The sequence below is a fragment of the Thermobia domestica genome, chromosome 4, assembly GCF_964235325.1.
Source record: "Thermobia domestica chromosome 4, izTheDome1.hap1.1, whole genome shotgun sequence".
Classification (NCBI taxonomy): Eukaryota; Metazoa; Arthropoda; class Insecta; order Zygentoma; family Lepismatidae; genus Thermobia; species Thermobia domestica.
This window is the reverse complement of record NC_137457.1, coordinates 258840588-258960488: the sequence shown is the minus strand read 5'-3', so window position 1 is coordinate 258960488 and position 119901 is coordinate 258840588. Positions and strand designations below refer to the sequence as shown.

Here is a 119901-nt window from a genome sequence, read left to right as displayed (position 1 = left end):
TTGGAAATATTTTTTTCCGGAAGAAATAATGAAACCACTTCAGTGTTGACGGAAAATTATTATTATTATTATTATTATTATTATTATTATTATTATTATTATTATTATTATTATTATTATTATTATTATTATTATTATTATTTTGGCGAATGACACTATAATACAATATGCATACTATCTCTTTTGTATTGTATAAGCTCTGAGTTACAATAATGCTAAACAATTGGGATTTTAATTAAATTTTATCACGTAAATCATGTTTTGTAACTCATTCTAAAGCAACGATTTACTACAAGAAAATTAAATAAACAGAAATACGCTAGCGATAAATACAATCACTAAATCAAGTGATGAAATAAAAATACTTTTATAACAAGTGTTTTCGTGAAGGTGAATATTTTTTCAATAAAATAGTTAATATTCTTTGCGATTTTTGTAATATCATTTATTTAGTATGCAATTAAAAACTTTAATATACCTGCGGAATGTCAGTCCGCAGCGACTACTCATGTCATAAAATGAGCGCGACTAAAGCAGGGTTAAGACCTTCTCTGGGGGAGGGGGAGGTTCATTTCACAGGGTGGATTTGGTCATACTTAACTCCTAATATGTATACTCCCTCTTGCTGTCCCCATCTACTTAAAACATGTTTAATCCTGGTATTTCGACCATATATGCCACTACAACAACAAATATCTGTAGAAAACATCATTGAGCTCTACCATAAATACTACACAATATTGTATTGTTATTTATTTCAAGGATACTTTCACATGTAACACATGAAAGAATACTGAGTAAATTTTATATTTAGTGCCTGTTTGAAGAAATCGAGACTTCGGTCTGCTGCATCATCCAAGAGCGACAGATCGAAACAGGTGCGAGCCCACACAATACCTTGAATATAAATTTTGTCTTGCATCCGTGATGAAATAAAAGTGACTGTAGTAATAAAAGCGTGTGAGATCCAAATACATGCAGTTAGGTTATTAGCTGGCTACACATATATTAATTCTCGTAGTGGAAGTGTATATATTTTAATCACGCTCGATCCTAGCCATAGGAGCTAAATACACGGTTCTGATTGGTTGGAATTATCCGTTTCTCGCTCCATAGCATGCATATAGCACAAATCAAACGCCAGTTGCCAAACGTGCTAACGAGTGAGCTAGTAATGAAAATAGCTTTTTCCGTGGGTTCAAACCCGTTCCAAGGAAAGTTTTTCTTTTATTTTTTTTTAAATTTTCATAACACCTTTATCATTAATATAAAATGAAAATAATACTCATTTGGGTTGTAGGTGGCAGTGGGGAGTTAAAGAGGGAGGTGCCGGAGGCACCAGGAGGGGAAAAGGTACAACTTTGAGCACACAATTTTATTGGGAAAAAAATGTGATTTACTTACGTTACGAAATATAGCTGAGCGAGCGAAGGGGGTTAGAAGCCCCGCAGGACTCGTTTTATTTCACCTTTGCCCCTATGATAATACCACGTGACATTACGTCACACTCGGGTGGTGCAACTTTAATGTAAATCTAACGTTACTCGCTTCCTTGTGACGAACTTAATAGTTGGCTAGGGTAGCGCGTGAAAATATATATATGCAGTGCAGGTAGTGGCATTTATTAGCGTCACGCAGGCAAGGACAGCATAGGCAGCGACATCTATCAGCGTAATGCACAAACTGAAACGTTTAGAACTAATTATTAACACGTTGGGCAATTCAATTGTTGAAAACGTATCAGGATACAATATTACATCATCTATATATATAAAAGAGAACGTACAAATCCTTTGTTCCCTCATCACGCTAATACGGCTGAACCAATTTCTTTTATTTTTGGGGGTTATTAGGATTTGGACCCTAGATGGTTTTTATCATATCACTTTAATTTTTAATTACCAGTGTCTTGAGATAATTGACCATTCAAGTGTCCATAACGTACAAATCCTTTGTTAGTTCATCATAGGTAAAAATAAACGTATTTATATGCAACCCGCATGACCGTGTCACTCGGCGGGTTAACATAAATGACAGGCGATATAATGTTAACATTTACTGCAATCTACTATGGTTTTTATCATATCACTTGAAAGCGAAAAAGTAAAAATTATCTAAGTAACAAAGTTTATTGCGTTCCGGGGTGACCGCAGCGAAGCGGGGCGGGTTAACATAAATGACAGGCGATATAATGTTAACATTTACTGCAATCTTCTATGGTTTTTATCATATCACTTGAAAGCGAAAAAGTAAAAATTATCTAAGTAACAAAGTTTATTGCGTTCCGGGGTGACCGCAGCGAAGCGGGGTGAACGCTGCTAGTTATTTATAAAAAATAATGTTATTTGGATTTTTTCCCACTAGTTTCAATTGAATTTTCTCTTTTCTCTGTGGGCTTCATTTTCCCTAAGCCCCACCTAGTACCTTCCACTGCTTAGAAAATCTACAATTATTATCATTAATCTTAAGGATCGAGAACAAAATAAAACAATATTTTATAATAAATATTTATTTCATTTGTTAAATAAAAACCGTAATTCCAAAATACGATTTCCTTTCGACAATTATAAAATATTAACTTTTTTACATAAATCATTGAATATTATTTAAATGCCACAAAATTTGACATTACTTGACTAGGAAATGATATGAGCACAAGGTATTTGGACCGACAGATATGTATGTACATTGGAGTGAACACATACGGAGAATTTTCATCATTAATAACATTTTTTTTTTCATTTTTAATTTAAATAATGATAGAATTCCTTAACACAAATAGAATTATGTCTGACATTGAATAAGATAAAATATTACAAATTAAAAATGATTTGATCCCTCTTACGTTTCAACTATAAAACTAATAATACTAAAAAAATAGTATAGAAATTTCAAACTGACACTGAAACTAACCAGCAAATATCCAAATCACATATGTTGTTTTTAATTAGTTTAAAATATCTGTTGGTATCATTATCTGTTGGCTGATGCATGATCAGCTAACAATCTGAAGAAATATTCAACCTACAAAAAAAAGAAAGAAAAAATTTGTTTTCGTAAATGCCATTTTTTTGTACAAATTCAATTTTATATATATATACAGAGAGAGAGAGAGAGAGAGAGAGAGATAGAGAGATAGAGAGAGATAGATATATAGATATGAGGTGCACACCAAAATACGTTCCCTTCGTTCTAATTTCCAAGAACAAGGAAATACAGGGAATTTATCTGTCTATTAATAAGGAACATTTTGCTTCGATTAACTACCATTCACTTATTACGTGCTCTGGGAATCGTAATCGGATAAATATACTCCTAGCATGGTTTCGGCAACTAATTTTGTCCTCGACTGGTGGACACAAATAAGGAGTTTCGGAGTTACAAATATTTGTACTTGTTATTCAACTATTATCCTTTTCTCACAGAAAACACCAAAATTAGTAGTTTTTGAAATATACATAATTACCACACTACCAGGTAACTCACAACTAAGCAGTATCAATATAAGAACAATAAACAATATATGATCTTACTATTTACACAAGTTTCATGCGGTTTAAAATATTTCACTTATGTTCTATAGGTAGCACGATGTTTCAGATTTTTACATAGGCAGATTTGTGTCAGTTGATGCAATCAGTCTTTGGGTTAAAGATGAAGAAAACCCGAAGTGAAATAAAGTAAAATAATTTAAATTGTATGAAACATAACAGCAACTAGCTTGAATATCGTTCCTGAGTTTGTACGTATATTTTTCACACCACTGTTTGTTACAACATAAGAATGTGTGGAGACTAGTATAGAGGATAGTCTTAAGCCTTAGCTCCGAGTACCCGTGGGAAGTACAAGAAGTATTGGCTAAAAATGCATGAAAAGAACATTGATAAGGCTAGCTGTTGTTTTACACGTTGTATTATTATAATGTGTTCCATTCGTTCAAGCATGAGACATGTTTAAATAGTAACATCGAACATTGCTTTTATGTTGGTATCGCTAAGTTTTAGGTGTGTAGTAGTCTATATTTCAAATATCTATCGTCGACTCTTAGTGTTTTCTGAGAGAAAGTGGTTACGAAAGATATCTGTCTATCCGAAGTTCTTTTTTAGTGTCTTCGAGTCGAGGGCAACAAGACTATTGCTGAAATGATACTAGGAATATAAGATTCCTAAGACACATAATAGGTGAGTGTTATTTAATAATACACACATATATAGATACTCATGGAAACATCTGGAGTTGGAAACACGTCACATATGTGAGTTGGAAACGGTAAGGTGGTGATCACACCGGGCTGTTGGAAGTGGTGGTGTGTTAGTTCAAACTCTGTACTACGTGAAATGCAGTAGAACAGAGGTGTGCAGTGAGCTGAGTGTACCATTGGTAGTATAAAATGAGCGATCTCTGATTTCCTACTCGCTTATGCGGTGCAAGCGTAACGAAAGAGATAGGTGTGTTGGGTGTGGAGAGAGAAACCGTGCCGAAGGTGATGACAGCCTACAAAAATTGCGGCAGAACCACATCAATAAAGAGGAACAAGGAAGAAAGCCCTCAGTGACAGGTTTCGGTGATCAGGCTCGTATAAAGGCGGAGTGGTTGGAGCAATCGCTCTTGGGCCTTGAGATCCAGGGAGTCCCAAAGACTTCTTAAAAATTACTAAAAATAGAATACTGAAAATCTGTTATGCATAAATTACTTCAAAATGTATATTCTCTTTAGCTGTAAATAGAAGTATAGAAATTAATATCTTGTAGTACGCAAGTAAAACAAATACAGTGAGTGATGGTAATTAAAATATCAATTTAACTCTTTACTACTACTACAAAAAAAAGTTTAAATTTTTTAAAAAATAGTTGTTTTAACTTCTTTTTCAACCCCGATATGTACCCAACCCAATAATTCACAGTTAGTATTATTGTTTAGAATCAGGGAACAAAGAGGTGAGTGCAGAAAATTATTAGAATAGCCTATTTCCTACTTACGCTAAAACTATCACCGTAACACTTACCTCCAAAATGCCATCATCTGGGAGATCAGTACAGTGAACAGCATTCAATATCTTTGTAGTTCCAAATACAGCACGAAGACTATCAGGACGGAGCTGCCGCGCTATATCCTAAATAAATAAATAAATAAATAAATAAATAAATAAATAAAAGCTATATATATATCAAACTTAGCATCGTCATACCTCGTATTAAAATGTTGATAAACGTCAAAAATACGGTGCATAACTTCAAAACATTTTGCAGATCAATCTACCTATATTTACGTACTTTTACCCATGCATCCACTTTTTTCACCTTATCCATAGGATGCAAATGACAGGCAATGGTTGAGTGATCATAATTTATAACATGAGCCAATTCTCGAGTTATTTGATGAGGATTCTCATGACGCTCATTTCAGCGATCTTCGTCAAAATCTGACAGTCGCCTTGACCGTGAAACATCAGAGAAGTCAAACTGTTCTTTCCTGGAAACGAGAAAGCCATTTTCTTGCCGTACTTTCAGCAATGGCATTAGCTTCATACATCACAAATTGTTTTCGCCGCTCCTCTTATATTTCATCTTCGGTTAATCTCGAACAGCAGAATGTGGCGGAAATGATGAATTTGATGCACCTGACATTCCATCTTATTTCGACCGTAAAATATTCAAATTATAGGCAGAATTAAAATATACTCGCCTTTTCACCAACATGAAACACCAAACTAAGCAGTAACAAAAGAACAACGGCCAAAAATGACCTTGTCCTCCTATACACAAAACGCTACTCACTTATACATCGATGCAACAGTTGACTAAATATGTTCAAATTAGAATTTGAGGTTGAGAAGTCCTGAAGGCAAAGTTAAGATAGGACCTGAGTGAAGATATGCCCCATACACGAAAAGAATTGTAACTGACTGTATCACTCAAACGCTAAAATCTATTAATCAAACCTGACCGAATTATATTTATTTATTTACTTAAATGTTCACCTCGAAGTTAAGGAAGAAAATTTGCATTTACATATACCTTTCTAATGAGATTGTAATAACAATTTTCCCCTTTATTATATTCTATCTATCTCAATAAAATTATTTCTTTCACTTAGATAATCCACTTTCCAGTAGGAAAAACTCCCAATATCACGTGTGCTTTTTGTATGTTTGATCCGATATTCAGTGCAGTCACAGGTAATACAGATCTCACGTTAAATAGAGCTATATCCTATACATCTATTAACACTGACGCTGAAGCCGGGACAGAATGAGCAGTTTCCCCTTATTTATTTTACACGGAACTGTTTCTCCAATTTACTTATCTAGAAGATAAAATGAAATGTTATAATTAAAATCTATTGGAAACCTTATGTTAATTTTAACAATCAACAACCTTTTATATGGCTTAAGAATACGCACAGAATGATTATTTTCAATTCAAACTAACGATTTCAATTGAAAAGCATTTCGCAGATTACAAAAATTACTTTGTGAACATGCTAAGATCTATTTGCCATTATCAATGTGATAGTCGCATTCAGATGACTAAAAGGATTATATGAACTAGAGTGGATAAGAGACGCAGAAGTTTAGGATTACGCGGTTTCTGGCTTATCAAAACATCTACCCATAACCAAATACAACTTGAAGAAGGTCAAAATTACTAAGAAAATGTCACCACTACCAGAAAGAAAGTGTTCGGGTCATATTACATTAAAACAAACATGTTAAATTTGGACAAAGGCAACCTTTACCAGAATTGGGATATAGATGTTTGCTTCCTACAAATGTAAATATGATGTATGCATAAATACACAGGGTTGGCAAAAACCATGGTTTATTATGAAAAAAAAAAAAAAGAAAAAAAAAAGAAAAAAACGGGCTTTTCGATTTAAGCCAGGTTTTTATGGTTTAAATAATTTGCTCTATGTATTTATATTACATATGGACAGAAATAAGTGTATCGTCTTGGTGTTATTATTCAACAACGGGGTTATGCTGGAAGGGGTCAGATAAGCTTAAAGCGGAATCCAAAGTGCAAAAATTGTCCTCCATTTGGTCTCGAAACTGGGACTAATTGGCCACAAATGCGATGAGTCTGACTCACTCACGAAGGACTTCTGATAAAAATACGTTGTACTGATCTTTACATACTTGTTAATATAATTGTCAAGAGTCATTTCAGAAGGACAAAAAGATAAACTGTTGCCCAACTGAAACCATTATACAGAATTATATATACACAGGGTCTGTCCTGCATGAAACCAGACTAGCTCTGATGTGGCGCCCTCTCGCGTCGCTCAGTGAAACTAATTGCCGGGAGAGGTAGTGGGGGCCGTAGCAACACCACGCACAAGTGTTCAGTCTGCTGCGAGCAGTGGTTCGGTGTGAATCGAGTGTTGAGTGAGACGTTGTGCGAGTGCCTTGGAACAAAGCGAAATGCCGCGGTTGCTTGAGCAGCGTTACGCCATTAAATTTTGTGTTCGGCTAGGGAAATCGGGAACGAAGACAGAGCAAACAGCAGAGCGCAGAGTGACACACGCCGCTGTCTACTCGTCCAAAAAAGGCGCAGATGAGCAAGTCAAAAGTCGAAACGATGCTCATCGTTTTTCACGACGCTCAAGGCGTCGTCCACAAGGAGCGACGGTGAATGCAATTTTCTACGTCTAGGTCTTCGAAAGACTCCGCAGACGGGTCGCCCGCGTTCGAAGAGACATCGCCAACAACTGGACCCTGCACCACAACAACGCGCCCAGTCACACGACAAGGTGGACAAGAAAAATATTTCTACACTTTCACAACCTCCCTACAGCCCTGATCTGTTCCCGTGTGACTTCTTCCTCTTCCCCCGGCTAAAACGAGACCTCAAAGGACGTCGATTCGAGGCTATCGAAGCTGTTCAAGCTGCCGTTACAAGGACCCTGAACAGCATTTCACAAGAGGAATTCCAGGGAGCTTATCAACAGTGGCAGAATCGCCGGAAGCGGTGTGTAGATGCCGGTGGGTGTTATTTTGAAGATTATTAGTTGTAGTTTATGTTACTTTCAATACATCCAGTTCCACAGCCTTAGTCTGGTTTCATTCAAGACAGATCTTGTACATCGGGAAACTGCCGCCTTAGTCATCGGAAAAATCCTGTTATTGCTTTGCATGTAAATTTTAAAGGTCAACGTATCATAATCAATACGCTAAAACTGAGGTATTCAATTAGAAATTTAGTATGTAGATATCAATCAATAAAATTAATACAAAGTCCAATACAAGCTAATGTTGGAAGCTACGTAGGCAGTCGATAAATTTTGCCAATTTCTATCAGTATATTTAAGATACTGATTCTGGCTTCTTTATAAAACAACAGGCATTCGGGCATACAATTTGGTTTCGTTTCGTATGTTTAGGCTTAACATCCTTATGTGATACCAAGGTTATCAAGGAGACTAGCTTAAAGTGACATCCGAACCGCTACTTGGTTTACACTTGAAAGAAGGGTTGTGGTTCGACTGAGAATTGAACATGGGACGCTTTGATTAAAAGGTGAAAAGGAGATAAAACTAATGCAGATGGTTTGATATGTAGAAACGTCACCATGCAGTTCACACGATTTAAAGCACTTTGTTTTTGTTTGTTTGTTTAAACCAGTTGGTCCTTTTGAAAAACCCAGATGGTTTAACCAAGGTTTAAACCAGCCAACCCTGTATAAATACATAACCCTTTAATTGACTTCCCTTTATACTTTTTTATAAAATCTAACCATACCTTCATATCCTTATCAATTAATGAAAACACCTAGAGAAACATACTAGATGTCTGCATTGGCAACGGATCAGATGGCGACTGCAAAGCCGAGCTGTTGGTAGTGGTATCTTACGGCAAACTCCGTGCAACGTGAGAAGCAAAAGAACGGCCGCATGCAGTGAACTGAGCAGACGGTAATAGTGTAAAATAGACGACCTCACGGATTTCCAAAGAGGGCAAATGTTGGCGCTCGGATTGCATGTGTCTCTAGAGGCAGTGTCAAGTGATGAGGGCCTACAATACAAATCGCAAAATCATATCGGCGAAGAGGAACAGTGATCGGAAGAAAACCTCAGTGACATACTTCGTGTGACTGCGGTGCAAGTGACGGAGATATTCAAGCAGGATCTCCCACAGCTTGTGTCGACAATCACAGACCGACGTGAGTTACATAGCATGGGAATACGGGATCGAGTTACATGGGCAAAACCGCTAAGGAACTATGACGTATTAGCACGATGTTAATGATGCAGCGAACATGAAACATGGGCTGCTGCTGATGACTGGAAGCGTGTGATATAATCGGATGAGTTATCGTTCAACTTACTTTACGAGCTGTGTTTTATGTGTGAAGCGTATCATACGCAGTCTCTCTGTGATGCTCTGGGCCGCAATATCCTGGTTTTCAGTGGAGACCTATGCTGACGTTTACCGGCCGCGTCACTACTCGTGATTATTTCGCCGTTCTACAGCCACGTTGTTTCTGGGCAGTGAAGCCATATTCCAGGATGACAATGCGCCCATTCACACAGCTGGAGCTGCCGCGAAAGAAAATTGGAATGAAGTTCAACACCACCTGTAGCCCAGCAAATATCCGAACCTGAACACACTTGAACATCTATGGTTCGTTTTAGACACACGAATTCGGCGCAATTTCCGTCTCCATCCTCTCTCATGGAACTGAGTGATACACTGCACGGGAATGGTATAATATTCCACTGCTATCATTCACAACTTCTATGACTCCATTCCACGTCACACGTGAGCTGTTCTGAGGATGAAAGGTAGTCCAACGTCATATTAAGCTTGGTAAGTCGAACTTACCATTAAACTGATAAGCATCTGTACATCCGCTTTTACATTTTTATGGAAACATATTCTATAAACCTTCCTCTATATCACCTAGAGCGTCAGTAGTTCATAAATTGCGGATACGAGTGAAGTTTCAGTTCATATACAAGCTCGAATACAGTTCGAATACTATACCTCATATACTAGATTTTGTATCCAGACCCGTATTTATATATATTGTACGCCCCTGTGATCTAAAAATTTGCCGCCCCAGCACCATTAATAGCCGATAAGAAAAATAATTGTTTACATTATTCACCATCAGTAATGGTTTACCAGTATCTTTATTAATAATACAATAAGCTGTCTGTCTATAGCGCTTTTTAACTCGAGAACCATAATAGATAGAAACATGAAATTTTAAAATGTTTTAAAGCTCTCAGAGAAATGATAAAAATGCTCTGTTCCAGGTCCATAGGCCATACCTGAGCTGAGATATGGGGGGTGCAAAGTCTCCATAAGAATAACACGGGGGCGTTTTAAAAATAATCGAAAACGACCAATATTAGAGTTGATTTCATAATGTTTGGGGTCGCTGAGATGAATAGTGACAGTTTTAATACAATTCAAGGTCATACTCCACTCCCCAGGGAAGGGGCGAGATTTTAAAAGTAATCGAAAACGACAAATATTAGTGTTGAATTCATAGTTATCGAGGTCGCTGAGTTTAACGATATCGGTTTCCATGATGTTCAAGTTCATTTTCACCCCTTGGGGTGGGGGTGGGAGAGGATGACTTTCAAAATAATTAGATAAGCTAGCTAATTAGCAACTATTGTAATTAGAGCGAATTAAACATATTAACATACTTTCTCGCGTTTGTGCGGCACTCTACGATTTACTAGTTTTAAATATTACTTTATTATGAATCCTTAAAAAAAAAAAAAAAAAAAAAAAATATTGCTGCCTTGTTCTCGAGCACAGAATAGCACTTACCTAAACACGGGCCTAACCAGAACTAACAATGATGGACCCATACGTCCTTCCTATTCTAGAGACCCCATACACGATTAAATAAAAGACAAAAATGAATAAACTAAGTGATGTTTTTCTTTCTCTGCCTTCATTTGAATATTAAGAGTGAATTGAATTTAAGCCTTCCTTAAGATAACGATAAAAAATGATAGTCAAAACTCTAAACTATTTTCCTCATTTGTTTTCTCATAAAGCTTTTGAATTTCCTTGGTGCTACTTACTGGGTCTGATGGTCCTGTAAATATTCGAAATTTGCCGGGAGTGTCTTCAAACTCGCTGGTGATTTCCAAGGCAACACTAGGTCCCGAGCTTAACTGACTCACCATATTCTACAAAGAAAAACCTTCATATTAGTAAGATTCACGTTCGCAAGTAGTCAAATATATGATATTACACACAAGCTACTAATTCAAAGGAAAAAACGCTGACTAAAATGTTAGTGTAATCATACGACGTTAAGTTTCACAATAATCATTGCTGATATAGGGAATAACAAGGAGACTCACTACATCGATTTCCCAAGAATGGATATTTTAATCGTGGCCATATGGTTAGCAAATGAGTCTTTGACGTAGAAGATTCAGGTTCGATTCTCGGTGAGAGCTGGAGTAGTTCAAAGAGTCAAATACCACGATAAGTTGTCAGTCAACGTCTCATACAGCCTTTTGCTAGAAGGGACGCTAAATTCCAAACCAACCAATCAAATATTTTACGTAAATTACAGGTTAATTACAATAAAACAAAGATCTATTTAATGCATATTAAAACGCCGTACGGAAAGAACATAATTCAAAGAACACAAATATTTTCCTTGATGCTATATTAATTGGTATATTTCAGTTGCAAACTGTAGTTAATATTAATTTAACATATCAAGTTTTCCCATTTTTATTGTGCATATATTCTCGGGCAAGAAACGATTCACTACAAAATAAACATTAAGGGAAGGAGAGGAATACACGAGGATATGACGAATTTGTTATCAAAGGACACAACGGAATACTAATCCACTTTTCAGCTTTTACGGTCTCGATGACTTTAATAAGCCATTGACGTACGTGCTAATACTTCCTATAGGGTACATTGTTTGGAATCAAAATCCTATTTTGCATCTCGACTTCTTGTTCATATTTAGAATTTAATATCCACTATATATTTCTGCCCCCTCTGTAGCCATGGACTCGTGCGTTGAGATGTGGGCTAGAAATTACCAGAAAATCATTGACGCTGTCCCAGCTCAGTAACTAAAGAAATGCTCCTACATATTCTGAACACGGGCACATTTAAATTAAACAAACAAAAAAAAAAAAAAAAATCTCGGTAACTCCGAGAATTGGGTTAATTGGGTTAAAAGTGGAAATTTGGAATAACAAGCTGAAATTTTCAGCATCAATTCTACTATATCTATATATGAACATACTGAAAGTCCCAAAGAATCCCATTTGAGGAAATGGAGATATGATGTCATCAATATGGCTGCCAGCCGAACTCGTCTCTCAAATTTCAAACTATAATAACTATATGTTATTTTACAATAAGAACTTTGTTGTTGCGCCATTTATGAGGGAACACACTGGAAAGTGTTTTCTAGGCTAAAGGTTTTTATTTGTTGCCGCCATTTTTAAATATGGCGCCATGAAGTGAAAAAATGGAATATTCTCAATTCTGGTTTTGATGTTGAAGATCCAATATCTTCGTAACCGCTGCAAATACCGAAAAACAACCTGAAATAATCATTATTGGGTACTTCAAGAGCTTTTCAATGAAGTATGTATCATTGATGTACCGTTGAAAGTAAAATAGCTAATAGATTTTATGTAATTGAATATGTAGCGCATAATTTTCAGTGACACCAACAATACTGATAGAATCAAATGTAATAATTTACAAATTTTCGAGAAGAGATTCCATAATATTTTTAGTTATGATAATAATGAAATCCTCAACCTTCCGGTAGCAACATATAATTTAACAGAAACGTATGAATAAAGATATTATATTACATTGACTTGAAATAAATGAAACGATATCATTCTAGGAGCTATCGAAACCATAATGGATGGAAGTAGACCCGATAACTTCGGTGTTCAGTGTATGCAAATAATACAGTTTCTCATATGAAAACAGGTCATGCCTTTTCCCGTACTCTTCGCGCCCATTTTTTTACTCAGATGGTCATAACATATAATTCAATGATTTTAATTTTATGTTGTGAAAATATTATATTTCTATTTATTTTTAATAGAAACAACAGCTCGAGGTGCAAGGTAGGATTTTGAAACCAATATGTTTGTGTCAATTCACAATGTTTACAGATGACACACACTTAATTAAGATTCTTCAGAATATAATACATGTCGCAGTGGAAGACTCTTCTGCGGCACCGAAGGAAAAGGCACGGAGCCTTTGAACAGTATGAAAATATTTCGGACAACGGATGCGTCAAGTGAGTCTTTCTTTTGTTCATACATTCATTAATCACCATGTAGTTTTAATATTACAGTCGCAGAACTCTGGCCGAGTCGACTATTTCACTATTTTTGTCATAAGAAAGTTGAATAATTTTATTAAATTATATTGCACTAAGTATTCTTTAGTCACAGTATAAATAGCAACGAAAACAGCGCGTGTATAAGCCTAATCCACCTGCACCAAATAATATATTGTTGTAAGGCAAATAAATTGTAGGTAATACACACATTGACGCCAGATTATGTCCGAACATTATAAAAATTGCATACAAAATAAAGTAAGTGCAAAACATAACTTGTATTAAACAAAATATTTGTATGAAAGACAAGTTCACGACACTGCGTCGAATCCTGGCGTCGTCAACTTTAAAATATGCATTCTATTCTATCATCTAGCAATCTTACATTATTAAAAGTACTATATTTAAATAATAATTCCAGAGTCAACATGGAGGAAGTTATGTTAAAAGATGTTGCGTCTACTAATTTGGTTACAATGAATTTCCTGTTAATTGCTTACGGTATAATGTTTAAGCTAGAACACTGCAACTTACGTTTGTTTCCAACGTAATTTCATCGAAATCTTACGAATTATTCTCTGTGGTCTAATGGCAAAGGTACCACAATCGCGACTATGAATTTAAATAGGTTACAACAATTAATTTCTAGCTTTCTGAAGTTTTCATACACGAAGCAAACAACAAAATATAAATTATTTTAAATTATAAAATACAGATTTTTAAATAGAGTCTTCATTTTAATTTCTTACCGAATATTCAGGTACCACTCCCTTATACACTTCAAGAAATTCTTCTGCAGATACAGGGTCCAAGTAAAACATCTGCAAAGCAGTTATATTGAACTTACTTTCTTGAATTTTTGTTATTATTCTCCCTAAAAGACCTGCAAAAGGAAGGATTATTGTGTATTAACTACTTCGCATATCTGTAACTAATAAGATTGAGTTTTAGAGCTCCTTCATGGATAATGGTTAATGTTCCCTTCTTATACGCACGAGATTCAATTGGTTTCCACCATTTTCTACAATGAAACACCTACAAATCACAAAATCCAAGTTCATTTCCCAGTGGCAGCTCAGGTGGTTGGAAGCTTTAGGTCGTTAAACTACAAGTTACCGCCTCATACTACACCGGTGAAAGATGACAAACTTTTTTCGGTTAAAAAAAAAAAAAAAAAATCTCATAAAAATACAACTGATATACTATTTATATTAACGAGTAGAAGAAACTACCAATTATTAATACAACAATTTCTCTATAAGTGCGAATTCAATGATACATAAAAGAATGGAAAGTGCATAACTGGACCGGGACTCTAACCTGGAACCTTCAGCGTATTATGCCGATACGTTAACCACTATACTAACCAGTCTGCTCTCTAAACAGCTCTTTGTCTGTCATTCTGAAAATATGTACTTTTCCCAACAGATTCATATGAACTTCGTTTTTTATTTTGATGTAAGTATAGTTCATTAATACTGTAATGTTTGGTAGAGTCAAATGATAGACCGGGTGTCTTTTCCCCTTCACCAAGTTTTATTACAAAATATAATAAGTACAATTGTCTTTAATTCAATGTCTCTTCCTCAATGACCAAGTGAAGGAAAATGTTTTGCCGGGTGCCCCTTCCACTCAAGGCAGTTTCCAGAGCACTTTGGCAGGTTGTTGGTTAGGATTGGATTACAAGTTTAAGATGGATCCCTAGCCCAGTGCGGCATAGGGTAAGGAAGAGGTTCTCCTAGTCCACAGCGACATAGGAAGGTAAAGGTTAGGCGATCAGTTGGTCAACTGATACTGGGTCCCTCGGTGGTCCTCCTTTTATTTGTCCTCCTCGGGTCTTCCGTGAGGTCCGTCTGCTTTCGGTGTTCCTCGGTCTTCCGTGTTCGCTTGCTGTCTGCTATGTTGTTTATAAATAATAGCACGTGTTGAGTTGACACGTGCGTCTGTTGTGATGTGGAGATCCTTGCAATACGCTGTACATGTGTGTGTCATAGTGATTACGGGAAATAAATAAATAAAATAAAATAAAAACATATACAGTAATAGTACTTTTATATTGAACTATAGTGCGTCCAGTAAGAGAACGTCTCTGACAGCTCGCAGTGATATTGCCACTACTCGCGTGTCAGGGTTTTTTTCGGTGCAACTGTAGTGGCAATTTAATTAATGGTATAAGACAGAGTGCTCGTGGTTGGTAACACTGGTATCGAAGTAGGGGCTGCAATGTCCCACCGCATGTGGTAAGAAACGTCAGAGACCATCTCTTGTTGGCCGTGCTATAAACGCCCGGATCTTATATCTCCTTAGGGCTTAGCTAGCCAGACAGCCAACGCTTTACCCTCTATCATCGTTATTTATTGTTTGGATTAGAGTTCGAAACCTCTCTCAATTCAGACCTTAATTGCCTCACGATACTAGGTAGACATCGAAAAGTAAGTACCCCTACGGAAACTGAACTCGAGACACAAGAACCAAAGGCATCTACGCTAACCAATTCGTATAACTTTTATACTAATACAAATAAATGAAATAAATAAATAAATAAATAAATAAAGACTACTAACAACATGGAAAAACTAGCAGAACAAAGTAGTTCAACATACAAAATCCCTAAGAAACTCCTTACCCTCTTGAATAGCGTGTGGCTTAATTACACAACATGTGCAATTCTCAAATGTTGCCGTCGTTGCAGGTACTTCAATGCTAGCCAATGGGTTGCTCGGAAAAAAGAAATTTAATTCCTGAAACGAAAGAATGTTCACCTTCAGCGTTATTATCTTATTTTTAATCGTATATTAAACATTTATATATTTTTTTTTTTAAATTTTAACATTACAAATTTTGTTCTTGATGAGGATTGAATATGTTTCCATCCCCACAAACAAACTTTCCTCACAATTTGTCACCGCAGTAGATTCTTCCTTATTAATTATCAGCAGTTTATTTACTGTTAATGGTACTTACGAGAAAGTACAAGTAAATTTCGCTTTACACTGCGAAAGCATAGTTGTCTTCCAAACTATGGGGATCCCATATTGAAACTGGAAGTAGTAGATCTGTCAAGGATGGAACTTGTTCTTGGGACGTTGAATCCATATTTTAAAAAAATAGCTTTTCGCTATATTATTATTATTATTATTATTATTATTATTATTATTATTATTATTATTATTATTAATTATTATTATTTTTAAATGGTGATCACTGCTGAAATCGAAAACATAAGCCGATAGTAGTAAACAATTTCTTGTACTTCCGGTTTCAGAAGGAAGTAATGGGTGGAGATTTCTTCTTTTCTTTGGAGGCTGAAACCATTGTTAAAAATCCGCTTCACGCCATGTATTACATTTTAGCTCTATGATGATCATGTTGAAACCAAAAATGGTGATTTATCCCTCTTCCGGTCTGAATAGACGGTTAAGAGATGATATGAAACCTATTCTTGGAACAATGAATATTTCCAAGAGGAGGAAACATCGATTCCACAAGGGGGGAGGGGCAAAAGTCCAAGACACACGCGCAGACGCGAATACACACACACTTTGATGAACTCATGTACATAACACACCACATAAAACAATAGTTATTTACGTATATCCTTATTAACTACAGTAAATAAACTATAATACTACAGTATTTGATATAAATATATTAAGTACTATATAGCAAATTAGTACTGTGAGAGCAAATTAGTATGTTTTGATATGTATTTCCAAGAACAGAACATTCTTTGAAAACCTCCCTGAGGGAACTGCCTCCCTGCACCCGCTGCGGGTAGTCATAATATATATATATATATATATATATATATATATAAGATTTCTCCCTTTCTCTTGCCGTTTGTATTCTGCTACCTGCCAACAGAAACAGAGATGGATAGATATAGCTGTTATTCATACAGAAGGTTGTTCGCTGTATATCCAACCATTTTCGATTCGGTGCTACCACCTGGTGTATCATGGGAACTATGGAATTGCTAGCGGGAGAAGTGTTGTGTCTGACCTTGTAGGTGCGTGTTGGTAGTGAGTGTTATCAAATGGTACCGAAAATAACCGGTATTGGAAGGGTTACTCAATGGGCCTTTTCCATGCTAAGTTTTCGTACGTACGCGCTGTGAAAGTGACGGGAGAATGCGTTAACACTCGGGTAACGCCTGCGAAAGCTATTGTGGTCTGTTACGTACAACAGGCTCTCCATGCGAAACATTCACTCAAGAAAACCACCAGGTGGACTCCAAACAAAGTGACACCTGTAGTGCTAAGAAAATCCCTCAACTCAACGTGGTATGAGCCACAGATTCCACCGTCAGCTGTGAACAAAACAAGTCGCAAGCACTTAGGATTGAAGTGTGTGCAGAAGGCCCATGTACACCACCTGCTACTGCGTCACATTGCCGAATGTAAGACGAACTGCAGGAAACTGTTTGAAAAGTACCTGGCAGGTTTCAAATGGAAGAAAGTTGTTACAATGGGTGAATCGTTCATCTCACTACTGCTGGTCACTTTCAGGGTATCACATACCGTAACATTGACGGCAAGGGGCGCAGAAACTTTGTTCGTTCGTCTGTGCAGGGAAAATTTCCCTGTTGGCTTTGTGGTTGTCACGAGATTCCATGAGGGTAAGATGATGCAAGGTGGACAAAAGAGTGAAGGTGAATGCAAGTTATTTCCAAGAATCCATTCTGACACCTATCTATCGGAAAGAGATCCCACAATTAACGCTAATCAGGTGATGATCCATATGAACAAGGCCTCGAGTACAGAAAAACACTATGTTTTTATCAGGAAATGGCAGAAGAAGTAGGAATTCGTATCATTCCGTTTGAAGACATTCCTGTAAAAAGCCCAGATGCCAATCTAATGAATTTTTACGCATTTGGACTAGAATCGAAGTCTTCAACATCGCCGCCCGTGCATCTTGGATGGTCTACGGAAAGCTTACAGGGAAGGAGTGGAACAGAATTTCCATGCCTGTCCGGCACCGAGCTTGCTGCAATGGAAACTGCAAAGCCGTGTGATAGTCCACAATGCTAGGACTCCACTAGAACATGATCGGTGGTGGCGGTACGGTATCTCTTAAGGTAAGCAACCGCCAAAAATAGTCGGATCTTTTGTAATTTTAATATATGCGAACAACTATAGTCTGGAAAAACGTATATGCGAAAATGGAAAGAATCAACTGATTCTTCTCTCGCCATATCTACCTTTAAATGCGAGTTTAATAAAAAATCGATATTGAAAATTTGTAGACTAAGTCCGGAATCAACCCGAAGTCTTCGGTTTACTATGCTGGTACTCCACCAACTACACTATCTAGTTCGTTCCCTGAACAAATAACACATATTCCACTCTTAAGGTAGATGCTCATACTTTCAGACACCTTTCACTCGTAAGGCCGGTTCTCAAACTTTCAAATATCTTTCACTCTTAAGGTTGGTGCTCATATTTTCAGACACCCTTCACTCTTAAGATTGGTGCTCATACTTTCAAACACCTTTCACTCTTATGATCGGTGCTCATCTTTCAGACAATTTTCTCTCTTAAGGTTGGTGCTCATATTTTCAAGACACCTTTCCTGCTTACAGTTGGTGCTCATATTTCCGGACACCCTTCACTCTTAAGGTCGATGTTCTCACTTTCAGACACTTTCCACTCTTAACCCTTTATTTGTCCCTGTCACTTACAAGCAGCAGCATTGCTTACTATTGTATTATACGCACAAATGGTAACTTCAGTAATAGTTTGATTTCGCAATATTGATTTCATTCAATATTCATATATGTGATTTGCGGATCAGTTGCTTAGACAGTTGTAATCTTTTGTCAATAGGAGAGAGCCAAATTCAGTAGTGCAGAAGCTTTATTTCCCCAAAGTCCGCGAAAGTTTGTATTATTATTATTATTATTATTATTATTATTATTATTATTATTATTATTTGGTATGCAGAAAGATATTTCAACGAAACTAGTGCTAATTACTCCTAAGAAATAGTCCTAATTATAACTAACTATATTACGGGCGATGTTGTTCGCTAGCAACATATGATTTGCTATTTTAGAGCAATGTTGCTTTGAAATAAACATTCTGTACTTTGTATCCACCCAAAATACGTGTTTCAACCATAAAAACAAACCAAAACATTTTTACGGGAATTTCTCAATGCTTGCTACTTAAAAGGTTGAAGTTGGTACTTATACTTTTAGATACATTTCACTCTTTAGGTCGGTGCTCATATTTTCAGACACGTTTCACTCGAGGTCGGTGCCGCTCGTAATTTCACACCACATGAAGAGTAACACAACTCTTGTTGTATTTGGACATTCCACTATGTATATAAACTAACATCTATGTCGTTGAACTCGATATTACATGACCAAATGCGAGGAATCAACCGATTTTATTCACAGAATATCACCTATACATAGGTTCGAATTCAGTGCAAGCGAATAGCGAGGTGGCTAGTGCACCGTCACGCTAAGCCGGAAAGAGTTTTGATTTTCGGCTGTCACATTTTTTTTTTTTTCCTTTAAATTGTCACAAAGTAACATATTCTTTCTGCTACCACAAAATAAGTTTACTGAAAAATATATCATGTAAGACTTCTCAGAAAGTACGAAGTGAAGACTCCCATACCCAAGCAAAACCTCGCTATAACGAACGTTAATACAACACAATGTTCAGAGTTTCGAAATTACTTTAGGCCCCTTCCCTTTTCCCTATTGAATGTGTTAAAACATTTCATTACAACGAGTAATAATTGTCTTTTTGCTTAAATTTATTTATTTAAAAAAAATATATAATTAAAATTCATCCTGTTTTATAATATAAATTAGCAATCGGCTAGCTGGGGACTTCGTCCCAGACCTCCCAATTTTCTCGGCCAACAGCCTCGTACTTTTTTATATCTTATTAAGACCTAGATAGGGAGATAATGATATCTTAACGATTATCATTATCTCCCTATCTAGGTCTTATATCCCTATCTCTAATCTTAAGGGATTTCGAGATATGGCCATCTTACTTAAGAATTACAATCCCATCCTTTTATTTTACATCCTTTTTCGTCCCGTTCTAAGGAAAATATCTAAAAACGCTGAAATACATCTTTAATTATTTTAAATTAAAAGCCCAAATACCAACTTTCATGCCTCTAACATTAAGGGATTTCGATATATGGCCATGTTATTTTAACAACTGCTATCCCGACTCTTATTTTCTCCACCTTTTTTCTTCCCTTGTAGAGAAAGTATCACAAAAACGCTGAAAGGCGTGTTAAAAAAAAAATGAAGTCTAAATACCAAATTTCATGTCTCTGATCTTCAATATTGAGATATGGCCATCTTATTTTAATAATTGCCACTCCCACTCTCTTTTCCTATCAGCCTTTCTCTTTCTTTCTAGGGGAAATAACACAGATTATTTTAAAAGAAAAATCTAAATACCAAATCTAATATCTCTAACCTTAACGAACTTTAAGATATGGCCATCCAATTACAACAATTGCAAGCCCCCTTTTCTCCTTGCTTTCTTTTCTTTCCTTCTAGCGCAAATATCGGAAAAATGATTAAACACGTGTCTAATTATTTTAACCACTTGCCTTATTAACCCGAATATACTCGGAATCCTGTTATGTATAATATATTATTAACCCGAGTTTACTCGTAGGATCTGTAACAAAAGTTTGCATTTTTCTGCGAACCCGAGTATACTTGCTGCAGAGTTAACTCGGGATAATAATGTTAAAGGATTTATGACGTCATAGCACCGTCAATTATATATTTTGGTTCAACCGTTGTTAGTGGCATCAAGTGTACATTCCAAAAAGCAAATAAAAAATGTGTAAAATAGGTAAAATCTTTGTGACTAAAATATGTAAGGCAAGTTGTTAAATAAGAAGTCCATAATTGAAAAATAATGTGTCCAACCTCCCGAAATTCCGTCATATTGTCATTTGAAGATAATAATTGCCATTTCTCTTTCTCCCCTAACCCGTCGAACTTCCCAAAACCCTTCCTTAGTGGGACCTTACATCACAAATCCTATGCCCTGTTCAAATTTCAAGTTTTTATCTTAAGCAGTTTGGCCTAAGCGTTGATCAGTTAGTTAGTCGGGACTACTACTTTTATATAAAGAGATTCACCTCTTATTACATTATTTTATTATTCAGGTAATATTGTAGGCACTTTTCATACATGTGTATACTCAGTTAAGCAGGACAACGATTTAAAAGTAACCAATGAGCATTATTCCATTAAATAAGCTTTCTGCATCTTCCCATGCAAGAAGTAAGAACTAACTCGTATCCCAGGTTCTCTTGTTATGAAATATGAAATATGAATATATATATATATATATTACAATTAGGATTTGTTTTACTTTCAGTTTAATGTAATATTCCTCTTTAAGGGTAGTTTAACACGTGCCTTTATTTACAACAAACACTTACAAAATGAATTAATGAATAAATGCTGAGCGATTAAACGTCATGCTATTATGCTTACACGCTTTCATTGCTTAATCATACATTTCATACTATTTGTCTGTAAATTCATGTTGAAGAAATGTAGATCCTGCAGTGAATATTCTAAGTTCTTAAGAATTGACTTATTTCAGTATAACAAAATTTCTTTATAGTTAATAAAATTTCGTTATATTGATGTTTTACTGTATGCTGAACTGTCACTGTTTGTCAACATACATAAAGTGAAATTAAATGTGTAAATAGAACTTAGTTCGTACCCTTTCAGCAGATGCTTTGGAATCTGATCCGTGAGCAGCGTTGCGGGTAACATCTCTCCCAAATCGTCCCCGAATGCTTTCTGGAGCTTCTACAGAAGCCTTTTTGGAATCTGTTGGTCCCAGAAGCTTCCTCCACTTCTCGACTGCATTCTCTCTCACAAGTTCCATGGCAACTACAGGCCCCGACAAGATGTAATCTCTTAATTCACTATAGGAGAAATAGTACAAGGCAAGTCAGTTAGTAGGCTTTCTTAAAAGTGTTCAATAAGAATCACAAAATCACAAACACTCAATTACAGATACAAAATCACAAATAACAAACACTCAATTACAAATATTGAAATAACATTCAATTAATGATTATGAGCTGCGAATCACTCAGCAAATACATACACAGACTTAAGATGATTTTGTTGGTAATAAAATTGGTGAATATAAACTATGAACAGTTTGACATTGTACTATAGAATTAAACTTTTTCGTGACCTAACACAGAAACACATACAAAGACATTTGATTGCTCATAAACTAGAAAGAGAAGAAAATCTTACTATCGAACTTACTCCACCAATTTTATTCTATAGGATGGACAATCAGAGAATTTGACACATTTGTCTTGTATGTAGGAACAAGTTTTTCTTTAGAAGCATCTCGGACCTTCGCTGATTTGTGACTTTTGGGTGCTTTTTAGGTATAAGAATATATTTACTGTCAGTAATCTTTATAATATTTAGAACTTTATAAGTATACGGTTTTGGTAGCGTTAAGAGATCCTACAAGAAATCGAATACCTTCAGTGTTGTTATCAAATCGGGTACAAAAAAGTTGAAAAATTTATTGAAAAAGTTGAGAAAGAAAAGAAAGAAAGGTGAGAAAGAGAGATCAAAAGAACAATTTAGCAGAAAAGCACCATCTAACCTCGTTTCAAGGTCAAAACTATTCAACTAGACAATGATTTATCAGGCATTCACACAGGTTCATTGGAAAATTCTTGTAGATGTACTGATTAAATATAATTGTGAGAGTATGTTAGTGTCTGAGTCTCAGTAGCAAAGATACGAGGAATGATTGGTAGTAGCGTTATCAAGATAAAATTAAGTAAACACGCTGATACTCCAGAACTTACTGATAATACTCACCTTGAATTTTAATTATCTTCCTTGTAATCTCATTTGTATTCTACACACCTTTTAGGCTTTCATAAATATATATTATTTTCTTAGAACTATACACACTCAGAACTTCAAATTAATATACAATACGTAACCTGTTACACTAACAACTCTCGACCATTATTTCTTCAAAATTCTACATGATCTGCTTGAATAGACTAACTATACTGCAACTCCAAGCAACCCAATATGTACACAATTATCAAATAATTTCTCGCCCAAAACTACTGCTCAACAAAGTTGACAAATACTGGAGTCAACTGTATTCATAGCATGACTGCTAGATCAATTTTTATTTTAACTTTTCTTCACGCAATGTCATATAAAGTACATTACACCAGGAAACGCGATATCACCTTCATACTATGAGAAAAATTCGTTATTTAAGTACATTATCATTTCAAAATTTAAAAGCAGAGGAACAATTACTGATAATTAAGCTAGCAGTCCATAGGTAAGTAATGTAAACCATACTTCAAATACCATCATTACATTTTCTACATTTACAAATTTTAAATTACACATAAATGCTAATTAGATGGCCTTTCCTCAACTCATCACCATCATCACAGGAATTCTGCCATTATTGGCAGGTTACTTGCTGCAACTGAAAAGCTTCCATGCTCCACGGTCTTCCGTTAATCTCTTCGTTTTCTCGTACGATTTCTGTTTTGATATTGTCCATTAATTGTAGTCTCCTTCATCCCCTTCCTCTCTTTCCTGCCATAAATATCCTCTAAAACGTCCCTCATGATACAGTTCCTGTTTAGTCAACGTTCCAACCAGTTTCCCTTCCTCTTCTTAACATCTAAGATTGTTCTTTCCTCCCCCACCATTTCTACGACCCTCGCATTCGTTTTCTGCTCGACCCTGCTAATTCTCTCCATTCTTCTCCACACCCGCATTTCTAAAGCTTCCAGTTGCTTTTCATCATTTTTACGCGATGTCTACGTTTCTGACCCACACAGCACAATACTCCGCACGAAGTCCTTTATGAATCTTTCTCTCAACTCTTTATTCAAGGTCCCACAAAATAGCATTTTTTTCCCCTCCTAAAGCCTTCTTTTCCCATTCCTGTCCTTGCTTATATTTCACGTTCACAATTTGTGTCATTACTAATACTACCCAGATATAGAAAACTAGTCACCTGCTCTAATTTCTCCCCTCCTACTTCGTAATTTGACACGGACTCCTTCGTTCATGATCATTTTGTTTCACAGTACTTAATCCGTATAATGATAGGATCTAAAGAATGCAAGTTTAAACAAAATATATCGTTTTTTAGATTACAGTTAATGGTCCACGAATGTTGACAATGAACTGATTTAATCGTTTCATACTGTACAGGAGACTTAAAGACAAAGCTTGAATCCATTTAAACATTCAATACTCAATTTGTGGTTCAGAATTGTACACTCATGTCCAAAATTATTGTCACATGTCTATAAATATGTTGTTGTAGGAATATAATTTGATAACGAATTCGCCCGGTATTTCTTATGATGTTAGTATGTATATAATTGGGAAAAACATGTATGTGGCAAATTTCATGTCAAAAGATCAGTAAATAAGAACAATAGAACGAAAATAAAACTCTCTTGTCCATTTAGCAACATTTTGTTTTACTCATTCTAATTTTCGTATTTATAATTCTTTCCCTATGAAATTTACCACAAATATACATTTCCCGATTACACACATAGTTTCAGCATTAAAAGTACCCTGCAAAATTATCATCATATTATATTTTTACAAGACAATTATAGATATGCGACAATCATTTTGGACATGAGTGTACATATCGTGATGCAATATGGCGCTGTTATTGGTATCATGTTTACCTACTTCGAACTTCCGCCGTGGGATTGCCGTTTTGCACATACAGAAACAGTACAAAACAGAAGTACAGAAGAACTGGATTCCAGTGCGCACTGAATAGGAAGTGAATGAACGAAGAATTTCACATGGAATTTCTACCAGTGTATATTTGTACATGGACGGTTTATGCGTAAATAAAGTAACGATTGATACAACCAAATTATTAATATTAGTGAACAATATATAATCAGTAATTTGAACTGGAATAGTATGAACTAATAACTGCATTATCTTCCCATATTAAATCTTGTGTGTGTGTTTCGCAAAAACCTTATACAGTGTATTCTCTACTTATGTCAAGTTTGAAGATTATTTTAACCCGTTTGATCCCACTGTCCTTAAATGAGGACAATATACTTAAATTACGATTTCGTAAGATGTGCTGCGTTTTTAGGTCTTATATGTATTTAAAATGCTCACAGACGAACCAAAGAAATAAGATAGAATATATGCTGTCTGAAAATGAATTTACGTTTCATCTCAATGCGAAAATATAATTTGTCCTTTTACGGTAGTTTCTCGTGTGTAGATTACAAATTTAATTTTGGACGGGTGATGCGTTCCATGTAACCGAGATGTAATGGAATACAAGCAAGAGGGAACGTAATTTTTATCCGGAAACTTTGATATTATAATTTTTGTATTGTTCCCCGCAATCATTATAAATAATTCGGTGTCCTCAAATGAGGATAGTGGGTTCTGAATTACATTTTCCCCATAAATTCTAAGTACGCTTTCTACTCTCATTATATTTCATGTTCTCAGTATTTTTTCTACATTGAGGACAACAGGTGGCATTGCATCTATTAGTTGAGTATTACTAAGTGTTTACACAGAAGCTCTAAGCATATAAAATTTTTATCGCAACATGGATGATTATACAATCTTGGATGCTTAAATAATAATAATAAAAAGACGATAGCCCATGTTAATTAGGGTGTTATGTCGTATTGATACAACTTGTTATATAATTTCAATTATTTTTTGCAAATAAGCATATGGAGAACTTACTGAAGAGTATGATTTAGGCAGGTATTTGACCCTGGCAATGATTGATTGATTTATTCACACATTTAAAGCGAAGTATTTAATACTCTTTCCTTAATAATATAATAATACAAAATAGAACTTACTATTTTTCGAATGCGTCGATGAAGAGAAACGAGCAACTTAAGTATTTTAATCTAATTGCACATTGTTTCATAATATTGGTTCAATCTAGCAAAGACACAATAGTAAAAGACGGTTACAAACGAGAATTGCGAAGTACGTACTTCACTTTACACACTGCATCATTTTCTGAGAGATATGACAAAGTAACGAAACTCGTACTAACATGTCATACGAAGCAAAATACTTACTTATAAAAGCATTTATCGATATGTTCTTCATAAAATGCATCCACTTGTTCTGAGGTAAACTTTGCCATTTTCGCTTTGGAAATTTTGAATCCATTATTTATTATAATTTCCATGATTCGTCCCAGTACATGGATTCCATCCGGTTTCACCATTGCAAATGTCCTGAAAAAAAAAATCAGAAAAAATATGAAACACAAATATACTGTACAACATTAATCCACAAAAATAAACTGACCGTTTTAAAGATACATTAAAATATCGTCTCTACCTTAATAACAGATCTAATTTTAGCTTGATTTACCACAGCTACTATGCAAAACGTAGTAACAGCAAAATATTAAAAAGTTATTGAAGCAATGGCTTCTACTTTCATACAGAGAGCAGTGTCATGATTATAATTAGCAGTCTGTGTGGATATAAAATATCGAACCAGTATCCAGAGCATTTCTATCTGTATCCACATCCGTAGATACGTGATAACAGACATATGCAACTTGTTTATGAATCATTACGATTTCAACGATAATTTTCAACATAATAACTGTAAATATCTCCTTTATTTTATTTTTCTTATCGACCTTTTAATAAACAAACCATAATGGAGAGCAATAACTTACATTTATATAAAACTAATCTTCTCCGAAGTGAAACATCTCTTCTTCGCACAGGAAGAAAAAATGAAATTTTTAGTTTTACGTCCCACGGTTATGCCAGTTAGGCTAAAGGAGACGGTGATAATGAGTAATGAATGAAATGGTGGAATGAAGAAAGTGGGAGGAAACGGGAGAACCCCGAGAAAACCCACGCACACGGTGTTTCGCACAGGAAGAAAACAGGCTTCTGGGAACCCCTTCCCCCCTCTCACGATATCATTTCAATGGAATGACAAAGTCCATAATGTCATATCTTTCCGAACCCTATCTCTCCTTCCATACCGATGGGGCTGAACTTGCGCTTAAATGGCATCAGTAGTGTCACTATTCATCTGAGCGACCCCCAAAACTATTTAATGAACACTAATATGAGTCAAATTAACCAACAAATTGGTTGCTTACCAATATATATCCATGAGAAAACCAAATATTTTCCTGATAGTTAGTTCCATTTTCAGTGGTAATGTAACCAGGATAAAAACGCATAAGAAAAATATAACATGGGAATAGGAATACATTTTTTCCACCAAATGAGCGTAACGCAAAATATATCGGTGGTTATTAGACCTAAAATGTTACCACATTTTAACATATTCAGCCCGACATCTGACAGTAATGAAGAAGCTATGCTTTCTGAAAATCCCGACGTGCGCCACCGGTGGTACACGATCTTTATTCTGATATTGTGAGAGCTCCTTCGTGGCTAAGCGGTTTGAGTACTCGCCTTTGGCGTGGGAGACCCGGGTTCGATTCCCGGCGGGAGCTCATGTAGTTCGGATTCCACGTTAATCAGTAAATCAACATCTCTCATAGCCTCGCTGGTGAACGGGACGGTAAACTCAAAATCAACTCAATCAACTCTGATATTCGTGGCTATGGGTATTTAGTTGCCATTGGGTTTTTATTTAGAAAAGTAGGACAGTGTTACAGACTTTGTTATTATATGCATAGTAGGTAATCTATGGAACATACCTGTAAATTTTTCTGTGGTTAGTATGACATCTTTTATAATACAAAATATGTATGGAAATGCACAGATATCCGCAAGACTACTCCTCCAACTCTGACAAGTAATGCCATCATGCAGGTATTAATCAAACTACCTAATATTCAAATCGCGAAGTTCTGACGAAATTATTGTGCGCCACCGGTGACACACGTCCGCCCACGCTTATGGTATAATAAACACGTGCCACCATGAGCAACCGGTGGCGCACGAATTCAAACATGTGAAAATTTCAGAATAATAGTATTTTATGTCCAAAGAGGCACCTCAGAATAGACTGCTTCACAGAAACCCAAAATTCCCTGAAATTTAGAAGTCGGTTTTTTGTAAAGGTAACGCTTTTCCAACTACATTACTTTAATTATCTTATTTTGTAGAACGTGTTAATAGAAGAACTAATAAAAAATTAATAGTGATTAGGAGAATTATCAGGAAATGTTTGTCTTTACATGAATATCTGCAATTGTATCCACCATCCACGTGGTGCTCTAATTATAAGAACAGAATATCTGGTACCATAATTCTACAATTTTCCATGGCAGCGCGGAGCTGGCTTCCACATTTGAAAGTTGAATATTGGGTAAGCGTGATAGCTTGGAGTAGGTTGCAGGTGGGAGATGGGATTTCATAATATAGAGATTCTTATATGTACGAATATTTCAAAGAAATGTCAGTTCGAGATACACCGCTTGGAAATACTAAGAATATGGAAAATTTCTCATAAGGATATGCTTTCAATATGTAAATCAACATGAGAGAATTTGTATTTAACACAAATCTATTTAATATAACTGAACTAAACGTTTATACACTCACAACTGAGTAACAATGGTACTAATAATATATTGAAACACTAATTAAAATAATTACACGGAACGAACAAAATTTTACAAACGGCGCTGTGCAATGCGGAATGTTGCCTAGCTGCACAACGAATTTCCAGTTATTTTCTACATTCTCAACACTCTCAAATGTTAGTATTTACACTTGCGTCGTCTGCACGAGAGTCCCCATTGGCTATTAGTTCCGTCATCGATCTCGGCGTATTTCCTAGATATTCACTATCAGACCACTACCACGATAACCACAAATTATCACTATTGTAGTATATGAACAAAGAAATAAGAAAAACTTCTAATTACACCGGAAATTGCCCCACTAGTTACAATGCACCAAATATAAAACTGATGTCTACCAAATATAAATATAATGTCTAATATAAAACCAATTCACCAAATATGAAACTGATGTCTAAAATAACGCAAAATAAGAGTATTAGAATAAGAATATTGTAAAAGTTACAATGTCAGCTAACAATGAAATGTTGGCTGAGCAGTAGCTGCACTTTAATTCGTTTCGCAATAGGTACAAATACAGAAAATACATTGTTTAACGCTTTAACAATATCCATGTTAACTGTTATAATGCTCGAATGAAATGACATCCAATCAACCACTTACAGGCCACTTTCCGAATTCGGGCCTTCGCATTATTCAACTTTTTCAAATATCGAAGTCGGCTCCGTGCTACCCTATCAAGCTCTTCATATGACATTAGCAAAACGGCAGCACACAACATAGTTAATGAGAGACACAGCGTAAAGTTACAATTACCTCTAAAACTTCAAACTCCAAAGATCGAGAGAACACATCAAGCTCAACAAAATGATAAATTATCATGAGTCGGATTTGAGACAATCGAAAACTAATTTTAATGTGCTGCCAACTATGCCATTCGTTGTCAGTAATTGTTTTTTTTTATCTTTTTTTTATCGTCTTCTAACGGTGACACGCATACCCCTAATAGTCACCCTAGCAGTTACAAACATACTACTTGCAATTAGAAACTGGCCCTTTTATGTATATTTATTCAGTGTAATATTTCCAAGAACTTTTTTTTTTTTTTTTTTTTTTTTTTTTTTTTTTTTTTTTTTTTTTTTTTTTTAATCTCGCAAGAGGTACACTGGAAAACAAGCACCATGAACTCATATGCATAATAGTCATACCAAACGCACAAAAATTATAACTTCTTTATACGAAAGTTGTTCAGTGAGAAGCTCATCGTTCTTTTTCTTTCTTTCTTTTTTTTTTTTTTCGTTAAACAGGGTGTCTACTTAAATTCCAAAATGAAATTTCGTGACTTTTCATGACCTTTTCTTTACAAAATCATAAAATTTCCTAACATTTTCAAGAGCGAATTTGCGTGCGAATTAGGCCGAATTTTCATCCATGTGATAGAAACGTACTTTGCTTGCGATTTGGTAGCGCCTAAAGCCGGCCATAGACATTTTTATGGTGAATTTTGACGTTTCACAGAACAAAATTTTCCAATCTGTACTTACATTTGTACAGTTTAAAAAAAAATCGTGACCCAAAAGCTAAATTTCGTGACTTTCATGACCGTTTTCTAATTTCGTGACTTTTTCGTGACTTTCGTGACCGATAGACACCCTGTTATATTACTATATTTTTGTGCGTCCTAGATTTTGGACATGTGCCCATTTTGAAACAAAATTAAATTATATTTTTCAATTCAACGACCCGTAATTATGCCGCTTAGGCTAATCAAATAAATGATGATGGAAGAATTGGTGGAATGAGAAAGTGCGAGGAAATGGGAGTACCCCTAGAAAACCCACGGAGACGATGTTGTTTGGTCCACCACAAGCTTGAGTTGAGTTGATTTTGAGTTTAACGTCCCTTTCAGTAGCAAGGCTATATGAGACGTGGATCTACTGATTAACGTGGAATCCGAACCACATGAGCTCCCGCCGGGAATCGAACCCGGATCTCCCACGCCAAAAGCGCGTACACTTACCGCTTAGACACGAGGGAGCTCAGTCTCCTTAACGACTCTGCTGTATACAGTAGCACAACAATTTGTCTTGATGTTATATATATTTCAGAAATATCTTGTTTTTCTTTCTTATACAACTTTAAAAATACAGTGCCCTGTGTATATATATATGTTTAAAAGATGATGATTCAAGTCTAGCCCCGACAGTCTAAGTCAGATTTTCCTGTAGTATACTATTATTGGACTATACCAACTAACAATTACTATAAATGTGGCTATTTAATTAATTTTCTGGAAATAAAGTAAGATATGATACTCACTTTTCAGCTTCAGTACTCAGTCTATTTTTCGTGTATGCATCTCCATACTCAGCCAGTTTCATCTGTCGAGAGAATATGTTGAGCGTATTCCCCAAAAATATTTCCTTCCGAGTCACTCCCTCACATTTTGTTCTCTTCAGAAAGGAACGTCTATTTTTAATATCATACTGGAAGATAATCAAATTACAAACCACTACTAAATACTGACATTTATAATTTGGAATTAATACAGTTTTTTTGAAAAAATGTATGCACGAAATACATTTTTCAGTCTTGTTTCTAAGTTGCGTAATTCTCTGAGAGGTTATCACGCTTTCGACCACACAATTTATGGCAACTCTATCCATCACGACTCTGGAACTCATTAACTCATTAAAGGAATAATTAACAGTTCTGACCAGAGTATATACACTTATTTATTAAAAACTAGAATACAGTGTAACGGTTTCGACAACTTAACGTTATCTTCATCAGACACTAACTCTCTACATCAGTATTCGTTACACTTTACTTTAGTTTTAATAAAAAAGTGTATATACTCTGGTTAGAAGGATTAACTACACAATTTATGGATGTTATAAGGGCTACGGAAAAAAAAGTCGTTTCTAAATTGAAGGTAAGAATCCAACAGATGTAAGAAATTAGTTTGATGCAAAAATGTTTGTCTCTTCGATTCTTCAATAGACCTTCGTCGCCACAATAGTGTTCTCGGAAGAGAAGTGCAGGGCTCATAGTGGTCTGGTTTCTTGTAAATAGTTGAAACGTGACCAAAAACACACGAAAAACTGACCAAAAACTGACCAAAAGCACACGAAAAAGTAACCAAAAAATAACAAAATCTCATCATGTCCCTTTTTTCCTTTGTCAATTTCTCCATCACCTCTCTCTCTGTTTGTTGTTTTGTTTCATCTTTCTTTCTTTACTTCTTTTTGAGCTTCCTCCTTTCTTAGGTTTTCTAAGTATGCTGTGTAGTTACGGTAAGCAGACTTAGCAGATGTAAGAAGCTTCTAAGTAAGTGGAACCGGTTCTGGTCTATTTCCGAATTTCTTCATCCCAGACATTATATTTAACTTAGCATTGAGAGTTCTCAAAGCCATGAAATATTCAAATTCATCACCTACTCTTAAGGAAAACATACAAAAAGCATAACACAAGACGCACATGATGAACCACACAAACACACAGACACAACGTTGAGCGGAGCGTTAACTATTACGAGAAAACTAAAACACTATTATGATAGAAGAAAAAATAGACACAGAAGGTTGTCAACCCCACCTTGAGAGCTTAAGCATCTATCAACTACCCACTGTGCTTCATAAAGAATAAAATCTTGAGTGAGAATAAAGCTGATTGTTTCACATGTGGCAGCAAGTACTGAAGCTTTCAGAAGAGTAATGAGTAACAAGTTTCTGTCTTTTTTCATTTATTTTTATATATTTCTTAGAAAACTGCCAATGCAAAACATAAATCACACGAAAAAGTCACTTTACCTCCCAAAAAAGTAACTTTCAATGACAAATTTGAAAAAAAAAAAAAGTAACTTTTAGTGACCAACTTGAAAAAAAAGTAACTCTTAGTTTAAAAAAAAAAAAGTGACTCGCTATGAGCCCTGAAAGTGTAAACTCTTGTCAAATTATGTTATGATTAGTTCTTATTGATATTGCTCTTATAATTTTTATTAAGAGTATTTATGATGGGGTATCAAAACTAATTGTAAAAAGTAACTAGTTGTTCAATCGTCACTTTCTATCGGTAATTTAGAAACGATTACCGATATCCGATAACGATTACCCTATTTGAAGAACGTTTTAAAGTATTAAAAGTTGTCCGGGAAGATAAAAGAAAACAAAAGAAGGGGAAAATACATAAACTGTTCCCTTGGAAAACCAGAACATTGCTTTTTCTTCAAAATTTTGCTACTGACGTGTTTTGAAATATTGTCTAAAACTAAAAAGCCTGCATTAACTGAATACAGACACAATCAGTCTTGATAACAGATGGTTTTTCTCTCTCTAAGCATCAAATTCGAATGATATACTCCGTAAACGAACTTCCCATATTTTGCCTTTGAATATACAGTGCACTCAATGCCGAATACTCTTTAAGACACACTTTTTTCGATTTCTAATTGAATATGAATTGACTTTTGAATTCTCTTTACTTTTACCTTTAAAAGATACCTTGCAGGTTCGGATTTATTCAGTATATTCATGCTCAGTTGCACTAAGATAACTGTTGATTATTTTTATTTTTGGAGAAGAACCTTACATAGTTGCATCAACTGTTAGTAAGAAAAGATTAACTTATCTACTAATAATCGGAAGCTGTATAAAATTATGACGTTTACAACATGATGTTATGCAATATCATACGTCCCATTGGCTAAAACAGTGCAATAACAACTGAAAACTGATTCGCGTAGCATGTGGTAACTTTTCGTACTGGATATGGGAAGAAAGCAGGCGAAACTGATTCATATGCTGGTGGACAAACATATCCTTTCACAAAACACAAACAAACAAACACACACGCACAAAAAAAGCCATACCAAATACTGAAAAAGACGCTGATTCTGATATTTCAAAATATATATGCGGGATGGCGTGGGAGATCCACCGGCGGGAGCTCATGTAGTTCGGATCTTATGTTAAGCTGTAGTACTGCGTCTCATATAGCCTCGCTGCTGAAGGGGATGCTAAACTCCAAACCAAATCAAATCAAATATACATATCTGGGGTCCAAATATTGACAAAAAAAAAAAAAAAAAAAGTTCCGTTTTAACAGATCACACTTCTTTATCCGTCTGTTAAGCGACATTTTCAAATAAAAAGGGTAGTTCCTTTTTCTTAAATAATGTTTGGCTACAAACTATGCTAAACTTCACACAAATACAGTCTTCTCTTAAATCCAACGTTTGGTTTTGCACTCAAGTAATAGGGTAGGATACGGAGGAGTAGAGAATATCAGGGCAGCGTACGGTAGCATAGGGTAGAGTAGTGTACGTTAAGATTACGTTAGCTCAATGCTTTGCCATTATTTTGAAATGTAGGGTAGGGTAGAGTACGTTATAGCCATTATTTTCAAATGCAGGGTAGAAAAATGAAATGAAATCTTTAAGTTTAATATCCTATGATTATGCCCTTTAGGTTAAGGGAGACGATGATTGAAACACGTAAATGATGATGGAAGAATTGGTGGAATGAGAATGTGGGGGGAAAATGGGAGTACCCTGAGAAAACCCACGGATACAATGTTGCCCAAAACAATTTAACTTTTCCGGCAATCGAATCAGGGACCCTACACACCAAAAGTAAGCACTCCAAATGCAGGGTAGAGTAAGTTAGGTTACGTTACGTCAGGTTTCCTTACATTCAATATTTAGCCATTATTTTGAAATGTAGGACAAAGTAGGTAAGGTTAGGTTAGCTCATTGTATTGCCGCGTATCACCAGGACACTTTATTCAACGGCTACGTCAGCCAGAATTCCCTCACCCCGCTCCCCCCGAATCTGTTCGTATAACTTTTTTAAAACCCAAATTTTGACATAGATTTACATTTGCATCGCTGCGCCAGTGCCACTGAGAAAAAACAGCTACGATTTAAGTTTACATTTGCGTCGTCAGTTAGTTATGCTTCATTCCAGAAAGTAGCAGTGGTGTACGTAAATATGACCCTTTTAATTAAACAAAGATTAGTAGAGTACTTTTCTAATCTTGAAATATGTATTCCACATGCTCTATCATTAAATATATTATTCACATTTACTTCAAATTTACAACAGATGCAATATTATATTAAAAAATTAACTCCTATGTATATTTTGTGTATCTGAATGTTGACTTCACATTACATGTAAATGCAAATACAACTATATACTCACCAGTTCTATAGTATTATCTGCAATAAAGTAAAATAAATAGTACTTTCGTAACAAGCTAGCCTCTGGATCAAACCATTCAGCAACGAAGCAAAAACGTCCCTCGTCGTCTTCCGTCTGCAAGAAGTAAATGAGTTTGTTTTCATTATATATTATTTTTACGTATTAGTATGGAAATACCTATCCAGTTCAATTAGAAAGACAAAGAATCAATTTTTTTTTTTTTTTAAGTCTAGGAGCCTAGGCAATTTATCCGTTATGAATGCAAGTAAAGAAAAGTACTCTCTCGATACACAATTAGGAATGAAGCGGTGGACCAGTGGTACGGAGCTCACCTTTAGGACTGCTTATTTTTGGCTCGAATCCTTGTCGCTCCAGATGGGCTTTGTGCTAACCAAACACGTGCATACTCTCTTCACGATCTATTGGTTAGTGCGTGCGTCTTTCATGTGTGTGGTCCGGCGTTTTATTCTCGGTGGTAAAGCGTAAAAATTTGAATATATTACGGCGATACGGATTCCATCTTAAATTGTATGTCCACATTCACTTAAGGAATGCTGAACTTCAGCAGGTACATGGAATATTCTGAGTTCTGCCCTATGGACTAAAGGAGACACAGCTCTCTCGTAATTATATGGTTAGCATATCCGGGTTCAACTCCCGAAGGCAGCTCATGTAGTTTGGATCCCCTGTTAAAACTGTAGACCCACGTTCCATATAGCCTATGCCGTGTTAAACCAGTTAGGGTCAAAGGAAATTTGCTTCTCCTGAGAACATCTCAGACACGATGTTGTCAACCACTAACTCACATAGCCCCAAATCGAACCATGGATACTTACCAAAGATAAACGCTTCATTACTATTTGGTCTAGGAATTAATTCGTGCGGGTGGACAAGAGATGGCGCAACGAACGGAGCGTCCCACAGTTCCGTGTATCCACACATGTGTTGCAAACCCGTGTCATCGCGTATCGTTCGTAGTATAGGGCAGTGGATTAAAGCGTCAACAACACCAGTTTGTAGTTAAGTGAACATGGCGCAAATTGTGCCTGATAAAGTGTTTTTGCGGGGTGTCCTGCTGCATTACTTTAACATGCAGAAAAGTGCGACTGAAAGTCATCGTATTTTGGTGGAAGTGTATGGTGACCATGCTCTAGCTGAGCGAACGTGTCCGAAGTGGTTTGCACGGTTTAGAAGTGGTGATTTCGGCTTGGCAGACCAAGAGCGAGCTGGACAGCCAAAAAAATTTCAAGACGAAGAATTGACAGCATTGCTCGAGCAGGATTCGTGTCAAACGCAGGAACAACTTGCAGCAGCATTAGGCGTTGATCAAACAACAGTCTCCAAACGCTTGAAAGCCATGGGAATGATTCAAAAGATGTCACATTGGGTTCCACATGAATTGAAAGACAGAGACGTTGAAAGACGAAAAACCATTTGCGAATTGCTGCTTCAACGACAGAGCAGAAAGGGGTTTCTGCATCGAATTACAAGGTCTGTATGATAAGTAATGAGACTCGCCGCGCCGCGGCGCGCGTGTCGCTGGAGCGGGTTTGTCGGTGATGGAGGATGTAGGGGGGGGTCCGAGCAAAGCAACGCACCGCGCGTCAGTTGGCTCCGAGCCTTAGTGGAGCGCGGACAAGCCTTGGACAAAGCCCTTGTGAACATTCTTGTCACGGCGGAAAATCAACAAACATGGAGGGTTCCATCGAACAGCGTTATGCGATCAAATTTTGCGTTCGCCTGGGGAAAACGGCTACTCAGACGCTTTCTCTCATCACGGAGGCCTACAAAGAGGAAGCCCTATCCAAAGCCCAGGTGTTTCGTTGGCACAGTGCGTTCCGGAACGGCCGGGAAAGCGTTGAGGATCTGGAGAGGGCTGGACGCCCGACAACAGTGACTACGGACGAAACTGTGGCAAAAGTGAGGGATCTCCTGAACTCAGACCGTCGATTATCGTTGAGATTGATTGCTGATGAACTCGATATGAACCACACAACAGTGCACAAGATTGTGACGGAACAATTGGGAATGAGAAAAATCTGTGCGAAACTGGTGCCGCGAGTGTTGACTGACGAACAAAAGCAACGACGTGTTGATTGTTGTCAGGAACTGTTGAACCTCATGAACAGTGACCCTAACTTTGAAGATGACGTCATAACAGGTGACGAGTCGTGGGTGTTCCAGTACGACCCTGAAACGAAACGTCAAAGCGCGGAGTGGCACACTCCTGCGTCCCCGCGCCCCAAGAAGGCCAGAATGTCGAAGTCAAAGGTGAAAACAATGTTGATTGTTTTTTTTGACAATGTGGGGGTGGTCCACAAGGAGTTTGTACCCCAAGGACAAGCCGTCAACGCCGCCTTCTACAAACAAGTCCTTGAGAGACTGCACAGGAGCGTCAAGCGGAAAAGACCGGCGATCGCTAGCCGGTGGAAGTTGCATCACGACAATGCCCCTGCCCACACCGCCTTCTTAGTGACCTCCTTTTTGACCCGGATTGGGGTGGAAGTCCTTCCACAACCACCCTACAGCCCAGATGTGAGCCCGGCCGACTTCTTCCTCTTCCCGAAGCTGAAGCCACGCTTGAAAGGAACCCGTTTTGCAGACGTCACAGCCATCCAAGCAGCCGTGACCACATTTCTAAAGGACATGCCGGCTGCTGACTTCCAGGGGGCGTTTGCAGCGTGGAAACATCGATTGCAGAAGTGCATCGACGCAAGAGGAGAGTACTTCGAAAGCTTTTAAGTCCCTGTACAGATCAGATCAATAAAACAATGTTTCCAGACCTGGTCTCATTACTTATCATACAAACCCTGTATTACGGGTGATGAGAAGTGGATCCATTACGAGAACCCTAAACGAAAAAAGGCCTGGGTGAAACCAGGTGAACCAGGTCCATCACAACCAAAACGAGATATTCACTGTGCAAAGGTTATGCTGTGCATATGGTGGGATATGAAAGGTGTGGTGTACTAGAGCTGCTGCAACCGGGTGAAACTATGAATGGAGAACGTTATCGACGACAATTAATGCGTTTGAAGCAAGCTCTGGCCAGAACACGACCAGAATGGGAGAACAGACATGATAAACTTATTGTTCAACATGATAACGCTCGCCCACATGTCGCAAAACCGGTCAAAACCTATTTAGAAAATGTCGGATGGGAAGTTTTACCCCACCCGCCGTATTCACCAGACGTTGCTCCTTCGGACTACTACTTGTTCGATTGCATGTACAACGATTTGATTGGACAGCGGTTTACTTCTTCAGAAGATATCGAAACATGGGTCTCTGACTGGATCGCTTCCAAGGATGAGGACTTCTTTCGCCACGGAATCCGTACATTGCCTGACAGATGGGCGAAAGTGCTGGCTAGCGATGGACAATATTTTTCTTAAGGTATTTATGTATTTTGTGTTTGTACTACAGCTTCAATGTGTGCGTACCAACCGCACGAATTAATTCCTAGACCAAATAATAATTAGGGGCACGAGTTTTTCGCACTAAGAATTTGAAAATTTCGCGTTTCGTTTTTCATATTTTGCGTTTTGTCGCATTTTCCAAATAAAGTTTCACAATTTTTTAGCTCTTGTGGAAAAGATATTCCCTAACAGTTTTACAACTGTTCCTTTCATTCACAGATCACTACAGAAACAAAACTATTAATTACCTAAAAACAAAATACACTGAATATTTCACTTGATACTGTAAATTTCAGTTATAGAAAATTATATTTTTTTAAAAAATCCAACTGAAGGAAAATCAGAAGTAGGAAAGTTTTGTGATAATGATAGCTAACGCACAACATATTCTCTATAGCCGTGTCCGAATACGCAAAATGCACCGTTATGCCACGTTCTACCGTTCCGTCAGCGGAAAATTGGCGTTTTTAAATTAATGAAAACGTATTTTTAAAATTTCGCGCAAAACTGTCAATTTCGCGTTTTATCGCGAAACAGAGACCAATGGAAATACACACAGAATATCATAAAACGTCAAGAAACTGAGAATTACTTAATTCTGAGTATTTCATTTTATCGCACACTGCCTCTACTAATAATGCTTATTATTATTATTGCTGCTGTAGCTCGGTTTAAACTGACTTCAGGTTAGTAATCTGACGGCCGTCTTTGGCAAGTGCAGATTATATGAAACTGACATATGACAGGTGTCTAATATTACTAGATTTGTTACGAGATGTTTTGCGTTTATTTGTTCAAGTTGTGTCACAGTACTTTTAGGGACAATTGCTGTACTTGAGATAATGATTGGTCTTAGTGTAACTTTGTGGCATTTCCATACTTTTCAATGTCGTCAGCCAGGTCTTTATATTTGCATAATTTCGTACTGAATGTTGTACGTATGTTATGAGTCAATGGTACTGCTACATCTATGAGACTTATTTCTTGGTCCATTTTATTGATAATAGCGATGCCGGGTCTGTTTGCAGGTACCGTTACATCTGTTTCTTGATCCCTGTAGAGTTTGTATTTATCATTTTCAAGGACTAAATATGGCTGGTATTATTATTATATTAGTTTAACGTTCCACGATTATGCTCCGAAACTAAGAGAGGCAGTGATTACAATGAAGGAAATGGTGGAATAAATAAAGGAAGAGAAAATGAAAGAAATTGAAGAAAATCCACGCATACGGAATTTGTCCAGCACAAAAACCGCTTGTAACAGCCAGGATTATACCAGGAACAGCACGCACCAAAGGTGAGTATTCCACCACTAAGTCACCGCATTCCCCTTTTAATGTTGTTACCATATTTACTCGTTTCATGGAAAAGACTTGTAACGTAAATCGGTGCAAATTTTTAGTTACTTGGTGTATTGTGACGTGTAATTGTAGTAAACGTTTATATATATATATATATATATATAACTAACAATGAACAGTCATATATGTTTACAATTCTAGTATATTAGATTATAGGTAATATAGTAAAGGGTTTGTATGATCTTGTTTAAATGTATAGTTTACTCAGACAATAGTATTAAGACAAAATATTTCTGTGTTCTTAAGTTGACGTACAAGAAATATTAATTAAAAAGTCCAATGAAGCATAAAATCTCAGAAGCTGAAATCCAATGTACCTTGAAGAACTTAGGCCCAATAAAAACTGAAATTATCTTCAGCAAAATGAAGAAATAAAAAAAGGCAAAAAAACAAAAAAATCTGACCTTGTCAAAAATAATGGTTACATACATAATGAAAACGAACTGCAACGTGTACGCTTTCTGTAAAGAAAAATTAAATAAAATCGATACACTATTTTCTACTCATTATCTAAGTTAATCAGGTGTTTTAAAAATTCACAGGTTACCACTTTCTTAATAGCTACAAGGTGAGTCAAAAGTCAGATTACATAGAAAGTTTTCATTTTCTCGTTCCAGATCAATGTTTGAAATCCGAATCACCTTAACGCGTTTGCTGCTCTTGCATTGGGAATAAAACTCAGGACCTCGTGCCCCAAAGGTGCGCACCTAGCCACTAGACCAGCAGGGAGGACTCAGATTATTGGGTAGAGAAAGGAAGATATTGATTTTCCTGGCTGGCAGTCGCACCTACACACCAATTTAATAATAAATATCAAAACAGATAGCCAAGGCAAAATTGGTACAGCGACTCAAGGGGACTGGTACCACGTACGGCAAACAACGTAATGGGAAATCGAAAACTGCCACAGACGAAGAGACATCAATTGATGTGCTACGAGCTGTGTGCAACAGCTCAACAAGAGGGCACCCGATGTTTGTCGATAAAACACAGTGAAACCTAATCGTGTCATTGTTATAGCATTTTGCACAAGTGGCATTCACACCTGTTCTAAACGCTCAAATATGTCAGTGTGGATAATCTTGAAAGTCGCCTACAGTTCCGAGAGTGGACACGCGACGCATCCATGGGAACCCTAACTTGCATCAAATGTTTTGTTCAGTGGGTAATACAAATCCTCATTAGAAATCTTTTGTTTTACATCCCACATTTATGCCAGCTAGGCTAAAGGAGACGGTGATTATGAGAAATGAGTGAAATGGTGGCACGAAGAAAGTGGGAGGAAACCGGAGAACCCCGAGAAAACCCACGCACACGGTGTTTGTCCACCACGAAGTTCATTTGGCAAATCCTCATTGGATACAGCCTTCGAAAATACAAGGACCCTAGATTTTGATATAGTGCTGGATCTGGAACAGAATAATCCGTTCATCGAAGGTGTTCTTACAGCAAAAGTTTACAACATCTTGAAGAGATGTATCCGAGCATGTTCAAAGAAAATGATGATACTTGGCAATGTTTCAATCGGATAATGCTCCTCCTCATTATGGGTTATCTGTTCGTGAATCGCTGAATATCCAGTCTCCTTAAATATGGATCTGTCACAGTAGTCCCTTTGGGTGGCCACCGCAGTCCCCAGGCCTGATATCAATAGATCTCTACTTTTGGAGTAATTTAAAAGTCTATTCAGTTAAAATTCGAAATATCCACCATCTGAAAAAACGCAGTTGCAATGTATAGACATGAATGTGCAAGACGTTCTGTAAAATGTTCAAAAAAAAAAAAAAAAAAATGATCGTGAACTGGTGTTGAAGATGCACACACTGAACATACGCTATAAAAAATATGTAAAAGACTTTTGATTAACCCTGTAGAATTTCCGATTAAAGCTATTATAATATTTTGACAGATTTGATGCAAATATTTGAACTCAACTCAGAACCAATCTTACATATGAGAAGAACATGCCTTGGCTTAAATTTTAAACAAGATTGTATACTCATTATACATTTTACACAGAATTGCTAACATTTCTAATTCTGTCATTTTTATCGCCTTCTCTTTATTAATTTCAATTCTTCAAAAACTTTCAACAACTCTGGGTTTGTTTTCGTTGGTAGTCTGTGAAAGTGGGGAGAATGATTTTCTAATTCAGAGAATGCTTTCACGGCATATAACTAAATACATTTAACAATTTAAACGGACGACTTTCATAGGAGAAACATTTAGTTTTGCGTCTTCTTATTCTGTTTCTCGGCAAGTTACGAATCATCAGTTCAGATCATTAAGTGTTATCCAATTAACTATCCTGAAAGATCGGTGAATAACAAAATCGTTCTCTCTGTCACACACGATTGAGAAAACAGTTATGAGTATTGAAAGCTTCCACCGAATTGAAACTAACAGCAGAGGTAAATAAATAAATAAATAAATAAATAATAATAATAATAATAATAATAATAAACATATACGTGTCAAATACAGTACATTCATGGTAGCAAACCCTACAAAGTAATTTTAAAAATCAAAGCTGAGATTGTACAGTCCACAGCAAAAAACCTGCAACATGAACATTAAATTACTGTAAATTACGCCTAACAGCGCAGGGAATCAACATAACGTCTAAGTGGCACGAATCACGCCAGGAGAAATCTCGGCGTCCTCACCTGTACACTTATTTTGGAGCAAAAGACTTCGTCGTTTCACAGTAAACTTACATGCTCATGTTGCAGTTTTTTGCTGGGACTTCACGTATCTGGAGCTACAAAAACTAACATCATGAGTGCATAGTATTGTAAATCTCCTTTTTTAGGTATTAAACATACAAGAAACATCACAGAATATTCTAAATCCTACAACTAATTACGGTCTTCCTGAACACTTGCGCCCTGAACAAATAAATACTCCTAAAAAACAATTTTTTAATAACTTTTCAGGATCCTTACAATTTAACTGCTGGGAAAGAAAATTGATAGTATAAAAAGACAAAGTATTACAATAAGAAAATTATCTTCCGTCGTACTGTTATATCACAGTAGTAAAGAATACATGCACAATAAGAATCTCGGTGCTAATATTTGGAAAATTAAGGATAGATTTCTATATATACGTAAAAGAAGTCCTGACGACTGACTGACTGATCAACGCTCAGGTCAAACCACTTAACCCAGAAATTTAAAATTTTGACGCAAGGCATCACTAAGGAAGAATTTTTGAAATTTGACAAGAAAAACGTGGAGAACCCACAAAATCTACTAGCCAGACCATTTTGCAGTCACAGTGTTTATACGAATAAACAAAAATAACTTAGCGACATAGTAAAACATATCAATATAATTCCTTATTTTGTCTATTGGTTTGTTTCTTTCAAATAAAAGAAAGAGTGACATCTGTTATTTATTATTCAACTCACGTTTCTGATTGATGTTATTTGACTCGACAAATGTAAAAAAAGTACTCGAGAATTTTTCAAGCCCTGAAAAATAATACTTTGCATGAAAAAACATATTTATAAAGAACGAATTTCTGCAGGCGATAGAATTAAATACAAAGTAATATTTTGAGTTTACATGTGTAGGATTATAAATGTAAAATCATTTCAAGTATTTTACGACGGATAAAATAAGCGAGTTTATATGAAAGGTAACTGTATTAGATACCATTTGCCACCGGCGGTGTATTTCTGCACATTGTACAGAAGCTACTAGTATAAAACCATGAAAAGTGTTAGTGAAACTCGTATCATTGCCAAAACCCACTCGTTCTCACTACCTCGCTTACGCGTATATCCACTGTCACTGACTCAACTGTTCCCTTCGAACGCAGCCCTAGCTACCGTTCGGACCTCTCAACTTCGCTCTGCTCACACTCGGTTAGATAGCATTCGTGCTTCTTAGTGACCACCAACTTAACCTGCATGCTTAAGGTACAGAAAAATAAATTATTGGTATTTTTGGCAAGTCTTTACTTTAGGCAAGGCAGCAACAGGAACTGATTCATATGAACCCGCAATTAGAGTTACAGTTCCCAAGACCGAAAAGAACGTGGCCTGTCAGGCTCTAAGTCGCCTTCACTCCCTGACGCTCGCTCGGCTATACTATGTATGTAAGTCAGGAACAGCAACATCAGTGAGAAAATATCCATGTGAATTACGAACAGCAAGGAACCTGTGACCACCTGTGAATATTATTAACGGTGACAGGATATTATCGCCTTGCCCAAAGCAAAGAAGGTGCTGGTGTAGTTATGGGCACCACATTTTGGAAGATTTACAGGTAAAATTGAATACTTAGTCTGAAAAAGATATATTCATAAGTAAAATATTTCTGCAGACGACAAAATTTTATACAAAGTAATACAGCTGTATTTCAGATTCACATGTGTACATTTACTAGTGTAATATCATTATAACTGCTTTACGGCGTATAAAATAAATGAGTGCATATGAAAGATGACACTTATTAGATGTTATTTTCCGCCCCCGTTGTATTTCTGCACAATGTACAGAAGCTGTATTTTATGTTTACAAGTGAAACGTTACTAGTGTAAAGCAATGACAAGTGCTACTGAAACTAGCATATTTGCCAAAATCCACTTATTTATCCCTTCAACCTAACGCGTATACCCACCATCATTGACGCGCCTGCCTCCTTCGGACGCACCCCTGAGCTACCGCACGGATACCAGCTTTGCCTTACCCTGACTTGATTAGACAGCATTCGTGCTTTTTAGTAGCCACCTAGCACAGGGTCGTTTGTGCTTTTACACTGTAGTTCTTATACCATACACCCGGAAACCATTTTTATACGCAAATCGAAAAAGAATTCTAATTTTTCAACAATTATCTATGGTAGCCCCTTTTAATTTCATCTGTGCCAAGTAAGATATTTTCATGTAACCCAGCGTAAATCTTTTAGGAGACAATAAGAAGTGAAGGTAATAGTATACAACAGTGCCTCATGATCTGTGCGCGTGGATACTTCCTACTGTTGCACTACGTATAAAAATGATTTTATTACATTTAGAAGTAGTAAGAAGCATCCACGTGCACGTGACATGCGATATGTGTTTCAAATCCCCCACATATACTCATACACTACGTACAAGGGCACATTATTATTCTTCGCATACCATGAAACACAACGAAACGCAACGCAAACCGACGTACATTTTATTTTATATTACTCAGTAATTAAATGAAAGTCGCATTTTTACCTCATTTTCAAGTTCCTATATCCTCAATGAATAATCCTTAAAAGACTGCACTTCGTGAGTCCTCGCTAAATGATGAGGCACTCTCGTATACTATATCCCTTTCAATATATTGTGAAGTTTGATCTGTACGTACCTATAATCAGTACTCAGTAGAAATATTTTAAATTTACAAAGGATTCGAAATTGTTGGCCTTGTACTATCAGTTAATCTGAAGAAATGTTGAACAGAAAACGCAATATCCTGTATCTTAACCAACAAAATACAACTAAAAATCGAAAAGCTACATGATTTGAGTACTTTGTTCTATCAACTAAAAGTACTTACCATTTTAAAAATCGATTTACAACTATTTACTGGTTCCAACAGAGATGAATTCGAAAGTTTTAATATTTTGAAATAAATTATCTAAAGTTAACCTCTATACACATTTACTCCTTATTTCCGAGAAATTATTTCTTTTAAGTATGTATAATATATTTCTAAGTTCAGCCTATTACAAGACAGAACTTCTGATCTTTCTCATATCGCTTTAATTTCTTACTGTTTCATTACACCGCAGCGCGCCATATTCTCATATTTATGTGTGGGCGGGTTTTAATGTACGTAACAACCAAAAGTGTTTATGTTCGTAATTCCGTTTGGAAATAACAAGCTATTATCTATAGAATAAAATATTTAGAGTTTTTTTTACTCTGAAAGCTTTTATTTAATTTAACATTACGTTCATTTAAATCACAATACGTTCAAATTAGCGATTTCATTATTAAATTTCCTGCAAAATTTTCCTTATTTGCGCGATTGTTCATTATGTTCTACAACATAACTGTTTATGTTTATCAAATGGAGAGTTGAATTGGACAAAGTAACAAACATTTTCAGCGTGACCAAACAGTTTTCTATGATAAGCATGTCTTCATTTCCGTGAATGAGTCGGTGGAACGTATAGAAGACGATGGTTTATGTAAATCTCAGCTATTTAAACATTATTTTAATTATTTGTATTTATTGGGTAGAGGCTGATGATATCCTAGGATGTGGCGGGTTCGTCAAAAGTGATATTGATATAAACTTTTCACGAGTAGAAGTGAAACTGTAAGTAATTCAGTTAGTAGTTTGGATCACATGTGTATGTAGCGGTAGATCTAAAACAAAATAAAAATAGATTGAAACAATATGAATCCTTTCAAACTAAAACAAAATGCCGCAGCTTGGTAATACCCCAGCATAAATGTAAATTTTATAGGTGCTATCCCATTTTAACATGCTTGCTTTCATAAACTTCTCAGTAGAAAATGCAGCCTCACACAGTGTTTCTTGTATAAATGGCTGCATATTGACTTTCGAAGGGCTGAGTATAAATACAGCGTATGGACATACGGCAGAAAAACTAGTACATATAGCGGTAATAGTTAAGAACAGCTACTTCGCATCTCCTGTGCACGAGGATGCATCTTACTGTTGCACTACCTAAACACCCTAAGTACAAGGGCAAGAACTCAAGTCTATTACCTACTTTTTAACATCCTAGATAGTCTGAATAATTCCTGAAAGTATGGCGTTTCTCGTCCTTCCCTAATTGGGAAGTACGGCTCCTTAACTATAACCCATATAGCAAAGACCAACTTCTGCTAGGTGAAGACAAAAACCCGAATCCTATCTATTCGAATCAGTGCATGAGCATGGGAAGTGCAGATTAAGGATGGTCCGTCAAATTGGGGAAAAAATCATTTCGTGCTTTAAATGATTCCCTAAGATGCTCTGGAAAGTTTTACGCTGGCTCATGCTGAAATAATTCCATACAGATGGAGGTAATTGTTTAGTATTCGGCAGCCAAAAGTGGGGAAAAAAAAAAGAGGATAGTTTATAGAAGAAATGAGGTATAGTGGTGTTCTAGTAGTTAAGAAAGTGTCCTACACAATTTTTGAAGGCAGTAGGGGACCTATACAAACCATAAAGATGTCAAGAACAGAACCCAACGAACACCTGCGGGGCTTCTAGCCCGTTCCTACTACTGCTACTACAACTTATACTATGATACTCATTTAATGTATGAAACGATGAAACGGCGGAATCGGAATAGTGTCGCAGAAAAGTAGGTGAAAATTCTGGCCCCCCCAAAGGTAAACAATAGTCCAGATAATAATATGAGTGCACTGATGGGCCGTTAAAATGGAGTATATAGGGAGGAAGTTTACTTTTGGCACACCATTCGAAGTAATTCTTCAAAAATTTCAATTCCTTCATCAATTTTCTTATTCTTTCCTAAATGATCTGTGCTGGGTGCCATGAAAATATCACATGTTATATTTAAATTTCAAGGGGACCAACGGAAGCAATTTTTGAAAAATTTCAGTTCTTGTATGATTTGCGTTTAAATATGGCTTCCGGTTCTATGCATAAAAACTACGGCATTTATTCCGAAGTTGGGCGTCCGCTTTTGCCACGTTTGTTCGCTGTTATCTCCTTTCCACACTTTCTGCAATTTGTTATTAGGTTCATTAATCCATGCTCTTCACAAACTTTTAAAAGATTTTGCTCGTTATCAACGTATTGCTTTACAAATGTTAAAACTGTTAGTTCATTGCCCTTGTACATTCGCCATGTTGATAACGTAAATGCTCGTTTCTTTCCCACAATGCAACTGTTCGGTTACCTTGCGCCAAGTAGTTCCCTCCGCTCGCCGTATAGTCCCATGTTTATAACCGCTTATATATAATAAATAAACAGATTTTTCGAGACTCTTATACATTATAAAGCACACAAACGATCAAATTATCCATATCTTTCCTGTAAATTTTAAAAATTTTGCTGGAAACGGACGCCCAACTTTGGAATTTAACCCAAAACTACAGTGCAAAAAACACAAAACAACTTGTGCTAAGTAGCCACTAAAAAGCATGAATTCTATCTGACCGAATCGGAGCAGGCGCGTCCGCGCAGGTGGTATACCCATAAGCGAGGGTAGTGAAAACGAATGGGTTTTGTTAGTGATACGAGTTTCAATAGCACTTGTCATGGCTTCATACTAGTAGCGTTCCACTTGTAAACATAAAATACAACTTCTGTACACTGTGCACAAATATAACACCAGTGGAAAATAGTTTCTACTACAGTTATGTTTCATATGCACTCACTCACTGTATCCGAAGTATAGCACTTGTAAGAATTTTACACTAGTAATCCTACACTTGTAAACATAAAATAGGTGTATTACTTCGTATTTAATTTTGCGATTGCAGAAATTTGTTCTTTATAAATATGTCTTTTCATGCAGAGTATTGAATTTTACCTGTAAATCTTCCAAAATGTGATGCGCCAAAAGTAAACCAGCCTCATATATGGTATACTATTATATGCAATTACTTCATTAGGAAATTCACTCTCAGAGTCTTACAAGTTGTTTCGGACAAGGTTTAGCGGAAGGGGTCGAGGATTTTTTTTTTTTTTTTTTTTTTTTTTTTAAGTTACAATTTCGGTAGTTTCTGTTCACAGTAGGTTTGTTTAGTTTGTTAGATTATGTTAAGTGTAGGAGTCCAACATAATTTTCGAAAAAATGATAGGATTTCGGTTATTTCTATTAATATTGGTTAGGTTGTTAGGTCTTAGTACTTGCATCTTCCATTTCTTTGTAAAGTTTGTATTTTTTTTACGTACTTAAGTACCCTTCTACTAGGCATTGACCATTGTTTCTTATGGTCGTACGTATGGCGTACGATGTGCGAAAACCACAAACCAACTTTGTTAGGTGGCTACTAAAAGCGAGAAAGCTACCTAATGAAATGGGAACAAGAGGCAGCACGCGGGGTTCGTCTGTAGGGAGTAGACATGACAGCGATAGTAAGTGTACGCATAAATGAGCAGAGGGGAAAAGCATTTCATATACAAATTATACAATGCCTTGCATGTGGCATAGCTTTGTGACACTGCACACTGCCTTCACATAGCACTTCATCATGTCTTCCTTATGGAGTAGTGCGTGGTAAAAAGCACACTTTTCGGTTCGTATTTCTACCTTATACATGTGGGAGAAGATCCAATTGATTGCCCTTGTGAAATCAAATAACATATTTCTTCCCTAGATTTTAGAGATTTATTCCCTCATAAAATGGAATAGCACCCGTGGTGTGTATAACATCCTTATTTTTGCATATTCTCCATGAAATTGACTGCAACAATAGAAATTAAACTACAGCTTGTACACATCTCCTTAAAAGCACAGACCAAAAGAGAACACCAACCAATCTGCACTAGGCTGCCACAATATGCACGTAGTATGTATAACCAAATAATAAAAGCAGGGCGAAGCTGGTGGGGCACTTTCACAGGGAAGAGGCGCTTTAGCGATCTTGGCTATGCAGATAAACGAATACGGTATAAAAACCTGTACCGACCTGTAATAGGTGGTGATCAAAAATAAAAAGTGTGTCCAACCGATTTTGGGCACGTTAAATTTGAACACCAATATGGCTCTCAGTTATTAGATTTTACATATAATTATTGTTGGTACCTTGCTCTTGTGAAGTAGCACTACATATCTTTTCTGTAAATTTTACAAATCTGTACACCGTTAAAATAGATCAAAAATTGCAAGGCGCACCTTGCTGGTTTTTGATATTTTATATATAAATATATATATTTTTTAGAAATAATATGCAAATAGAACTAGTAGTATATTTAGGTAACTTGTGTATTGAATTGTAAATTACTTGTATTTTTTGTATGTCTAATAATTTTCTTTAGGTGGAAACACTTCTCGCTGGGAGTTACAGAAGCGGAAAAACTTTTTTGTAAAGGAGGAGCCTTTGGTTCCCCGCACTCCACGGAATGTCCTTTAGTTAGTTGTCGTAGACTGCTATAAATACGGACGAGAATTGGATAACAGGGCTTCATTTTTTGGACACAGCCACTGAATGATGTGGTTTTTGTAGGTTGAAGGTTCTGAGTGAGGATCTGTTTTGGCTGAAATTCTTTGATTCTAGCCCTGGACGATGTGGCTATATAGGATGGTTTCTAGTGAGAACCTAGGTATAGATTCATTTGATAGTAATACCACTGAGTAATGTGGTCTTAGGTTTTTGGTTCTAAGTGGGAACCAGGGTTAACAGGATTTAACCTAGATTGGTTATTCCTAAATAATTAGTTAGATTTCTCTGTTTTAATCTGTTTTTGTTGAGTTACTTAATGTTTGAATTGTTAGGATTTAGGTTGGGAAATTTCGAGAAGTGTTTAGACGGAAATTAGCTAAGGAATAATTAATTTTTTTGTTTGTATTTCTCAATTCGCAGAGAGAGGGGATTAGGGAAGGATTAGAGGAGATTTGGACATAAGTGATGTTCAGTAAAGAACACAGCGAGTGCTTGCTTTGTAATATTGTATGTAAGAATTCTATAGTCGGGGTTCTACAGTATTGAAGCCTAGTCCTGAAACATAGACGAAGCTGGTAGAGAATTTCCTTAGCTAAGAATTTACCTGGGATTCAATGTACGGATCCAAATTATACTTTTTCTCTAACCTACACCTAATAAAAGAATTACCTAGTCTCCTTATGTGGAACGGAATTCAGATCAGTTGAGTTCCACGACAGGGATTTAGGTGAAGCACTCTATAAGTGACTAGTAGTGCTGATAGAAACTAATTAAGGAGTGTACTAACAGCTTATAAGTGAACGCGAGTTAGTAACTCCACAGGCCCACCCCAGTTAGTGTGTCTAAATAAATTAGAGATACAACATAAATTAAGAATTCTAGTCAGGAATAATTAGATACATCTTAGGACTTTCATAAACAAAACACTTTTATTTAGAAAATAAACAGATTAAATTTTAAAGTGTTCTATGATTTCTATATTTAAAAATTGTACCCGAGAGGTTAAGATAATTTAGAGATAATTTCCCCTAGGCATTTTAGTATATAAGCGAGTCGAAATGCATACTCCCTTCTCGATTAGTTAAAAGAAGGAGAAAGGAAGTCCACAAGAGAGAAGGCAAGGCGGTAGATCAATTGATAATCTCATAGTGAAGACTATTGGGATAGTACTGTAGAAGGAAAAGGAGGGAGAAGAGGAATTAGGTAATTTATAAGAATATCAAATTCTGGATACTAGATATATTTTCAGTAAATCTCCTTCATTTTGGTTATGGATTTAATTGCGATTCTCTACATACTGGATTTATTCATTAGATAAGTACGGGAGGCGTATTGTACGAATAGGAAGAATCGGTCACAAGGTGTGGACTTCATGGTGTATATATATATATATATATATATATATATATAGAGAGAGAGAGAGAGAGAGACAGATTCTTTGTGGGTGAGAGGGACGGTTAGCAAAATGTATCTGTAATGCAGTTATCTAACAAGTAAACCTTACGTTTGGGTGAATCGAGTTGCTGACTGAGACACATATGAGAAAGTAGTACTAAATGTGGTCAGTATTTCAGTGAAGTTGTAGGTGCGAAGCTCTAGGGGTTTAGGAGATACAGATACCAGAACATCACATGGAAGTACAAAATAGTCTTCATACAGTTGGAGGTAAAAGCTCTGTAAGACCTCTTGTAACGACAAAAGGTGAATAACAAATATATGGGTACATATTAGGACTAGGGGGAAGTCATATAGTAAGGGTATACCTGACGGTGGCCATCTTGAAATCCACCATTTTGAATTAAGGTTAAGTTTTAAAAATAGGAATAGGGTCATGTGATACATGATTTAAGGTGCAAATTTAATCAGAAGAACAATGGTGACGTTAATTTTAATTTACGTGCAATTGGTAAAAAGTTACAGGGAAATTAAATATTGTTGCAGCGTATGTATTAGTCCTTTACCCCACCTTGTAAATTTTGTGTTAATGATAATAATTAAATAAAAAGCAGGTGGATAAATATTAGATCTATGGTAAGAGTTGCCTTGATGGCGGCCATGTTCAAATCCGACATTTTGAATCAGACAAAAGTTTTAAACAAAACGCATAACAGTGACACCTTATTAATAGCAATTTTTACCATAACTTCAAAGGTATAACCATTTTTGCTTTATCATTAACCAGCACAAAATTAAATGGATCGCTCCTTACGATTACTGCTTTGACGGAATTGTTAACGACAAATGTGTCAAGTGTAACTCGATTGCCTTTGCCAGGTGTGCTCACTGTGAGCAGAGCATTTGTGCAAGTCATGCACTCTTTTCTGAACTACATATTGATTGTACTAATTGAGGACTTTATGGAAGAGTTCAATTATGACTCAATTCCACTTTCGTCATTTTTTTCTTAAATTAGCAACTTGTTTATGCGATAACAAATGCTGGTTAATGATAAAGCAAAAATGGTTATACCGTTGGATTTATGGTAAAATTTGCTATTAATAAGGTGTCAATGTTGTGCGTTTGTTTAAAACTTTTGTCTGATTCAAAATGGCGGATTTGAGCATGGCCGCCATCAAGGCAACTCTTACCATAGATCTAATATTTATCCACCTGCTTTTTATTTAATTATTATCGTTAACACAAAATTTACAGGGTGGGGTAAAGGACTAATACATATGCTGCAACAATATTTAATTTCCCTGTAACTTTTTACCAATTGCGCGTAAATCAAAATTAACGTCACCATTGTTCTTCTGATTAAATTTGCACCTTAAATCATGTATCACATGACCCTATTCCTATTTTTAAAACTTAACCTTAATTCAAAATGGCGGATTTCAAGATGGCCATCGTCAGGTATACCCTTACTATATGACTTCCCTCTAGTCCTAATATGTACCCGTATATTTGTTATTCACCTTTCGTCGTTAGAAGAGGTCTTACAGGGCTTTTACCTTCAACTTTATGAGGACTATTTTGTACTTCCATATGATGTTCTGATAGCTGTATCTCCTAAACCCCTGGAGCTTCGCACCTACAACTTCACTGAAATACTGACCACATTTAGTACTTCTTTCTCATATGTGTCTCAGTCAGCAACTCGATTCACCCAAACGTAAGGTTTACTTGTATGTGTTTAAATACTCGATAACTTCAAATAGCTTTTGCTCCTGTGTCTTCGGCTTCGTAACTTTTTGTGCCATTCACCTACCGTCGCTTTCTGAGGTCTGTGTGCTTTCTTGAGAGTTCTGAAGTGAATGTGTGTTCAACCATATGGCAAACTGACAGTCAATTGGTCCAGTCTGGGGTATTAAGAGATTAATTTTTGCCAATAAGATCGCTTTGCAGCCCGTAAATATACAGGACAGTTCTCAATCTACGTGAAAAGCAATGATAGAAAAAATAGTACCAATATAATTGATGGGGACTTTTTTTTTTTTTTATTTATTTACAGACGAAATATCTAACATTATTTTAAAAGAACATTGTTAATGGTAATCAAAATATACTAGTATCTTGCTTCTGACGTGTTTAGTAACTTAGAAATACGTAAACCAAAGTACAATGTTTTATGCACGCATTCACGTATAAAGAACCAATTACGAAGTGAAGTCACGTAAGGACAGTGCGCTAACTTACGATGTGCTATCATGAAAGGCAATGTGTTAACTCAGCTGCGCAGCCAGAAAAGTTTTAAGAGCCGCTTCTCTCTCTCAATTGTATAATTTAAAAGTTGAAGGTAAGCAATTGTTTCTTATTTTAGACCGTATATTTTTGAATTAGAGAAGAGAGATGAAATATCTTTTTTTGCACCGTCTTCGCATACGCGCATACTCACGATCACTGACGTGACTGCTCTTTAAGGACACATCTTCACTAAAGCGCGAACCCACGAGTTTCGCGCTATCCTTACCAGCTTCGAGTTAGGTACAATTCTGGTCCATGTTCGTTATCATTTTTATGGCATCCATAGCGTTTAAGCCCTTCTAAAGTGAATTTGCACCTACGAATACAACTCCTACCTTAAGAAGCAGTGTTTAAAGATACTAAGAGTACATTTTCTCAAAAAAGTAGAAAGTATATCATTAATTTATGTATGGTTTCATAAACTGTATTTGCACTGAAAAAACATTTAAGTTTAATTGATATTACGCTAGAAGTGGGAAGTGGAGTATGAAATGCATTACTTGATGTAATTTTTCGACAAAGAACCATCACATATCACAATATATCTGTTACTTGTAAGTATTGGAGCTAAATGAGCTTGATAGATAAGTAGTACAGAAAGTTAGGGCGCTGAAGTCGTATGGACAAGAAGTAGTCAGTCATGTCACTGCAATTTATGGCAAACTCTGATATACAGTAACACATGTACGGAAGCAGCTTCTAGTTGGGAAGTTCATTTGTTGTGTTGCGGAACGTACGGGATGCAGTTCGTACTTTATGGCAGATATGTTGTTACTTGAAAGCATACCATGAGCATAACTTATTTGTATGATTCTCGTTCTTCTTGAAGAAATATAGTTTATGCCTAAAACTTTCATATCATCATCTGTAGGTACAGAAAAGCTCTGGAATTCTGTTGCATTTTTTTTTTTTTTTTTTTTTTCACAATATAAGTAGGCCCTACACATTTATTTAATCGCCTTCAAAGTTAGCACCTTCGGAGTACATACGCACTTGTTCCACCACTCCTGAGACTGGTGGAAAGACCTACGAAGTGTCTCTTTTGTTATCTTCCGAAGGTCAGCCGTCGCGTTAGTTTTGATCTCTTCTACGTTGGCGAAACGGAAAAGGCTTATTTTTAGCTTTTGAAATAGCCAAACATCCGATTATGCTAAACCGTTTTCAAGGTTATCAAACTCTCTGAACCAGATTTTCCCTAATTTGCACATTAACTTGATTTTTGTGCGTTGCTCGATCTGTGAAATTGTACCGACTGATCACTACACCTTCCTTCGTTCAACTACATTACTCTGCCTGTTATGACCTGTTCACACTTGTTAATTTCATAATTAGGACTAAACTGTATGAGATTCATTATGATTGCATCAAAAAATGCCGAAACTAGAACAGCATTCCGGGAACTTTTTGAGTGTCTCTCGTACTTTGACCTGGCTATATTGAATGCATAGCGATTTAAATTTATTATCTGTTAGGTGGTTATAGCGACGTGTTGATTAGAAGGCATACCATCGGAGAGGACACCTAAAACTCAATTTAAAATGCTTTTTAGTAATTTAAAATACCAATTAGGTATTACTGTGGGAAAGGTAAGACACTAAGTGTCGGATGAATTTTACTCTTTAGTTACCACCTTAGAGACACGAGAAGACAACGTAAAGATCATGTTATAAAAAGGACTTAAGCCACACGGGCCCTTGAGGATAAATGGCCAGGTGTCCCATTCGAAATTTTGGATTAAAACTGAAAGGAAAATTACAAGGTAAGTAATTTTATGGTCTATGTTCCATACGCTTAATAACTTTAAAAAAATAATAAAACACTAGTTTCTGCTTTCCACAGTATAAGTCAAGTTTACAGTTACTATTTGTGTAACCCCTCCAATTAAATTTTCAGTTTGTAATTTAATATATTACCCTATTTTATTTTCTTTGTAGATACACTAAACAGGGAAGTTTGAAGTATCAAACAGATTGTGCACCGACCAATGGATATTACTTTCTGCCACTGTATGATAAAGGAGAATACATTTTAAAGGTATAAAAAAAAAAAAAAAAAAAAAAAAAAAGAATCTGTTTATATCCTTTGAACATTAAACTTATTTACAGATTTTTCTGTTTACCTTTTGACGACTCTTTGGTAGCAAATAGTTTAGCAGCCTTGTGTTAGGTGGGCGAAATAGTATGCAGTAACTGTGTTTTTGTATTTCCGAAGTGTCAGCGTGCGATTTCTATTTCGGTTTTGTGGTAAAGATTTGATTTAAGAGTTAGCAAACTTCAGAAATAGTTCCATTGGGAGCCAATTCGCTATCCAAGCAATACACTATTCAATATGTGCCAATTGACCTGACATAATTAGCGCTAGAGAGGGTAATCAAGCACTTCTTTAAAAGTTAGTGAATTCGAAATAACTCTCTGAAACTATATCTCTCATCGCCGCTGGTCTAGTGGCTAGCCCGTCTGCCTTTAAGTCACGTGGTATCAGGTTCGATTCCCGATGGATGATCACAAAAAATTAGTTTCACGATCATTCTCTTTCATTAATCATCCGTTTCCTTAAACTTAAAGGGCATAACCGTTAAACATTAGACTAAAATAACTCATTCATTGTTTGTCCAAAAATCTTCGTAACTAATTCTTCATTTGCTGCTATTTCTTTTCTTATTCATTATAGTACGAGGATGGATCAAATATAAACGGATTTTATTTTTTATTTAAATTCATTTATTGAATACCACAAGACACTTACACTTTATTTTTCCACATAGTTTCCTTCTCTGGAAATGCATTTGTCCCAGCGTATTGGCAACTTTTTGATGCCCTCATCGTAAAAAGAACACTGTCATGTCACCAGCCAGTTGCGCACGAACTCTTCCACACTCTCGTCATCTTCAAACCGTTGCTCTCCTAGAGCTTCTTGAAACGGTCCGAACAAATGGAAATCGCAGGGCGATAAGTCCAGACTATAAGGAGGATGTTCAAGTGTAGTCCAGTGCACTTGCTGTAGCTTCGAGACAGTTCGAGCTGCAGTATAGGGTCGCGCATTGTCGTGTAGAAGGAGGATCTGTCGAGTCGATTAGTCTCGTCTTTTGCGGCAATATGCAACTCTCGCCTTGTTCAACAGCTCGCAGTAGTATTCAACATTTATTGTGCGTCGCTCATGTAAAAAGTCAATCAGCAAAATATCTCGCCGATCGAAAAAAACGGTTAAAAAAACCTTACCAGCTGACTGTCGAGTCTTGGCTTTCACTGGTGCTGCCTCCCCTTTCCTCCGCCACTCCTTACTGGCTTGTTTGAATTCAGGAGAGTAGTGGTGGACCCATATTTCGTCGCAGGTGACGATCCGACTAAAAAATGCATCACCTTGCTTCAAGCCTCTATTTGGATTTAAACGGCATCGAAAGAGTCACTGTTCATCTCAACGGGCCCGAAAACTATGGATTCGACACCAGTATCTGTCATTTTCAATATATATCCGCTCTTCCTTCCTCCAAGTTGCACTTTGAAAGTGAAATGATAAAAACCATCCTAGGCTCGAACCTCATCTATGTTGAAAATTTTATCGACTTCGGTCTGGTTGTTCAAGAGTTGTTAAGTTTCAAATATAGTCACTTTCATTCTTATGTAATTTGTCGCACTAGAAAACAGGTATTTGTTTACATATGAAATGTAGTACGTAAATTTTATATATAAGTCTATATTAGAATATTAAATAATAGCAATTATATGGTTTAATGCATAGATATTAGTGAAATTTGCGTACTGCTCTTTCTTTTAAGAAGTAATTTGGTTAAATTTAAGAAAATTTCACCAGATTAAAGAGCACATTAAGAACTCAGTTTCATTCTAGAGCCCTATTTGTTGTAACAAAAACGCTTCATGATGGTAGATGTGTATGCAAGTATTAACATTCTGTAATTAATGCACAAACACGATTAACGACTTAAAAGCACAAAGGAAAGGAGTGCAAACTATAAATAACAAGAATAATGAACACACTTATTTTTTTTTAATATTCGCAATATTGAAATTTCTCAACTTACTTTTTTCACGCGTTCGAGAAAAAAAAAGGTTCCGTTAGTAGTAAAATTAACCTAATACAAAGATTTTTTGTTATTTTCCCGATTTTTTTAAATTTTCCGGAAATTTTACAAGACTAGTTTTGAGTAATATTGAGGAAATGTCAAGGTCTATCTGGGAAGTAATGAGACTGATTCAATAATAATAATAATAATAATAATAATAAATGGAATTATTATTAGACCAAATGATGAAATTAAACACTTACTTGGACTCTTGAAAAAATCAGAAAGAAGAACTTAATGTGATCTTAAATTATTGCATGAAATTCTAACTGATAAACTACAGTTAATTGTTATTGATAACTTGCATGTTCCGTACACAACTACCGGTAGTAGGAATTACAAAATTTTTAAGTGTATATCTAGCTTAATTGATGTACCTATCTGTAAGAGTTTGTCATTCTTTACAATATATGTAATTATTGTTTGATGCATGACTGACTTGTTTTTAATTGTTTTATTTTTGTATATTATTTTATTATATTTCAGTATAACGTTTTATATTCACAGGAAATTGTTATTGGGCTTATGTTTGTAACTTCCTGGTAAATAAATAAATAAATAGATTATTTTCAAGATGTGCTTATATACGTTAGAGTTCCTCTAAACAACACTTTGAGCACAATACACCGTTGTTAGGGGTTCTTTCACGAGTCATAGCTCATCTGAACGTCTTGAACAGAAATGTCTTTCAAAGCACTCGTTACGGCAACTTACACATGTTTAACAGTTTCAGAATAGTGTTCTTTCAAGTAGGATTTCAGCCAGGGCCAAGTTGCTCTTACTAGTGGGACCGCGGAGGCTCAGTAGTAGAGCATTCACCTCTGATGCATGAGGCCTCTGGTTTGATCCCAGCTCGCGCCAAGTGTGCTATGTGGTGGATAAACACCGTATGCGTGGGTTTTTCGGTTTTTTTTTTCGTTCCCTAACCCGCTTTCATTCCACCAGTTTGTTCATTTGTCATCATCACCGTCTCCTTTAGCCCACAGGCATAACCGTGGGACATAAATTCAACGATTTCATTTCACTAGTAGCGACACTTGGTTTACAGGGTGTCTATCGGTCACGAAAGTCATGAAAAAGTCACGAAATCAGAACACGGTCATGAAAGTCAAGAAAAGGTCACGAAATTTAGCTTTAGGGTTATGTTTTTTAATCTGTACGAATATAAGTACAGACAGGAAAATTTTATTGTATAAAACGTCAAAATTCACCATCAGAAATGTCTATTGTTGGCTTTAGACGCTACAAAATCGGAAACAAAGCACGCTTCTATCGCATGGATGAAAATTCGGCCTAATTCACATTCAAATTCGCTCTTGAGACTCCTTCAGCTGGCATCATTGAGCAGTGGCGATGCAAATTGTATCGCATCGTCGAAACCACTTACGCACACTGTGAGAAAATACCAACCTTTTATGACTCCAAGGAACAGTCTTTGAAAGTAGAGATAAGTGCTGACGAGTATAGGTACTGTTATTAGTTTTTGAATATTACGAAATATATTGGTTTGGTAAAGAAAAGGTCACAAAAGTCACGAAATTTAATTTTAGTAGACACTCTGGTTTAGCACATTGCCGTGACAGAGAGACCATTTGAGGTCATTTATGGATAGAACATTTCTTATAGGCAAGACTTGCAACATTTAGTCATTTGGGCCGTATTTGGTAGAGGAAACTCAGTAAGTATGCCACTCGGGGCTGTGTATTTGTCTGCGGACGTTCATCTTTCTCGTAGGTTTTCTAGTAGGCCAGCCGAGTCGAGGTTCAGTACTATGAAGCAATGCAACAAAGGTTCGTACCGCATATTCACTCGAACACCAGATAGACAAAACCATACCAAACGCCAAAACTTGTGACCGAGATACACAATCAAATGCACTCAGGTTTCTTTCTCTCCGCATCCTCTGCCGACCGGCTTTATAATAAGCATCTCGGTCGCGAAGTTTTCAATTTTAACCGAAAAGAACGTACCGCTTATCGCTGCTCGTCATTCCTCTGCATTTTGACTATTACACGCGACACTCAGCCAACTGTCTGCTCCGCAAGCGATCAGCATTCTAAAAGTTCAGAACCAACTGGCAAGAACTCGATCAGTTACTTCAGCCGCAGTAGCGAGCTGAAGAGCTCACTTCTGATGCAGTGGACCTTGTAGTGCAGAAACACTGTGTGCGTGGGCTTTCTCGGGGTCCTCACGTTTCTTCCGATTTTCTTCATTCAGCGATTTCGTTCATCATCATCACCATCTTCCTTAGCCTCGGAGCATAATCGTGGGATGTGAGACTTGTTGGGAATGAGGCTACAAGGCTTTGGACACAAAATGTTATGGAATGGTGGTATATGCGTTTATATTGAAGTTTGTTGCTAGAAAAGATTCTGTGGAAACAAAATTATGTTGGATTGGAATTAGATAAACCAGGAATCTCTTGTTCTCTATTGTTCTGAAATGTCTATCTCTAATTATATAAAGATAGTTTTGTGAGGATTGGTTAGAACACGAGTAGCAACGTAAACACATGTGGAATATGGAATTTGAGAATAATAAATATATCACGAGTAACAAGTGTGTCTATGTTTGGTCTTGTACTGACGTTTAAGCCTAACTTTGAGCTACGGAACGTACTCTCATGGATATCGAGATTTCTCAGTGGTGTATTTGTAGGATAATAATAGTTTGTGGCACAGTTACAGTTTACACGTTCCATTTATTAAGTTTTAATAAGATTAAGTAAATTGACTGTTTACGTAACATTATTCAGCAACCGTCACGCCCAGAGACTTCGCCCTGAAGTCCTTCTGATTTGACCCAGTAAAACAATCTCAATACTCAAGAGAACCTGTATAAGTAAAAGTCTATAAAAGCATAATCTACACTTCGCCTTTTGTTAGATGTGAAAGATTTTTTTTCTGAAGTTCAGCTGTTTTTTCAGCACCAAAGCTACATGAGACATGGACCTACAGTTTAAGATTAAATCTAAACCACTCTGTTGCATTCAAATTCAATTGAAGTATTACTACGTCCACCAAACGCATAGGCACCAACCTGTAGACCAGCAGGAAGGAATGGAAAGAGCAATATGTGAAGAAAACAAGTACTTTCGGAAACAAAGTTAAGAGAAGAAGTATATCTTGTGGAGGGCGGATCAAGTTGTCCGCATGGAAAATATATGCCGAGTACACCAAGTTTTAGTCGTGAAAGCATGAGAGGAAGACATCTTTGGGCTATGTCATATAACAATGTGGAAGGTTAATATAAAGTAAATTGTGTGAAGATAGATGATTGGCGATTGACTTGGTACGGGATGAGATCTAGTGGCTAATCTGCAAATCCTATTTCCATCCTTAAACCATAGAGTTTGCCGTAAACTTCCGGACGAGATTTAAGAGTACGGCTGAATTTTTAAAGCACTTTACAAGGACATTTGTTTACCAACTAATATTCTTTTATATATTTAACTGGCCAGATAAAATGGTGGTAGTCGAGTTAATAGATAGAGGTGATATTCGAACCAGAAATGGTAGAAATCAACCATTTCCGCTTCTAATGTTGATCACTATAGAGCAAAAACGGTAATAGAAAGCGAGAAGCGGTTCCGTGCAATCGATTAAGCGCCCCAAAAATACATTCTACCTCCATACTTAGCTCCCTACTAAAACTGTAAGTAATAGAAATCCATTATAATTTCCAGTTTTAATATTGATCTATATAGAGCGCATGTTAAAATTTAGCGTTGCGATGATTTTGGACGGCCTTAGCTCTGAAACTATTAATCTTTCCTCACAGGTCCAGATGGACTTTTTTTTCCGATACGAGGAATCGTCTCTTACAGTTTGTCGGTATAGTTCATTAACTCTCTATATATGTATTCCAACGACTTAGGCTGCCTTCACACTAGGATCTTGTAAGCCACTCAAAAGATCGTGATATCAAAGTACCAGCCATGCTAGAGTCAGAAGAAGCTGCAGCTTTAACCTTGGCGATAAATTGCAAGAGAAGGAGGAAAAAGAGTCATAGAACAGTGTAGATTCATCCTATAGATCGATCAAGACTGGAAGTTCATTTTACAGTTTGTTCCCTAAACTGAGAGAAGATGAAAGAAAATTTTTCATTTACTTCTGAATGTCTAAATATCTTCGATTGACGAATTGTGTAATAGTATAAAGTGTGCATTTCAGAGTGACACCAAAATGAGAAAATTTTCATCAAATATTTGTACACGTTTCTTTATTGCAATTGAGTTCACGCTCACGTGTAAAAGACTCTCATAAGACTGCTTGTTATTTTCTTCCCCGCCAGCTACTGACGGGGTGATCATAGCAGCTCAGAGCCGCGGCTCACTTGCACCGAAGCGCATGTGTGAAGGCGTATATTTAAGACAATGTAAAGCTAGCAACTTTAGCTCAGGCAAGCGTTTCACAGGGTTCTAGTGTCAAGGCTACCCCTGGAAGATTCAAATTTTTACGGACATTCTTTTTGTAACAAACATTCCACATAGGGTACACCTGTTGAATTTTTTGCTAATAAAACTGTATTTTGATCAAAAGAGCAAATATAGATACCTGTCTATTACGACAAATTTTCGTGCAAATTTTTATATTCTGTAGGAAAGTCTTTTGTAAATGTTTAGAGCTTTTTGTTCCCATTCATCCAACTAGTGTTCATTGTAACCTTTTCGGAGATCAGTTTTATATACAGACCTAGTTGACCGTCAACATCGTAATTTTGTGATACTATTTTGTAGATCTAAGGAAGAAATTACATATAAAGAATAATGACCCTTAACAAACCACACTTTTCCAGCCGCAGTTCATGTGTTCAGATCGTACGTATCATATAGCCTCGCTGCTGAAAGGGAATCGAAACTTCAATCAAATCCAAATTCAAAAATACACCACAAAGTAATAATATTCGCTCTTATATATAAATTAATGCGTTAATATGCATACATAGGTGTATTGTGAATACTTTATCAATAAGGAGAAAATACATATATAGTATAAATTTTGTATTAACAAGAATTTACGTCAAAACAACAATATATAATTTATGGGAACTAAATCTAAGATTAAGCAGTTTTAATGTTTAAATTGTTTATTTCAGATCGATCCACCATTAGGTTGGAGTTTCGAGCCAAACGAAGTAAACCTTCATGTAGACGGTGCTACAGATCAATGTAGCCAAGGAAAGGATATTAACTTCCAGTTCAAAGGTTTCGCTGTTACTGGAAAGGTATGAATGATGTTGGATTTTTTTTATTTACTTTATTTATTTATTTATTTATTTATTTATTTTCGTTGTCAGTTAAAAATGTTTAAAGGATAAATTATTATGCTGTTGCCATCTGAGTAACGTGCCTGATTTCCAACAATCTATTTTCACTTAATAGAACAGGCGGATATATCTTGACCGTCAACCTCTAGCCATGAAATTTTGTCTGTTCCTTTTGCATTGCACAGAGGCTACTTTATAAGCGTGCTGTGAAGTTTAACACTCACCTGCAATGTGCCCTGTGCATCCTAAATGGATTGTCATATTCCTAGTTTGATTTCGGTAACCAATCCTGTTGTTTTCGATGGTTAGAGAGTAATGAAGAGCTTTAGTTACATTTTTTTTTTTTTTTTCATTTTTTTTCACACAAAACTATTATTCTGAAAATCAGTAAACACTTTAATTTCTATATAATAATATTATATTATACTATATTCTCTCTTATATAACATGCACTCAATTAGTATTTTATTCTTGTCACCATTGACATCACGCATAATTACATAATAATATATTTCACGTATGATCATACAATCTTACTTCTTTATCTTCGTTCGGGTATATTATCATTTCTTCAAACATTTACTGCCCGACTTACTAATTACTATTAATAAAAACACTAAAATCAACAATAAGCAATTGAAATTTTAACAGACCGCGTGCTGACCATAAAATCACACGGGAACCTTCCAAAAGTTCCCGACTTAACCGACTTTAAGAAGTGATAGAACGAAAACAACGGTTACTTTTCCAATAATCTCCTCTAGTAAGTTCCTCTTTTGTGGATTTTTTTTTAACCAAATATTCAGTATAAGCACACACTACATTTACAGCAGGGGCTGCGGTGGCTCAGTGGTAGAGCGTGCATGGGATCCTTGGTTCGATCCCAGCTCGCGCCAAGTAAGCGGACAAACACCGTGTGTGTAGTTTTCTCGGGTTCTCTTGTTTCCTCCCACTTTCTTCATTCCACTATTTCATTCATGTCTCATCATTGCCGTCTCCTGGAGCCTATCTGGTATAACAGTGAGACGTAAAACTTACATAAAACAGAAGATTTCATTTCATTTTCATTTTTTACATTTACAGCTTAGTACTTAGCTAATCAACCGTTTTATCATTTATTTTTTTTATACCTTAGATTAACGGTTAATAGCAGATTTGTTCTATGTTCTAGAAGCACTTATTTATCCTCCCAAAAATTTGATTAAGTTCAAACTTTTTTGCAATGGCTCATAACTCAGGATCCAAAGACCTATCCACTATAATATTTCGTATATGTATTAAGCCCATCGAAGTCTACCAGGATGTCAAGTTTGATCAATATTGTTTGAGTTTCGTCACTCGCGCATGACATATACTATTTATTTTAAAGACAAATTAGACGTGAATGAATTTTAATATTCACGAAGTTGTAAATGAGTGTGTGTGTGTGTGTGTGTGTAGTGAACACTAAAATTTTAGCAACTTATTGTTGATTTCTGTGTTTTGTGTGGAAACAGCACGAAGTTGAAAAAGAAAAGTGTAAAAATTATTTGTAAACCCGAAGCTCTTCACTATCTATCTGTTGAAGGCAAAAGGATTGGTTGCTGAAATCATACTAGGATTGTTGTGGTTTCATTTAGGATCCCCAGGGCATATTATAGGTGAGTGTTAGTTAATCTTAACAAAATATGCCAATGGTATATTGTTATGTAACGGTATTTGTATATTGGAAAACGCTTCGCAGTATTCTATGTTGAGTTACCCCTTCCTTACTGTGTATAAACGTTCTAGCCCAAACAACACAGAGTTTATACTTTTAGCATGGGTCGCCAATTCTTATTAAGAGAAGAAATATTTACCAATGAAGTGATTTTTCTTCACGCCTCCACGGTTTCAAGTTCGCTGCTTCCGGCCTGGAGCTATTACAATTTCGTCGCCACACGGCACCTTATATTAAATCTGAGTGATAATTAGTACAAAATAAGAAGAAAACACGTATATAGTAGTTATTTCTATAAGACAATCAAATATTCCATTTATTCGACACACCTTACAATACAGGTAAAACTGTATGAAGGAGATCTTATCGTAGCTACTAACACACATAAAATTTCAGAGCTATGTTATAATACTTTAACATGAAGATAAGTTCCTTGAGTATTTTCTGTTTTTCAAGAACAACGCTATTATCTGTTAATGTTAATACAATACTCTAGCACTGTAATTATATGCTATCATTAACAATCTGCCTCTGAGATTTTAATTATCTTTCCACATTGCATTAACACTTTACTTAGTTTTTAGTAATGAATAATCTCTTATATCAGGTTGTAAAGAAAGTTCTTGCGGTTTTCAACCTTCAATTTCAAAAGAGCATATCTCAATTCAAACATACCTTTATTAATCGAAATGAAAACCATGACAATCAACACACTTTTGCCAACAAGAGACAAGTGTGTTAATGTCGGTAGCATAGAAATTTGGAGTTCTGGACGCGACGAAGTTGTCGAGATGCCTGAAAAATGGTAGTCGGTTGGCGAGAAGTCCGGCAAGTATGGTGGATGAGGCAGTTTCTTAGCCCAATGCGTTCAACTTTTGCCGCGTCTGTGGTGCAACATGCGGACGAGCGTTGTCGTGGAACATGATTGGTACCTTTCTGTTGACCAATGCCGGGCACATACGTCGAAGCTTCTGGTCATTTCCATTTCGTCGATTTGTTGGCAGTGCTTCTCCGTCGTAATCTTTTAGCCCGGATTCAGGGAGCTGTGATGGATGAGACCGGCTGCAGACCACCAAACAGTCACCATGATCTTTTGTGGGTAGAGTTTTGGCTTCGGGAACTGATGAGGAGTTTCACCGACGTCCAATCACTGCGCCGAACGTCGCCGATTGTTGTAAAGGATCCACTTCTCATCACACGTCACAATCCTGTCGAGAAACGGGTCGTTCTTTTTCCGCAGAAGAAGAGAAAACGACACCTCAAAACGACAGTTTCGATGATTTTCGGTCAATTCGTGCGTCACCCATTTATCGTATTTTTTGACTTCCTAATCTCTTGCAGGTGATTGGAAATTGTCACAGGTGTTACACCCACGTCTTTAGTAAGCTTTCGAACAGTTGTGCGTGGATTGGCTTCGACTAAGGCTCTCAGTTGGTCGTTGTCAACAACGGATGGCCGACCACTGTGCTTGTCATCTTCCAGGCTCTCGTCACTGCTGCGAAATTTCTTGAACCACCATTGTGCCGTACGTTCGTCAGTGGTTCCTGGGCCAAACGCATCGTTGATATCACGAGCTGTCTTGTCAGCTTTTCGGCCTAACTTGAACTGGAACAAGAAAATCGTGCGAATTCGTCTCTTGTCCATGCTATCTTTAAAGTCCAAAAAAAGTGAAAAAAAAAAGTATTTCAAAACAAAACTAATACAACGAATAGATAGAGCGAAAAATGCGCTTTAAACTTATATATATAGGCGCAATATTATAACGACACTTGAGTTGAAAATACATCACTGAAAATGGAAGTAAGAAAAACCGCAATAACTTTCTTTACAACCTGATAGAAGCTTGAACTAATAACTTTGAAAAATAACATGCACAATGGAATACTTCACTGTAAGTATTCGAATACACAGGATATAAAATTAGTCTTCTTGTGTGATGCAGAAACAACTCGATTCTTTCATCGACTTCTTGCCGCGCAACGAAGAACAGTGAACAGTCTTGAACTTACTCTCTTCCTTTACGGAAATTCCTTCCGAAAGCATAGCATACAAAGCGGTAGACTTACGCAGTTGTAAAGACACTCTAGTTAAACGATTATAAACATGCTGAAACAAAAGAGAAAACCATAAACAAATAGAAACAGATACAAACGTCATAAACACAATGTTTAAAAATTGTAAAGAAAAACAGAACGCTACGATCTGTGTTAAATAATATTTCTTCATTATATCAAAATTACTGTAAAATATTCCTATGGCGACCAAAATTCCTCAAATAATCGATATTTCGAATAAAAGTATGGATTTCTCATCTTCAGGATTATTATTAAATAAGCTTATATAATTTTTCGCAGTGAGCTGATCACATGTTGTGGTGCTAAAATTTAAATATAATATTAAAAGTATGTTTCAAACGTTCCGTTAGTATGTATTTCTTCATATTTCAGGTCTTAAGTCAGGGAAGTTCTGAAGGGCCAGCTGGAGTAAGTGTTACTCTGAAGAATGAGAAGGGTGAAGTTTTACGTGAGAAGAAAACAGAAAAGGGTGGACATTTCCTCTTCACTCCAATACGACCTGGAAAGTATAGTGTAGACATTTCTCATCCAAAATGGCGCCTAGTACATTCCAGTGCCTCAGTCAACGTGGTCCACGACAATGCTAACATCATAAGTGGTCTGGTAGTGGCTGGTTACGATGTAACTGGTTACGTTACAAGCGACGCGGAACCCATCCGAGGAGTAACATTCGTTTTATTCGCAGAATCTGAAAGTAAAGATGTTGCTCAGTCTTGTGATACCAGTCCAATCTCAGGATTCGAGAGCTCATATTCTTCGTGGAAGATGGTATGCCACGTTCTGTCAGATGATGCAGGAATGTTTACCTTCCCTGTTGTTACTCCCGGAAAGTACAAAGTGGTTCCCTTCTATAAAGGGGAGAACATAAAATTTGACGTGAAACCGGCGGAACTAGATTTTACAGTCTTACAAGACAGTGTGGTGTTAACAACAAAATTTCAGGTAAGTCATGTTCATAACTTCTGGTATTACTGGTAGATCACTTTCACCGCAAGTTGAAGATTTTCTGTATATAACGCTCCTCAACAACCTCTTCCTCTCAACATAAGGATTCTTCTTTTTAATATCTATTACCCCTACTTCTTTTTCTTTCCACCTCACGTTCCTCTTAAATTTCTTCTTAAATAATATCCTCTCAAGTTCCATATTGCTCTTCTCTCCATCTTTCTCCATTACATCTTTTTCAGTTGTTTGTTCTACCAAGTTATTTTCTTCATTCTTACGCCCATCTCGATTTTATATATGCAGAGTATTAATGAACTATTCCAATAAAGTGTGGGCACGGTGGCTCAGTGGTAGAGCGTTCACCTCCGGTGCTTGGGGTCCCTGTTTCGATCCCAGCTCGTGCCGTGTGGACTTTGTGGTGGACAAACACCGTGCTCGTGGGTTTCCTCGGGGTTCTCCCGTTTCCTCCCACTTCCTTCATTCCACCATTTCACTCATCTTTCATCATCACCGTCTCCTTTAGCCTAACCGGCATAACCATGGGACGTAAAACTTAAAGATTTCATTTCATTTTTTATTCCAATAAACTGTAGGAGATGGTTCCTTATATCAAAATAAGAAAAAAGTTCATATGGATCTGTGGGGGGGGGAATGCATAATTTTAGAGCTAGGACCGGCCAAAATAATGAAAAAAAAAATACATTGCAACACATGTTTTCGTGGAGTAGCATTGTATATCAGTGTAAACGACGTCACACATACGCTATACAAAAATGCATTTTTCAGCCCGGTGCAGTGAGTGCGTAAGGATTTCCCATGGGACATAATATTCAGACATGCAGTCAATAGAATTCGCGATATACTTGGATATAAAGACGGTTTTAAGGTAGGCAATAAGTAAGCCTTGACAGCAATGATGATTAAATGCGTCGGCAGGAAGTTGGAAATGTTCGGAACCGCCACTTCCACGGTTTCTCGTGTTCGGAAGAACGCGTTTATCTTTCCACGCTTATACGTGAGAAAACCGTAAACTATATCGTGAAAAAAATTAGTCGAAGCATACGTTCTTCTGAACACGAGAAACTGTAGAACTGGCGGTCCCTAACACTTCAAGCTTCCCGCCGACGAGTTCCGTGATCACTGTTGTTAAGGCTTACTTTTTGCCTACATTGAACCTATCTTTAAGTCAAAGCATATCTGAGAATTCTGTTGGGAACATGTGTGAGAATTATGTGAAGAGAATAGGGGAATAGGTTCCATGTGCACTTATTGCACTGAAATAAGCATTTTTGGATGACGTATTTGTGACTTCCTTTACTTCATATAGACCATCACTTCACGGTTTCTTGCGTTCGAAATAACTCGTGTTGCAATGTATTTTTCCTAGGCTTTTGGACGACCATACACTCTGAAAGTTTACACTTTTTCCCACAAGTCCATGCGAACTTTTTTCTTATTTTGCTGTGATGGATCACCCTTAAAGTTTGTCGGTAGAGTTCGTTAACACCCTGTATATAAAACTGAATGTATGTTTGCGTGTACGTCCGCTACACAGGTCAACACCGTGTCTGTTATTGGAATAGTTAGTACTTGCTTTGACCTGATTTTTGTTTGTCGGTTTCATTAAAATGTGTATCCTAAGAATGGAGGGGAAGGAGTTTTAGAATTTATGTGGATTCTCTCACGATCCCGTCCTGTTAGACAGACGAAACCTGGTGTATATAAACTCTTTATTAAAATTTCAAGCATTTTCGAAAATTGATGAAAGAAAAACAGAAAAAAAGATGAAATGGTTACATTGTTTAAAATCAATTTTTGAAAGTAGTCAGCATTTAGATGGACTGGAGTTTTTATTCTTACACTTTCATTGAAGTGCGTATCCCAAAGGAGAAGAAAGTATTCACTTTTTTTTTTTTTTTTTTTTTTTTTTTTTTTTTTTTTTTTTTTTACAATAAAATAACAACTGCATCGTGTGAAAATCATTTTTGAACATACTTAGCATTTGAGACGATCGCAGTTTTTATCACTTAATTTCAACTCAAATACGCATTCTAAGAGGAAAGTGTTGGGGGGGGGGGAGGAAGATTTTCAAGTATACCTTTCAAATATTTTCTCTAAATGTATTCTTCCCTTACAAAGAACTGATATGTCAGCTACTGTTATGTGTCATAAATACATTGAGTCTTAATTTTTTTACATTACATGAAGATTTCTAACATTGTCCTGATGTTAGAACGTTTACATGTGTGTAATAGTGTAATGTTCATTTCAGGTGAAAGGCTTTAGTGTTAGTGGTCGAGTTGTTACAAGGCCTGGGGGCTCTGGTGTTGCAGGAGGTAAAGTGTTTGTCAATGGAAAATTTCAATATGAAACAAAGGAAGATGGAAGTTACCAGTTAGAAAACATGCAGGCTGGGACGTATGTTTTGAATGTTATAGCAGGTATGTAGTAAATCTAAATCATCGGCTTTTAATACTAATATAGACCATAAGCTGATCAATTTGTTAGTAGAGAATTGTCAGATACTGAAATTCAAGTATATTGAAGAGGTTCAAGAAAAGAATAAGTGAAAAATTTCGTCTACTTGACTTATAGCTTTTTAACATAAGGGTACGAAATGTGGCGTATTGGATTTCTTGCGTAAAAGAATATGAATATATCATTCGCTTCGATGTGATGAACTCAGGGAAGGAAGGTTTCTTTTTTGAAACATTGGCTAAGTAAATATGTCTTCGGATGAGTTTTCGATCTACAATAAGCGAAGATCAAATTCACTTACACGAAGTTTTCGAAGTTTAGCTCTGAAGGGGTAGAGGAAGAAAACCATAATTTATTGGAACAGGCAAGGAAAACGGAATAATAAAACATAAAAGCACGAAATTTTTATATATGGGGCTTTATGATATACAGAATAGAAATTGCTCGTTTGTTGTACGGATTTTGGAAATTTAACTCTCGAAGGGTAGGAGTGATTGCAGTGTGGCAGTAACAAAAGGAAGAATACATTTTTTTTTTTTTTCTGAACGATTGGGCATAAAGGGCACAACAGTTAACGTATTGATGATATTTGGTACATACAAGAATAAAAAGTAGTGCCTAGACTATGATTCAATTAATTGTGGAACAATGTTATCCTTGAAAGCATTCCGGATCTGATCTTTAAACTTTTCATATGTCCATTGCGCAAATTTGGAGTCCGTTTGGTCGCCAAAAAATATTTTTCTGAACCACTTATGAGAAAGCTAGATACTAAGATTAATTTCCGTCCTGCACCGATCTATCAATTTATGTGAGCACCAGCTTCATATCTTCGAAGGAATCTATCAATGTCTTCCCCTAGACAAGCATAAAATGGTTCAGGCGTAATAATGCATTGAGTACGCTAAAAGGTGCATCATTTCCTGTGCGAAATCCACTAGATGCCATATCCAATGTACTAGGCGACGAAGCAGATAAAATATCAGAAGAATCGGAAAAGTGTAGCTGTTTTCAAAGGTTAGACAAAAATTAACACACAACTTTTGCAGATTTTGGAGAACATGCAGCAAATTCAAAACAGACAGTATCACTAAGATTAAATATCATTCACCGGTATACCAACTTCATCAGCTAAATAACGAAATATATAACTAAACGAAACACGTTGTGAGCATATAGATTGCATATAATACAAATATCAACTTTGAAAAAATGCTAATGCCTAATATGCACATAAAAGCAATTAAAAAATGAGGGAAAAGAAAAATAGCATTGGCTTAAAATCGTGCTTAGAAAGAAGAGAGAAAGAAAATCGGTAACATGAAACTGATTCGCGATATCGGCGATTCTCCACTACTAACCCTGGGCTAAAGAGAAAAGAAAATTAGTGGAAAAAGGAAGAACGAGGTTTAATTTAGATTCCTGAAAGTAAAGACTGAAGGAAGAGATTCTTCATACCGTGAAGGATCATTGGAAAAGCTTAGAAAAGAAAAAGACGAAGTGAAGCGAAAACCATGAAGAGTATGCCTAAAATTCAAAATATCAGCAATCTCCATCATAAAGAGTATGGTAAGAGCTAGAGGTAACATAGAGCTATCTAGGATAGGAGAATGCAGAATCTGCAGCTCATACTAAATAGTTTGAACTTTTGGGATTGACTCAGAAGAGAGTAATGAAATCGCGACAGTTTACTCTTGGGGTTTTGGGGCTGAAAACAGCAGAAATCTCGGTAAGCATATAATGAAAGTTGCATGCAAAATTCTGTGTGAGAGAGTGACAAATTGTGGGTTGGAAAGAGAGATTCTTTCAAGTGCTGCAGAATATTACCTTGGCCATACTGCTGAGCTGTCCTGCTCTCTCGTTGTCTCGTAGTTTCGTCACCATTAGTCGTTGACTAGCTATGTGCAAGTCTGTCAAAAATCAACTGGTGAAATCTGACATCAACCTAAATGTCCTGAGCAAAAGGAGCACTGACGAGTTCTTATTTTAAAGATGTGTTCTTCTTCTCTTCCTTTCTGTGTGAAACCTCCGGCACAATCGGAGGATAAGGTCTTCTGTAGATGCTACAATTCCAAAAGACTTCTTGTCGACATTCAACTTTTCTTATGCAGGTTACTCTCCAAAGGCAAAACTACATCTTTCCTAGAAAAGACCCTGAGAAGACGCTAATCTAAAATGAAGGCACCTCAGGTCGTCTCCAGGTGTATGTTTTCAATCGGCTGACTATTTTGAAAAAAAAAAAAAAAAATGTTTCCTTGTTACTAATAAATTAAATAAATAGACAACCAATTAGCTGACTTTCAGTGATTTTTGTATTCATCTCATGGCCTTGTGTCCTCAGTTTGTGTGTCAAGGATAGGCCACAGGTGTTAGCATAAAATTGAAACTGCTGTAAAGGTAATTTCGAATTCCAAATCAATTCTCTGTATACACCATGATTGAATAAGCTTTTCATGAGAAGTATATTTATGTCTGTTTAGTCTATTTAATCCCAAGATTTTAATGCTACGTGTATTTTGAGAACAATATGTACAAGGTGATCTGGAAGTAAAACTTCCTCACATTAGTGTGCCTTATAATTTGTATTTAAGAAAATGTATGCTTGAAATAAAATTTAACATCCTCGGGGCTTTTTCACAGTCTGAATATATCATTTCCTTGCACTAATGTTAGAAATTTTATCCTGAATGAATGGACGACGAATTCGATAAGACGAATGTAGCGGAAGAGAAGGAAAGGCGTTTTCTAACCCGTTGGGCACCAAAGCCCTAAATTCTGTATATTGGGGATCTGTTTATACACAAATACAAATATTACCTTCACGCTGCTTTCATTTAGAAATTCTACGCCTAATGAATAAAGGATAAAATATGAAGGACTCAGGAGGAGAGGTAGAATCTTTCATGAACCGGTGAATATAACGTCACGAAATTTTGTAAATAAGGTTTTTGATATATAATGTAGAATTCATAATACCATCCCGAAATGATAGGACAGATATCGATAATCTTTCGTAAACTGTTACACATAAGGACACATAATATGTATAGTACATCCTCTGTATGAATATTGGAAATTCCATCCCGAGAAACAATTTTAACCTGGCAGATTCAAGAGAAAAGAGGAATGTAATTCCCTCAACCATTGATCTTAACTGCTATGATTTTTCGTATATGGCTAGTGTTTGATGCACAAAATAAAAATATTGACAAATTTTAGGAATTTCCACTCGTAAAGGGTAAGAAAAGGACAGTTTTAACTTTTTTGGTGTACAGGGACGTTTCAGTACACAATCCTGTTGACCTTTACTTGCGTAAATTCAGTATGGTAGATGCAGAGGGCTTTATGAACCACTGGATTAGGGTAGGATTTCACAGTGAGAAACTCCGGTTCGCAGGCCTATATATATATATATTGGAACAGACAATGAAAGCTCAAGAGCCTTTTCTTGACTTGAACATTTATGGAGATCGATTTGACTTTCTCTACTTCTTCAGATACCTATTTTTAAGAGACTAAGTAAACCTCAGAGGTACATTAGAACGATCGCAGTCAAAGTCCCCAATGTTCTATCGTTGGAGGTAACATCGTACTGATCTTTAAAAATGAAAGTGATGTTGGTAATCGAATCACGAGAAAACGATTGATATGATTTTTTTTTTTTTTTTTTTTTTTTTTTTTTTTTTTTTTTTTTTTTTTGTTTGGATATAGTTATCACCTACTTCTCCTGGGCTTTTATCGTGTTACTTTGATCAAAATGCATATCTTAACGGGTGTCATATTTATGTGAAAAATTGTAATATTTCACGAACCCGTGAAGCTGGGAACACAAAATTCTGTATGTACTCCTCATTAAAAATAAACAGGGTGGATTGATTTAAATCACGATTTTAATCAAGATTTAAATCACTTGATTTTTTTAAATAAAAATCGTTGATTTAAATCAAATTCTGAAATAAATTAATTTAAAGTGAAAATAAGTAAAATCCCGTTTCTGTTCTGTTATTTCGATTATGGAAGATAATAATCATAATACAATAAGACTCAAATGTATGTACAGCACAGTATGAAAACGAGTATCTTGTAGAGGATGATTAGGGAAAATCCTGTTTTGAACGGGTAACGGGAAAATCCTGCTTTCTTCTCTTCGTAACATAGGGTTTTTAAATCGTTAATTATTCCAACGGAGAAATCACCATCGACATTTAAGCCAAAAATTTTTTTATGTCCACGTCTGTTTGTTTGTTTCCAGATAATAGGGGCGTATTTAGAGGGGCCCGATCCCCTTTCCAATAATAATAATAATAAAACTTTAGGCGAAATTTATGTACTAAATACAAACCATAGAAGTTCCTCGGGATAGGGCAGATTTTGGATGCGTTAAAATATCCAATAATACTTTTGATAAAGTGGATTCTTTCAAATATCTAGGATCAATATCAACAGACGAAAACGATATTTACGAAGAAATTAAATGTCGACTAAAAGCAGGGAATTCGTGTTATTATTCAGTTCAAAATCTCTTGCCACGAATTCTGTCCAGGAATTTGAAGATTAAAATATATATGCCTGTTGTTCTCAGGGTGTCTAGCAAGCAAGCATAATCAAATTCCCTGACTTTCCCTGACAAAATTATAATTTTCCCTGACTCTGTCATTCTTTTTTCTTAGTAACTCATGAAAAGTAACTTATATTTAAATCATGAAAGTGAAATCTTTCAGTTTTACGTCCCACGGTTATGCCGGTTAGGCTAAAGGAGACGGTGATGGGTGAGTGATGAATGAAATGAAGAAAGTGGAAGGAAATGGGAGAACCCCGAGAAAACCCACGACCACGGTGTTTGTACACCACAAAGTCACACGGCGCGAGCTGGAATTGAACCAGGGTACCCAAGCACCGGAAGTGAACGCTCTACCAGTGAGCCACCGCGCCCCCAACGTATATTTAAAGTGAACTGTAAGTTTTCACCATTGTTTATGTGCTTATACAATATTCTACGAACGTACAAACGAACCCATTCATTTACCTGTAATTTATGACTATTTTAGTGGCATCCCTTCACCCGTCACAGCCTGGAAAAGATTTTTACCTGACACACAATGAAATTCCCTGACCCTGCAAATTCCCTGACTTTCCCTGACTGGTAGACACCCTGCTTCTATATGGTTGCGAAACATGGTCGCTTACTATGAGGGAAGAACGTAGACTGAAAGTATTTGAGAACAAGATCCTGAGACGAATATTCAGACCCAAGAGGAGCGGGAATGGGGGAAACTTCATAACGAGGAACTACATAATTTATACGGTTTACCAAACATTGCTAGGGTCATCATGTCTCAGGTGAGCAGGTCATGTAGCCAGGATGGAAGAAAATAGGAACACTTTCACATTCTTAACTGGAAGACCAATCGGAAAACGACCATTAGGAAGATCTAGGCGCAGATGGGATGACAATATTAAGATGAATCTCGCAGAAATAGGAATACAAAATAGAAACTGGATCCAGTTGGCTAAGGATAGAAGTCAGTGGAGAGTTTCCGTGAACGCGGCATTGAACCTCCGGGTTCCATAGGCCATAGAGTTAATTAGTTAATTTTGGGCGAAATTTATGTACTTTACATGTACTTCGTGCCGCTGGCTAGTTTCGATTTTTTAAAAATATACTCCTGCCAAATATCAGGAACATTCGTGAAAAGAAAAGTGTCATGTTGATAAACGTTGCTGTACGTTTTTTCCTTAATGCTTAAGAAATATTGTTTCGGATTGAAATAGCTTAACGATTGAGGATTAATTCGAAATTAAACCAAAATACTTTCATTTAATATTAATTCCTAATGTTTTTTCTCCAGTTCGCGACTTGTATTATACGAGGAGAAAGATTTGATTTAAATCAAAAAAATCGATTTAAATCAAAAAAATCAACAAAAATGATTTTTATTAAAAAAATCATGATTTTTTTCCACCCTGAAAATAAATAGACATGTGTTTCAGCCCTTTTGAAGTTTTTTTGTTTTAAGGAGGACAAGCAGGTATTTTATATCTGTATTATATATATAAATTAATGTATGTATGTTCCAGCATAACTTTGGAACTCTTAGAGCAATTCCAAACTTTGTACGTATATGACTTACAATCTACAAACAAAGGCATCTCTAATACCCCAAAGGGGGTGGCATATAAAAATAATCCAAAACACCGATATTAGTGTCGAATCCATAGTTTTCGGGGTCACTAAAGTGAATAGTGACACTGCAGATGCTGTTTTAATCCAAATTCACCTCCGTCAGCATTGTGGGAGGGGGAATGAGGGCAAGTTGGAAAGTGGATGACATGTAAAAATGAATGAAAACGACAATATTCGTGTCCAATTCATAGTTTTCAGTATAGCTGAGATAAGTAGTGAGTGACACTCCCGATGCCATCTAAAGCCAAGTTCAGCTCCAGTTAGCATGAGATGGTATTACAGATTTCCATCATTAAATTTTCATTGAAATGCGTAACCATAAAGGGTGGGTAAGAGATTTGAAATACTTTCTATTCTCAAACCTATTCTCCTAGCACGAAGAATGATCCTTTCAGCTAATATTCACTAAATCACAGAAATCAAAAGTTCTTAATATTTCAAATGATGTTCGTCATTATTCGCCTGAAGGTCAATCACTGTTTTAAGTTACAGTCTTACATTACTAATGTGATAAACTAATTACCTGTGTTCTATTTCAGATGATACTAAATTCGATAAAGTGTCAGTGAAAGTAACTCCAAACACTCCGCAGCTTCCCGACATCGTGGCGTCCAGTTTTAAAGTTTGCGGCCGTGTTGTACAAGAACAACTGCCAAGTGGAATTAGTAAAGGACCTCGCTCAATTTCCATTACCACCACTACCAACCAAGACGAAGAGGTAACGGTAGAAACCAATGAGAATGGCCATTTCTGTACCTTCTTGGCACCGAACGTCTACCAACTGAAAGTTTCTGTGTCTGAAGATCAACTCAGAAAAGGCGTTAAGTAAGTAACAACATTAACAATAATTTGAGGGCTAAGTAGGCTCATGAGTAGCACGCTTTTGATGTTCCCAGTAGGATTTACTAAAATGCCGAGCGAAGTAGCTCAAGTTGAAGAGCGTTGGTTTCGCATTCGGGATGTCGTGGGTTCGATTCCCGCTGCCGACCATCCTAACTGGGGTTTCCCAGGGTTTTCCTCAGTCCTGCCAGGCAAATGTTGGAATGATATCTACTAAACAGATCATGGTCGATACCTTCCCAAATTGTTTCCGTTGTTATTGTTTATATTAGATATCCAGTATAAAATGGCGTCTGAGCTGAATCTGGTGAATGTTAAATAAATAAATAAAATAAATTGTAATAGTATTTGCTTTGACAAAATTGCACATACAGCCGAAAGGTCATGTTACACTGAAACATAACAATGAGCGACAGAAAATTTTGAAGAAAGTCAGCCAGAGCGTATATACTAAAAGTACCGTTTAGTCACTTTTCTGATGGAACTGAAGAAAAAACCCTCAGAAAGGCGCCAGTAAGGATGCCCGGCTTAGGAATTCTAACCCGAAACCCATCGCCTTCAAACAGCCGCCCTTATAGTCACTTACGCACTCCTAGTTCATAGATACAAGCAGAAATTTAGTTAAGAGTCATAAGGAAAATCACTGAGTATTGTACACCATGACTATGTTTGAAAACGATTTATTATATATTATACAATATTTTACTGGGTCTGGTCGTGTGTAAAGCCTTTAAAAGCCTGGCCGGCCCGATCGAGATATTGAGAAATGAATACTGCATGTCGAAGTATTGTACTGTAATTATTAAGCAATGAATGCGTACTGATAGCACGTGGTGTTAGAGTATCAATGATAAATATTTGCTTTCCTCAATTTGTTCAGGAATTTAGTGTGTAAATGATCCTTAGCTTGTCAAATATGTCATCAAAACAAATAAAGCAAAATGTTGTATGCTCGTTTGTAGTAGTAATCTGCTCATGTGTGAGATTAAAGAAAAGAGTGAAACCTTTAGCTAAGAGTGGTTTATTTGGAATTTTCCTAGTGTGTGGTTAAGGAAAATTGGCGTCTGATACTTAGATAACACACCTGGTGCGTTGGAGGCACTGTGGTCAAAGACATTGTACAATAGAGACAACAGCTCTAGTGACAAACTTAGAACGTTTAACAAGTCATAATTTTATATTCTTAATAATATGTTAGAATTATTTGTAACGTATAGTTTCCAAATAACAATAGTAGTACATAGAATATTTGATACAAGATTAAACATATAACTACCAGCAACTACGCTGTCAGTGACGTTGATTGCCTAGAAACAGCGTGAAAGATTATCGCGGTGATTGGCGAAGAACCCTTCCTTTGTTTTGTTTACAACACGTGCAACTACCTGTCAGGCCAGCTTTCTTAAACTGCACAATATGAAAATGATAGACAAGATTTATGACTCAAATAATTCTACGCGTACATTAAATGAGCAGTCATAATGGAAGCAAAATATAGAGTTTTTCTAGACGCCTTTGTGGATTCCATTCTATCTAATTTTAAACTAATATCTAAATTTTTGTGCTTTACAGGTTTTCACCTGCGTATCAGCAAGTAGAAGTAAAGGATAGGCCTCTTAGTGATATCGAATTTACACAACTTCGAGCCAAAGTATTAGGTAAAGTGCAATGTATGTCAGCGTGTAATGGAATACCCATCGTTTTAAGCCCGGTTGGAGATAACTATATCTCACCTTTAACTACCGTATCAAAGGATGGGTCCTTCATCTTCACAGATGTTCTTCCTGGTATTTATAAATTGAGCATTGATAAAGAAGAGTGGTGTTGGGAGCGTAAAACACTTCAAGTTACTGTTAACACTGCAGAAACAAGTGGAATAGTTTTCAAGCATGTCGGCTATGTTGTCACATTCATTTCATCGCATGAAACACGACTTGATTACGTTTCTGATAATGGAAAACCAGGACAAATCACAGTCCAGAAAGGTGCGTCAAAGATATGCGTTTCGGACTTTGGAGTATATACATTTACACCTGTTGGATGTCATAAATTTTCAGTGCCCAAAGCCAAATGGGATTCGTCCAATCCTCACGTAATCCAACTTACAGCCGTTGCTCATTTAGTCACTGGTTCTGTTTTGTCCGTAGAAAAAGATCCCTATATTGTTATGAATGTTGGAACACAAAATGATAAAGTTTTGAGAATTGGACCGCTTAAGCCAGTTTCAAAGGAGGGGACATACGAGTATTCATTTGAATTTTGGGGAACGCCAGGAGATGCTGTAACTATCGAGCCAAAAACTTCAAAACTATTGTTTTACCCGCCGAAAGTAGACGTTACCATTCAGAACGATTGCATGCTTAATTTTTTCTCGTTTGAAGCTAAGAAAGGTCATTTCATAAGTGGATACGTTACTCCACCACTTGGTGGTGTTACTATAACAATTACAAGCGATGCTCTTGAATCCCCAATTGTTATGGAAACAGACAAGGATGGAAAGTACATAGTCGGACCTCTTCATGGAGACAAAAAGTACTCGATTTCTGCTGAAAAGGAAGGCTACATTTTAACGCAGCAAGACAAAGAAGGAGTGTTTGGTGCGTATAAGCTAGCAGAAGTGATTGTAGAAGTGGTAGACGATGAGGGAAATCCTTTACCAGGTGTTCTGCTTTCGTTATCTGGTGGCGACAGCTATCGACAAAACACACAAACAGGAAGCGATGGGAAAATGTCGTTTCATTCGTTGAGTCCAGGTGAATATTTTCTGCGACCAATGATGAAGGAATACCAGTTCCATCCTTCGTCTAAAATAATCAAGGTGCAAGAAGGAGCTACAGTCAAAGTACAAGTAAAGTAAGTATATTTTACTATGTAATACTTCATAGATATATTACAAAATTATGGTCCATTCCAGATAAGCTGATAGGCGATCAAAACAAATTTTCTCGCCTCCATGCTCATGCACGTGATCTGATAAACGTGAATTTTGGTTTTCATCTTTCTTTCCACCATCAACCTCCGTACACGGAAAAGAATTAATTGTATCTTTCATAATAGCTCTACATATTTTAGAAACAATTTACTTCATGTATCTATAATACATCTTTTACAGTAACACATATTTTAGTACGAGGGCTGTCCAAAAGTACCAGACGTTTTGGCCTATCTTGGTGTCAGAACGTTGCCACTCTCAGTACGCATCCAACTGTGGTAGCGTGAGACTGACGCTCTTATTGTATTTTCTGTGACGTATGACAATGTGTGCTGCAATAGAAAATTCCGCCTCTTGTGAGATGCGTTCTGTGATTAGGTTTTTGTTGGCGCGCGATTTAAAACAAGCACCGAGGAAAATTAGCGCGAAGGTGTTGTTTTTACATGACAACGCATGTCCGCATGCGGCCAAGCGTAGACGAGAGCTTTTGGATGCGAAGTGTCCGATCACCCACGAAACAGCCCAGATTTGGCGCCGACCGACTACCACCGATGAAGACATGGCTGATACACAACGTTTTGATACGGACGCCGAACTGCATGCCGATGTAAAGCCAATGGTTGAAATTGCAGGCGGCAGATTTCTACTGCGACGTTATTGAAAAACTTGTGCCACGGTATGATAAGTGCCTCAATTTGCATGGCGATTAGTGGAAAAATACCTTAAGAATGTACCTTTCAAATATATATAGTACAATTTGGTTTGTTCATTCTGTTACTATCTGGATAGCCCTCGTATAATAGTAAATTTAAATGATCTGTTGCCGTTTCCATGATAGTCAGGGTTGTGAAATGATGAAATTGGAAGCGATGGGGAATTGAATGGTTACTTACTATATTCATACAGTAATTTCATATTAATCCAAGAGCAGATACAATCTATATGGGAGAAGTATCAGAGCGCTAACATGATAACAGTGGAACTTGAAGTGATAAGTTTCCAAAGGGAGCTTATGTAATTCGCATCCCACGCTAAGCAGTAGTCCACATTTCATATAACCTTGCTGCTAAAAGGAACACTACACTTTAATAATTGAATTGAAATTATGCAATATTTGTCCCGCCAAGTCCTCTTATAAACAGAAGTTCTGACATTTAAAAAAAAAAAAAAAAAAAGTGAAATTTCAAGAGGATTGGTTTGATTCACAACCTCTTCCAATTTTTGAATGAAAGATTCCTGGAAATTAACTTTATAACCAATGATTTCGTATTTGTAGAAATTCAGTTTTTTTAACACTAGAAGGACCGGATGGGTCAAAATTACCCATCACCATATTTTAATATTCCACTGTAAACGTACTTGAAATATTATTCACTTAGTATTTCAAGTACGTTTACAGTGGAATATTAAAATATGGTGATGGGTAATTTTGACCCATCCGGTCCTTCTAGTGTTAAAATACCACTGAAACCGTTAAAACTTGAATAATAATAAATACTTCTTGTGAAAACATAATTTAAAAACAATAGTTGTTGGTAGTGGAATTTGGCTGTGGCTAAAAGGAACAACAATGCTTTCTCAGCATCAGCTATAAGCAAATTGGGGTAAAAATTTAGATTTTACACGACACTCTTATCTTAAGAAAGTTTCCCTCCCCGTTAAGACTAGCAACTTGTTTTCCCCTTCTGCAATGGCAAAAAAAGTGGGGAGAAGGAGAGTGTGTTTTGATTACCTATCAGCATATCAAGAATGGATTGTAATAACTACCTTTTCCAGGATTCTATTTTTAAAAGTTTACGCAGACAGAAGATAGAATTGTAGACATTCGTGAAGAGACAAAAGTGTTTTGTGATTATTTTTCGAGGCACTTCTTGTACAGAAGCAAGTCTAGTAAAACGTTGAATTCTCCTTTCCTTTCCTTTCCTTTTTTTTTTAATTTATTTATTTATTTATTTATTTATTTAATGAATGTATTGAGATGGTTCATTTCTGTCACTTAATAACCGTTTTTTTTTTTATGTCTGCGTTCTGATCAAAGATGCTCATGTCTTATAAATAGCTAGATTTCAAGGAAAAAAAGGAATCTAAAATTATTTGACAAATACGGTATTATCAACATCGCAATTTTCTTGTTAGAAATATGTGTGTGAGGACTTGTTGTAACTAATCATTTTATCCAATTATTTTCCTAATTTGTGTCTGCATGTTTTTTATTTCATTTTATCTAACGTAGTCACAATCGAAAGAGTGCGTATATAACGTTAACTTGAATTTCGTTGATATATCATAAGATTTGAAAAACATAAAGTATGTATCTATGATTATTATGATAAAAACTACCTTTGAAATCATAATTGTTTGTAGGAAACACGAGAAACTGAATTCATTTGGTATCTCATTATCTGCGGATGTTGTTGAAAGTTAGGAAAATTAGTATTAGAGGATTTTCTTTTTTTAAAAAATGATATCTTCCAGTTATGCCGTTAGGCTAAAAGAGACGGCGATGATGAGAAATAAATGAAATGGTGGAATGAAGAAAGTGGGAGGAAACGGGAGAACCCCGAGGAAACCCACAAGCACGGTGTTTGTCCACCACAAAGTCCACACGGCGCGAGCTGGGATCGAACCAAGAACCCCAAGCACTAGAGGTGAACGCTCTACCACTGAGCCACCGCGCCCACTAGAGGATTTTCTATATTCACAACATAAATTAAAGAAAAATTATTTACAATATTAAAAATGAAATGCAAAGTACTATTTAGGATCTTAATTTTATATAAGGATTTAATTGTATATAAGTAAAAGGCAAGTGCAATACATATACTATATGTAGATATTTAAATATATGCTTGATCATTGTTTACGCTTCAAACAGAGGTCAACGGGTAGCATTTAGCTGCTTTGGAAGTGTAACATCTTTGAGCGGAGAACCTGAACCAGGAATAGTGGTTGAAGTAGTGGGGCTTCCTGAAGGGCCTGACATGGATTATTGTGTGCAGTTACAGGAAGAAAGTGTCACCGAGCAAAATGGTCACTTCCGTATAAGAGGCCTTCAACCTAAGGTTAGTGTTCTAACGTCTTAAACATATAAGTATCAGTGTCACGTGTATACCACGTGAAGGAGTTTGGTTTTTATGGTATGATTTTTTTTTTCAATTGTTGGAATTGGTAGTGGTCAACGGTTATACAACCTCCAATTTTAGTAGAAGATTACAGTAAAAGTGAAATGTATTCTCGGGATGCTTAGTTGATTTCAGAAAACCGCTTCTCGCTATATTGTACCGTTTTAAATCTTTAACGATCAGTGTTGAAACTGGAAGTAGTTGATTCTGTCACTTCCAGTTTTAGTAGAGAGACTAGAGTGAAAATGGAATATATTCATGGGACCCTTACTTGATTACAGAAAACCGCTACTCGCTAGCCATTACGGTTTTTATTCTATGGAGATGAATGTTAAAACCAGGAAGTAGTTATTTCTGCCACTTCCGGTTTTAGTAGACAGTTTAGAATGGAGTTTGACAGTTTAGAAAGCTACTTCTTGCTATTTATTACAGTTTTACTTGTATGGCGATCAATATTTAAAAGGAATGTTGTGCCATTTCCGGTCTCAAAAGAAATTTAAGAAGATGGTATCTGCTCTTAGAACGCTAAATGGATTCCAAGAAACTGCTTCTTGCTCTATTATTGTTTTTGTTCTATGTAGATCAATATTGAAACCGAAATTTGTAGCGGATTTCAACCACTTCCGGTTTTAGTAGAAAGTTAGGAATGAAGACGTAATGTGTTTCTAGAACGTTTAATCGGTTGCAGAAAACTGCATATCTCTATTACCATTTTTGCTCTACAGTGATCAACGTCAATACCGGAATGCTTAATTTCTACCATTTCTGGTTTGAGTATCGGGTCCTAAAACGAACTCGAATCCCAACTTTTGACTCCTCTACATTTTGACCAAATTTAGTGATGATCAATTCAGTAGTTCTCGACATGTTTTCGTCTTCCGGATAGACGAGCATGGTAGATATGCAGGCACATGTCAAGAAATGGCTGAGAATGTTTTACGCGGGGTTGGCAACGTTGATGAAGTTGAGCGCAGGAGCATTATCTAATATTCTGTTCTTGAAGCAGGGATAGAATCGTCCGAGTGAAATTGCGTCCTTGCAAATAACAGAAATGTAAAATGGCTGCCGCAATGCAAAATCCTGCAAAATGTGAAGTAAGATGTGTCATACGATTTCTAAACATGAAAGAAAAGGATGCAGCTGACATCCATCGGAAATTGTGTGCTATTTACGGACCGATAATAATGAATGAAGCGAAGGTCAGGGAAGGCAATAGTGCCGAAGTTTTCGGGAAGAGAGTTCATATATTCATGTCGATGAGCGTAGTGGGAGGGCGACGGTTCGGGAAACGCGTTAACGAGAAAGTGCTATCCAATCGCCAATTCACAATAACTGAACTCGCTAAAGAGTTTTCAGAAGTGTCTATAGAAACAGTGTATCGAATTGTGACTGACATGATAGGTTATCATAAATTGTGTGCGATGTGGATGCGATAAATTATCACAGACAGACGCTCACAAAGAACACCACCACAAGGACCATCACTATGGAACTACCAAAAACAATGGAACTCCTGTAACCAACAGCTGAAGGCTATCCCGCTCGCTTTTTCAGTTGCAGCATTGTAATGAAAATTGGCAATAGCGTTTCCATCGCTGCGTAGAGCTATTTTGAAGAACACAAGAGTGCAAGTATAGATAGATACTATAAACAAAGATGAGTTTTTAGTGTGTCTCATTATTGTATTTACAAACCTTGTATACATACAAGACAATTTTCCATGGGTTTTTGTCGTATATAAACCACATAAAAGTTTTTCAATCATTGCAAGGCATACTGTATATCCCCCATCTTTATAGTTTGGGGTTAAAATCTACCAAGAAGCTCCCCCTTTAGAAAATCAGTAAAGAATAAAATAGTAGATTAATTTCTTCCCCTCATTTTTGTTAGAGTACCTCAATTTTGGTAAAACTCATTCGGTCTTGATACAGTATTATATAAATTTTGTTTCACTTTCCCATAAACCCTGTTTTTAGAACTAAAATCAATCAAAAATGAGTGATGTATTAAGGACCCTAAATTGGGATGGATTACTTCCACCCCGTTTAAGAAGTATGATCCATGGTATCTTTCACTTAATCCACAACGAGGGAGTGAACTTGTTTCTTCCTCCGTTGAAAATATGAGGACTCACCTCATTCCCCACTCCCACCGCATCTTTTAAAAGGTTCTGTGACAACTTTCGTTAAAAAATTCTGGTTTGGACGAATATTGTGTAATTTTTTTCTGAGAGTTTCCAGTCTCTCAATTGCGTAGGGTTGAAATAGTCAATAACGAGTGAGTGCATTCTCCCCAATTTTATAGAACACTAGCTGAAATACGTGTTCTTCGCATGAGAAAAATAAGTTTATAGGAAACATTCGGATCCTCTTCCTTCATAGAACATCTATTTCAATGAAAGTATAATGATACAAATATAGAAGGTATTCTACTTTTGACTAAATATTAAAACCCTACCCCCACAAAACACGCCTTTAGTCAAATTGATATGATTAAAAAATTCAGCTTGAAGTAGGTACTTTCTATCTTCCAAAAGACATTCCAAACGAGTGAACCGTTTTCCCAACCCCGAGCTATGAGTTCGACACAAATCTCAGTCATTTTTGACATTTTACCTTTCACCCCTCTACCGACACACCCTCCGCCGATGGGGATGAACTTGAACTTAAACGCCATTTGGAACGTCACTGTTCATTTCAGCGACCCCGAAAACTATGGATAGCACACTAATATCAGTCGTTTTGCATTATTTTTACCTGTCACATGTTCGAGCTCCCACCCTTGGAATATCTTATTCCCACAGTATTATTTTCAGATTGAAAGTCATATGTCTACTAGTTTAGTTGCAATAGCTCCAGACATTCCAGCGGAGTTACTTTAGCAAGGACTTTAGGTTGCCCGTGTAAATTCCTAATCCAGCTGATATGCCAATTCATGCCTAAACTTGGGATTAAATGTCATCGCAATTGGAACTTAATAGTTTAGCTAACTTGAAAACAGTGACTTCCATACTAATCTCGGTAATTTGGAACATTTTATTTTTCCAATGCTTCGTATGGAGTGTTGTACTGTATGGGGCGGAAACGTGGACATTGCGTAAAGGTGATGAAAATCGACTGGAAGCCTTCGAAATGTGGGTGTGGAGAAGAATGGAAAGAATTAGTTGGGTCGAGCGGAAAACGAATGAGAGAATGTTAGAAATGGTGGGTGAGAAAAGAACACTTTTAGATATTATTAGGAAGAGGAAGATACACTGGTTGGGACATTGCCTAAGAAGAGATTGTATCATGAGGGACGTCCTAGAGGGAGGGAGCGAAGGAGACTACAATTAATGGATGATATTAAAACAGAAAGATAATACGCGAAAACGAAGAAGTTAGCGGAGGACCGTGGAACATGGAAGCTTCTTAGCTGCGGAAAGTGACCTGCCAATAAAGGCAGAATACCCATGATGATGATTATTATTATTATTTTTCGTTTGGACTGCAACGCTATTGGGAGTGTGACTATTAATCTCAGCGACATCAAGAACTATGGATTCGACACTAATATTGGTCGTTTTTTTTTTTATTATTTTACATGTTACCGTTTCCCTCCCAGGGATACTAATGGGGCTGAACTTGAATTTAAATGGCATCAGGAGTGTCACTTCTCATCTCAGCAATTCCGAGAACTATGGATTCGATACCAATATCTGCCGTTTACTATCTTTTTACACGTCTCCTTCCTACTTTCCCTAGATGTTCTAGAGAGTCTCACCCACAATTGGGTCTGAACTTGAACTTAAATGGTATTAGAACTGTCACCAATCAACTTAGGGATCCGGACGACTCTAGATTCGATACCAATATTGGTCGTTTTCGATTATTTTTACATGTCACTATTTCCCCCCTTCAGGGGTTCTAACGGGGGTCGAATTTATACTTGAACTACATAGAGAGTGTCACTGTTTATCTCAGCAACCCCAAAAACTATAGATTTAGCACTCATATCGGTCGTTTTCAATCATTTTATATTTCACCCCTCGCACTCCTAGGTAAGCTAGGGCCCATTTAAGGACATCGGAGCTGCATCAATCAACTTAGAGACCTTGAAAACTATGGATTCGACATTAATGTCGGTAATTTTTAATTATTTTTAAATGTCAAAGTAAATTTATTGCCCTTCCCCGTCAGAAGTACTAATGGGAGCTGAATTTGGATTTAAATGTTATCTGGAGTGTCACTGTTCATCTCAGTGATATGAAAACAACGGATTCGACACTAATATCGCCCGTTTCAGATCATTTTTATAATGTAACCCTTTATACTCCCTATAGGTGTGCTAGGGGGTCTTACCCTTATTGAGAGGCTGGACTTGGACTAAAGTGCATCGGAACTTACCAATCAGGTCATGGAACCCGAAAACTGGATTCGACACTAATATCGGTCATTTTCAATTATTTTTACATGTACAATTTCACCTCCCAGGGTGCTAATGGGGGCTATACTTGAACTTAAATGGCATCTGGAATATCATTCTTTATCTAAGCAACCCCGATAGCTATGGATCCGACACTAGTCTCGGTCTTTTTTATCATTTGCATGTCTATTCGTCCCACTCCTAGGAACCAATGTGCGCGTTCCCCATCGTCCCCTTATATTCCTTTGGAACAGTCTCCTATATACTAAAGACATCGTTCTTTCATTTAACATAGGGTGCTTTACCAGTGCGGAGCCCAAATGGCCGTTGCAATTGGAAAAATTTTACCATTTTAGATTGAAAAACCCCTATTTCCAATAATTTTTCTCTTTTCCCATTTTTCCTACCTTTACTCAAAATTGAGTTGCTCTATAGCCCCGGAATTGTAATAAATACATATAATGAATTACCAGAAAATACGGTAACGCTCATACATAGTAAAATAAATAAATAATTAAATACACGCTTTAAGCGCCTTCACTAACTCTTCGTAAGAGAGGATTTGCAAGAAATAGAGAAAACCAAAGAAATTAAAGAACAGAAAAGTAGCAATCGAAAATCTAGGTGGTCACTATGTTGAAATGCGGAGACATAATACGTGTACGTACTGGTAATGTACTGATGTTGTGATAGTAAATTTGTATATTGTTATGTTACATGAGATGTTACTATTGATGTATGTTGTTATTGTTATTATCACTATTTTATCGTTGAATTTTGTCCTAATTGATTTCCGTAAATAACTTACCAGTTCTATTTTTTATTTTATTTATTTATTTATTGCAGTGTGAATATGAAGTCAGGCTGAAGAAGGGCAATGACATTAATCCACACATCGAACGTGCCACACCTGAATCTCGCAGGGTGCAAGTATGTTTCTCTTTAATTCAATTTTTATACACTAAGGTAAACTTAGGTATTGTAAAAAAAGGTGACGTAGTTAAAATCGTAACATTTTGAAAATAATTTAAAAATATTTTCCAGACTGACTGCTTTCAAAGTAAGATTTAGTTTTCACATTCCAAGTTTGCATACATTGAAATTAGCACTTTATTTTTCGTTATGTATCGAAACTTAAATGTATCAAAAAGTTTATCGTGTATACTCTGTTAAACGTCTGAAACGTTTCGATTTTAGCGTTCATTTAACTTCAAGCCAGATCTGACTTGGCTTCTAGAGGGATCCAGTATTGTGCTAAAGTTGTATACGAAGTGATGTTACTAAGATGTTTTCCGCCATGAAAATAGTTCCCTTTAAGTGGAAGTACTTAAAGCCGCATGTTAACGTAGTTTAGAGAAAGTAGGACAGAAGACCTATTCGATACCTGTACCTGTTATTCGATACCTGTAGTACATATTATTCGATATCATTACCTTATCCTCGAATATAAATGAAAAACATACTGATCTATAGAAAGTACAGTTACGTATGAAGAGCATTCACAAAGTTTGGAAGTTTGGACTTCCCTTCCCGCACGAGAAATGCATCTTTGTTTTCTTTGATAGTGGAGATGGGCAAAAGAGAGTAATTCCGAATACTTTAATTCGGAGGTCCTTTCTCCGAATACGGAGGTCTTTTCTTTCGTTTCTAGGTCGTAATGATAAACCCAACATTTGTCCATCATGATGAGGTGGCTGAAAAAATAGTTTTTAATGTTCCTTTATATATGTGCAACATTGCCTCCGTGCATATCCTTCGCTGCTCCATTCGATTGGGTGTCAGCAAACGAGGGACTCCTTGGGCTGACACTTTTGTTATATAGAATTCGTCATGCATTATCTTATGCATTGATCCAGCACTAACGCAACCCCTTCCTTCGATTGTTTGAATTGTTGTGCGCCTGTCGGACAACTCTAAAGCATCCACATGTTTGATGTCCTTTTGGTTTTACCATCAGAGACAGCCTACTGCTGTGTAGTGCTTCTCGAACCTTGGTGAATTATCCCCACACACAGTCTCGATTTCCCCGTGAATTTGTTTCTCCAGTTTCCCTCGCAGATGTAAAAAGCAAATCACTCCACGATCTTCCACTTTGGTTAACACAGCAGTCATCTTGTTTGTCTATGCTACAGCAACGCCATCATGCAAATAAAACTGAAACCCTGTGCATGAATAATAGAGAATTTGAGCGCTTCATGATATGCAGGTGCATGCACACTATTGACCCAAAGGTACAAGCATTATGAACGCTCCTCTTACATTAACTAGAACTAGTTTTCATAAAGAGTTGTGCACTTCTTTGTCAGTATGTTTATTTATCATTTATAATAGTGTGAATTCTTGTACACAAGGACAAGATGTTTTCTTTGTTCACTAAGTATTCTTCTTCTCGTGCTTTACACTTGGTTCTCGTAGAGGGCATGGTAATACATAAGATGTGGAATGTGTTCAATTCTCGCGTGATGTTATATTGTTATGGCCATGCTAATTTAAGAATTACAACCCCACCCTTTTTTCTTTCCTTCTAAGGGAAACATCTAGATACCCTGAAATGCGCATTTAATTATTTTAAATTAAAAACCTAAATATCAACTTTCATGCCTCTAACCTAAAGGAATTTCAAGGTATTGCTATGTTATTTTAGCATTGCAATCCCTTTTTTTTTTTTTTTTTTTTTTTTTTTCGCCCTTTTTCTTCCCTTGTAAGGGAAATATTTTTAATAAATCTGAAGCACATCTTTAATTATTTTCAATGTCTAAATACAAAATTTCATGTCTGTAACCTTAACGAATTTCGACACATGGCCACCATATTTTAACAATTGCAATCCCACTATTTTTTCTACCCCCTTATTTTAAATGAAAAATCTAAAATAACATATTTTATGTCTCTACCCTAGATCAAGTTATAACAATTGTAACTTCACTCCACCCTTTTTTCTTCCTGCTTGTTTCCCTTCCCTTCTAGGGCAGATATCAAGCTTTGGTCACTGTTTCGTTTGTTACAATATTCAACCCAAAGCCATGGATAGTCTTGTTATCAAGAAACGATGAAACATGTCTTTAATTGTTTTAGATAAGAAGTCCATATACCAAATTTCATGTCTCTAACCTTTTGAGATTGCGAGGTATGGCCATTTTAAGATAATAATTGCCACCTCTCTTTCCCTCCCTTACCCGCCGTATTTCCAAAGTCATTCCTTAGTAGGACGTTACATCAGAAACCTAAATTTTAAGTTTCTAGCAGAAGTAGTCTAGCCTGGTCGTTCATCAGTCAGTCAGTCAGAGATACTTTTTTTCTATAGAGATTGCGTTGGGTATTGAGCTATAGTCAGACGAGCAGTATGATGTAACGTTTCACATCTGGGAAATAAATATTTCCATTTACAGATCATTTAGCTGGATGATTGATGATATACATTGTGAGTTAGGTCAGTTTTTGTAGAAACACAAATTATATTTTCAAAACTCTCAGACGTCAAGATGGCGTACTTTCAAGTAGATTTCTTGTCAACACGTATATTCCTTTTGCCGGTAGGGTATTCGGCTGACATAAAGGGCCACAAGTAGTATATGCAATAGCAACTATATAGTATAAATCACATCTATCAACCCAACGCGTTCGAAAAACGTTTAAATGAACAAGAATACCAATATAATGCTTTTTTAAAATTCTTTTTAAGAAAAAAGAAGAAAGAATATACATCAGAAAATTATGATACAGATTTCAACTTGAGTACATTTGTAGCCTCATATTTGACTAACCTATTCTTTTTTGGTGCGGATAACGGTGCGTGAGACAGCGTCAGTTACGCAGTTACCATTACCCTGTGTAGAGAGTAGTTACGCGTGATCTCAGTATGCACTTAGGCGCCAGTAGTTCCTGTGAATGTTGATGACAGGTGTGTGGGTATTTTGTGACTTAGAAAGTAACTGTTTATTGCTGAATTTTATCATCCACAATCGTAGTACCGCCAGGTAGTCCCAGAAATGAATCGTCTGCAATAGTGTTAGCTTCTGGAAATATTGAAGCTGTTTAATATATACACACATATATATATATATATATATATATATATATATATATATATATATATATATATATATATATATATATATATATATATATATATATATATATATATATATATATATTAAACAGCTGTGTGTGTGTGTTAGTTAGTTAGTTAGGTAGGTAGGTAGGTAGTTAGTTAGTTAGAGGAAGAACTATGAACATGTAGAACAAAGCGTATCGGTTTGGTGTTCACAATTGTTCACAGACTAAATAAAGAAGAAAAAAGGGTGAATTGTATGAAGTTCAACGCCCACGAAACAATTCCTTTTCTTCTTTTTCCTTTAAAATCAGGTCTGGTGAAAGTTGTTTCTGTTAAAGCACAAAGATAATTACTGTAGTTCGATACACAACATAGCGAGTTTGCCCTCTCCATATTTTCGAGTAATTGTTCAAACGGTGGTTAGATGCAAGGCTTCGTGCAAATCTGTTTCATCGACAACGCCAGATTACACACGTCAGCTTAAATAATTAACCTTTTGCGCGACCGTTGTCACATTTTTCCTATAACATTCCCCCAAAAAAGGAAAGAATTAAGAAAATAAAGTTTGATAGCGACGAAGAGGGATAATTTGCTGTCAGTATGGAAATAAAAGCCGAGTCTTAATTAAATATAAACTAATTATTCGCTGAGCAAAACTATATATTTTCGTTAAAATTCAACACGAGTCTTAATGTTTGATGTAAGGAACAAGGACTATTTTGAACGCCTATAAAGTTCCGTGAAATTGGTTGATGGTAACAAACTTCTATTAATACCCTTGTATATGCTTTTGTGTGCTGACACACTACTCACGGATAACAGCGAAGAAAAGTTTATATTAGGGTGGAGAGAGAAAAATAAAATTTTTTCGAGTATCGAATTCTAATAAGGCTCAAAAGTTGGGTATTCGCATGCTAGTAATTGATAATATAACAAAAATAATCACACACAGTTCGCGCAAACGGCCTAAAATTTGAAAAGAATGACAAAACACCAAAATTTACCTTTACCCAAGAAATATACAGATTACTTTTTTTATTTTTCTATAGCGTCTAAGTCAGTGTTCGAAGTGGAAGAAAAGGAGAGGCGATATGTTTTATTATCGTTTTGACTCGATATACCCTTTAACTAAATGTTGAAAGACAATGAGGGCATGTTACCCAAAAGATTGCATTTCTATTTACACAATGACTTAAAACCATGAAAGAGTTTCTCCGTAGTTATGGGGGGCATGGAGATGCTTTGCTTCCCGCCCCCCAACTTTCTGAGAAAAATACATGAAAATGATCAAAAACCGAGTTTTTGCATTAACAACTTTTAAACAATTTCCCGCGGGAGAACTCGCGGATCTCCCCACCCCACACACTCGACTGAGGGGTATTCCAGACTTCCGAAAGGTCCGCCCCACAGCAGACAACCCTAAATCCATCTATGCTCAAAATACGGCAATTATATACATTAAGACAAGAAGATACACACATACATAAGAAAGAAACCATTGAATATCACACTACAAAATATAAAATGTTTAATATAAAATAATAAGCAAGCACAACAACAGATTTAACATAAAATACTTAAGCAAAACAGAAGATTTTTTGATTGCATAAATTATATTTTTCCTCAGCTATGTATTTCTTTATCATTGTAGACTAGAGATCTGCACGAGCCGGAATTTTTAGCCCGACCCGGTTCGTGAATTTATAATGTTAAGGCCGACCCGAGTCCGAAAAATGTTTTAGCATTTAGGCCCGAGCTCATCAATCAAATGAGCCCAAATTACAGAAACTTAATAATTAACGAAAACTTGTATTTTTATTTACAGCACTTAGCGGTTTAACTTGGCAGTTGTGTTTTTTAAACTTCTCCAGAAAGAACGGCGATGTATCGTTGCACAGTAGGTCTATATTTACAAAGTTAGGCCCGAGAAATATGCTTGTATATTTAAAAATTTATTGTCCGAGCCCGGCTCGGGCCCGTGCAGACCTCTATTGTAGACACAAGAGGAATACGGCAAACTCATAACAGTACTTTCCGATTTCAGTTTAAACGAGTCGCATCTTCAATACACTGCCTTTAGTTTGGATTGGGTCCATGATTCATTCCTTTCTGTTATGTGATCCTTATCTGCTGCCAACACAAGTTCTTGAATAGGAGCAAGGAGTGAAGTGTTTTTTTTTTTTTTTTTTTTTTTTTTTTTTTTTTTTTTTTTTAGAAACCTCATTTTGAAATGAAGAGACAGAAAAAGATAACAAAAATGTCGGTATTGCCAACATAAAATCTTTGACGTGCAAAGCTATTCATCAATTACTGCGTAAAAAAATGGATTTATTAAAGATAAATTTGCACCCGATTTCCAGTGACGGTATGTCTTGATCACCGAAAATCCAGAGGTGGTATGCCTTCACTGAAAAACCAGAGGCGGTATGGCATACCACCGTATGCCGTCTCACTTCGGCCACTGGTCTAAGTACTTTATTTCAGTTGTGTAAGGTCATTAGGTCATGTTTGTTAATAATTCGTTAATGTGAGTGATTTTTATACATTTTATTTTCATAATGATTTTGCAGTTCTTCGCCCATTTCTTAACTTTTTTTTTTTCCCTTGAAATGGCCCAGATCTCATCATGAAGAGGTGACTGCAATTTGAGTTTCACCCACAACCCATCCAACCATCCTCTCAATTAGAATGTGCTAAATTATGTTATTTAGTCAAGGATGTTGTCTTAAATTCAGATTTTTTAAATTCAAATTTTGGCATTGTGAGTCTTGAGAGCAAAGTTGCTCTAATGTAGCCATCTCTGTTTTCTTGTCCGCACACTTTTCGTGCAGACTCTGTGACAAGTTTGACACAACTTTCAAATTCCTGAGTATGGCATGGAAAATTTAACAAGTCAAACTCATGACTAGATTTGTCATGCAAAAGTGATGTTTCTGTTGTCAAGCTTTCGAGCACTGGAGGGGGCGACAGCTTACTTTTTCTTCAATCTATCAGTTCACTGTAGTCCGTGGCAGCAAAATTTATTGAAGGTGACATACATAAAAGTTCTAACAGAGCAATAGACAGAGTATTGTGCTCCAGATGGCTATAAGAGATCCTGGACCTCTCAGTTACTTCCGATGACTGACATGTGCAAACCAGGTCTTACGGTTGTACGTTTCTCAAACAAATTCTATAAACGAACTCAAAGTGCTTGTAAACTACATTATAAAGACATATGCTCCTGTGTGGTTCGACATAAGAAGATATCAGTCAGTGAAATATGGACCTAAACATATTTTGAAAGTAGTTCAAACAATTAGGCATTTGCCGATCCTCTGATTGAGAGAAACGCTTTCTTCTATTATTCAGAGAACATATTGGATGACAGTGGATGAGAGACAACAAGAGTTGGGTTACAGGACAGCGCTAGAGGCAAGAAATCAAGATCCGAAGGGGAAATCTGTTAGAACTTTTATGGCACCTTCAATAAATTTTGATGCCACGGACTACAGTGAGCTGATAGATTGGAGAAAATATAATCTCATTTACGCATGACAAATCTAGTTGTGAGTTTGACTTGTTAAATTGTCCATGCCTTACTCAGAAAGTTGAAAGTTGTGTCGAACTTGTCATAGAGTCTGCAGAAAAGTGTGCAGACAAGGAAACAGAGATGGTTACATTAAAGCAACTTTGCTCTCAAGACTCACAATGCCAAAATTTGATTTTAAAAATCTGAATTTAAGACTACATCGTTAACTAAATCAGCATAATTTAACATACTCTATCTAGTTGATAAGAGAGTTGGGTAGGGTGTGGCTGGAACTCGAATTGCAACCACCTCGTGGTGGAGACTTCAGGACCATTTCATGAAGAAAGAAAAAAAAAAAAAAGGTTGACAAATGAGCAAAGAGCTACAAAATCATTATTAAAATAAAATGTACAAAATCACTCATATTAACGAATTAATAACAAACATGACCTCACACAACTAAAATAAAGTACTTACACGCTATAAAAATGAAAAAAAAAAAAAGTAACCAGTATATTTCTTGCGTAAAGATAAATTTTGGTGTCTTTTTTTTTTTTTTTTTTTTATATATATATATTAACTTTAGGCCGTTTGAGCGGACAGAAGATCCAAAGTGTGTATTTTTTCGTTATTTTTGCATTGATTAGCATGTATATATATATATATATATATATATATATATATATATTCTGTCATTAGTAAATAATATTAAATATGTATGTTACGTATCTTCTAATATATTTTGTGTTTTATCCTTCAGGTAACAACGAGCGACGTGACCGGACTTAAGTTCATTGTATTCCGCTTCTTCAATCAAATGGATTTAACTGTGCGAGTGTACACAAATCCCGAATTTCTGAAAACTTTGAAAATTAAACTGTTCAGAGAAGATATTCCTGATTCACCTCTTCATGTAATCCGACTAGAGCAAAGCAGTTTAATTCTGTTCCCAGCGTTACTCAAGGACGGACGAAATTACTATCTTCAAGTAGAATCTTCGTTACCTCATTCTGTGTACACATACAGTGATGTAATTGTCCATTTCAATGCTAATGTGTCCTACAAACATATCAAAGTTAATTTTGAACCTATTTTGAAACCCTTAGAGCAGGATATGGTCCAGGGATCGTATTTTGCTCTCCCATTAATAATAGCAGTGCTTTTGATAATATTCAATCATCAGAAAATTCTGCCGCTGTTAAATCAAGCAGGTACAGCGATGCACTCTGTAGTTACACCTGTCAGGAACAATGGTGCTGGAGATACAGTTATGGTTGAGCCCATTGGGAAAAGAAAAATAAAACCCAGAAAGACATAGTAAGTTTTATAAATTAATAATGTACATATTGTTGTTTGTTGATTTTTGATAGATATTTTGAAATAAAAAGACAAATACAATTTTATTTGTTAGTTGTGTGAGAGAAGTTCAAGTGTTGTATGTATATATACCGTAAAAGCCATTGGTAAAAGTCATGATTATTTATTTTCCTTTGAAATGATATTCCGTGTGTTGAAGAGAATATTTGCCATGTGTGTGCATGTTGTCACTCTTAAATTCTGTTAATAAAATAATAAAGACTTGTACAAAAAGTATAATATGACCTGTTGTAATGTTGATTTATTTATTCATATGAAAAAGTAGTTGTTTGGTTAAATAATATGTGCATCATTCCACATGTGTAATAAATGACTTATATAAAACTCAATTCCTTATTGAATGTTTATCAATTATATGACCCGACTGCAGCAAATCTAAAAGAAGGATATATATTCAAATCCAAATACATACATTCATTCACATTAATGTATGGTATATCCTATGCACAGTGACGAAAAAATGCCGTCAAAAATTGTTCTAAAACCAGAATTACGCATCTTTTCTTGAAAACAACTAAAGACAGAATAATTACACGGATAGACGCTGACGTGACTGACGTCCAAGAAATGTTAATGTTCCGTATAGCTATAGAGCCCGTGATTGACCCTATAAATATTAGTTTGTCATGTTATGAACCAAAAAAAAAAAAGTTTCTACAATATTGTGCCATTTAAAATGAAGATGTTACCGTTTCAGCATCCGTATCCGATACTCAGGTCATCACGTGCCGTTAGAACATAATTTGTGAATCAATAAATGAAAAAAAGAAATTATGGTATTTTTAATGTTCCCTTTGAAGAAATTCTATCATGTTATGAGGCTACAATAACGAACTTGGAACGGTTAGTGGAAGGAATCCCCGATATGAATACTTTTCATATAAATAAATACTCGTTACTCATACTGGACGCTTTTAAGGTCGGGAACAAATGATGTAGCCAAATTATTTACAAAGTACACTCACCATAAGAAATTAACTGTAATATTGTACAAAATTTATTTCCAAAAAGCCGGTATGCTCGAGATATTAGTTTAAATGCACATTATACAGTGATATTTAAAATCCACAAGATAAATTACAAATTCAATATTTGGTATGACAAATTAAAAAAGTGGTCGAAGTATTTGAATATGTTACACGTGAACTTCACAGTTATTTACTGTTTGATCTCATAGAACAAACTCATGATGCTCTACACTGAGAAAGAATGTACAAGGATTGGATTTTTGTAATGGCAACACTGCTATACATATACTCGGGAACAAAGCAATTCATTATAATTCATACCAGCGGTAGGTTAGATGCTGACCTTCCTCAGAGCACATGAACTCGCTTGCTTTCCCCTCCATGCGCGCGCAGCGCCAGCAGTAAGAAGGCAGTTCTGAGAGTGCTCGTGGACTACAGTCACGCTGCGTGAGTGCTCGCGGAATACACTCATGTTTACAAAGCAAGATCAGAGGATCTAGTTGAAAATTGAAGGCTCTAGAGGTAAGAATGCAAAACAGTGCTACGAAGTATTGCAAGATGTTTGCAGTGCAAGTACATTACCATACCGTACAGTAGCAAGGTGGGTCAAAGCCTTTAATGACGGATGACAAAATGTTACAGACACGCTTCGCTTCGGTCATTCTTCTCTAAGAAAGATAATGTACAGAACGTGAAGGCGTTAGTGATAGCGGATCGGATCGCCACGATTCGTCAATTTGCCAACGATACAGGAGTAGCGCATTCGACTGTGCTGAAATCTTAAAGAAAAATTTGGGATTACGTAAAATCTCCCCAAGGTGGATTCCACACGATCTTACTGAACAAAAGTGGCTGCGATATGATGCCGCTCGAACACACGTGGAGCAGTATCAATGTGAAGGTGAGGCCTTCTTAGGCGGATCATTGCTGTTGATAAGACCTGGGTCAGAGCGTATGAACCACAGCTGAAACGGCAATCAAACGGGTGGCGTCATGCTGGGTCACCGAGAAAAACAACAGTTCGGAATATCCCAACCAATGTGAAAGTTATGCTCATCATTGCATACAACTAAAATGGTGCAATCATAAACCATACCGTCCCCCAAGGACACAACGTTAGTGCAGAGTACTACTGCAATTTTTTTGCAAAACAATCTGCGAGCAGCTGTAAGACAAACGACGCCACTTCCTGACGAACCCACCCATCGTTCTGCACGACAATCCAAGGGCATATTCAGCAGTGCGGTTACCGATTTCTCGCATCGTTGGGGCTGGAAAGTGCTGTATTGCCTCCGTATTCTCCAGATTTAAGTCCCTGCGACTACCACATCTTCCCGAAGATGAAGGTACCACTTCGTGGGAAATGCTTCCGTACAGTTATGATCTCTTCCGGTGACCGATCGCTCCATCCGCACTATCCAGAGTTTAGGCACTGCCAATGCCATCCAGCGGCTTCCACATCGCTGGGAACGCGTGATTCACAATGCTGGTGATTACATCGAGGGCCTCTAAAACTTCAAACCTTGTAAGTACTCTACTTCTCAAGATATACCGTTGTTGCCATTACTAAAAATCCAACTCTTGTATTTCCCGGAGAAATGATACATGTGTTCACTAGTGTTGAAACAGGTACACTCATGTACAAAATTATTGTCGCATGTCTATAAATATGTTGCTGTAGAAATTTAATTTGATAACGAATTCGCCTGGTATTTCTTATAATGTTAGTATGTGTATAATCGGCAGAGAGAATGTATGTGGCAAGTTTCATGTCAGAAGATCAGTAAATAAGAACAATAGAACGAAAATAAAACTTGATTGTCCATTTAGCAACATTTTGTTTTATTCATTCTAATTTTCGTATTTATAATTCTTTTTCTATGAAATTTACCACAAAAATACATTTCCCGATTATACACATAGTATCAATATTAAAAGTACCCTGCAACATTATCAAATTATATTCTTACAAGAAGACAGAGATAGATATGCGACAATCATTTTGGACATGAGTGTACACCAATTTATGTTTCGTTGGCATCAAGATGAAGAAGTTAAAACATCATTATAATACGTTCTGTACTCTTGCGAAATGGAAGTCGTCAAATCGGAAGGTTATTCTTCCAAACGCCACGAGTAACCATATCACAAGCAGCAGCAGCAAAAAAAAAAAAAAAAAAACGATAAAGGGATTCTCAATGATTCAGAAACATAGACTCCGTAGATATAAGTTCATACGTGCTCTCTCGTCAAAACTCCACCGTAATAAAAAAAAAAAAAAAAAAAAAATCGTTACTTCAGAAAAGTAGAACTTGACTTCAAATAATTCTCACACCGCTCATTGGTACTCCAGTCATTGCTGCAATTAATATCTACCATAGTTTCATGACAGAAAAAAAACAATAAAATATAAATATGTTAAATTAAATTCGTACGCTCTCTCTGCTTGTGTGTTGAGTAAGGTTTATAAGTTTTATATTGACGACTTATGCAGCAGCATAAAAGTTACCGAACCTTATGCAGAATCGTTTTGACGTATGATTAGCGTCATGCTAAAAGCCTGATTACTGCAGGAAACATGTTGGTTGAACTCTAGTATGGCACTTATCACGCGTCAGAACGACTCTGCATGAGGCCTACCACAGGGGTGCCCATCCCCCCTAAAGCTGATGGCGCACTTCCCCCAAGAACTAATAATCTCTTCCCTCCTCAAAACTCAAGTCCTCTAAAAACAATTGCCCAGTGTAGCAGTAGCTTTTATAGTACTAGTAATTGTTATTTTTGTTGTTTTTATTTCCTGTAGTAGTAGGGACAGTAGTAATTATAAAAATGGCATTACTTTTAGTAGTAGTCTTGGTAGTGTACAATACTAAATATGTTCTATAAGGATATTGAAGGGTATAAAAACTTCTACACACTGTGTATGGCACAGGTATTTTTTTTTTTTTTTTTTTTTTTACAATTAGTAATATTATTTTTTCTTTACAAAATATTGATATAATTCCCTTGTACATAAAAAGTAAGACACAAGATATTGAGTTTGATACCAAAAGAAAATATTATCCTCGAAATTAGCCTACAAAAAGAAGTGATATCCAACAAAAAACATTCCTGTAAAAGAGCCAAGTACGAGTGGCCTTAAAAAGAATTGAAATCACAAAAATAGGCCCCAAGTTCTGGTGGACAACAGTTACAAACACTCACTGTCTCACTTCAAATTTAGATTTGAAACTTGGCTGTTGTCTGTATGGTTACCACTAGCTCACAATTATGTCAAACTACTTTATAATTTTCAACAGACAACATAGGCAAGTTTCAAATCTAAATTTGAAAGTGATTCCTTGAGTGTTTGTAACTGTTGTTCACCAGAATTTGGCGCCATCCTTTCATATAGCAACCTGCGCGGTACTTCATTCATAGAGTTTCTAAGCAGGGGGTAGGGGGATTCATTCTCGAGATTTAAAAAAAAAAATCGCATCGTGTTCCAATGTTATTCTGACGACAGCAAAATTACTTATTCGACATTAGAGTAAAATTCTTCCCCAATTTTTTATCCCCCCCCCCCAATTTTTTTCTCGATGGCACAACTTGCGCCATTCATCCCTCCTGTGGGCGGCCCTTCTCTCTTAAAACGAACCAACCTTTCGTTTCATACGGCTACTTGCGCGGTACTTCATTCATCTAGTATCGAAGCAGGGGTACGGGGGTTCACCCCGGAAAATTTTTGAAAATTAGCTTCTCAAAATCGTGTTTTAATGCTATTCCGACAGTAAAATTGCTAGTTCCAAAGTAGAGTAAAAATCCCCCCAAAAAATTTTTCTCAATGGCGCAGCTTGCGCCATACATCCCCCCCGTGGGCGGCCCTGGCCTACCATGTTTTACGTACAATTATCGAATTCAGTATAAATAATCAAAATATAAACGGCGCACATTGAGATATTTTGTTATCTAACCTTCCGAACGTATATTCCTGCTATGTTTTACAGGAAAGAAAATAGCACGATTCTCTATAGATTTCCTTCTGTATAAGAACAACAATCATTTCAAGATCTTTGAGTCAGGTGAATATAGCGTATTGAAATTTTAAGAAGGCATGCTTTTAGTAGAGTAGATATTAAAATCTTTCTTTCAGTTCCCAGAAATAATTTAAAATGCGTAAAGTTACTTGAATATCACGTATCACGTATTATTCTTGTATTTAAAAAAAAAAAAAAAAATCAATTGCTCTTTCAGCCAGAAAGTGGTATGGTTAAGAAATTTTCCTTTCTTTTTCTTTAATGTCTCATGAAAATGCTCCAAGACCAAGGAAGTCGGTTACATTAATAGATGAAATGAAGAAAGTGGAGAAAACAGACCTCCGACGACATCACACATACGCTGTTTGTCGATTATAAAGCTACTTGGTGCAAGCTGGAATCGAACCGGATAATGATTTTAGACGATTTCTCCCGGGGAATTTCAACACGCAGAAGTATGACATTATTCGCAATGCCATAAGAATTTAGTGCAGAATTTTTAACTTTCTATATGAACCTCGTATAAAAGAACTTCCTAAGAATTTTTCTCTTTCCAAAAATAACGAATATATGTATATGTATATGTATATATGTCGCGTCTGCGACAGAAGTCTTGGTGGACCCTCTCGTTTCCCCAAATAAGGTGTTAGAATCTAACGTAGAAAGCGAACTTCGTCTTCAAGTATTCCTACCTATAGACTGTGATAGTTATTTTTAGCTCTGACATCAACAGGTTGCATTGCGAGCCCCTTTGCTTGGTAGAAGCACGGGGAGATGGGAATAAAAGCCAAGTCAGTCGGATACGAACAGGCAAACAAAGAACAAATCAATTTACTTTTTTGAAGCTAAGTAACCTATTGTTTTCAGTGCGACAAACCACAAAAGTGTCGAATAGTACAAAATGTAATTATTTACGTTAAAGATAAATCCAGTGCAGTATTGCCAACGGCAGCGGTTTCCCGCTAAATCTGGTGGTTTTACGATCGTGTCTAGCGGTGAAAATTGGCTGGCAGCGGAGCAGCGGGGAATCTAGCTTTTTTTTTAAAAAAAAAAAAAAAATATTTTTAACGTATTTCAAAACATGCAACTTTTTGATAAAATGTGTTACTGTTGTATTTTTCTTATCTAGGTATTGAATGAGTGTATTGCAGATGCTTGCAAATTATCTGTGTATTATAGAAGTGGTATGTGGCAATGTTGCTCTCGGGACGTGGTATGTGGCAACGTTCTCTTTTTTTCGAAATCAACGGGACAATCCCGTTTAATCGACACGTATGTTCGTCCCTTTCGTTCATTCATTGGATATGATCGTTCCGAATTAAGCATTCGAGACTGTCTAATTTTGTTCGAATGCGGACTCTGTTCCCGCTACCACTTCCCGTCAATTAATAGTTGTTAGTTGACATTTCTGTGGTCGGTCGTTTCCTTTTCCGGTTTATGCGGACTTGTGCTACTTTTAGTGTTTCTTCACTACAATTGTCATTCTGTGGTGTAACAATGGGACAAACAAGAGCAGGTTATTCTCAAAAATTTAGAAAAGACTGGCTAATTGATCCAAACTTGAAAGACTGGCTGTTGGAAGTTCGTACGGTAGCTCGGTGCAAATACTGCAAGTGCAATTTGAAAGCAAAATTTTGTGATCTTATAGCACATAGCAAAACTAAAAAACACGTAAGTGCAGCTGAACCTTTTAGTTCAAATAGACGAAAGAAAATAGAATTCCCGGTGACAAACGTTTCATTTGACACTGCTCGAGTGGAGGCAGGGTTGGCTTTATTTACCGTGTGTCATTGTTCTAAGGTTAGAAGCATTGACCATCTTAGTGAATTGTGCAAACGCTGTTTCTAAGTGAAAGAAGTACACTTACATCGTAGTAAGTGTATTGCTATGATCAAGAATATTTTATCTCCATACTTTAAGGAAAGCCTTCGGAAAGACATTGGTGACAGTGACTATAGCATTCTTCTTGATGAATCAACAGATATTGGTATAGTCAAACAGCTAGGATTATGTATCATTTACTATTCTTATGCACGTTCTACTGTCGTGTCTACTTACTTAGGAATGTACGAGTTACAATCGGCTTATGATAATTCAATTGTGAAGGTACTAAAAGTAGCTTTGAAAGATTTTGGGCTTGATTTGAAGAAACTACGCGGTTTAGGGACTGATAACGCTAATGTCATGGTGGGAGTTAACAATGGTGTGTACCAAATTTTAAAAAAAGAATCAATCATCTCGTGTTAGTTCGTTGTGTTTGTCACTCTGTGCAACTAGCTGTGTCCACGGCGGCCTCCGAATCACTCCCGAGAAATTTGGAATTTATGATTTCCGAAACTTATAATTGGTTTGCTCGATCACCTCTCCGGCAACAGGTGTACACAGAACTGTACAGAGCTATAAATGAAGGGTCTAATCCACTTAAAATTGTATAGGTGTCCCATACTAGGTGGTTATCAATAGAGATAGCAGTGACTCTTGCGCAATGGCTGGAGTTAAAAACGCATTTTCAAATAGTGCGGAATAGTGAAAAGTGCTACACATCTGAATTGCTTTTCCAAATGTACAGTGATCCGAATAATGAAGTGTATTTTTTTATTTTTGAATCCTATCTTAGCAGAAACCCAACACGTACATCAATCTTTTCAATCGAACTCTGTTGACCCAAGTAAGCTACTGCAAGATCTTGTCTTGCTTATTGAAGGACTGGCAAAAAGAATACTTGTACCAAATTGTCCAGTTAATTTGTTAACTGAGAATATTGAAAAACTATGTGAGTTCCAAACCTTATCTGGGTTATGATGTTGAGAAAAGAATAGGAGAACTAAAAACGGCTGGTGAGTTTACGATTGAAAATGAAAGCACAATTAGGGAAAGATGTACGAATTTTATTGTTAAGCTGGTATCACAGCTTCAACAGCGTTTACCTGCAAATGTTGAAATATTGAAAAATATTTCAATGTTCGCACCAGAAAACTGTTTGAAGGTGTTAAAGGATCCGATTATTCCTTTGGTGGAACTCATGGGCTTTCCTGAGGATACCATAACAAAAATTGACTTTCAATGGCAAAAATTCACGGTAGTTGAGTGGAAAAGAACGGAAAATTCTACAGCGTTTTGAAGTGAAGTTCAAAAATATAAGGATGCAGCCGGGGAAAACCCTTTTCATGAACTTTCTAATCTCGCTTTGTGTCTCCTTGTTTTACCATGGTCAAATGCAGAAATAGAGAGAGCTTTTTAGCTAGCTCAATCTCGTGAAAACGAAACATCGAAATCGAATGGGAAGAGAGATGGTTGACGCTATTCTTACTACTCGTGCAGGGTTGAGACGACTCGGGAATTGCTGCCATGATTTCGATTTACCTATTTCCATATTACAAAACATTCAAATGATGACAAGAGCAACGTATTCCAATGTACAAGTTGAAGACGACGAATCGGAGGATGAATTAGCTCCATTAATGAATTAGTGGTAAGTACTTCTGTGCTTTAATTTTTTAGTGCATAGATTGGGATTAATTAAAATATGCAGCTTTTTCAGGTGTAGCGAGATTTTTAGCTATATTTGTAGATCGCGATATTTTTTTGTGGAATTCTGGCGGATTTGGTTTTCAATTTAGAGGGATTTTGTGCAAACTCGTTGGTAACACTGATCCAGTGGTCGAAGTGAGACGGTATGCGGTGGTATGCCATACCGCCTCTGGTTTTTCAGCAATGAAGACACACCGTCTCTGGTTTTCCAATGATCATGAGAATATTTCAGTAGTCGGTATGTTGAATCAAAATCATGATAAAACATACCGCCTCTGCTCTTTTTCCACTTCGAACACTGGATAAATCAATAGGGGGAGGTCGTCTGGTATCATACACCTTAGGTTTTTTTTTTATTTTGGCAGGCTGAAAAATAGCTATATCAAATTACTTAATGCACAAAATGATACCTTGGTATCTTACACACAACATGTTAAAGGTGATTTGACAAGTAAAAACTAATAACATATATTTTTGTTAAAAAAAATCAAAGGTAACACAAATTATCGTTCTTAAAAAGTGGAGGGTGGTATCGGACGAATATAAAACTATAGATAATTGGTCTTTTGAGGTAATTTAATAACAGAACACATTGCAAATATTAGCTGTTTACTTACAGGAGTTCTTATACACAAAATACAGTTTTATTACGCTTTGAAATACAGCCTAGAATAAAAGTAAAAAAAAAATAGATTTTAAAATTCTTAGTGTCATCAAGGGTTGTTATTTTTTATTCTGACACAAATCACAATGATAAAACAGTCTGCTTTCAAAATTTTCACATTGTTCATGGACCAAGTCTTTACATATATTGCGCTGTATCCAATCATCCAATGACTCCCAGCAGATTGTAATGTTTAGTTTTTCAGCTAGTTTGTAAACTAGTTTTAAAAATTCTGGTATTCTTAGTGGCATTAGACTAGTTAACTATACAAAGCCTTTACATGATTGTATAATATTTCTTCTTGATCACGTTCTACTAAATCTGCCTTTGTTATTCATGCAGCGAGGCTTAGCTCTTGCCTCTTCCTTTCGACACGATCTCCTAATGTACTCTAAGGAACATCATATCTAGCATTGGCCGCAAGTGCTTCTTTGGAAATAACTTTGTCTATGGCCAACTTCATATTTTCTTCATCCTAATTGCCACGTATTTTTCCCATAGCTTCCTGAAAAAGCCAGAAATCATTAAGAAACGTCAAGTTTCCTTACCAGTGTTTCGTCCGATACCACCCGATTCCATTTGGTCCGATACCAGCCGAAAGACTTGCAACTTATGAATGGCTATCTACCGGCTTGTAACAACACGAATGCAATTATCAATTATACGCCCAAATTTTATATATATATATATATATATATATATATATATATATATATATATATATATATATATATATATATATATATATACCCTAATAAATGTTGTGATAGCAATAATATATCAACGCACTTACTTTGTAATAAGTAGCAGCCACACAACTCTATCTCCGTGCACCTGATCACTCGCAAAAACAAAAACTTGAATCACGAGATACACCGTTCATCGGACAAATCCACTATGGTGTGGGCTTGGCCAGCTCATTCCGATCAACTCACTGTATGATTGACAGGTGCCGCCTTAAGCAGAAAATAACGAAAACTACTTTTGTCCGATACCACCCGCTGTCCGATACCAGGCGATTTTCCCCTATACCCGTAGTGAAAGTTAAAATATAATGATTGATTGCGAAGTGTTCTTTGTAAAATCTTCATTCCTTAAAGAAAGCTGCGGCGGTTCCAGTCCAAAAAGAAGAAATTTGACATTACTTCAAATAGAATGTCGTAAATAAGGATGTCTGCAAGTAACCACCAAGTTTCATGGACTCCCCAAGAAATCTTCCCTTCTTCTCCGAAAGTGTCCAAGGAGCCAACAAAAGTGAAGCAATCGTAAACTGACAGTGAAATTCAACTTGTATTCCGCGACTACCACGCTTTCGCGATCCTAATAAAAATTATTGGGCGAAATGTTAAATTGCATTATCATATTTAATTAATTGAATCAAAGTGCCATTGTGTAATTTAATTTGTATTGGTGAAGTTTCAGTGTTATTAATTAAAATCAAGAAATTATAATTACGTGTATCCTTTTATAATAATTTACTAAAATAATTACAATGACCTATTATTAACTTGTATTGGCATTAGAGATACAATTGGAATCAGTTTTTACGTCAGTTTCCCAGAATGTTCTGACCCGAACTCTGAACCGTACTGTCCAGTAGTTACATGGTCGGCTTTGGTAGAAGCTCCGAATTGCTATTAAAGCCTAAAGACGTTCAGGACATAGAGGATTGAATCCCGGACTGTCATAAACGCCTAAGCCCCCACAGGAATCCACAGGACACGAACCCAATACAGACATAAGTTGGCGCCCGGGGGAACAGGAACATTTGGTAAAATTGCGTAAAGGCGACGATAATTGTGTCTCTAATTAGAAAACATTGTAGTGCCTTTTTAGGTCGTGTAATTTTGTGGTTTTGGCATTCGTAAATTAATCATCATGTCAGTAAATAGAGAAATAATACCTGTTTTGCATGAAATGCGAAAAATATGGAAAGAAACGATATATCTAATAGTAGAAAGTCAATTTAGATATCGAAAAGAAGTATTTACGTTGTCTGAAATCCACAATGCTTTAAAGGTAGATCAGGAAATGTGTAAAATTCGAAAAATAGCTAAGCAAGAAATTACAAAATCTATTTTAGAAAGAAACAGAATACAGAGCTGAAATTGAAATAAAATTGTTGCGAAAATGCGTGAATTGCGTAAATCTGATCTTTATCAAAAAATCAAAGATGAGTGTGTCTTTGAAACAATTTGTTTCTTTGTTAGACTGTAAACATAGGTTGAAAGTCCATTACGAAAATTCAGATATTATACGAATTGCGAAAGAAAAGTTAGCCGAGAGAATATACAAAAAGCATTTAAAATATCATAATGTTACTGGTAATAAGGGTTCCAGTGATAATCGAAACGTAAATTCTCCAGTTACACCCAAAACGAGTTAGATTTGCAGATCTTCCTGAAATTGTAACATTTGCGCACGCTTCTGCAAAAACTAGTAACTTGGAAAGTACTCAAAATTACGAGAGTTGTAAAAGCAAGGTAATATCGTTAGAAATAAAATTCGCTAGGTAATTCAGAATTGGTTAGACCTGATTTTGAAGGCATTTTGTGAGCTATTGCCCCCGTAGCCCAAAAAACATACGTACAAACAGTGAAAAATGATTGTGTTGAGAGTTGTACTATTTTACCATGTGTCAATTCTCAACTACCAGCTGTTAACTTAAGTCAGGCTACCATTAATTTTCTTGACAATAATTTTGAACAGGTTGAAGAAATATCTGACTGTAAATTAAATGTAGGAAAAGAAAGAATTCCTATAGTTAGTCACGTTAGAGTTATACAAGGCAAGGAATTTGTTGTGTCTTCTTTAAATAGTATTGTTGTAGTTATAAGCAAAGCAGAAAAGGAAAAAAAAGTAACGAACGCAGCCCAGCTGTTGAAAAAAGTTTCTCGACCGCTACCCTCAACCATTGAGTTGGCCACGCCCACCGCAGATACGCATGTCAATCAACGGTCAGCTGCTTTCGCTATTGTTTGTTAGTTTTGTAAAGGAACGGAAAATGTTCTTGGGTGCAATGTGTGCCACACTACAAAAAGGTTTACCAAAGTAGTAATAAATTGCGTTGAAGAAGAAGGCAAGAATAGCCCATTCACGTATCCTTGTAGTGTATTACATTTGGTAAAGTTGAATTGCTTCCCCAGCACCTTGTTAGCCAATAAATTAGAATGTGTTCGTTTTCACGAAACTTGTTTGTTGTTTGTGAATGTAATTGCCGTTGAAATATGTTATGGGCAGAGTAGTTCTTTAAGCTGTGAGTTGAAAGTAATAGAAATGCAGGTAAAACAAATGGGATGTGTTACTTTTAGCGTAGTCATTTGCACACAAATTATGAATTTAGAAGATGGTAAAAATTGGTTTATGCCAAGTAGGCCTTACGATAGTAACAATAACTCAGTAACGTGGGAAAAGAAATTAAAAACCTGCCAAGAAAATTTCAGTAGGTTACAAAATGTTCGTCAAATTGTAAAGAAATATAATTTGCAAGTTCGTTGACCAAAGAGCACCGGCAACATAAAAAGAAAATACGTAAAGTCAAACAGAAGATAAAAAGAGTTAAATGTATGTTGTACTGGTTTTGTAAATTCTCAAAGTTCGTTCGTAAATTTTCTTTGAGAAATAAATGTCATGGTCAACGTAATGTACAAACAAGTAGTCGTAAATGTGAAGTTGTTTTGTTGCACAACGATAATCAATATTACGCATGTATTTTTGCAAAAGATTATCAGAGTTTCAAATTGAATCACAGTAGCAACTTAGCAGGTCATAATTTAGTAAACGCGCTAGGTGCTGACCACGCACCACATGTAGTTAACAAAAATCACAGACCTTTTAGGAAGAATGTGGCAAGAGAGTGACCATATTACATACGCCTAAGCGATTTGAAAAGAAATTTAGTAGCAAAATTAAATGTCGGTCTCTAATTACTATTAGTGGTGTGTCATCAGCTAATCGTGATGCAACAACAAAGGTCGAGCACACAGGTTAACTGAAACACCGAGTGAAACGAAAAATGCAATCTAGTGTTCAATCTAAATGCAGTAAAATTCTACGCACATAGAAATATCACGAAAGAAAAGAAATTGCAAGTTAAGCAATAAGAAGTTAGTCAATTTTTGTGCAAGGTAGTTATAATAAAGATTGAGAAACCAACTTTGTGTACTGATTCCTAAAGCAAAGAGAATTAGTGGAAACTACAGAAAAGCTTATAAATTCACATTAGTATTTTATTGGCAAATGAAACCGTTCGAAAATGTTTTTGTGTTAAAAAAAAATTTCGAGTAGGTGTAGGGTAAACAAAAGTCTTGTTAAGCCGGACTGCTAGTATTTTATGAAATTGACGACTGCAATGATTTTGGTAGTTTAAAAATTTTCTTTTCTTTTAATCATTCTATAGTTTGAAAATATTAATTTGAAAACGACCCGCTCGGGAGAGTAATACTCCCGGAAGTTCGTTTTTCCGCGCGCTACTCTAGACAGCTGTTTTACGCGCTATCCTAGCCAGTTGTTTTAAGTTGGTCACAAAATTTATATCATGAAGTACAAGGGGAACAAAACGACCCTATATCATGGAGTACAAGGGCATAAGTACTACAACTATTTATCTGCATAAAAATAAATAAATCACTTTTTTAAGTATTATTTTCATATTATTTTAATTTAATAAGTGTTATAAAAATGTAAAAAAATCTTTCCTCGGGCGGGGTTTGAACTCGCGCCAAAAGAGGATTTTATTACTAGCATATAGCGCTGGCCCACTTGGCCACTGAGGCCGACAACAGAAAGTGTTTGTTGTCTGCTATTTAAATGCAACGTGGCAAGAAGTGGATAACGCCAACCAATCAGAACTGTGTTTCTCGTTTCTACTTCCGGGAGCATTACTCTCCCGAGCTAGTCCTATTTGAAATACTAGTGTACGTAAATTTCAGCAGTGTGATCAAAATTGATTTGTTTGTGCTCAACTTCAACAAAAGTTAAAAGGAAAAGATTGAAATGTTATTAGAAAGATTAATAAGAATAACAAATTAAGTTTTAAAAGTTACATAACTATGTAATTATTTTATTACGATTTGTAGTACTTGTGTAGTATGTACTGGCGTTAGTAGGTGTCCGTGATCCACTATGTAACTTCTGGATGGCCGAAGCCTTCTATTGAAGATGGAAAAATATGCCAAGTGGCTTACTAAGGTATGAGATGAGGTTCCCTCCCACTTTTGGGTAATAATATATTTTTGAAATGGCCGGAGCATGCAATTTTCTTAATATTCCCATCTTCATTATTTTAATTATAATCTTTTATTGTCATTCACCCTCATCTCGGGGTTGGAAAATAAATAATTATAATGTGGGTGGTGTCTTCTAAATTTAAGAGGGTAGGCACTTTAAAAGTGTAATGATCTGGCAAACCATCCACTACCTGGTTCATCCTTAGTTAATTAATGTAACAGGGATGTAATAAACGTAGAGTGTAATAATTAATCAAAGTATTAGTGTAAATATAAAAAATTGGTTTTATAACCAAACGTTTTGGAAATATTTACGTGTACTTTTGCTTGAATTTAATGTGTATGTAATACCATTGTTTCATAGTAGTAATAAAAGTTAAAATAATACTACTATTAATAAGAAATAAATGTAAACAGATATATATCTATTGTGTTAGTTTTCTAATATGTTTGAAGTTGTCAATGGAAGTAAATATTGAATATGAATGCTTTCTTATAATAGTAATAAAGTTAATACATGTAAATGTTAGAGTAAAAGGCACTACATTAGTATTTATTTTATGTTACAATAAGTATTTAATATATTTATAAGCAGGGCCCAGATCTTGTTGACAAGTCAACTTTTTTCTGTTACGCATAGGACAAGGCAAGTTCAAATAAAAACATTCTCATTCAACTCAAGGTTGTAAAAGTATATCTTGTTAGGGTCAACTTTTGGTCACTTTTTGCCGTTTTAAAGTTTCAGGTCATTTTTAAAAATATTTTAAGGTAACTTTCAGATCACTTATGGTCGTTTAATCTTTCTTCTACATAAGGAAACTTTAAAATGAACACTCTTTACGAATTTGAAAAATGCAAATTTAGATTATCTGTTTTCCTTCTTTCTGACTATCGGGATGGAAAACTGCATTCCTAAAAAATTACTGAACACTAAGCTGTAGCTGGTTGACGAGGAGTAGGGGTTGGTACGTGGAAAAACAGATGGTTTTGTGTTGTTGATCACAAAGGATGTCATCACGTGAATAACTAAAAATAGATTAGAAGATGTACAAAGATTTTAAACAGGATTTTTATCTGTTATTCTCGTGTATACAGTCTACACTTGCGAAATTCTATTCTTTAAGTGTGCTTCCTAGTTTCAACTCGGGAGTGAATTAACACTTTCAGTATGTACAATACCGTACAATGGACTGCAACTAACTGACACAAAATGTTTGCAAATGAGTGAGAAATGGTAATTAAAATCCAGTAGATATTCAAAAAATGACGATGTTCAACAAAATAAACTTTTTAAGAAAACGCAAATTTTAAGGCAATTTTTGTGAATTTTAGGGTCATTTTACAGGTCGCGTTTTAGAAAATTTTAGGTCAACAAGATCCGGGCCCTGTTTATAAGTATAATATCTTTGTCTTTAATGATAAGCAATGTTAGCAATTACTTATTCAAATAATATCATGAAAGAGAATAGTAATAATTAGGTTTGTATTTTGATGTGTTTAAAATTTTGGCTCTTAAGTACTTTAAAATAACAAATATGAAAAACAATAAAAGACATTAATTAACTTTACTAAAATTATGGCCCAACTGTCATCCGAAATTCGTTCTGTATTCCCCACGTGCTCGTTACCGTACTTCCGAATGGATTTTAATAATTTTTGTCGCATCTTTTTCATTATAAGTAGACTTCATGAATGTTAACCCTTTGAAAACCAATGGAAGAGACTTGGTGACAAAAGTGAACAGTGTTGCAGGGTTCTGTTTGTTTTTCATTATATTTCAAACAAACATCTCTGCGGACGCTTTTATGACATTACTGGTAGTCATATTTTAGTGCAGAATTTTTAACTTTCTATATGAACCTCGTATAAAAGCACTTCTAAGATGTTTTTCTCTTCGCCAAATAACAAATCTATATATGTATGTGCGTCGCGTCTGGGACAAGTCTTGGTGGATCCTCTCGTTTCCCCATATAAGGCGCTAGAATCTAACGCAGAAAGCGAACTTCGTCTTCAAGCATTCCTGCCTAAAGACTGTCATAGTTAATTTTAACTCTGACAACAACAGGTTGCATTGCGAGCCCCTTTGCTTGGTAGAAGCACGGGAAGATGAGGAGAAAAGCCAAATCAGTCGAATACGAACAGGCAAACGAACAACAAACCAATTTACGTTTTGAAGCTAAGTAACCTTTTTTTCAATGCGACAAACCACAAAAGTGACGAATAATACGAAATGTAATTATTTACGTTAAAGATAAATCAATATACTTAGTGAAAGTTAAAATGTAATGATTGATTGCGAAGTGTTCTTTGTAAAGTCTTCAGAAGGAACTAATAGCGATGGAGAAGATTCGGCGGTTCCAGTCCAAAAAGAAATTTGATATTACTTCAAATGGAATGTCGTAAATAAGGATGTCTGCAAGTAATCACTATATGCTTCATGGACTTGCCAAGAAACCTTTTCTTCTTCTCCCAAATTGTCCAAGGAGCCAACAAAAGTGGAGCAATCGTAAACTGACAGTGAAGTTCTACCGGTATTTCGCGACTACCGCGCTTTCATGATCCTAATAAAAATTATTGGGCCAAGTGTTAAATTGCATTATCATATTTAATTATTTGAATCAAGTGGTAGAGTGTGATTTAATTTGTATTAGTGAAGTTTCAGTGATTGTATTACAGATACAATTGGAATCAGTCTTTATGTCAGTTTCCCAGAATGTTCTGACCCGAACTCTGAACCGTACTTCCAGTAGTTATATGGTCGGCTTTGGTAGAAGCTGCGAATCGCTATTAAAGCCTAAAGAGGACGTCTAGGACATAGAGGATCGATTCCCGGACTGTCATAAACGCCTAAGCCCCCACAGGGATCCACAGGACACGAATCCGATACAGTAACAGTAAGTCAAAATGGTAACTGGGAACATACTGGTAAATTTTATTGAGCACGACTGGTGACTTGTCCCGGGGTGATTTCATAGCTCCGTGGGGAAATTATCTATACCACCCCGCAGTTTTATTTTCTGTTTTGTTCCGGGAGCTTTACTAACTTTATTCGTGGCAATGTGAAAATTCTGCAAGATATTTCATTTACTTTAATATAGTAAATAAAATTTCGGGGGCTTAAATACGCAACTGCAACCCCCTGAAATCATTACTGGAACCAGCAGTCCACACCACTTCACCACTAAACCACTGTCTCTAATAAATTAAATCCTAATTTAAAAATAGATGTAACAAATAAATATTTTTATATAGATCTTTCATTTAGTCCTACATCGGTTCTTCAAACTTTGATTTACTTCATGTTCTGCTCCCTTCTAACACATAAACTTACAGTGTAATGAAGGTTGTAATACTGAACGTGCAAGTAAATGCTATTTTATTTGTGTTTCTAAAGATCTTTAATTATTTTGAAAACGAAGTTTAGCTATCGTCTCTATCTCCTATCCAACAGATGAACAGGATGAGACACATATTTCCAGAAAAATATTATTGCTTGTACCGCTGATTTCCACAAGCATTTGATAAATTTCTCCTCGGTTTTGGTTCCAAGAAAGATCACTGGACAAGGACATGTGAAGACACTCGAAGTCACAGTGAAACAACAAAACTCGCAAAACGGATAATTAGTCGTCATAGTCTATTTGTAGGCTAGTTATATTGCCACTACTTTGATCTCTCTCTTTTATAAATATCGTTCTGGATTTGAAATACAAATCATGAATCAAATTTGTGGTTTAAAATTACAGTATTTTCTTGTATAGTAGCTATGTTTTGACCCTACACCGTATAGTCAACTACGGTATGCACACAGTTTTATTATCGCTCAATTTCCAACCCTATGTGTGATAAAAATGCAAGGAAAATGAGTCAGATCTAAGGGAATTCGTCAGGGTCTTGGGTCGTTTTTCCCAACTTGCAGTCTCTGAATTGCAGTCTTCTTTTTTTTCGACCAGAAGTGTACTATTATTTTTCATTTTATTTTGTGTTCATGGGAGAAAAGGCCACTTTCAGCACTACAACAAAACATGTTGTAATATGTTGAAATACTGTACGGATCTTAAGAATTACTTAATACGCACTTTGTCAAAATGTTTCTTATATCAGTATTTTTTTTTAAATTGATATAATTCCTGAATTCATTTAAATAAAAATACTTCCAACTTTCAATTGCGTTTTCCTTAAAACAATCATTTTTACTTAGTTATGCGAAGGCCTCAATAGTTAATACTTGATTATGATTAATGACTATAACATTTTCAACAATTTGCATGTACATATCTAAATTACTATCGTACCAAAACCAAATTATGTGCAATTTAAAATACTAATAGTGATAACTAGTTAGAGGGCGAACAATATTTATTTATAGTTTTGCCAGGAAGACAAGAATGTCCACCGATATAAAACTTTCACGATTTTATTACAATAGTATACAATTTAATAAAAAGTGTATGTTTTTCATATTCAAGTGGAGAAATTAACCCGTTACCCGCAAATTGCGCCCTTGTTTTTATTAGCTTATGTTGCTGCATTAGATTGAGATATAGTATATAGTACACATACAATTGTCAAAATTACAAAATAATGATATATATTCCTTGCAGAAAATCTTACAAGTATACAGAAAGACATAAACGAAATGATTTTAGAATATTTGTAAATCGGCGGTTTTTATCATGTTTCCCGACTTTTGTAATAAAAAATCTAGAAATTTTTGGGTATTCTAATGTATATTTTATGAAAATATACACTTTATATAACACACTTTATACAAATCATTTTTACAACACAAAGTATATAAAGGGTCTATAGTATCAAAAACCACCATATCCATTTTGCACTTTTTGAAATAATGAGAAAAGCCTGTAGCTCTGTTCTAACAAGCGACTTTAATTTTGTTCTTTCCACAACGAAATGTGTTCATTGTTGTCTAGAAACATGTTCGCAAGCACAAAATCGAACACTGAGCAATAATAACGCTTTTTTAGATAACATACACAGAATTCGTCGCTGCATCTCGAAGAACCGCTATGTGTTAAAACTACAACTTTTCAGGAGAAGTAAAAAACATTCCGAACTCTTAAAATTTTGCCAATATTCACGAAAGTAGTGTTGTAAATAAAAAAAAAACGGTTCGTATTTTTTCAGAAATGTACGTTTTTTTTAGAAAAAAACATTGCCTCTCGTTTTTTTTCTAAATTTCGTTTTTTTTTCAAATAGTCATTTGTAATGCATCTTACGTCTATTTAAGTATGAAATATTTTTATGTAGGTGTAATCACCGTAAAATGCAACATAAACGCTAGATACTGATACGCTACAAATATTTTACAATTTATATGAATACCATACCTATTAACAATTCGGGTTTCAGCAGTTTTCATCAATATCAACTAAGAAATAAAAGTAGAAATGAAATTTTGTTTTTTCGTGAAAGCAGGCCTTTAATAAGCACGAAAATAATGTCACGAACAGTATAAAATTCCAATAACTTGTCTAATGGTAAAAACTAATACTAATTTGCCTAATAGTATTTTTCTAAATGTCATATATAAATAATTTGTCGACTAGATATATATGATATGCAGAGCCGGCTCTACCATATATGCAGTGGCGTGGGAGAACCAGAATATAGTCAATATAGGGACAACTATACGTATAGTTGCGAAAACCATAAAATATATTTGTTTTTTCTTTTTTATATAGTTGCATGAACCATATTTATTGTTATAGGTAGGTGTTTACAAAAGCGCACGATACACAAGCTTGTCAATTCCAAACTGACAACCAAGAACCAACGCTGCTAAAGAATTGTGTGTAAGGGTTTTCTAGGAAGGTAGAGTGGGGGAGGTGATTGTTTTCTGAACAGTGTTGCCAATCTGAAAATTTACAAATTACTACCGGCTTGTGAGACCGGTGTTTCGGGTTAAGGGTTAAGGGTTAAGACAAATCATTGTTGACCAAAAATACACATTTAGAAAAACAGCACACCAAAAATACATATTGTAGGAAAACATGAGCAGAAAGCACTCAATTTTTACTGCTGCTTGCAATAAATGCCAGCAATATCACAACGAGCTCAGTGACATGGATGTTGATTAGGTTAGATTATGTTCTTTCGTGTTTTTTTCACTGAGTGTTCATCATATTTAGCAATGTTGTAATTTAATTTAAATGTGTATTTTTGGTCAACAATGATTTGTCTTAACCCTTAACCCGAAACACCGGTCTCACAAGCCGGCAGTAATTTTTAAATTTTCAGATTGGCAACACTGTTCAGAAAACAATCACCTCCCCCACTCTACATTCCTAGGAAACCCTTCCACACAATTCTGTAGCAGCGTTGGTTCTTGGTTGTCAGTTTGGAGTTGACAGGCTTGTGTATCGTGCGCTTTTGTAAACACCTACCTATAACAATAAATATGGTACATGCAACTATACAAAAAAAATATATTATGGTTTTCGCAACTATACGTATAGTTGTTCCTATATTGACTATATTCTGGTTCTCCCAACTATACTTTTTTTCAGTGATATTTACGATTTTGTTTCGGGAGGGGCTTTGCTAACTTTCGGGGGGGGGCTTTGCCTGAAAATGTGAAAATTCTGCAAAATATTTCATATACTTTACTATAGTAAGTACGATTTCGGGGGGGCTTAAGCCCGGAAGCCCTCCTAAATACGCCACTGTATATATGCAACACGTGCATTTGCGTGGAACGGCAAGCCTGGATGGTCCGGCAAAATCTGTCATAAGTATGTTATTTAAATTAAATATTTCTTGTTGGAAACAGACTTCATGATGATGGTAGTTACAATTACTAAACTGACCTTCTATTTGAATACTACATTCATAAATTATGTTTAGGTTGCATTAGTTTAAGGCCACACGGACAATGCTAAAGCAAATGGTCGAATAAATCCGAGCACAAATTGCTTGATTATTGTCAAATGCAAGAATTCAATTCTCGAATACTAGTGAATATCTGTTCCATTTAGTAAGTTATCACAGTTTTGATATGAAAGTAGTCTTGTTTTTGTCAGAAGCAAGTTCCTTATCATTGAAGATAGAAATAAGTTTTTTTTTAATGTTAGAAGATGTAGAAGAAAAATCAAGAAATAAAGATAAAAGAGCTAGTTGCACTGGAATTGCAAACTGAAACATTGAGACTGAAGCTCGATAGAGAATTCTATAAAAAGGATTACCATCTTTCCTATGCAGGTGTGTTTGCTTTATCTTTCACTATCATAATAGATTAACATTTAAAGAAAAAAATAGATACAACGGAATTGCATTTTTAGTAAGTATTTAAGCCTTTCTGAGTGCGACTGCACTTACCCTCACCTTTGTTGTTCATGCTGGAGTAGCATACTTAAAATAATGACTTCTAAGATTTCTTCTTTCTGGAGAAAGGGGGAGGCGGCAAATTATGCCATTGCACGAGGCGACAAATTGACTAGGATCTGAATATAGGATGACTCAATTTGAAGAATTAATTTTCAAAATTAATATTAGGTTGTTGACACTTTGTAGTATCTATTACAATTAACTTACAATTCTAAATATTATATCAAATGAAAGAGCAACTCAAACAGTTTTGTACGCACGCATGTGCATACGTTGTTTCTTCTGGCTGCCGTTAGAAAGAGTAAGTAGCAAAGATGGAGACTAGAGAGCAGAAAGCTTTTTGTGTTTTAATAAAGACTGAACCTGTACAGTGCAACCGTCTGTGTGAAGAATATTAAGGAGACGTTTGCAACTACGTCTTTATTGTTTACAGTTACTACAGGTCTAAAACCTAAACTACGGTTTACGTGCCAATTTCGCAAGTGAAATATTGCTGCATAACAATGAAGATTTTCTGGATCGTGTCGTCTACAGTGATAAATCGACTTTTCACCTAAGAGCTAATGTGAACACTCATAATGTTTGCATCTGGCCGTCAGTAAATCCTCAGGAGATGGTACAATTGAAACGAAACTCCCCTAAATTGAATGTGTTTTGTGCCATATGGCGGAAAGTTTATGGGCCTTTCTCGCCTATCGACTAGATGTGTGCCGTGTGATGAATGCATCTCACATTGAACACTTGTAGCAAAGACTGTTTGAGGTGCTCTTTTACTTCATGCATTGCTTATAATTGTTCGTAAAATGTAATAAGTACTACGAAGACTTAAAACCCCAAAATTTATTTTGAAACACCCTACATTTCTCACCAACAGTGTTGGAACTAAGATGTAAAAAGGAGAAAAAATTTTCCTTATAAAGTTATTGTTTACAACGATATTATTATTAGTCGAGACTATAACTACAACAACAACACGAGTTAGTAGTCAAAAAAATGTAATCAAGTGTATACTCGGTGGTCAAGGTGGCCAAAGTGGCACACACAGGTGTGTCACTTGTTTAATCCGGTCCAGTGTGGACACTAATTAAGATATCGGGATATTATTCTTGCAAAATGTGTTGGACTATAGTTTATCATATTAATTTATTTTTCTTCTGGTGTCGAATTTCACCCCAGTAAAAAATTCGAGAATTTTCTAATTTCGAATTTCCTTTACTTTTTTCCCTGTAGCTTCCTTCGTTGTAGAAAGACATCCTTAAGACTTGCCAGGTAGATACCTCGGATGGATACCTAACTGTTGACATCAATTGGACGGGCCTGCGCGTAGTGTTGCCAATTAGGGAATTTAAAATTCTCCTATATTTGGGCAAAAAATTAGAAATTTTTGTTTATAAATCCGTAGCTATACGTCCAAGTGCAAGTCAACTTACGCCAATCGAACATTTGTCCTTACTTAACAAACGAAAGTACAGATCGTTACATGGGGTAATTAGGGGACGCACGTAAA

At 36.1% G+C, this 119901-nt stretch overlaps 2 protein-coding genes across 4 annotated transcripts; one reads left to right on the top strand and one right to left on the bottom strand.

The window, feature by feature from the left end:
• Nucleotides 1-2493: 2493 nt before the first annotated feature.
• nmdyn-D7 (nucleoside diphosphate kinase homolog 7) lies at nt 2494-45669 on the bottom strand. Of its 3 annotated transcripts, none has more exons than XM_081755830.1 (11): nt 45446-45669; nt 40224-40367; nt 35125-35238; nt 31241-31407; nt 26466-26627; nt 22055-22262; nt 15943-16057; nt 14066-14199; nt 11047-11154; nt 5006-5113; nt 2494-3024 (listed from the first exon to the last, which is right to left on the bottom strand). In XM_081755830.1, exons 1-11 carry the CDS (start codon nt 45446-45448, stop codon nt 2974-2976), a joined length of 1314 nt encoding a protein of 437 aa, XP_081611956.1. In that variant the 5' UTR covers nt 45449-45669; the 3' UTR covers nt 2494-2973. The 3 variants fall into 3 exon arrangements, with proteins under 3 accessions (XP_081611956.1, XP_081611957.1, XP_081611958.1); XM_081755831.1 differs by having other exon boundaries at nt 40311-40367; nt 45446-45667; XM_081755832.1 differs by lacking the exon at nt 40224-40367 and having other exon boundaries at nt 45446-45665.
• Nucleotides 45670-45919: 250 nt separating this feature from the next.
• On the top strand, nt 45920-96859 carry LOC145684018 (BOS complex subunit NOMO2). Its single transcript, XM_081755829.1, has 10 exons — nt 45920-46213; nt 55608-55707; nt 62852-62980; nt 67169-67738; nt 70014-70182; nt 76943-77228; nt 78816-80096; nt 83051-83237; nt 88545-88628; nt 96024-96859. Exons 1-10 carry the CDS (start codon nt 46074-46076, stop codon nt 96579-96581), a joined length of 3504 nt encoding a protein of 1167 aa, XP_081611955.1. The 5' UTR covers nt 45920-46073; the 3' UTR covers nt 96582-96859.
• The last annotated feature ends 23042 nt before the right edge of the window (nt 96860-119901 follow it).

Bases quoted from the DNA above. Each gene is read 5' to 3' on its own strand.
- nmdyn-D7 (XM_081755830.1), bottom strand. The intron at 22,263-26,465 runs GTAAGTATTTTG...TTTCTCCTATAG, and splicing joins ATCGATAAATGCTTTTATAA to TGAATTAAGAGATTACATCT. The intron at 16,058-22,054 runs GTACGAACTAAG...CTTTCGTTTCAG, and splicing joins CCAAAGCATCTGCTGAAAGG to GAATTAAATTTCTTTTTTCC.
- LOC145684018 (XM_081755829.1), top strand. From the start codon at position 46,074: ATGGTTTATGTAAATCTCAGCTATTTAAACATTATTTTAATTATTTGT. The intron at 67,739-70,013 runs GTAAGTCATGTT...TGTTCATTTCAG, and splicing joins TGTTAACAACAAAATTTCAG to GTGAAAGGCTTTAGTGTTAG. The intron at 70,183-76,942 runs GTATGTAGTAAA...GTTCTATTTCAG, and splicing joins TGTTTTGAATGTTATAGCAG to ATGATACTAAATTCGATAAA.